Source organism: Urocitellus parryii, chromosome 1, assembly GCF_045843805.1.
Source record: "Urocitellus parryii isolate mUroPar1 chromosome 1, mUroPar1.hap1, whole genome shotgun sequence".
NCBI lineage: Eukaryota > Metazoa > Chordata > Mammalia > Rodentia > Sciuridae > Urocitellus > Urocitellus parryii.
The window spans coordinates 18,126,289-18,242,956 of NC_135531.1; the positions used below are offsets into that span (position 1 = coordinate 18,126,289).

Below are 116,668 nucleotides of genomic sequence, written 5' to 3' on the forward strand. Positions count from 1 at the left end.
CAGCAGGTGGCCAGCCGCCCGCCCGCGTCCCGGACTCCTCGGCTCCAGCTACGTCTGGACTGGCGGTTCCGAGGCGGCTGAAGGGGAAGCATCTTCCACGATGCACACCGGCATCAATGGGATTTCCTTCGTGGGACATGTCCCCTGCCCGTAGGCGTGTGTGCCGGGATGACCGGGCTGGTGCCGCGAGCCGCTTCTAGGTTCAGAGTGGGCGTCGCACTCCCTTCTCCACCCCAGTCCCGCGGGCACCGCCACCACCGCCCGCCGCCGCTGAGGGGCGGGGGAGATGCCGCGGGGGGCGGGCGCGGCGCGCAGGGAGGGGAAGGGGTTCTCGCGCGATTGGGCGAGGTTTCCGGTGTTGTGACTGAAACCCGTCAATATGGCGGCGATCGGCCGCGGCCGCTCTCTGAAGAACCTCCGAATACGAGGTAAGCCCGCTGCAGCCCTCACGCCCCACCAACCCCGCGCCCGCCACCCTTGGCACTTGCCTTCCCCTGGCCCTGGGTGGGGGAAGCGAGCCGGGGCGCTGGCCGGAGCCAGGGCAGCCGCCGCTGGCCTGCGAGCGAATCCTAATTGGGGCTGTGTGTCTGTTTCGCGCAGGGCGGAATGACAGCGGCGAGGAGAACGTCCCGCTGGATCTGACCCGAGGTAACGCTGGGCGCCGCGGGCGGCGGCGAGGGCGCGTTCCTGGGGAGGAGCCGGGGCCGGGGGCCGAGAGCTGGAGGCAGGGGCGGGCCCCGCACGGGACCCGCGAGGGAGCGGGGGGCAGAGCCCGAGCCCCGCCTGCCGGCCCGCGGGAGCCCAGCCCGGGCTGCCTCGCCAGACCCATCCCCCTTCCCGGTGCCCCCTTCGCTAGCTGGAGCCCTGGTCCGGGCCTCGGGTGTGGGGGAGCATGTAGCGGAACTCGGCGAGCCAGCGACCCCTTTGGGTTCCGCGGACCCCAGGGAGCGTTTACACCTATCTCGGAGCTCGTGCACCGAACCCTGGAGCGGCCGGAGGGAGGTAGAGGTTGTTGTTTGGGTTGCCGAAGGGTGTTTGAGGGAACAGCGACCACATCCTGCCTTCCCCGTCCCCCGGAGGAGATGCTTGCTGGACCTGCTTGGTTCTTACTGACTGCGTGACTTCTCTCTGCTCACCGTCCTGTGGGGACCCGCAGCATGGATAACTCAGTAGTGAAAACTGGAGCCGTTCTTTACTGCGAAGTGTACGTTTTAAGCTGTATTTCCCTCCTGCTTCCCTTTCCTGGGCCGCCGGGTTTGTAGTTGGCAAAAGACCGCCCACTCACCCCGATGCAGGTTCATTGTTTACCTTCTGCAGTGGAGATTGGGTTTGTTTACACCTTCGGAGCAGGGTAAAACCGGGTTATATTTTTAAGGCCCGAATCCAACTACTCCTTTTTCTGTCAGTCACCGTATTGGAGTTTATCCGACAGTGTCTTGCTGAAGAATTTGTGGTTGCATACAAAATTCTTTTCTCTTCCATGATAAGCAGGATTTGGTCTACTGATTCCAACGGTCATGTTTCACACCGGCTATAGCTTGGAGAGTAATCTGGTTCATTGTACAGAATCAGTTTCTTCTTGTGATCTGTGAAACACCTTAGGAAGTTTTCTTTAAGAAGTCGTTGTAAACATTCCATGAGATCAATTTATAACCCGTGTTGTACTCAATGCAGTGACTGTTATTACAGTGTTTTCATACATGGGTTCAATTGTTGAGGCTCACCTCTGTATTGAAAGCATAATGCATTCTCTAATTTGTTTTATTTTGTATGTCGTAATGTAAGCTTACTGGAATATAAACAGGCCAATTTTCATTTAGCTAAAAGTGTACATTTTTGTGACTTAATACTTTATTCTGAAAGTTTGGAGACTTAGCTTTAGCTGAACCAGATCCTTTTAAAGGCAGAAGAATTTTTAAAAATGCAGTATAGTAGTGCATTAAGTACTGGAAGTGGCAACTAAGTAGATCACCAGTGCATTAATTTGGAACTTCTATCCAGCAGATTTTGAGAATTAGTATAGAAAAATGTAAAGTTTTTGATTTTTGAGCAACAATTTGAAAACTATATAACATGTATAAAAATTATATAAAATAGATTTTATAGTGAACTTTCTTATAAAATAGCAATCATTTCTTACAGACTTGAAAATTTAGCATTTCAGTTCTCTAACAAATATAGTGTATTAGCGATCCAATTTTTATATGCAAGCATGTGTTTCAGATGGCGACCAAAAAAAAAAAAAAACCCCACTTATTAAGTAAACTTGAGACTAGTTTCTTCCTTAAAAACCTGTTTGGATATGGTGTTGCAAGTAAAGTATGGTTGTACATGGAGTTGAGTTTGTTGAGCTCCTATATGGAGCTGGTTAGTGTCAAAATTTTGAGTTGTGTCAAAACAAGATTGATTTGATGCTTATGGTTTATTTCTATTTTACTCAAGAATACAGATAACACCAAATGTTCATTGCTTAAAATGGCTACATTCTGTGACAGTAAACACCTGATTATGACCATAGGTGTTTCCAGGATTATATAAAGACTGCAGAAAATTCTATTTCTGCTTGTCCTAACAAAATGTACTTCAGTTTTGAACAAAATATACACAGCCAACTGAAACTGATTGCAAAAGCAGGACACAACCAAGAGTGAGAGGTTACATGAGAACTGTATTCTAAATTATAAGGAAGTTTAGAATAAGAAAGTAATCTGAGTTAGGTTCATTATAGTGACACTATTGTTTAGAGAAACTGTTATTCTGACAAACATTTCATTGTTCAAAGAAGGCTTGTGGATCTAATGTGAAAGTTCATGAGGAATTTAACTGTAGTAATCATTTAGAACTGTGAGGCAGTCTGGGTTGCAGCTGAAGGGCAGCTGTTTGTGTATTGGATTACAGTATGTAAAACTATAAAGTTTGGGTAATGGAAATTTTTGTTTGATACTAAGGTTAGTGTTTGCTCTCATTCTAATTATTTTTCTGTATTTTTTGAGAAATTAATCATGTAAATAATTCAACAGAGTTCATTATAGAGGTTAGGGTCATTATAATCCCCAAAGAAGCTATCAATGTATAGTGAAAAGAGAGCTAACTATAAAGTCAAATAACTCTGGGTTGTGATCTCAGCTGTGTCTCTTAACAATAACCAAGACAGTAAACATTTTTATTCTTATTAAAGGAAAAGTAAAAGGATTAGATTATCGAAACTATAAAGCTCAATAGTACTTCTAATAAATTTTATTCCAATAATTATATTTGAATATAGATTTGTTTGTGTTCTGGGAATTCACTTTGAACACTGTAAGAGGGGCTTACCCAGAAATAACACTGTGTCTATTCAAGTTAGAGTTCAGTTTGAGAGTGATTTGGGACAAGTTACTTGACCTTGCTTAACCTCCGGTTTCTTTATCTTGAAAAAACCCCATTACTTCAAAGAGTTAGTAAGAATGTTAGACGTAAATGAAGTAGTTCTTAATTGAAGTTTTCAGTGTAGGATTTTATGCTCTGTGATGTTTAATATTTGTTGCCTTCCTATATTGTAAAATCAGAATTCTTTAAATCACATTAAAATATATCACATGTTTGTTTTGATTATTATAAGTTTATTTAACAAGGAATCATAGAATTCAAGCTTATTTTTTGAGACATTCTATTGTATTGATATCTGAAGTAGAGTTTTGAATATAACAACAGAAATCAAAACTTTTACGTTAAAAGAGACTACCAAAAAATAGAGATTGCCAATGAATGAAGTCTAAATAAAGCACATTCCTTTATATGCACTTAAGATACAGTATGAAGTGTTATTTTACAGGACCTTAGAATTTCTCTTCCTGACTTCAGAAAATTTCTTAGTAATAATGACTAGCCTTTCAGACTTCTTGAGGCCTAGGAAAGTTCTAAGGGTTTTTGGGGGTGTGGTACTGGTGTTATTGCTGTACTTATTACAGAGTACCTCAGTGAAAAATTATTGATAGATTTAATTTTGACCCAGTTTAGGAACTCCTTGTAGTGGATTTTACAGTCAACTTTCTGGTAATTGTTGCTTTCAGTTTTGTTCAGACACCTACTCTGTTTAATTTGTAAAAAATCCCCAGTATTATTCTCTGTATATTTCATGCGAAAATATATTTTGAAACCCAAATGCTTCTGTTAGCCACTTCCACAGACAGCCCCCACCTTCTGCCCCCAATTCCTTCAGTAGTACATCTTTTCCTGACATTGAACTCTCACTTGAAAAGACACAGTGTTATTCCTGGGTAAGCCCGTTTTATTATAGTGTTCAAAGTGAATTCCCAGAACATAAACACATCTGTATTCAAATATAATTATTGTAATAAAATTTATTAAAAGTACTGTTGAGTTTTATAGTTTTAACTATCTAATCCCTTTACGTTTTTCTGCACTGTGAATAAAAAAAAAAAATGTTTACTGACTTGGTTGTTCAGTACCTAGAAGAACAGGAAAGTCCTTTGAAATTATGTATTTTTGGATACTTAACTTTGTTTTTTGATTTCTTGTAATTTCATTTTTTAATTGCTCACTAATAGATATTGACTAAATGCCTATTATATACCAGATTCGGAATTAAGTGTTGGAGAAATAAGAATGAGGAAAGTTTTACCCCCTTGTGAAGAGTTTATTGGAACAGACATAAAGAAGTGATTGGGTTATGGAACAATATTTAGTAATCAAACTGTATAAGGAATAGAAGTAGCCCAGTAGTAGCCAGAGAGAATGATTGACAATCTGGTGGGTAAAGGATCAGAGAAATCTTGAGGAGATGACTGCATAAGAAGAGATGGACAAATTGGCTCTCTAAGCAATATACTACACCTTTGGAAAGGGAAAGTCAGTAGAGAAGCTGGTTAGAGGGCTACTAATTTAGTATTAAGAGATACTGGAGAACTGGACCAGGCTGCTGGCTACAGAAATTAAGTAGAATATGTGTTAGAGTGGAGGAATCGACTAATTTGTTTTCTTTGGATTCCAAACTGATTTTTGTTTTCCCTCTATGCTGTGTAGTGGTTTTCTTTCTTTTCCTCCCCAGTACTGGAGATTGAATACAGGGATGCTCTGCCATTGATCTTTATCCCCAGACCTTTTTTAAATTTTGAACTAGTTTCATTAAGTTTCTCAGGTGGCTGTAAACTTGCAATCTTCCTGCTCCCTCCTCATTTCAGTCTCCTGAGTAGCTGGAAATACAGGTGTATACCACCACACCTGGCTATTCTTTATTAAGAAGATAGAGGCTGTTCAGTATGAATTCCATACTCTTTTCTTCTCCTATGTTTACCTTCTCTTCTCCTAAGTCAGATAATAAAGCATGTCTGTTTTTGTCCAAGAGTAATTTTATGCTCTTGATACTGTTTCCTCTAAGATTCTTTATAGAACTAAGATTTTCTTTTATTTCATTTCTTCCTTTCTGTTGGTTTGGTTTTTTTCATGTTCAGTAAGCATTTATTATATCCTTCATTGGGCATGGGTTGAGGGTGGGAAATAAGAAGCAATAAAGATTATGAAATAGTTTTTTTGTTTTGTAGACACTATATAGACAGAATAGTTTATTCTTATTCCACAACTTTATATCTTAACCAGTATAATTTCTTTTTACACAGAAGTTTTATTTTTTTAAGTTCCATACTGCTTTTCTTTCCACTTTCTACTTTTTTTATTGGTACATTATAGTTGTGCATAATGGGATTCATTGTTATATATTTAAACGTGTGTGTACACAGTATAATGGGAATTTGGCCATTATCACTCCCCAATACTTCTCCCCTCCTTCCCCTTTCCTCTACCGATCTCCCTTTGATTTTCATGAAATTCCTATGCCCTCACCACACCTTTCTTTCCCTTTTTTCACATTGTGTAGGTTCTCTCTTCACATTCCTAATGTTTCCTTTGCTGTGCAGAAGGTTTTAATTTGATGCTATCCCATTTATCAACTTCTGGCATTATTTCCTGAGCTTTAGGGATCTTACTGAGAAAGTGATTGCCTATGCCTATATGTTGGAGTGTTGACCCTGTATTTTCTTCTAGGAGTTGCATAGTTTCTGGTCTAATTTCTAGGCCTTTGCCAATTTTCAGAAGACAGTCTTTCCTACAGATTTTAGTACAAACCACTACAGTTTCATAAGCACAGGTCCCTCCCTATACTGAAAATACTTTCTAAACTGATGCTAATAATATCTTGCAAAATTCATTGGCATTAAAATTTCTGTTTCAACTATTGGTACTACTTTGCATGAATATTTTGTGCCAGGCATTAAAATGTTATTTCACCTAATCTTCAACAACTATTTGAGGAAACTCTGATCCTTATTTTTATAAGGCTCTCAAAAGCTTATATTTTATAAGTTTCTCAAAAGCTTATATTTTGAGAATATATGCTTTGAAATATTGAAGGATTGAAACATAGAAAGCTATAATTTAGCCAGGGTCACAAGGCTAGTTAGTGACCTCTGTGTGTCTGGTAATCATCTCAAAGTCATGATGTGTAAAACTTTGTACCCCAAAGAGTACCCATCTTTCACTTTTTAGGTACCACCAACATCTAGGTTCAAGGTAGAGACTGCTCAATCTCTTAGGTATGTTCCTCCAGTTCGCCTCTGAAATAGCATCTTACTATCTCATTTGATATCTCATTTGATCCAGCATCTTATTATCACATCTTATTATCTCATTTGAGCAACAGTAAAGTCTTATAGCTGATACAGTAGCTCTTTACTTCATCTGCTGGATTATTTCCCTGTAAATCAGATTTAATCTTTTCATTCTTTTATATTAAAAGCAAAACAATAATAAAAACTACCCATACATACATGGTACAGGTTCATTTGTGCTCCAAGAATAAAGTCCAAATTCCTTAGCTCAGCACTCAAGGCCTTTTAGGATTTATTCCTATATTATTTTCTTCTATACTACCTTAACCATATTAGTCAAATATATCTGTCTCTGGATTGTTCATGTGTATAACACTCTGCCTCCCTTCATTATTCACAGTGCTTCTCAAAGGGAATTGGGGAGAGTTTGCTAGCTTTTTTTTTTGTTTGTTTTTTTAGTTATTGATGGACCTTTATATGTGATTCTGAGAATCAATCCCAGTGCCTCACAGATGAAGCAAGCGCTGTGCCAGTGGGCCACAACCCCAGCCCAAGTTTGCTAGTTTTTTTTAAATTTATTTTTTTATTTATATATGACAGCGGAAGGTATTACAATTCTTATTACACATGTAGACCACAATTTTTCAAATTTCTGGCTGTATACAAAGTACATTCATACCAATTCGTATCTTCATACATGTACTTTGGATAAGTTTGCTAGGTTAAGCACCAACCCGACATTCCTGATCTTTCCCTTTGGAAACTGCCCCTAGAGAATAATTGCTTTAGTCAAAGAAGACTGCTATTCCTTAAATGTAACATGCAGTTTCATATTTACGTGAATTTGCATAGGTTTTGTTTTGCATTTCCAGGACTCTTAGTGTAATTCTTTAAGAGTAAGGTCACATGTCACTTGTGGGAATCTTTCTGTGGGAATTTACTGCTTCCTCTTCTACTTTTCCATATCATTATCCTTCCAGAATAGCACTTACCATTGTTTTAGTTTTTTGTCCAATTTTTTTGCCCTTCACTAGATCTTAAGCTTCTTGAGGACAGCAGTTCTGTTTTGCTAAGTTTTAACATTACCCACTGCCCCCACTAGCCTCTATTATATAACAATCACTCAAGTTTTGGGTTTGTTTTTTCCTCTCAGTGCTGGATATTGAACTCAGGACCTTCATGGATGTTCTTTGACTGAGCTACACCCCCAGCCTCTGAAGTATTTTTTGAATGGAAACAGAGATGAGAAAAGGAATAATAAATACAGTTTTAAGTAGGAGAATAGAGTAAGAGAGCACTTATTAAAGTTTGTAGTCCTGAGGAATAATGGAAATGGATAGTTCCATACTATAGAGAAGTCATTTTGGGAGGGATGATAATGAGTCCAGTTTTGTACTTTAGGTGATTAATGTTGACAGAGATGTGTAAGAGGTAGCAGCAAATACTGGACTAGGGGCTTAGTAGTAGTTTTTCTGATTTGTGATCTGAGTATCGTCTGTATAAAGTGTTGTGAAATGTAAATGGAAACTTTTTTTTTTTTTTGGTGCTGGAGTTTGACTCTAGGGTCTTATAAATGCTAAGTAGGTATTCTGCTTTTGAGCTGAACCCTCCTAATTGGAGAAAGAGTTTAAAATTTCAGTGTTTAAGGATAAGATAATGAAGGTTTATGTTAGAGGTAGGTATCAACAAGAAAGAGACCAACAGAAGAAAAGAAAATGATGATGATTATAATCTCTGAAGACAAGAAAAAAACTTTTTAAGTTGAAGGGGCTAAGACTGTAGTGTTGAAGTTGGTGTCTGGAGAATTCAGTTCTATTCTTCATTAATTCTGGGCTTCAGTTTTCTCACTTCAAAATGCATACTTTTTCAAAATGCATACTTAAAGTACTTTTCATTTTCAGTCTTTGTGATTCTCAGATGTTATAATGGGATATTGGAAGATGAAAAAGAAAGCATTTATTATTTATGGCTTTGTTAAATCACTCTCAGAAGTATTCCTTTTTTTGTGTGTGTGTAAACCCTGTATTATTGAAGAATTTGGATTTGTAGTGATTTTCTTAATGTCAACCAGTTTTTTCCCTCCCCTTCAGTACTGGGGATTGAACCCAGGGCCTCAAGTATACTAGGCAAGTGCTTTTCTACTGAGCTACACCTTTGCCCTTTTTAAAATCTTATTTCAAGATAGGGTTTTTCTAGGTTGTCCAAGTTTGATCTTGTAATCCTCCTGCCTCAGCCTCCCAAGTAGCCGGCATTATAGGTGTGTGTCACCATGCTTGGCCAACCAATATTTTTTACAGGGGAGAGTGTACCAAGAATTGAACTCGGGGGCACTCAGCCACTGAGCCACATCCTCAGCCCCATTTATGTATTTTATTTAGACACAGGATCTCACTGAGTTGCTTAGTGCCTTGCTTTTGCTGAAGCTGGTTTTGAACTCATGATCCTCCTGCCTCAGCCTCCAGAGCCTCTGGGATTACAGGTGTGTGCCATCATGCTGGCACTATATATCTTTAATGAGTATATTGAGTATATTATCACACTGGATAATGCTGTTGTGTTATGGAAGGTATGACTCTGCTATCAAAGAGCTTTTGTTGTAGTTGTGATACACCCCTATCAATGCACAGTGTAGGACAGTAGTATTTGAAGTATTTTGACAATTATCTCTCTAAAGGTGTCAAAGAGCTTGGAGAACTCAGGGAAGAAAAAAACGGGAGATAGGTCAACAATGGACCAAGAGGGAAAACCTCATAAAAATGATGAAATAAGGACACCTGTAACACCTTTGCATAGAAAGGTAACATTTAAATAGGTAGAGCTCTAGGCTGGGGTTTTAAAAATCACATGTTAACTTTGAAAACAAAATTTCCTGGCATATTATTGAGTATATCTTGATAATGTTGAGAAACGTTGGTAGTAAGTTTTTTCCTTTTATCTCTTAACTATTAAAGATTGATATTTTAAATTTAAGCTTTTCTGACCTTTGAAGATAGTTGCTGGACTGGATTGAGAAATTGAGAAATGCTTATATTTCAAACCATAGAATAAATTATTTTTTATTCTATAATTTTGTAGTACATATCTTTCCCCTTCATTAATATTGCTAATATAGGGCATTATTCATGTTCAAGAGGCTCTATAAATTTATCAAACTTCTTTCTAAATGTATGGTGTGTAAATAGAGACTATAATGGGATGGGTAGTGTTTTTGTTATTTTCTACACTAAAATGACTTATTTTCTGATCTCAAAATTTAAATGTGGCCACACAATGAGATAGAATATTTGAAATGAAGATCATAAAATATGGAGAATATTTCATTGCCAAATCCAGACACCCTTCCAAGCCCTCTAGAGATTTGAGTAAATGATAAGTAATGCTTGACGTAATTATTTCAATATTAGGAAAACAAAAAAATACTTGAATTGCCACTTGCAGGAGTTTTAATAATCTTGCTCTGAATCTAGTATAATTTCACAAGTTTCTTATAATGAAGAAGGTGAAGAGAAACAGAAACTGTAAACAAAGAAGATTGCCAAGTAATTTATGTACTAAGAAGAAACAGCTTGCCAGATAATAAGTGTATTTAACTGTTTTAGATGTGTGCACATACATATTTTTATCAGTAGTTTCATATTTCTGGAAATCACATCTTAAAATAGTAGTGCTAATTATTTCCATGCTCATCCCTCATATACTAAAACTTTTTGATTGCCCTGTTTTTTTCCCACTCATAATTCTATAATGCACTCCCTAATACCACACTACTGTTTACCACCTCCCTCCCCATGGGGGAGAGAAAGCAAAAGAGAGAGAGGAAAAGTAGGAAGGAAGAGAAAGAAGGGAGAGTGAGAAGAACTTAGAGAGTTAGAGGTGGATGGAGGGGCTGGAGGGGAAAGGAGGGAGAAAAGAAGAAAACAGAGAAGGTAAAACGCTTTAAGAATAGTGTTCCAGGGAGAAAGACTGTAAAAATGTGGTTGGAAACACATTTTCAGATGCTGTGAAATCTTATGGTATTTTTTGTGTTTGTCACCAAATGAGAAGTGGAATGTTGTGGAACTTTAAGTTATAGATAAGAAGTTTGTAATCATATCCATCTCGTATTATAGTTGTATAAAATAATGATGGTGGGATGTTTGAGTACTATTTCCTTCCTTATTTAGAATCACGTGATTTTATTACCTATACTACAGTTTCTAGTGTTATTTTTAATAACATAACTTGGTGTAATGCAAATCACATTAATTCTTATGTAATATAAGATTTCATATGTCCTATAATTATTACATAAAATTTTATAGCTATTTTTAATGAATTTCAGATTACAATACCATTAAAAGTTTACATCACTTCAGATGCTTTAAAAAGAACTCTAACATTGTCTTTTTCCTTTTTCATAGCAGAATTCAGTAAATATACAAATTCTCTTATTTTCCATAGCAAAATGGAAGAAGTTATTTTAAAAAATATTGGTAGTTTTTCAAAGAGAAATAAAAAGGAGATGAATAAGAGATTGGGGTAAACTGAGCTGTTGTCTGTGTTATTGTTTCTTCTAATAGTTATTTTTTTATTAGACTTGACTTTTTAGTCCTACAAAGCATTTTTCACAAATATCAGTAATTGTTTCTATATTGTAAGAGTTCTACAGAGAAATAGTGTGATTTAAAAAAAATCTGTTTTTATTTATTTACTAATTTTATATTTTTGAGGTACTAAGGATTGAACCCAGGGTCACTTTACCATTGCGCCCTTAGTCCTTTTTATATTTTAGTTGGAGACAGTGTCTCACAAAGTTGCTTAGAGCCTCTCAAAAATTACTGAGGCTAGCCTTGAAGTTGTGATACCTCTTACCTTAGCCACCTGAGTCGCTGGAATTACCAGCATGAGTCGCTGGAATTACCAGCATGTACCACCATGCCTGACTGTATCTTTAAACATTCTCCAGGCTAGTCACTAAATATTTATTGAATACTGGGTATGTATCTGGCATTGTTCAAGTTGCTAAATGTTGAAGACATGGTCTTTTATTATGAGAAAAAGCAGCAGTGGACCATATTGTGTGCTGGGAACTCTGTTAAAAAGCATTACTTAAATTATCTGATTTAATCTTTCTGCTTATCTAGAAGATATGTATTAACATATCCGTGTAATTGATGAAGAAAATGGGGCAATGCCTAACTTTTAATACCTATATTTCCTTACTCCAAAGGAAATATAGGTATTAAAGTAGAGAAAGGTGACATTCAGATGCCTTTTATTGTTTTTGATGCTAAAACCAATGTACTTAACCCTTTAAGGTCTTTCTCCAAACAGAAGATAAATCACACTACTGGAAGAATATAATTTCAAACTCTGAGGAAGCAAATTATTAAGTGAACTCAAAAGTGTACATTTTAACTATTTTGGATGAAATTATTTCTAGACTTATTGCATATTTCCCTCTTAAAAGAAATATACCAGCTCTATTTTAACTTTTCCTCTTCTGCTTAGGTCAATATTATAAATATCAATTTTTGTGTTGGGAGTGGGGGGAGGATAACATATTACTATACTCTGTAACATACAGTTAATTTTTTGATTTTTATGTGCTGCTGCATTGCTTTCGACAGTCACTGTATGTTATAATTATTGTTTCTATGTTTAGACAGATTAACGGAAGAAAAGGCATACAAATTTAATACATGTACAGGGGCATCAAAAGACAGTGATTACCCAATGAGATATAGAAGCTTATATACTTCTTGGAAGAGAGAAGTGGGGGATGTAAACAGTTTTAGAGGAAGAGTAAATAATTTTTAGGGGAGCTGAATGGGCCTAAAAGAATAGACATTAGTCTGGGACATAGTTTGGGCTTTTGGTGTGGTGTCAGTGGTATTCTTCCTTCCTATCTTATAATATATGTATCAGTCCTGTGCATCCCCATCTTCTTGATGAGATCTGAAGGAGGGATTTTCAGCATTTGCATATATTCTGGAAAATCAGTCCTTTAAGGTAAGAGAATTTCAGAGAAAGTTCTTCCTTGTATTTGCTACTCTCCAGATCCTTTCATCTCCATTGGAGATAAGATTTAGGAGTGAAAGATGTTTGTAAATTAGATATATTTTAGTTTTGACACATAGCTATGAATAAATAGATACTAATGTTCTTATTTGTATTGTCAGTAAAAGCAAGAGATGAGAGAAAAGAAAGATTAATGTGCCTGGGAAAAAATAATAGGAACTGGGGCATTGTATAAGTTTTGAATGGGTAGAAATAATCAAGAGGAACTAGGGCATGAATAAAGACATGAATCATTTATTGAGAGAAGAACAATAAGGATACAGAATTTTAGTATTTATTTGATTTATAGGATAGGGCTATTATTGAAACTGAAGAATAAATGTTATATTAAAATTTTTGTTGAAAAATAACTTGCCCAAAAGTGTTCGTCCTAGGAACAGTTCTGTGAACTTTGGCAAATTGAACACATGAATAATCCGAATTCATATCAAGAAACATAATACTGCAATACCGTAGAAATTTCTATTCTGTGTCTCCTCCTAGTCACTGTTTTCTCCCACCAAGGAAGACACTATCCTGACTTTAATGTGGAAGACTAGCCTATTTTTGAACTTCATGTTTATACTCATATAATGTACACTCCTGTGTGTCTGGTTTCATTCAACCAGTGTTATTTTGTATATATAATTAAAGTTAATCCTAGTCTTTTTATGTGTCAGGGATGGCATGATGTGGATGGATTTTTTTTTTTTCCTTTTGGCTAGGCCAGTGGATAAATTTTGGGGAAAAAAAAAAGTGTTCTCTGTTTATCTTTTGCCTCTTCTGCCTGGGCTTTTGATTAAATAGGTTTTAGCTAGTTAACACATCTTGATGGGTGAGGGTTTCCATCCCTTACCCCCTCCCCAAATGACTGCTTAAAGAAAAGTACAGGATCAGATTATCTAGAAAGCAGAAAAAATTAGAATTCTAATCCAGTAAGTTTTGTGATATCCCGATTAAATTATTGGTAGAATGATTACCAAAGTTGATTTAGTATTTAGAAAAAGGAAATATAATAAACATTATTTGGTCCTGAGTTCAATAGTATGCTCATGTGGATATATCAGTATGTGTTAATATGGTAGTTTAATAACATATAGTTGTAATTGTAAAATAAAGATGCTTCTCCTTGAAAGCACATACATACATATGGTTAAATGTCTTATCTGATTCTTTTTTTTTGAACATTTATTTTTTAGTTGTAGGTGGACACAATACTTTTATTTTCTAATTGTTATGTGGTGCTGAGTATCGAACCCAGTTCCTGATGTGTGCTAGGCAAGCGCTCTACCTCTGAGTCACAACCCCAGCCCTGATTCTCTTTTTTAAGAACTCAAAAAGAACCATTTTAACTGTCTAATCTCACATCATGAGGAAATCATAATGTCACTGATTTTTCCAGTAGACCTTTATGAGACTGAGTGTCTCAAATCTTGTTGATAGTTATAAACTCTCTGTGAGATTGTTTCTTTTTTTTGATCTTGTTTCTCTCAGTTTCTCTCACTGGTTTCTGTTTCTCTTTTGCTCTTTTCTAATTTTCTGGTGATTCTAACAGAAAATGCTATAGAGATGAATTGTTTTCTTTTGCTATGCTTGATATTCCTAATATAAAATAAATTTCAGTTGTTTATATAATAAATCCTTTATTGTTTTTTTCTTTTTTTCCTGGAAAGTTGGTGATGTGAGAGTTGGCAATAAAAGATTCCACTGCCTATCCCTTGGTAGGCCTGTCCCCAAGAATTAGAATTGAGTATTTAATAGGAAATTGAATGAATTGAAAACAATTCAGCAACACATTTAGCATAGACTTCTAGAATAAAGAAAAATTTACTTATTTCATTGTGCAAAAGTAATAGAGTAAATGTGAAAATGAAACAAATAGCTATATTGCAGGTAAAAGTTTCTGATGGCGTACATTTTCTAAATGCTGATAATTATGACACAAGTATTAATTTTAAGTATTAAAATGTTTGAAATTTTTATGCATACACTTTTTAGAAGTATGGAAAATGATGGAGTTCAGAATTTCTTGAAAAGGGGAACATTTTATAACCTTGAAAGATCCTTGCTGTTTCTGGTCTGGACTAGTTCATTGAGCAGATTTATTAAATAGACTATGGATTATTAGCTATCAAGACAATAATTGCTCTTGGTGATAAATGCTAAGTGACTGTTTGTTTCTATTAAGAATGACACAGTTCAGTAAATATTTTTAACCAGGATTATATTATTTTGAGATTATATTACTTACTACTTTTGTATATATTAGAACATCATTTTTCCCCCAACAGTTTTAAGTGACTTCGTAAAAGAGAGCCCACTGTTCACCACAGGCATAACTTGGTTTAAAATGATATTTTGAAAACAACACATTAACAAAATATGGAATATTTATCAATTGATGTGTTTTTTAGCAGATATTCCTTAAATTACATGCTTATACTTCTAAGCAAATATTGTTTACAACATTTTAAAAAGTCTTCTGAAGATTACTAATACTTATTTTTATTTAAATTACTGGTTGGATTGTTCTTTGAAGATGAAGTTTAGAGAATGGTTAAATATAAATTGGGCTCAAATCTGGGAAATCATTAATTTACTAATTTACTCATTAATTTAAAAAGAATACATGGATCACCTATTCTGTTCTTAGCAGTGTATAAAATATTGGAATGTTGTGTGTGCAAGACCAATAATTTTTATTTTAAGCAAACTACCACTCTATGTAATAACTTTCATTGTGGCCCAGTCACTGGCTTCCTCTACAACTGTTTTCATTTCTTGACTCTTTCTTTTCTTACTGTTTGGAGAAATAACTTCCATGCTGATTATTCCTAATCATATTTTCTTTGCAGAGTCTTTTTACCTCTGTTATAGTCTATCTGGAATATTCTTCCTGGAGTATTTGTATGATTCTTTTTCCCTCTTTTCATTTAACTTTGTTCAAATGTCATCTTATAAAGTGAACTTTCTCCAGTCATTTTGTTCAAAGGAGTCCCCATCTCCATCACTTTCCATTCTTTTATATTGCTGTCTTTGATTTTTTTGGATGGTATTGGAGATTGAACCCAGGGCCGTGCACATATAGGCAAATGCTCTCCCAACTGGGCTATACACACAACCCTTATATTGCTGTTTGTTTCACAGCCCTTGTTGTTACTGACATTATAGTATATAGTTATTGTCTCCCTAGAGGTTTTGTGAATGTAAATACTTTGTTTTGTTCATTATTCTGTCAGTGGCTAGAATAGCTCTGGCACACTGTATGTGCTGAATAAATGTTTTTTGACGGAATAGACTATCAAATTCGCATTTAGCTTGAGATCTTCCGACCAATTTTGCATGGCTATTCAACATTTTAAGGATGTAGGTAAGTATATCAAACTTAATGTTTCAAACTTTCTAATTATCTTTTTCTAAAAACCTTTCCCTATTTCCCATCTAGGTTAAGAACAATTCTTTAATTAGGTCAAATCAGACACCCATGAGACATCTTAACCTCTTTCCTTGTCCTTATTCCACACATCAAATTTGCAACCAGATGGTAATGATTTTATCTTTGAAATTCTTGTAAAAATCTGCTTTTCCATTTCCATTGGCATACCTTTGTCCAGGCCCTCATTACTTTGCTGAATGATTGCATGGCCTTCATAAATACTCTCCCTGTTCGAGTTCTGTCCTTTCCCATTCTACTCTTTCTTCTGTACCCAATAGGTTTCCAAAAGAGTCAATCAATCATACCTTTTCCAGCTGGGTTGAACATCTTCTTTTGGAACATTATATGTTACCTTTTTTATAATATGCTGTAATTTGTTGACATGTCCGCCTTTCTCAATCATAGTTGACAGATATTGACCTCTGATAGTTTTATGTACTGATGATTCTGTGGTGGAAAAGATTGTATCTTTGCCCTTGAGAAGCTTATATTCTAGTAAGAGAACAGAGACTGTAACATGTGAACACAGAATTTAGGTACTAATAATAGATATACTAAATATAAAATTGGGTACGGTGAAGGAGAATTTACTGATGGTTGTGTATGGGGGTTTCAGAGAAAACTTCTTTGAGGCTTAGTATTTAGTTGATACTGAACTAATGGGGAGGATTATGTGAAGATAATGGGGGACAAGTCTTCTAAGTCGAAGGAATAGCTAGTACAAATGCTTAGACATAGGACAGAATCAGTAAGGCTGGTACATGATAAATCAGAGGGAGAATGGTAAGAATATGAGATTATAAGAGAGGTAGACAAGTAATAGTTTGTAGAAAATGGTACAATTATAGAGGGAAGTCATATGATCTGATTGAGCAAGATTGGTCTGTGGAGAATACACTATAGCCCTTGGAGCAGGCTCTGCATGGCATGCGTTACTAAATGAATATTAATTGAATGGATAAATTAGTGAATTAATCCTTTCATTTTGGTCACAAGACAGGAAGAATTACTCATTTTGAATCATTTGAGACTTAAGTCTTGTCTTTCAAGACGAGAAAGCAGCAAAATCAACATTATAAAAATGATAGTTGTACTAATATTTCAATTTTAAGCTGTGTCTGTAACCTTATAACATTAGTATTTTTTGAGTTATCAAAGAATGCTTGAACTATCGTTAATTTTAATGAAAATTCTTTTTCACTATGGATGGAAATGCTCCATTTGTTCATTCAGTTAATTAATGAGTACCTACTGTAGAGTATTCTTCTAGGTCTTCTTAAATTTCAAGGTCTTGATTACAAGATAAGCTTATTCTTATAGAAGCTTCATTTAGTTGTATGTCATTGAAAAATGTATTTTGAATGGATAGTTAAGCTACACTGACATATCAAGAGGCTCAGGAAGTTGTTAGCATTATATAATCTAGGGAAAAAAAGTGATTCTGTTTATTTAATCTACTGCTGCTGCTGCTAGGTGCTTTCATTTAGATGTTGAAACCAGCTTTGGGAATATGGTAAACAAGGGAAAATAGAAGAATAGGTTAAGTTAGTGTTGCCATTATTCTTTTTAGTTTTATTTTGAAAGAAAGCCCAGAACAAATCTTTCTTTTCATTCAATTGTAGCTGCCACTGTCCTTCCTCTTATTCAGCACCAGGATATGTTAAGTATGAGTGCTTTGGAAAAAAAGTATTTTTCTTGGAATTTAAGCAGAATGGCTTGTAAGTAAAGTTTTGGGGCAAATCCTTTACTTTCATTCCACAACATTTATTTATATACCATTTTGTATTTCTTCATAAAAGCAGTGTATAAGAAATGCTGCTGACCCATACTTTTGTTACTTGGAATTATTAGATATTTATTAAAATATTTAATTCAAATTTGCAAGCATAGAATTAGAGAAAGTAGTATAATGAGTTCTCATGTATCCTTTACTTCAGCTAATATAAACATATGTGGCAGCTTTATTTCATCTATATATCCTCCCTCTCCCTTCATCAATAATTTTAAAGCAGATCTCAGACATTTATTTATTTGTTTTAAAATATTTTTCATAACTATTTTTTTTAAAGAGAGAGTGAGAGAGGAGAGAGAGAGAGAGAGAGAATTTTTAATATTTATTTCTTAGTTCTCGGCGGACACAACATCTTTGTTGGTATGTGGTGCTGAGGATCGAACCCGGGCCGCACGCATGCCAGGCGAGCGCGCTACCGCTGAGCCACATCTCCAGCCCCTTTTTTATAACTATTTATGTATTTATTTGGTGCCGAGGATCGAACCCAGTACCCCAGCCCCTCAGTCATTTAACATTTCACTGCAAATACATTGGTATCTATCTGTAAGGGATAAGGACTTTAAAAATATATAACAGTAATGCCATTAACACAACTAAGTAAATTAATAGTAAATTCTTTATGTTACCTAATATATAGTCACTTTTCAAATTTTCCTGATTTTCTTACTGATATTTTGAGTTATGATTTGTGCAAGATCATATGTATTTATATTTTATGAATATATTTTTACACACACATATATATATATATATATATATATATATATTAATTGGGCATCCTGATTCTATTTTAAGTCTTTGAATTATTCCAGAAAATTCTCAACACTTGTCTTTTTAAGTATTGTGTCTCTCCCAATTTCTCTTGTTATTCCTGTAGGAATTCTTATTAAATGTATGTTGGACAGTCTCATCTAATGATTCTTGCATTTTAAACTCTTTCATGTATTGTGTGTGTGTGTCTCTCTCTCTCTCTCTCTCTCTCTCTCTCTCTCTGTTTCTCTTTTCTGGAAGGCTACATTCTGTAGAATATCTTTATATGTATCTTTCAGTTCATCTCATCAATTCTTCCTTTAATTGTGTTTATTCTTTTTTATGCCCTTTTATTGAGTTATTTTAATTATATCATTTTTATTTTGTGAAGTTATCATTAGATCCTTTGAAAATCTTTATTTTTTTCATGTTCTCTCAAATCTTATCCTTTCAGTTATTTTTCTTTTAAACCAGGTTTGCAAATTACTACTTGGAGATCTGAGTCACTGCATTTTTAGATAATGTTTTATTGAGACATGGTTATGCTTATTTGTTTAAGTATTGTCTGTGGCTGCTTTAGTGTTACAGTTGTGGAGCTAAGTGTTGAATTAGAGATTGTGCAGCCTCCAGAGCTTAAAATGTTTACTCTGTGATCCTTTAATAGAACAAGTTTGCTAACTCCCCTGCTTGATTTAGATGTATACAAACATAATTATTATTTCATTGTTTATATGACAGTTCTAATACTTAAAGTCTTTTTATATTTTTTATTGTTTCTGCTTTTAATGACTTATTTTATGGTTTCCTTGTGTGTTTTCTATTTTGGTTGTGCACTTATGTTTGTAAGGTTACTTAGGGTTAAGGTGGTTACCTGGTTGGGTGGGTGGTTTGTAGTGGGTGGTTGTTGGTTGAAATTGCTTCTGTCAGCTGCTTGGGAGCAGTGTAGAACAGGAACTACTTTAAATTAAAATTCTTGCCTCCCCACCCCCCCCCCCTTTTTTTCTTTTGGTCAGGGCCTGGGGATCAAACCCAGGGCCTTTTGCTTGGTAGGCATGAACTCTAACACAGAGCTACCCCCAGGCAGGCTGGCTTTCTTTCTTTCTTTCTTTCTTTCTTTCTTTCTTTCTTTCTTTCTTTCTTTCTTTCTTCTTTCTTTCTTTCTTTCTTTCTTTCTTTCTTTCATCATCTATATTTACTATATAAGAGTGTATTCATGTTCCAAAACCACATGCATTGGCTTCAGAATCTTAGGGAAGGCTCTTCTTGTTTGTTTTGTTAACCCAAATTACCCCATATTACTTTACTGTCTGCTTCTGGTAGATGAGTATTCTTCTAATTCACCTTTTTTCTTAGGATATAGTCTTTCCTAAAGTCTTTACCTTATGTACAATGGATTTCTTTTTTCAGTGGATTTTTTCTTATAGTGTCCCAAGGGTTAGCTCAGTCCTGTATTGCATTTAAGCTCTGGAAATAGAATTCTGTGTGGGCCTTCAGAATAGAGCTTCTGAAACTTCATTGTTGTTTTGGAGGTCCTCAAGACCAATCCCACGTTTGAGGATTCTCTAAGAAATACAAAGCAAATCCAGTAAAGAGAAAATATGCATGTGACAAAGTCTTGGGGAAACCAGGCACATGTTCCTAGTGGAGTTATACATGTTTAATTCCTTCCAGCAGTGAGTTATTACAGCAGGTGAAATGTTTGTTGTCCACCAGAGAATCTAAGAGACTTGGTGGCAGAATTTTTATTGAAGACTTTCCAAGTAAGCAACCTCTGCTTGGTAGGCAGCAAAATTCCAAACTCAGACAAGGAAAGCAAGCATTCAACATAAATTGTATTATTTATATATTAACTATTTAGGCCCAGGATCCCCTCTTATCTATGGAACTTCTCCTACTTTGAATTCCCTTAAGACAGCAAGGGTCAATCTTATAGCCAGGCCTTCTTAAGGATAAACATTTATGCCTGCTGAGTTTACTTTTTTCTGTATAAATGAATCACCTAGATTTTGGTAATAGTCAGGTTGAGTAGGTATGGTAGGGCCCAAGATCCTGCATTTGTAATATGTTCTTAAGTGGTGTCCATGTTGGTTGTCCACAAATATTCTTTGGTAACCAGGTAGGTGTGCTGAGGGCCAGAAGACCTTTCCATTGTACTTTTCCCCTAAATAGTCAGAGTTTTAAATTTTGAATTGGGTAGAAAAATTCTTTATTAAGGTTAAGTTCTTTGTGCTAATAAATAGTGTCATATGGTTAATTTCTTATTGAACTTTTTCAACTTAAATAAGGAGATCTAAACTTAAACTTCAATATTGTACACATTTTTGTTTTTAAGAGAATGGAAAGAGTTAACAGATTGAGTGACTTTATAAAACAGAGCTTGATACATTTCAAAGTTTTTATGTATTTTGTGTGAATATAAAACATTAATTTATTCAGTAAATACTTTTTGCACGGTTAGTGTTTACTAATAATTGCTTCTTAAGTAATAGTTTTGTTTCTGTGATGCTGGGGATCAAACCCAGGGACTTAGGCATGCTTACACAAATGGTCTACCACTGAGCCACATTGCCAGCCTAGTTTGTTTTGTTTTTAAGATGAGATTGTTGCCTATGTTGCCTAGGCTGGTCTCAAACTGTTGGGTTCAAGATTTCCTGTGTCTTGGTCTCTTGAGTATCTAAGACAATAGGCAGGCATGAACCACACTCTGCTGTTTAGGTATTAGTAGGACAACGAAGTGGTAAACTAAAGTAGATTTTTAATGTAACAAGATAAATGTTGTAGTCAGGGTTTTCTAAAGAAACAAATAACAGGGTGGTGTGTGTGTGTGTGTGTGTGTGTGTGTGTGTGTGTTTATAAAAAGGGAATTTATTAGATTGACTTACACAACCAGAAGCTGGATAGTCCCACAGTGGCCATTGGAGGTTAGAGAGCTGGAGGAACCTGCTCAGTCTGAGAAACTAGAGCCTCAGAGCAAGAATGATCAATGATGTCACCCGAGTCCTGATGGAAGGCTTGGTAACCTCCTGGAGAGTCACTGGTCAGTTTGCTTTAGAAAAGTGAAGGAGCTAACATCTGATATCCTCTTGCAATCACAGTACCATCTGCTTGCTGCTGCTTCCTTATTCTTCCAACTTTGTTCTCTCATTCAAGCCCCCAGTCTGGTGCACTGTGCTTTTAGGATGGGTCTCCACTTCTGTTTGCTGTCTCACATGCCAGTCATTCCTAGAAACACCCTTATTGAGATACTCAAGTGGTTAATTCAGATTAACCATCACAAATGTCCAACAATCATATAAATAAGTGCATAATTACAAACTGGTATGATTTGGAGTCATACTGCTCAGATAAAAATCTCATTGTTACTCCTGTATGACTTTAGGCAGTGAACTAATGTGACTAAACTTCATTCTCAAGGTGGGAACAATATTAATCGTTCTTAATTTTACAGTGGATAATCAGGTTTTTTTTTTTTTTAAAGAGAGAGTGAGAGAGGAGAGAGAGAGAGAGAGAGAGAGAGAGAGAATTTTTTTTTTTTAATATTTATTTTTTAGTTCTCGGCGGACACAACATCTTTGTTGGTATGTGGTGCTGAGGATCGAACCCGGGTCGCACGCATGCCAGGCGAGCGTGCTACCGCTTGAGCCACATCCCCAGCCCGAATAATCAGGTTTAAAGAGGTTATTTATATAAAAATACTAGCGCAATATCGTAGGGTTTCTATTTGTATTAGTAATTACAATTTTTGTATCAGTGGGTTTTGTTTGTTTGCATTGTAACATTTGAAGATGATGTGGAATGATATTTCTTAGAATAGGTTCTCACTTCTTCTAGAGTTCAGCTCAAATGATCCAAAGGGATATCACAATATAGTTGCATGACATTTTGGTAGTCTTTTAAACGTGTTTCAAATTTGAGTATGCACAAGAATCACTGGGGTGCTTCCTTTAAATACACATTACTAGACCATTTTCTAGGATACTTAACTCAGAGATTGATATTTTTTGTCATAATCTATATATTTTTAAGAACATAAGTTTGAAAACTGATGGTATGTATGTTTTGATGCATAATCAAAATAACTATTTTGTCCCATCATTTTAACATACAACAAGGTTTTGTTATTTGTTTTTGTTGTGTATGCAAGGTTTTGTTATTTGTTTTGGATGTGTATGCTTACTACTAAAATCTTACTTACTAAAATCTATATGTCCCTGGTCTGTGATTTTCTGTCAGTACACAGAATCATTTTACCCAATCCAGAAATTTTGGATATATTCTTGATTCTACTGTTTTTTTTAATCCATTTTCCAATCCATTATTGATGAAGTTTCTTGCTTTAGAGATTTTTATAGCTTTTATTTAAACTTGCCTTTCTCTTTTCCCATGCTTCTTTCTTGAAAGTTGTTTATAAAAGACAGAATTGCTTTTGTTATTCATATGTATAAATTTCTTCCTTAATAATTACACATTGCCCAAAGATGGTGAAGTTTCTGAGCATATTTTAGAAGGTCCTTAGCATATGGCTTTGTTTTAGCGTTTTGAGGAAATATAGAATTTCTTGCTGTTCATTGAGTTGAGAAAAGTACCATGTTTTTTCTTATATCCATGTCAATGTGTGTACTACTCCTCACATTTTATATGCCACAAGACTTATTTGTCAAGAATAACATCCAGCACTAAGTATGTCCAAATAATGTTTTTTCTCAACTATTTTTTTCAATCTTTCTTTTAAACTATTGTTTATTGAGAACCCACCATGTGCCTGGCATTGTACCAGAGGTTCTGGATGTATCTGTGGACAGGTTTCCTGTGATCACTTGTCTTATAGTCTGGTGAGGCATCATCAATATGCTATTTTTATTTTGTTACTTTATATTAGTATTATTACTATAGTAATATTATATTGTTATTATATATTGTTTATGTCCCTCATATTTCCCCAATTAATGTTGATATCCAGGGCTGAGACCATCTCCTATATTTAATATTGTTCCTCACCTAACAGAATAGTATATTGCACATGATGAGTCCTAAAATGTATGACTCAATAAAACAGGAATCAAATATACATGTAGGTATGCAAATCTATTTCTAGGGTTAGTATGATAGATAATAACTGTCCTTTATAGAGTATATTTATTTAAAAAAAATTACATAAGTGGCTGTGTGTAACTCATAGTAGAGTACATTTCTAGCATCTGTGAAGACCCGGGTTTAATCCCCAGTACTACCACTCCCTCAAAAGAATTGGATGAGTAATAAAATTGGCAAGAAAAAAAAAAGACCCTTGTTTTTTCCTGTATTGATAATGTGACTGTAACAATTTTCTTTATAAACTTGGGGAAGGAATAGTCCATCATTTAAAGTTTAATTTTAAGTTATTTGTATTAGTTTAACTTATAATATGTTCAAAATAGTTGAATTAATTAAAATATATAGTCTCTTTTATTAAGATAATATATTCATACAGCTTTTAGTAGGTGTTCTGTTAAAATGAATCATTAATTTTAGCTCACTTCCTTAATTTTTAGTATTCTATATCTAGATTATTCTTTGACAGCTAACAATCTGTAATAACATGCTCATAATAAAACAATTAAAGATGTGTTTTTTGTTGATAGAATTTAAAACAGTTATAATAGTGAGCTTTGAGATATTGTTTAATTTATCCAAAGGTACAAATGATAAACTTTCAACAGGTTCTTTTTTTATTCCATTGATACATATGCTTTCCCCCTTAAAATCATTCAAAATGAGCAATCCTTTGGAGTAATTGAAAGGAAAATATATTCTCATGTAAACAGAAAGAGAAAAATGTAAAATACATACTCCAAAATTGATTGGGAGGAAAAGAGGTTTGAACCCGTGGATCACTTGGATGACAGTCTTATTGTTACAGATCCTGAGAAGTTGCCACTCCTCTTCCTACTACTGCAGTGGTATAATAGATGCAGATTCAGACCCTGATAAATCAGTTGTATGTACCATATCATAAGTGCTATATAGTAGTATGAAGTATGTGTCATGGGAACTTGTAGATCAGAACACATCTAGTTTGAGCACTTATAAAAATCTTCTAAGGATTTTTGCCCAAGTTGGGTAGATAAACAAAGGCTATGCTAGGTTAAAGGGATCAAGTTTATCTTGCTGCTCATTTTGCCCTGCCTATATCTAAATCATTTCCTTATTCTAAAACAGCCCTCTGAAAACATTGTTTTTATTTTACCTTCATCATTTCTTCTTTGATGCCCTTCTTTTCCTTATCAAAATCTGTTTCTGACCTATATTATTATCCTCTTTTAAAGATCTTCTTTTAACATTTCTTGCAAGGCCAGTCTACTGGCAACAACTTCAGTTTTTGCTGATGTATGTCTTTATTTCTGTTTTATTGTTGAAGGATAATTTTACAGGATAAAGAATTCTGGGTCAGCTGTCCCTCTCCTTGGCCTATACCCAAAGGACTTAAAAACAGCACATTACAGGGACACAGCCACATCAGTGTTTATAGCAGCACAGTTCACAATAGCTAAACTGTGGAACCAACCTAGATGCCCTTCAATGGATGAATGGAAAAAAAAATGTGGCATATATACACAATGGAATATTACTCAGCAATAAAAGAGAATACTAATCATGGCATTTGCAGGTAAATGGATGGAGTTAGAGAAGATAATGTTAAGTGAAGTTAGCCAATCCCAAAAAACCAAATGCTGAATGTTTTCTTTGATATAAAGAGGCTGATTCATAGTGGGATAGGGAGAGGGAGCATGGGAGGAATAGATAAACTCCAGATAGGGCAGAGGAGTAGGAGGAGAAGGGAGGGGGCATGGGGTAATTAATGATGGTGGAATGTGATGATCATTATTATCCAAAGTACTTGTATGAAGACACGAGTTGGTGTGAATATACCATGTATAAAACCAGAGATATGAAAAATTGTGCTCTATATATGTAAGAAGAATTGTAATGCATTCTGTTGTCATATATAAATTAAAAATTTACATAAATTTTTTAAAAAAAGAATTCTGGGTCAGCAGTTTTTCCTCTTAACACTTTTAAATATTCACTGCATTTTCTTCCTGTTTGCATGCTTTTTTTAGGATAAGAAAGATGTAATTCTTGCCCTTTTTTCCCTCCAGATAACGTGTTCTTTCCTCTGACTACTTTTTGGATTTTTTTCCCCTCACCTTGGATTTACTGTGTTTTGGAAATTATACAACTAGGTGTAGTTTTTTGGGCATTTGTTCACTTCGTGTTCCCTGAGCTGGATCCATGGTTTATGCTTGACATTAATTTTGAGGAAATTGTTAGCCATTGCTGTTTCAAGTGTTGCTTTTGTTCCTTTCTTTTCCTGGTGTAGTAATTTGATATATGTTACACTTTTTGTTTTGTTTTGTGAACCTGGGGATTGAGCCTAGGAGTACTTTCTACCACTGAGTTACATCCCCAGCCCTTTTTAGATTTTTTCTTTTGAGACAGAGTTTTGCTAAGTTAATAATTCTGGTCTTGAAATTTTTTCTGCCCCAGCCTACCAAGTAGCTGAGATTACAGGTATGCCCCACCATGCTCAGTTTATTATACTTTATGTGATTGTCACATAGACTTTGGATATTCTTTTCTGCTTTAGTCAGTCTTTGTTCTCTCTGCCTTTCAATTTGGGAGCAGCTGTGTCTAGTCTACTAATAAGTCTATCAAAGACATTATTATGTTACAGTATTTTTGGTTTATTTATTTTTATTTGTTTTGTGGGGGTACTAGGATTGAATTTAGGGGCACTTGACCACTGGGCCACATCAGTTCTATTTTGTATTTTATTTAGAGACAGGGTCTCACTGAGTTGCTTAGTGCCTTGCTTTTGCAGAGGCTGACTTTGAACTCGCCATCCTCCTGCCTCAGCTTCCTGAGCTGCTGGGATTACAGGCATGAGCCACCACACTTGTCTATGTTACACTACTTTTGATCTCTAATATATTTTTTTTTTTTGTGGATGTATTGGGGATTGAACTCGGGCCCATACGTTCTAGGCAGGCACTCTACATAGCCCTCTAGCATTTCTTTTTAGTGAATTCTTAGAATTTTCATCTCTTGGCTTACATTGTCCATCTGTACTTGCATGCTACATGCCTTTTCCATTAGTGCCCTTAGTATATTAATCATAGTTGTTTTACATTCCCAGTTTGATATTTCCAGCAGTTTTGCCTGTCTGGTTCTGCTGTTTGTTTTCTTACGTGCTCTTTTCAAACCATGTTTTTTTTTTTTTTCTTTTTAGTATGCCTTGAATTTATTTATTTCTTCCTTTCTTCCTCCCTTTCACTTCCTCTCCCCCATCTCTTTCTTGAACTTGGGGCCTTGTGCATCACAGGCAAGTGCTCTACCACTGAGCTGTATTTCCAGCCCTTTTTAAAAAATTTATTGTAATTTGAGACAGACTCCCTCTAAGTTGCCAATGCTGACTTCTTACTCGCTCTTCTCTTGATTAGCCTCTTAAGCAGCTGAGATTACAGGTGTGCCCTATTAGGCCTAAGGGTTTTTGTTTGTTTGCTTGTTTTTTGATACATAGGCATGATGTATCTGGTAAAAGGAATTGCTGTGAATAGGCCTTTAGTAATGCAATGGTAAGGGCCTGGAAAAGAGGCAGTATCCTATGGTCCTGTAATTAGGTGTCCGACTTTTAGTAAGTTTGTACCTTTGGATTATGAACTTCAAACATTTCTTAGGGTTTTTTGTTGTTGTTGTTTTCTTATTTTACCCTTTGGTGAGACAGGATGGTTATGGTAGGATTGAGTTAGATGTTTCCTTTTTCTCATGAAAGTCTAGAACTTGCTAGAGTTGGGGATTTCCCTTCTCCCATGTCACATATGTTGTAATAAAATCCTGGCAGATTAGGCTGTCATTAAGCAGTTTCTCCTGAGGTCTGGCCTTGCTAAGAAGAACACTTTGACCTATTTGAAAATGGTTCATTTTCTACTCTCTCTGCTGGAAGCAAAAGAGGATTGTCTTTAGTATTTACTCTGAGAATTGGTCAAGCTACTAGAGGTAAAACTCTTAAAAGTGTGACAACCCAACCCCCCCAAACCTGGGTCCCCCTGGCATTTTAAATTCTGTTGTCTACACTGTTGTTCCAGCAGCCCATCAGTTGATGTTTTCATTCAACTTCAATTATTCCCACAATGGTTTTCATTCATGCGTCTTTTGCTTTATTTAAGATGTAATTCTTTGTATGACTTTCTGACCTTGGTAGGTGATAGTTTGGGCATCTGATCTTGAGGGATGATATTTTGTCCTGTGCCTGTACTTCTGTTATGAATCCAAGAAAAGTTATTGATTTTTCAGTCTTTTGGGATTTTTACTTGTTCTTAGAACAGTGTGATGACTTGCAGGCTCTCTACATATGAAATCAGGAACCATTTCCATGTTCAGTTTCCTCATAATCTGAAATATAACCCAGTTAAACTGGTTTACTTGCAGTTATCATTGATTTATAGGTTTTCTTGCTAATTCCCATTATTATATTTACATTTAAAATGTGAATGATTAAAGGGTTATTGCTACTACAGTGGTTGAAAGGAAAAAAAAAATTTTGTATGTAAATTGCTCTACATGATGGTTACACATGAATAAGTACATACAAATTACAAAGGGGGTAAATTTTGACATCTGTAAAAGAAAAAGAGTTTTATTACTCTATCCAAAAATGTATTAGACTTTCCTGGAAAGTTTTTACTTTTATTAGAGATATTTTATCATAATCTAGAAGGCCTTCAAGATGCTATCATTGGGATAGATTCTTTCCCTACTAACTCTTTGAAATAATAATTATTAGAATTCCGGAAATGCTAGTTTAAAGCAATGTCTCCTCAGCCTTTGCTCCTGTGGATAAGGATAAGATATGTACTTTCATTGTCTGGTGGTGGAGGAGATGATTTTGCCCCTGGCTTTTATAAAGGTAATCCCAACTATATTAATATCCATATGTCTTTAGTCATTTATGTCTCTGTAGAGTAATCATAGATAATATTAAAAGACATAATTACATTTCAGACTTATGTGGTTGTTTAATTTTGCTATAATAAATTATTGTACATATTCAACTTTTCTAGCATGTTATGTAGCATTTGTTCATGTGTACTCACAAATCATTCTACTTCTATTCCAAATTTCTTAGACTATTTCATAGAAAATTTTAAGGAAGGCAGAGTGATAAAAGTTAATCTCGCAATGGCTTGGAGACTGGGTGAAATGAAGGAAAGACGCTGTAATCACTTGGGATTCATTTTGCCATTTTTGCCATAATTTATATGTGAGATAAAAGAGAAATTGAAATGTGGTAAAACGAAGGAAGAGAAGTCAGGGAATTTGGAAAGGGGTAAACAACTCTTTGGAAAACAGAAGATGGAATATTAGGAAGAAAAAAAACCTCAGATAACTTTTAAGGAGAAGTTTTCCCATAGGTAGAAAATATCTTAAAGGACATGTATCCACTAAGAGTTTACAATTACCGTTTTTTTTCCTGCCACATTAAGGCCACTATTGAGAAACTTGGTAAGTGATTTACTGTAAAACTGTTTTTGAACAGTTATTGATAGAGACAATAAGTGGAGATAGAATTAAAAACTTGCTTTATGATTCTGGTCAGTCTCTAGTCCTTCAAAAAAACATTAGATTTTAATGAGAAAGAGCTCATGAGTATATGAAACTTTGAGGAATGGAGATAATGGAAGAAACTAAAACTTACTTTTACTTAGGTCCCTGCTGCCTGGTATGCTGTATGTCACCCCTTCTCCATACATTCCTTTCATAAATTTTTTTCTTCTTCCTGTCCTCTTGCTACTTTGCTTCATAAGCTTACTGGAAGCAATAAGCCATCTTTTGTAGAATTAGTACGTAACCAGACATAATAGTTCCTGCTCAATAAAAAATAGTTAGGCTTCTTTCTTCTAGAATACTTTTAGCAGAACAACCTAGTCTTTCTTAAAAACAATTTATTCACTTACATATTTTATTATTTAACAGACAAATAATTCTTGAAAGCCTATTATGTGGTGGAGAGTACTAGGCTCTTGGGATATAGTTATAAACAAAATGTTGTTCTTGCCTTCATGGAACTTAAAACCCTTAATAAATCTTGGTTTATATTGTAAATGCTCACCTAATTTCTAACTGTCTCATTTGGTTTATGTTATAAAGGTTCACCTAATTTTCTACTTTCTCATTTTGGAGTGAAAACATTGGATATATAGGGATAAACAGACATACACAGATAATGCTCTACTGTATACCACATGTTACAAAATAATGAGAATTTAGGTAAGAAAAATCCAGATAAGGCACAACAATAAAAGAACTTAGAGATATCCCTGATGAATATGATGCAAAAATTCTCAATAAAATGCTTGCAAATCAAATTTATCAGCACATTTTAAAGAATTATACACCGTGACTTGTTTGTTTTTATTCCAGGGATGCAAGCAAGGATGTTTCAATAATCATAACACAGTACCCTAATAGAATCAAGGATGAAAATCACATGATTATCTTAGTAGATGCAGAAAAAGCCTTTGATGTGATTCTACATCTTTTCATGATAAAAGTCCTGAATAAATTTGATATAGAATAATCATATCTCAACATCATAAAGGCTGTATATGATAAAACCAAAGCCAACATCACATTTAATAGGGAGAAACTTAAAATATTTCCTATAAGATCAGGAAGAAGACAAGGATGTCCACTCTAACCACTCTCATTCAATATGGTACTAGGTATTTTAGCCAGCGAAAATAGGAAGAGAAAGAATAAAAGGTATACAAAAGGAAAGAAGTTATGTTATTCCTGTTTGCTGCTAATTCTATACATAGAAAATCCTAAAGATTCTACCAGAAGACTTTTAGAATTCATAAGCAAATTCAGTAAAGTAGCAGGATACAAAATTTACATAATTGTTTCTTTTCTATAGACCAATAATGAAATTTCTGAAAAAGAAATCTGGAAAGTTATATAAAATAGCACCCACATAAATAAATATAAATAAATAAATAGTGCAATATCCAGGGATAAACTGCTAAGAGTATGAGAGATCTCTACAATGAAAACTACAAAATGCTGAAGAAAGAAAATGAAGACACTAAAAGGTGGAAAGTTACTTCCCTTCATCATGGATTGGGCAGATCAATATTGCTAAAATGGCCATACTATGTATGGATATGCAACAAGTCCCATCATTATGTACAGTTATAAGGTACCAATAAAAAATACGGAAAAAATAAGTAAAATGGCTATACTCCCCAAAGCAATCTACAGATTCAATGCAATACCCATCATTATACCAAAAACATTCTTTACAGAACTCAAAAAAAAAAAAAAAAGAAATCCTAAGATTCACATTGAATGACAACAGACTCTGAATGTGAATAAACAGTGCAATCCTGAGAAAAAATGCTGATCGAATCACAACATCTTATTTTAAAACACACCACAGAACCATGGTAACAAAAACAAAAGCATTGGCCAAAACAATAGGCATGTAAACCAGTGGAGCAGAATAGATGATTCAAGTATAAAATCACACATCTGCAACCAATTGATTTTTGACAAAGTTGCCAAAAACATACATTGGAGAAAAGAAAGTTCTTCAACAGATCGTTCTGGGAAAACTGGATATCCACATGTAGACAACTGAAACTAAACCCTTTCTTACCCTATACAAAAATCAACTCAAAATGGATCAAAGACCTAATGTAAGACCTGAAACTTTGAAGCTTTAAAATATTGACCCAGTTATTGGACAGGACTCTACTAACTCACGAAACAAAACCAATAATTGATAAATGGGATTATATCATATTAAAAAGCTTCAAAGCCAAAGAAACAGGGAAGTGAAGAGACAACCTATAGAACAGGAGAAAATCTGTGCCAACTACTTATGAACTTAAGAACTCAAAACCTCAACACAAAAACAAGAAATACAATTTTTAAAAATGGACAGATAGATACTTAGAAAAAGAAGTAAACATGGCCAGAAAATATATGAAAAAAACCCAATATCTAGTCAAAACTACATTGAGATTCCACCTCATCCCAGATAGAATGGCTGTTACCAAAAAATAACATTCTGTCAAGGACACGCAGAAAAAGGAACCCTTATACACTATTGGTAGGAATGCAAATTAGTATAGTCACTATGGAAAACAGTATGGAAGTTCCTCAAAGAATAAAAATAGAACTGTATCACTTCTGGGTATATATCTGAAGGTAATGAAGTCATCATACAGAAGAGACACCTGCATAACTATGTTTATTGTGGCATGTTTTACAAAAACCAAAATATAAAATCAGCCCAGATGCCTGTTGACTGATGAGTGTAATAAATAAAATGTGATAGATACACACATTGGATTATTATTCACCCATAAAAAGGAATGATATCTTGTCATTTGTAGGAAAATGGATGGAGCTGGAGGTCATCATGCTAACAGAATATGTCAGTCAGATACAGAAAGACAAGTATCACATGTTTTTTCTAATGTGGAAACTTAAAAAATATATAACAATGATCTGAAAGTAGAGGAGGAACTATTAGGAACAGAAAAGGGGAAGAGAGGAGAGGACAAGAAAGTAGAAGGTAGGATGGACATGATCAATACATGCATAATATATGAATATATTGGGCATGCTAACAGTGAACTCCATTAATTCATACAATTAATACATATCAGTAAAAACAAATAAGTACAGGGTAGATAAATGGTGGAATAAAGGATTAAGAATTGAGAGGTCTTAGAAGTGACCATGAGGTATTGGGGAATATGTTCTAAGAATACTTAGGACAACATCATAGCTTGTTCACTAACTATGTTTGGCATCATTAAATGTATATAAATTATTTATATACTTCTTTTTCGAAGTATCATATCTGTAAGAGCATGACCTAAAAAATAAGTTTACTTAGGGGTATGTTTGAGACTTTATTATTTAATAACAATTTTAGAATTGTGTATATCATTGTTTTATTTAAGCAAAATAAAGTCTAACTACTTATTAAAAGATTTTATGTCATTCACATGATTTTATGTCATATGTAAGAGAGGGTCATAATTTCTTAATGATTGTGTAATACTTTATGGTTAGACTCATTCTATATGGGATATCTAGTTTGATCATTAATATATCTCTGAGATAATTATTGTTTCTCCTTCAAAAATGAGAAAATCTTGGATTAAGAAAGTAGTGCATAAAAATCATCCCATAATAAAAAAGTCATTAATTTAAACAAAAGTGAGTTAAGCATTTGCTTGGTCTGACCATATAACTTTCACATGATTGATCCATAAATATTTTTCTTGCTAAACAAATACTTTCAATTACAGTTACTATTTATTGAGTAGCTGTTATAGAGGTTAGGCACTGGTTAAATTACATTTTATATTTTGCTACAGTATTTTTAAGGGAGCTACATATTTTTAATGTATAGATATGAGAAAATGAATGCCTGTGAAGTTAAGTGATTTAGTTGAGACTATGTGGTTTGCAAATGAAGAAACTAGATTTAAATGCAGTTCTTTTTTATTCCAAAATTCTTCTTCTTTCTATTACTCCTACATAGCATCTGTATGCCAGCAGTTTTTTTATTACTAATTTACAGTATTTGAACTCAAGTTTATTTAAAAATAAATTTTCATTGTATATTGATGGATAGGTAAAGATATTAACAGTATAGTTAATTGCAAGTTATAATGTATGATATGGAAATCATATTAAAATTAAATATTTATATACATACGTGTGTGTATGTGTTTGTGTGTGTGTGTGAAAGAGAGAGAGAGAGAGAGAGAGAGAGAAAGAGAGAGAATATGTACACATACACAGAAATTGAACAGGAAATGAATGTACAAATGAATTAATATGGTTTATTTATGATAGTTTTAGCCTGATAGTTTTCTGTATGTATTTCTATATCTCTGTATGTATGCATATATATTATTAAAAATAAAAAAATTCATTTACTTTTGGTGTTGCTTGTACAGGTTGAGTATTTCTAATCCCAAAATCTGAAATATTCCAAAATCTGAAATTTTCAATTATCATCACACCACAAGTGGAAATTACACATCTGACCTCATGTTATAGGTCCTTGTCAAAATGCAATTGCATTAAAAATGTATAAAATTATCTTCAGGCTATGGGAATAAGGTCTATATGAAACATAAGTGAATTTCACATTTACACTTGTATCCCATCTCCAAGATATCTCTTTAAATGTATGCAAATATTCCACACACCCCCACCACCAAAATCTGAAAATCAAAGCTCTTATGTACCAAGCTTTTTAAAAAATTTATCTTTTTATTTTATGTTGTTATATATGACCGCAGAATACATTACAATTTGGTACCAAGCATTTTGAATAAGGAATTCTCAACCTGTAGTATTTATGGATATAGGAAGAGCTTTATGGTTATAATGCTAACTTTTTGTTGAACTGTAATTAAAATAAAAAGTACATGTTTTAAGTTTATATTTAAGTATGCATTTGATACTTAAATATACCATGTCAACACTACCTCTAAACAAAATAATATTTTCATCCCTTTCTCTAAAACCTTCTACCTATTTATAATTGATTACTGATCACCCAGCAATCAGTATCTGATTTCTATTATCATAGATTAGTTTTGCCTGTATTAAAATTACATGTAAATTAAATGAAAAAAATATGTACCCCTTTTGTCTGGCTTCTTTTTTTTTTGACATTTTTGGAGATTGATCCATATTGTATCAGTATGTTTTTTCTTATTGATTGGTACTTTGATGTGTATGTGTACTATACGTTGTATATGCACACTTCTGTTAATGGATATTTCAGTTTTTTCATGTTTGGGGCTATTATGAATTAAGCTATTATAAATATTCTTGTATGAGTGTATTTGTGGACATATATTTCTGATAATTAAATAGCTGGATCATAATTTAGATAGCCTGTGTGTTGCCAACAGCTCTGTACAGTGATTCTAATATTTTATACACCTCCAATAGTGTGGACAACTTCTAGTTGCCCCACATTCTCTTTAACATTTGGAGGTGTTTGTATTTTTGATATTAATCATTCTTACAGATATCTAATGGTACCTTGGTGGTTTTAATTTTACATTTCCCATTATATTTTCGATTAGTTTTTATTAATGATATTAGGCATATTTTCTCATAACATATCCTGGGCACATTTATCTAATTTTGTATTTGTATCTTTTCTGTTCAAATATTTTGACCATTTTTAACTAAGTTAAAATTGTAATGTTGATGTATAGACAACTTATATATATTCTTTATTAAAGTCTTATCAGATATATGTACTGCTAATGGTTTCCTCCCAATTTTGTGGATTGTATTCTCTTTCTTTTTTAGTTTTGTTTTGTACTAGGGTTTGAACCCAGAGATACTCTACCACTGAACTATATCCCTAATTCATTTATCTATCTGTCTATCTATCTATCTATCTATCTATTTGAGACAGGGTCTTGGGAAGTTCCTGAGGCTGACCTCGAACACTTGTGATCTTCCTGCCTCAACTTTCTGAGTTGCTAGAATTACAGGCATGTGCCACTACTCCTGGCTTAGATTCATTTTCTTAATAGTTTTAAATAGCAAAAAATTTCACTTTGATTATACCAAATACAGATGTTCCTTGATTTATGCTGAGATTATGTCCTGATAAACCTGTCATAAGATGAAAATGTCATATGTCAGTGTGCACTTAAGTCTGGAGATACAGCTTGCTCATTGGTAGCATTCTTGCCTACGATGCTCACATCCCAGTTTTGATCCCTAGTAAAAGAAGGAAAGAAGAGCCAGGCACGGTGGTATACTCCTATAATTCCAGCAGACCAGGAGGCTGAAGCAGGAGGCTGGCGAGTTCAAAGCCAGCCTCAGCAAAAGCAAGGCACTAAGCAACTCAGTGAGACCCTATCTCTAAGTAAAATACAGAATAGGGCTGGGGATGTGGCTCAGTGGTCAAGTCCCCTGAGGTCAATCCCTAGTACCCCCTCCCCCCCAAAAAAAACCAAACAAACAAGTAAACAAGAACAACAGCAAAAGAGAGAACAATTAAAAAAAAAAAAGAACGACAACAAAGAAGCATTTAATACACCTAACTTACCAAACATTATAGCTTAGCAAGTAATACTCTATGAGAATGAGCTATTTATTCTGTTTGGGTAGCTGACTAGAAGCTGTGGCTTCCTATCACTGCTGCCCAGTATTGTTATCATAGTGTATATCACTAGCCCAGAGAAAGATTAAAATTTGAAGTGTGGTTTCTAATGAGTATGTGTAGCTTTCACACCATGATAAAGTTGAAAAGTTGTAAGTTGAACATGTAATCTCAATAGAAATACACCTGGCATAAGTAGACAAAGAAACAACCATAAATGACTTTTGGTACATGTACCACTTGATAGTGGGAGCTTGAGCATGTGAGTTTTAGAGTAGATGTATAACGAGTGTTTGCACATATTAGTCAGAAGTTTATGGAGAGGATTAGATAACCTTCTAATATAATTAACTTTACATGTAGTTATTTTTGATACGTATTTAGTAAAAGAACTAAGAATTGTAATTGTACTAGTCAGGGTTCTTCAAAGAAACAAAACCAATAGGATATATGTAGAGAGATTTGAGCTGAGATTTATTAGGGTAATTGTCTCACATAATTATGGAAGAAGACCCATGGCAGGATGTATATAAGCTGGCGGTACAGGGATAGCATGGCTCCCGGGGTGAGTGGGGGTGGCGATGATATATGTTCTGGAGTCCAAAAGCTGAAGAGCCTGGTTTTTTTAATGTTCTGCAGCAGGAAAAGAGTGTATCCCAGCTCCAGGAAAGAGATCAATTCACCTTTCCTCTGTTTTTGTTCTGTTCCTGTCCAACTGGATATTGCTAGCCCACACTGAAGGGCAAATCTTCCCTACTTAGTACACTCTAACTCACCTGCCAGTCTCCTATGGAAACATCTTCACATCCACATTTCATTTACCAGTTCTCTAGGCATTTCTTAATCCAGTCAAATGGACACATAAAAGTAGCTGTCACAGGAGTGCTTAATATCTTAACTTTTTTTTTCCAAACTCTTTTTTACCAAAGAATTACTCTTATATTTAGAAGAATTCTAAAAAATAAACTTCAACATAAATATATAAGACTTTTGGTGATGCTAATATATAATATTCTGTTCTGTACTGTATACATGCCATGCAGAACATGATTTGTGTGTAGTACATACTATAAAGTATATAAATATATATTTGAATTATTTTAAATTGGTTCTTCCCCTTTTACTTACTAAAGCAATGTAGATGTGCAGTTAATTTCAATCTATTCATGGCCATGGAATCTGAATTAAGTTGTTTTTTTTTTTTTAAGAGAGAGTGAGAGAGAGAATTTTTTAATATTTATTTTTTAGTTTTCGGCGGACACAACATCTTTGTTTGTATGTGGTGCTGAGCGAACCCGGGCCGCACGCATGCCAGGCGAGCGCGCTACCGCTTGAGCCACATCCCCAGCCCTGAATTAAGTTTCTTTCAGTCATTTTTTCAGTGTATTTCTCATGTTCATTTAGAGAACCTAGAAAATATAACCATATAAGGAATGAAAATATATCCTAATTTTTAACCACCTAGAATTAACTTCTTTGTAAATATTCTTGTTTATATCTAAACCCTTCAGTTGCTCAGAGGAAGTTAACTGTGTCACTGTTCAGCACTGCTTATGGTTATAACTGTGCTCAGTTCAAAAAACAAGACAAAATACTGTCAAGAAAATATATTTCTTGACATTATGGTTTCTCTTCAAAATCTGCATTTTTTAACCATATACAGTAGTTAATATGTGAAAGTAATGATACAACATTATTTTTTTAACTGTTCTACTAAAAAACACCAAAATGTTCAGTGTCACAATCAGTAGACAACTCCTAGATAGAAAGATAAGAATCACATCAAAGATGATTTAAATTGATTGTATTTAACTCTACCATTCCAGATATGAAGTCTCTGGATATTTAGAGTTGACTGCAGTTATTTCATTATCTCCAGAGAAATTAATCAGCAACACACATAGGATTTATGAGCTACATGATGAGAGGAAAAGAACCACTATAATTTTAGAAGTTCATTTATATTTTGCTTCCTTGCATTTGAGTGGCTGGCCATCTTAGCCAACTCCCTACAAGTCTTTTCATTTTCCCTTTTCTCCCTCCTTCAACCATGGGTTTCTCAGTTTAAAAGCTTCAGAGACTGTCATTCAAATAGGTTACCTCCCATAGGCTTTATGCTTCTCATATAGCACTATTATCAGTAGGCAGTTTTGTAGAAGCTGAGTTGGAAACACGAAGTGCGTATATGAAGAAATAAAGACAGGTAAATCTCTCCTTACATTTCTTTTTGCTACTCCACCATCTGTTTTTCCTATTTTCCATATAGTCTGACTGATTTTTAGCTTAATCACTTTCTGATATAAGTTTTGACTATTTAGATAAGGATTGGCAAACTTCTGCTCTATGTCTGTTTTGTTGAAAGACTGCAATGGACCATTTGTATCCCTACAAAATTCATACTTGAAATCCTAACCCTCCAGTGTGTTGCTATTAGGAGGTTGTGCCTTTGGGAGATAATTATATCATGAAAGTGGAACCCTCACAAATAGAGTAATGCCTCTATAAAAATTTGGGACCTTAGAGAGCTCTCTCACTACTATGAGCACTTGACACATTGACGAGTCTCCAACCTAGATGGCATCACCAGAACTTCACCAACCTGATTCCCTGATCTAGACTTGAAGTTTCCAAAACTGAGAGAAATAAATTTCAGTTGTTTATAAGACATTCAGTCTGTGGTACTTTCTTTATAGCATCTGGAACTAATAGCTACATTCATTCATTTATGTGTTTTCTACACTTGCTTTTTGGTGCAACAGCAGTCAGATAGTTGCAGCAGAGACCTTATGACCTGCAGTATTTGAAATATTTTTGATCTGGCCCTTTACAGAAAAAGTTTGTCAACTCACGATTTAACAAGTAAAAGAGAAACTAGAAATTTCTCATTTCATTATAGTAGAACTTTAACATGCTGTTTCATGTTAAAATTCCTCATAGCAACATTGTAGTACATGAATGTTAGTATTTCATACAGAAATGTATTTAATGGTGTTTTACATTGGTTTGGGAAGTAACATAGCATTTAGGGGGAAACATGTTCTATCTTTCAGAAACTATGTTATGAAGAAGCTTTGACATCCATTATTTGGGTTTCTTGGTTATTAATTATTTAAAGAAGAAGGTGGTGAGGAAAGTAGAAGAGTTGTTTCATTTTGATTGGTGTTGACAATGATAACATCTTAATTTGACAAACATTTGACCTGATGTTGGTTTGTCAAGACCCGTCAGTTTTGAAATAGTGTGCATAGGTTTTATATTGTTGTCAGTTTTCTTTGTTTTATGTGAAATACATTAAAGAGAGATCTGTCTTATTCATTGATGTATTCTTAGTACCTAAGTAGTACCTTGTCATAATAGGCATTCAGTTAATACTTGTGGAATGAATGGACTCAGATATAATATTTCATTTTTGTAACAAGTTTATGGTTTTATAAAAGGGTCTGTGATCATTTTGTATCCAGAAAATAGGCAGTAATTGAAAGATAAAAAAAAAAAAAAACATTTGTGAGGAATATATCTCCTCTTAACTATTAGTTCTGTGAGATCATTAGAAATGAGTAACCATATTATCACTTTAGTAAAAGGTTTTGTTTGGTGCTTGACAGTGTTGTGTTAAATTGATGTGAAATGTTTAGGTTATATATGTCTACTAGATGAGTTGCACACTGCCTTTAATAACTCTTTTTGTTGGTACCAGGGATTAAACCACTGAGTCACATGCCCAGACATTTTTTATTTTTTATTTTGAAATGGGGTCTTGTAAGTTGCTTAGGGCCTTGCTAAGGCTAGATTTGAAGTTGTGATCCTCTTGCCTCAGCCTCCAAAGCCTCTGGGATTACAGGCATGTGCCACCGTGCCTGGCTCTTTAATGATTCTTAATCTTGCCTTTGCAAACTACCATAGGTCTTAAATTACCTTAAGCGTTGTTTTAAAATCTTATCAACTTCTCAAATATAATTGAATTATTTAACATCATTGGCTTACTTATAATTTTCTCCCTCAATTTTTCAAACAGATAAAACATATCAAAATGGTATTATAAAATACTAACATTTACCTGTTCATGATCTCTTATAATTGAATTTAATAGAATCTGTTCTCATTCAATGATAGGCTTTCATTCTACTTTTTGCTTCTTAACATACCTGGTAATTTTCAGGTGAAGGCAAAACATTATAAAGTTAGTCTTTAACATTATTTGTTCTTATTGTTCTTAAAAATCTTAAGCTTTGGTCCTAAACACAGTTTAGTTATTTGGAAGCAGTTGGATTCTTTACTGTTTTACTTTTTAAGATTTGGTAGATGGGATCAAAGAAATATTTAGTCTAATTGTTCTGCACTGAGTCAAGTCTTCTCTAAATACTCATTTAATGACCCATGAGGTTTTCAATCTGGCTGTAAGAGTTATTATTTCTTGACCTATGTGATTACTCAGTTTTTTTTCCCTTTTAATTCTTTTGAGTTATTCTTTCCCTAGCCTTGGGTAATTTCCTCACAAGTATCAGTGATCATTCTACTGAATACTCACAGGGCTCCTTGCTAGATCGCCAGAGTTTTCTTTATAGACAGTGCTTTTTTCCTCCAGTAATTCTTGTTCTGAAACTCTTAGCTCTGTTTCTTTAACTCAAGAGAGTTAACTTAGGTTTTTCCTCTTGGTACAAGGGCCTGGAAACTCTCTTAAGGCAGTGAGCTGATGTAGTTGTAGGGCACACATATGTTTCTGTCATTTTTTTTGGAAATCATTGTTCTGGGCTGCTTGATGGCTAATATCTTTTGATTGATCCAAACAGAACAGCATATTTGGTCCCTTTTGCCACATAGTAGCAAGAAAGACTACTGTGTTGAGATTTATGATTTTTTGGCTGCATAATTCGAGGTGATATACAGAATTGGACATTAGGTAAGAGCAGAATAGAAATGTGAAGGTAATTGATGTCATTTGGGGGATTCAACTCAGGGTCTTGCACATGCTATGGTATTTCAAGTCTACTAAGTGAATTTATTTTGAGCAAACTTTGTGAAGTTTTAATACTGCATGTCTTGATGTTTGAAGAGGAAAATATTTATAAAATTATGTTAAATTGTCCTTTTTTTCTAGAACCTTCTGATAACTTAAGGGAAATACTCCAAAATGTGGCCAAATTGCAAGGAGTATCAAATATGAGAAAGCTAGGCCATCTGAATAACTTTACTAAGGTAAGTAATTTGAATCTTTATTATTACCATATAAAATTGTTTGTTCCTTACCATCCTAGCACTAGATGTTTCCTAATCATCATTAAAAAGTTCTTGTATATTCACTTAATGTTAGTGTTTTTCTCCATTTCTTCTCATGGATTTTTTTCATGTGGTTTTTGTTTTGAGATGGGGTTTCACTATGTTGTTTAAATTGGTGTTGAGCTCCAGGGCTCAAGTGATCTCCTACCTCAGGCTCCTGAGTTGCTGGGACTCTTTAAGTACACCTCACCACACCTGGATGTCATGTATTTTTAAATTATAAAATGTATTTTAATAATAAAAATTTATGCTTGATATAAAAAATATTGTTCAGAAAAAAAAATGACTACTAAGTCAACAATCCAGTCCCCGCCCCAATCTTGCACCCAGTATTGGGGATTGCAGGGACACTTTACCACTGAGCTACACTCCCCAGTCCTTTTAATTTTTTTATTTTGAGACAGGCCCAGACTGGGCCTCAAATTTGTGATGCTGATTCTCCTGCCTCAGCCTCCTAAGTAGCTGGGATTACAGGTGTTCACCCCTATACCCAGCTCCCTTTTTCCTTTTTATTCTCTCAATTTCTTTTTAACTCATTTCATTTTCTCTCTGCCCTTCTTCACCATTCTCTATCCCATTTCTCTTTCTTCTCTAACTCATTTCATTTTCTCTCTCCCCTTCTTCACCATTCTCTATCCCATTTCTCTTTCTTCTCTGACTGCTCCCTCCTTTCTCAGTTTTTTTTTTTCTTTTTACCTTAGTGCATTGTGCCACTTTATGTTTTGTTTGGTTGTTAGCAGTGTTGGGGATTCAACCCAGGGTCTTGCACATGCTAGGCAAGTTCTCTATCACTGAGCCACTGTAGAGAATACAGTGATTTCTATAATGAAGGCACTACACATTTGTGTATTTCGTACTTCTTTTTTAACAAAATAATTTTCATATTTTCCTTTGGCTGTGATGCCATTTAGTAGCAGCTTTTTTATTTATGATCTTAAATCATCTATGGATTTAACAACCAGATAGCCAACCTTATTAGTAATTGTCTACACTAAAAGGGACTGTACCCTGAGATGAGGTCAGAGAGGCTGTCCCATGAATAACATTTGTGAACTTTAGACTAGATTAAAATTTCTTTGGGCTGCTTAATGATGTAATGGGAAAAGCATGAGCATTAGATCAAACAGATGGAGTCTTGCAGCCCATCTCTGACTAACTAGCAAGGCAAATCATGGGATGATTTCTTTACTTAGAGATGTTTTGTCCTTAGAGTTGAAGTCTTTGTGTAGTGCCTGACACGCAAGATATGCTTCATAGCAATGTATTTCAACCTGCAGTTTGTTTTTTTGTTTTGTTTTGTACTTTTTGCCACTTCTCTTGTTTTTTTTTTTTTAGTGAACTCAAAGAAAGTAAGGCTGTTTAATAGTTTGAGTTGCAGATTGATAAGATGTTAAAGTAAATCAGGGTTATCTTTAATATCAGTACTTTTGACATATTTGGCCAGATAATTATTTGTTTGGGGAAGTTGTTCTTGCATTGTAGGGTGTTTAGTAGTATCCCTGGCCTGATATCCTGCTATTATATATATATATTCTGTATACCAGTAGTTCCTTCCTCAACACATACATACCAGTTGTGGTAAACAAAAACACCTCTAGGTGTTGTCAAATGTTCCCTAGGGGACAGAATTTCCGCTAGTTAAGAACCATGCTGTAAATAAATGTCTATAGATTTTATTATAAAAATTATTCACTGATTTAGCACAAAACATTTATTGAATTTAATTATGTCTTTAAATTTTATTTTCTTAGAGACCTAGGTTTATAAATATTTATTGAGTTGTTATTCCTATAAAATCTGTAAGTTCATTCCATCATTGAGTAAAATTTAGAAATTCTCAGAAATCCAAAAATAGCTTTATAGAATAAGAAAAAAATAATAATGATTCCAGGAGGCTAATGGGGTTATTTGGTCACTGTCCCCTATGATATTTGTTATAGGTTACTATCGCTTTAAACTTAGTTTCTCAAACACAAGAAATATGTTATACTTTTCTAGTCACATTACTTTATACCCCAAAGCTTGTCATATAATAGCTGTTTAATTGTATCAGACTGAGAAGACTCTTAGATTGAGAAGACTTTACACTTTTTTTTTTTTGTATGGGGATTGACTCAGGGCCTTGCGTATGCGAGACAAGCACTCTACCAACTGAGCTATATCCCCGGCCTTTAAATATGAGCTTTTGTGTTCACTATCATTTATTTTGTTATTAAGTATAATCCTAGCTGTTAGTGTTAAGTTACTTAAGTAGACCAGTGATGCTAAAATGTTGTATAGGGTGAACTTTATTTCTAAAACTTCCTTTTAAGGTATGAGGAGAGGCAGCTAGTGATGTGATCCTTTAATCATGTGAATGTCACACACCATGCTTGCTTTCTGACATCATTTCACTAGATAAAGTAATGTGTATAGCAGACTGCTGATGAATATAATTTTAGAATTCTGTTTTTAAAACTGACAGCATGCTCATAATCTAAAATCCTAATTTTTAAAGATGAAAATGTTTTATCTTGTTTATATTATAAAAGTTGTTTTTTCCTGTTTTTGTGGTAAAAGCTCCAAAGGAATGTTTATTTTGCTGTTTTTTTTTTTAAGTGAAGTAGAAGCTAAACATAAAAAAGTGCTACAGCAGAATTTATACTAAAAGTGAAAGTTCTCCCTCACATCTTTTTCCACCCTCTTTCCCACTCCAAAAAATACCATTTTCCAGAGGTAACTATTAGTAGGTACTTATCCTTTTCTGATATAAATACACATAAATAGGAGTGAATGTAGATAGATAGATTGTGTGTGTTTGTGTGTATGTGTATGTGTAGATGGATACATATTGATAGAGGTGTAGATGTGTTTGTGTTTCACTGGTTTGTGAGAATTAAGTGAAATAAACAAAATGAAGTATTTTTGTAGTGCTCACTTTATTTACCATTTACTCATGTATTCATCATTTTTATAGACAAGAACATGCTATCTTATAAGTATTTATATATAAAGGTATATGTGTTATATATAAGTATGTATGCATATTGATTTGTAGCTTGCTTTTCTCAGTATACCATAGAATGCTTTCCTTTTCTGTACATATCAATCTACTTTTTAAAATTGGCTTTTATGTATTTAAATTGCTTTCTAAAAATATGCCATGGAATTTTAATATATGTGATAATACTTTTTTTGTTTGGCTTATTCTCTGTTGCTTATTTTAGGGAACTTTTTATTTCACTTTTGGAGCAATATCAGTAAAATTGAAAAACATTAAAAACTACTCAATACCTTTTAAAAGTTGGTTATTTTAATAAGTACTGCAGGAAAAATTCTGTTATCTAGAAATGATTTACAGTTCTAACTTTTTCAGAATATAATACTGTTGAGAACCTCTTACGAATATTTTAGTGTTTGTATAATTGCACCATGTAGATTAATTATAACAAAAACAAATTTATTCACTGATGATGGGCATGGATTTCTTTTTGGCAAACCAATGACATGTTATCAAAACCTTTACTCCATTTTATTTTATTTTTTGTGGTAGTAGGGATAAGCCCATAGCCTTGCATATAGTAGGCAAGTACTCTACCACAGAGCCATATTCTTAGCCTTTTGCCCCAATTAAAAATAATATTTGTGATATAGTACTTGTTTTGCTTATATTTAAATTTAAAATGCTACCTTCATAAAATAATTTTGAATTTCTGATGATATTGAATGCTTAATTTCACAAATAACAAATTCAGTAAACCTAATTCATCTTAATTGGAGTAAAATGAAGTTATTTTCCCATATAATTAGGAAAACCAAATGTTGTGTCCCAGTTTCAAGCAAAAGAACCCAGGCATCAATCATATTCTCATTTGTTTTTTGTGGTGCTGGGGATTTAATGTGGGACCTTGTGCATACTAGATAAGTGCTCTACGTTTAAGCTATATTACAATTGTCATCATCAATTATATTGTCTTTTCAATTCTCATTTCTGCTTTTTTGTTGACTTAATTCTCATATAAATACTTTCCATATGACTAAGATATATCATCTTTACCATTTTTAGTCTTAAAAAGGAGAGTGTATCTCTTATAGCATCTTGTATATGTACTCTGATCCTATAAAACCAATTTAAAAAGCGCATGACATGCTGGGTCCCTGCCTCAGTGAGAATGTGATAAATAGTAATTTAGCATTTCATGTGCCAACTCTAATGCTAATTCTTACATTTGCTAAGGTCTTTAATAATATCTAAAAGTAGTTAATCATTCATTTATTGTATATAATAACTTGTGTGATTGGGAGGCAGTTTTAGTTTAATGACATTAACACAGGAGACAGAATATTACTAGTAATGGCTAAGACAGTAATGAAGAAACTGCTGATGGTTGAAGATTAATTACTAATTTAGTCAGTTTTAGAGGCAGGATGAGATAGATGCTCATAGTTTAAATTCTCCAACTCAGTGTTCTTCTACTATTTCTTTACATTGAGGAAAACTCCTAAGGGGTTTGATTGGTATTTTAGGGCTTGGTTATATAAATTAGGAGATGACAAGTTTGTGAGTAAGTTGCCACAAAAATTTTGTAGTAAGATAATTATTCCTCATATTTTGAAACTTGTATGAGAACTCTTGATGACTCTAATACTGCAAGTATATTTCTTTAATAATCCAGAATTTAAAATGCTAACACTTCTCTAATTTCTTTTTCTTGATATATGTGAATTTATTTACACATAGAACATTTAGTTTATACCTAATAAGCTCATTTAATTTAAAAGCAATATTTTCATTTATTCCCACTGTAGCAGAAGAATGGATATATTGCTTCTTCAGAAATTGAGTTGATAGGTGTAAATCATAGATAATGAAACATCTTCCCCACCTTAAAAGCACAAAATTTCATGTTGATATAAAGAAATTCTAGGCATCATTAATTTTTCCATTAAAATTACGATATATCTACAGTTTAGCTAGGTTTGGTGTCATATGCCTGTAGTCCTAACTATTAGGCAGGAACATCACCAGTTCAAGGACAGTCTCAGCAACTTAGTAAAACCCTGTCTCAAAAAATAAAAAGTTCTGGGGAGGTAGCTCAGTGGTAAAGTGCCCCTTGGTTTGATTCCTTGTCCCACAAGGGAGAAGAATTAGGTTAAAGTAATCATTGCACCATGAAAAGAAACCTTTATTTTCTTTTTCTATTTCTATTTGCTACTACATAGTGACAATATTAGAATACCAATAATCTGTAATACCAGGGAACTATCAAATGGATAAATATTAAATTATTTTTCAGTAAAAGTGTAGTTTTTTTTTTGTTTTAATTCTTTGAAATAGGCTATCTTGTATGGCATTTTTAAACTAGTTATTCAGGAGAAAATATTGCTTAACTTCACTTATTTATGTATATATAGGTAGAGTGCAGTTCTCTAGACTCTTCCATTTTTTGTGATGAGATGATTATATTCAGTTTGTTTTATTTCTATTCTCCCTACCCTCTGTGCAAAGAATTTCAATACAAAATTATACTAATACTTTTTACAGTGAGCTCTGGGCCTCGATTGGTTTGGTCTGGTTCCTGATTCCACTACTGAATTAGCTTTATGGCCTTGGGAAGTTATATTAATATCTCTATGCCTCATTTGGCTTCGCTTATAAAAATGCTACCTGCTTTCCAAGGTTTGAGATTAACAGTGACTTATGTTACTATTTATGAATACCACATATATCTCACTTTACCTAGATTGTGTAGTAATATGTCTTCATTTTGAACATGTATAAAATCCAGAATAGTGCAAAGAGGAAAATAAATTACCTAGTTGGGCATGGTGGCACATGCCTGTAATTCCAGCAACTTGGGAGGCTGAGGCAGGAGAATAGCAAGTTCAGTATTAGCATCAGCAACTTATGAGATCCTGTCTCAAATTTTTAAAAAACGAAACATAAAGGGTTGGGATATTGCTCAGTGGTAAAGTGCCTCTGGATTCTATCCCTACTACAAAAAAAAAAAAAAAAAAAAAGGAAGAAAGAGAAAAATAATGTAAATAAATTACCTATTGTGTTAGCTTTTCTTTGCTATAAAAAAAGTACCAGACACAATAACTTATAAAGAGAAAATGTTTATTTTGGTGCAGAGTTTTGATTATTATTGGCCCCATTTTTGGCAAGGCTGCACATAATAGTGGGAGTACATGGTTGAGCATAAACCACTTAAATCATGAACCAGGGACCAAAAGGGAAGAGGATCCCAGAATCCCCTTTGAGGGCAAGTCCCTAAGGACTGCTCATTAGGCCCTGACTCCTAAAGATTCCATTATTTCCCAGTAGGTCGTACAGGGAACCAAGACTTTGACACGAGTTTTGGGGCAATATTTAACCTCCAAATGATAGCATTATTTTAATCAGATTTTTTTGTTGCTGTGACCAAAAGACCTGGTGAGCAATTTTCCTCCTGATGAAACAGGAGGAAAAGTTTGTTTGGCTTATAGTTTCAGAGGTCTCAATCCATAGATGGCCAAATCCATAGCTCTGGGTCAGAGGTAAGGTAGATCATCATGGTGGAAGGGTGTGAAGAGCAATCAGGAAGTAGAGAAAGTGGGTACTCTGCCCCCAGTGACCTACCTCCTCTAGGTATACCTTACCTGACTTTAGTTTCTTCCCAGTCAATCCATACAGTGAATTAATGCACTGATTAGGTTTAGGTTTTCATAACCCAATCATATCACTGCTAAACTCTATCATTGAGCTTTTGGATGATGCCTTATATCTAAACCATATAAGCATCTATAAGATTTCACTTTCCTTTTTGTTTTTAAGTAATTTTTATGTATAGAATTTTTTAGGTGTTTTTTAAAAAAATTACATAACATTAATAGATTGTGTATGTTTCCTCCTTTATGAATATTCATTTCCAGTTCTTTACTATTTGTAAATAATGGCATAAGCATCTTGTGTTTGAACTCACTATTTATGTATTTTATATTATTTTGCTAAAATAAATCTCCAAAAGTGTGTTCTGATCCTGGTGCATTTTTCTAATGTATTTTACAAAATATTTTTTGTTTATAATCACATTAGCAATGTATTTTATCTGGTACAATCATTTTAAAATGATTTTTTCCTATTTTGATGCTTTTTTTTCTCTATGGAATTTAGAATACTAGTTTTATTCTGAATGGAATTTTTTATTTATTCAATTCAGGATTTAGGAAACATGAATGTATTTTGTTTATTTGTCCATTTAATTTCCTCAGTAAATTTCTTGCATATTTTCTTTGCCTGATCTTCTTTTGGTTACTTAGAATTCTTCCCATGGTTTGTTTGAACCCTTTACATTATAAGTTATTTGTATTAATTTCCAGGAGAGGATGGAGTGCTGTGGACTGAATTGTGTCTCCCCCAAATGCTTGAAGTCCTAACTCCCTTTACCTCAGAATGTGATTATATTTGAAGATAGGGCCCTTAAGAAAGATAATTAAGGAAAAATGAGGGAATATAGGTAGGCCTAATCCAGTATATCAGGTGTTCTTCCAAGATAAGATTAGGACACAGACAAACACAAAGAAGAGACCATGGGAAGATACATTTTAAAAAATGGCCAGTTACAAGTCAGGGAGAGTCTTACCAAAGAAAAAAGCCCTGCCATCACTTTGATCTTGGACTTCTGGCCTCCAGAATCACAAGGAAGTAAATTTATGTTTTTTAAGCCACCCAGTCTATAGCCTTAGAAAACATATATATATGCCTTAACTTTTTGACTATCATGCTTCTTGCAAATATTTTTGATTATTACATTACTTACAATTTTAGGTGTGCAAATGGGTTTTTAGTGGTATAAATTTAAAACTTAGAAAATTTTGTATTATTGTTTTAAGTCAACATGTATGTATACAAAGTTCTTATTCTTTTCAGTTTTTAAGTACTTGCAACATGGTGCATCAAACAATAAAAATGAGACCAAAAAAAGTCATGCCTTTTGGAAAGTGAATATACTTTGTTTGTATTTTAAAATTTTAAAGATTTTATAGGAATATTGGTAAGCAATATCTGCAATATTGCCATACATGAGAGCAGGTATTCTATTCCTGCTCTCAGCTCTATTCTACTTGGAATATTTTTCGTTCCCTCCCTCCCTTCCTTCCTTCCTTCTTTCTTTTCTTTTGTTGTTGTTTTGTTGTTTTTGTTTTGCCCTCTAAAGAAGTTAGGAAATTTTCTAAGTGTTATGAACTTATATTATTACATTTGATGACCACTTTTTTATATGGTTATGATTTTTCTAACTTCATACTGAGGCAGAATTAATGCCACTTTGGAGATTTCTCTACATCTACAGTGTTAAACAAATGGTTTAACTACTCTTTAATCTGTTTCATTTAGCCCCAGTATATAACTTGAGAAAGTTTTATGAAACTTTTAAAATCAAAGTTTAAAACTCTTACCTATGTTAAAACCCTATATATACAAGTGAGAATCTAGGTAGCTAGCTTTAGACCAGCGCTCTCAATGAAAACTACTAAGAAAACCTATTTGAAAGCATCAGAGAACTGCACAGGCAGGGGACAAGAAGTACAGGAGTCAAAATTTCAGAAAAGAGAGAATCTTCAAAAGTGAGTTTCATTCTCCAACAGTTTGTACTCAGGGAATACTTCCTGGTATGGAGTAAGGGCAGGAAACTGAGGCTTAATAGCATTAGACATAGGATTATTATTGCTGAAAACAAACAAACAAAAAAAAAGCCCAGAGCTTTTGGTGAAGACATAGGATACATCAAGCATAAGAAAATTCTCCCTGCACTACATTTTTTACATGAATACTGGCTGCCTAGAAAGGGAAACTGAAAACTTAAGCAGAAAAATCTTTGAAAATCAAGGGTAGAGCTTTTAGTATTTTTGTAAGACAGAAATTAAATTTCTTGGTAAGACAAAGTCTCTTACCAACAAGCTTTCAGTTGAAACCTTAGAGGGCAAGGAAAAAGCAGTTCAACTAAGTCTAACCAGAATAACCACCTAACTTTGACTCAGCGCTGTACAGTGGCCTAACAGAGAGAAGGCTGACTGTATTTAGTGAAAGATAACATTGTCGGGAATCTGCAAGTTTGGTATATGAGCAGATGTCAAAGAAGCCACCAAAGGACAGGGCTGATTACCTGACTAGAGTAAAAGAGAAAATAGCTAATAAGAATAACATTTTCAAAAACTGTAATTAATTTGTCAAGTAAATCAAGGAAACTATGGAGAAAATAGACAAAAGTTTAATATTTTCCTAAGAATATTGGACAATCTAAGATTAAATGAAAATTCAAGAGAATAATATATTTTCTAGAATTAAAATCTCATTAAGAAAAAACTTATTAGATAAGGTTAATATAAGATTAAACACATCAAAATTCAGGTCAGTAGAAATATTCAGCCGAAGTATTGAGATAAGAGAAAGAAGAATAAAATAGAGAATTTAGAGATTTGTGGTATACATGAAAAGATCTGACATACATTATAATTGAATTACTGTAAAAGAATAAATAGATTTAGGCTGACATAAGTTTGAAGAGATAACGTACAGAATGTTCTAAAACTAATAAAATATATCAATTCAGATTAAGTAATTCTTGTTTACCCTAAGCAGCATTGGGTACAAAGGAAACCACACCTGGACCCATCATAGTAAGATTGCTAAAAACCAAAGACAAAGAAAAAAGCCTTAATACATGAATGCATTCAGAAAATGTCGCATAAATATACAATGGGGTTTTATTCAGCCTTAAAAAAGAATGAAATTATGTTATTTGTAGGAAAATGGAGAACTTGAGAGAATTATTTTTATTTAAATATTTTTTGCCGCAGTCTGGCTGGGCACAAAATAACTGAGCCGCCACAAAGCCTTGTAGGTTCAAACAGCAACTCTTTATTCCCGAACTCTCACCAGCACTCTACACACACTTCCCGGGAACACACTCCCTTCTCTGGGCTCAAGCCAATTCTCCAGGAACCCCTGGGAGAACTCAACAGGAACTCCCAAAGTAGCAGGCGCCTGAGGCAGCAGGATCCACCCTAATCCTGGAGCCACACTATTCCCAGCAGGATTCGCCCTAATCCCAGAGCCACCCTATTCCTCGCATGAGCGCTCCTCATATATGATATATGGACATACGCACATACAGACATACAACACAAAACAGAAGTGTGCACACATAACACAATACATATAACACGTAACATAATAGTAAAGGCCTTGTAGCTTTTCACAGGTGAGATCTCCATTGCAATGTTTAAAAACTCTACAGTCAAAAAATAGAACTGATCAGAAAAACATTAACCTAGGTCTGTATGAGCTCAAAAAATAGAATAAAACTTCATGATGTGGGAAAAGGCAATAATAAAATAGATATTGAAAAAAGGCATCCTGTTACCACCTGGGTTTGACTCTTCTTTGGATATCCCATCCTTCTTCCTGTAACTTGCATATGAGTCTGAAGATATTCCCACAAGTAAGCCCCAAGGTTTCTTACATTTGAAATAGGCCTTAATGGTGTTCATTATTCATTAGCCTCCAGGTGTGGGAGAATCACTGTTGCAGATGTAAGAATAGCCAAACTGGAGTTCTGAATATCAGCTGTTATAGATTTGAGCCAAATCATCTTCTTTTTGGTCTGTAGAAATCGCTTTAGTTAATCTCTCTGGAATCTAAATCGGCTGCTGTTCTCCCGTGGAAACACACAAACAGACCCCTGACTGCAGACAATCACTGGGTCAGAACCTTTCCATTGTCCTGTTAGAATATCCTTCCAAAGTACCTTAGGCTTATGTACATTTTTTGGACACATATGCCTTTCCACAGCACTAAGCCCTGATGAATCCAAATTTTAAAAATTTAGAGTAAAAAGGGTTATTTTAAGTTTATTTTGGGGGGATATATACCCCTTTCCAATTTTTATTAGTGCATTTTAGTTACACATACTACCAGGGGTTTATTTGGACATAATCAAACATGAATGGAATATAATTTGCTCCATTTTGGTCTCTAGTACTTCCTCTTTCTTTCTTCTCTTTTCTCCCCTGGTTCCTCTTCGTCTACTTATCTTCCTTCCATTTATTTATTTACTTATTTGAATTGGTGCTTTATAGATATACATAAATGGGGAATTCACTGTGGTATATTCGTATATGTACATTATATCATTTTGTTGATTTTGTTCTGCATTTCCTCCCTTTGCTCATCTCCCTTCTCTCCTCCTTCATCTTTCTTATATTTTCATGGGATTTCTCAACCCTGTTTTTATCCCCTTATTTTGCTCTAGCTTCCATGCAAGAGAGAAAACATAGGACCCTTAACTTTCTGAGTCTGGCTTGTTTCATTTAGCATAGTGTTCTCCAGATTCATCCATTTATCAGCAAATGCCTAAATTCCATTCCTCTTTATGGCTACTAAATAAAACTTCATGGTGTCATTCATATATTAACAGGCACCTGAGCTGTTTACATAATTTGACTGTAGTGAATTATGTAAATAATAATTATGTAAATAATAATTATGTAAATATGTGCTGCTATAAACATTTATTTGCCTGTATTACTACAATATGCTGATTTAGTTCTTTTAGAAAAATCTTAAGGAGTGGGATACCTGGGTCATATGATGGTTCCACTTTTATTCTTTTGAAGAATTTTGAGAGCACTTTGATAAGCAAAATAAACCAAACTCAGAAAGTCACAGAAAACATACAAATATTTTCTCTCATCTGAGGAATCTAGAAAGGAAAAAATGTGGGGGAGATCACAGGAAAATAGAAGGGGGATCAGGAGAACAAATGAAGAAGACCAGGGTGAGGGATAAGAGGAACAAGAGAGGTACTGGGAAAAAAAAATTACCAATATTGTTATATTGTCTGCATGTACAAATATGTAACAATGAATCCCACTGTTAAGGTATAATTATAATGTACTAATAAAAAAGAAAAGAACAAAAAACTAAAAAAATTAGGAAAAAAGTCTTTAATAGAAACTGAGAAAAAAGATTATAACTTTCAGAATAGCCAATAGTAACACTGACAGCGAATTTCTCAAGAGAAAGAATGGCTTGAAACTGTTGGGATAAAATAGCAGTTAACCTAATATTCTATATATCCAGCAAAATAGTCTTCAAAAATGAAAGCTAAAATGAAAAATTATTCTCAAACTAAAATTAAGGGAATTGTAACTAGGAAGCTGGGCTAACATTAAATCAAAACACCAACAAGATTTGTCAGTAGCAACAACAAACACAATTTTCAAGTTAGGAGGAACTACTAAAATGAAGAAAGGAATGAAGATGTTAAATATATGATAAATATAAATTGATAATTTATTAATGGGGCATAAATATAAATTGATATTGATTAAATACTGACTACAAAAACTAAAACAATAACAGTAATTCCTTATGGTGTTTAGAAATAGAAAAAGAAATAACAGTGAAATGGAATATGAGGACAATAAATGTAGTTAGAATTTTTTAAGACTTAACATTATTGAGAACATGGTATAGAAATAATTTCTGTTAGACTTATAAGCTAGGAACATATGCTATAAACTTTAAAGTAAACACTTAAAAAGTAGTTTTTAAACAATAAAATTACTGTGGGGAAATAGAATAATAGAAATGATTTATTGAAAATAGGATAGGTGGGTTAAAGAAATTTAAATTTGATAGGTCAAATAAAAAACAGATGATAGAAATAAATTTGCATAAACCACTCTGGAAAGTAGTATGGTGATTCCTCAGAAAACTTGAAATGGAACTACCATTTGACCCAGTTAGTCCCGCTCCTCAGCATATACACAAGGACCTAAAATCAACATACTATAGTGATGCAGCCACATCAATGTTTATAGCAACTCAATCCACAACAGCTAAGCTATGGAACCAACCTTGGAGCCTTCAACAGATGAATGGATAAAGAAAATGTGATATATTCCCACACACGCGTATAGACACACAAAGTAGAATATTACTCAGCGATAAAGAGGAATGAAATTACGGTATTTGCTGGTAAATGGATGGAACTAGAGACTATCATGCTAACTGAAATAAGCCAATCCCAAAAAACCTAAGGCAAAATTTTCCTCTCTGATATGTGGATGCTAATACACAGTAAGAGGGGGAGGATAGAAGTTTATTGGATTAGACAAAGGAGAATGAAGAGAAGGGAGAGGGGATGGAAATGGGAAAGACGGTAGAATGAATCAGACATAACTTTCCTGTATTCATATGTGAATACACAGCCAGTGAAGCTCCACAACATGGACAACCACAAGAATGGGAAGTTATACTCCATATATGCATAATGTGTCAAAATACAGTCTACTGTCATGTATAACTAAATAGAACAAATAAAAAAATTTTTAAAAGAAATAAAGCTGCATAGTTTTATGGTAAAATCATAAAAATCATAACATTTATTAAAATGTCTATTTTCTAACTTAAAAATATGTATAAAAATTCACAACTCATGTATACATACTTTGTTTTATTTCTCTAACAGCTTCTTTGTGATATTGGACATAGTGAAGAAAGACTGGGCTTTAACTATGAAGATATCATAATTTGGTAAGTATTGTTCACTTACCTCCCCATCTCTTCCGGATTTTAGTAATTTTAAACTAGAAATAAGATAATATAGCCCCTAATAGTTTATTTTGAAGTAAGCTACTTCAACATTAGAAACATTCAGGATCTTCAGTGGTTTTGTTATCTTGTAAATCTTTGTTGATACTTTGTAATTTTTAAACATGAAGAACCAAAGCTAATGGTCAAAAGCACCTTGATTTTTATAATTTAAATTTCCAAATTAAATCTAAAATTTCCAGGTTGAATTTTTCTCATATTCGGCCCAGGAATAAAGAAATCTATAACTCTAGATCTCTAAGAGAATGTATACTTAGGGCAAATCTGATTTACCCAAGCATATTGATAGAGGCATAATATTTAATATACTTTCATTTTCATCTTTATGGTTCTCTTAGGAATTAAAATTGAAAGAAATGGTCTGTGCTGTCATTATAAAGCATTTTTATTTGTGGTTTAAACAAATGATTCTTTTATACAGTTAGAATCAAATAAGACAAATGAAAGAGAATAGATTGTGAGGCATATATGATATAGCTTGAAAAAGATGTACTTAATTTCCTATTGTTTATATAATGTAGACATAGAAGATAGAATAAAACTCAGTAACATTTGTTTGATTATAAGAATGTACCAAGAAGGAAAGATTAAAAACACTACCATCACTAAGTGAAATTTGTGGTTTGGAGTGAATGGTTTTTATATAAGCAAAATTCAGGTAGAATTAATAATGCATAGTTAGAAGTTTTACATAGCTCCACTGAGGAAGAATTTGATACAGGTTGAGCGTACCTAATCCTAAAGTCTGAAATCCAATATACTCCAAAATTTGAAAGTTTCTTAGTGTCATATAAGTGTTCAAAAGCTTTGGATTTGCAGATTAGGAATTCTCACTTAGTATGGTCTATGCAAATAATTCTAAAATCCCCCAAATTGCAGAATCCAAAACTTTCCTCATCCCTAGTGTTTTGGATAAAGGATACTTCTTAGCCTGTAGTATAATTTTATGTGCATTTGAAACTCATGCAACAAAATTCTTTTGTTTATTTTCACACAGTTTGCGCTTAGCTTTATTAAATGAAGCAAAAGAAGTGCGAGCAGCAGGGCTACGGGCACTTCGGTATCTTATACAAGACTCCAGTATTCTGCAGAAGGTGCTAAAATTGAAAGTGGACTATTTAATAGCTAGGTAATTTTCTTAGAGTTTATATGGTTTTAAATTTTTATATCAGGTTTTAACATTCTTGTGTAAAGTGTACATTTATTTTTATGTAAAGCTTGACAATTTTTACATTCATATACAGGAAATAAGAAGACTTTGAATATTTTCAGCATGACATTAGAGCTCCATTATATATTCAACCAGTAGTAAATATTATTCTGAATTTTCTCATCATACACTAGTTTTTCCTGTTCCTCAATATCAGTTGAAAGTTTACAGTAATTACTTTTTTCTTTGACTGGTATCTGAGATTTATCCATGTTAATTCATTTTTGTTTTTTAGTACTGTGTAGTATTTCATTTTATGATTAGACCACAGAAAATAACCCAGAAAAATCAACAGAATAATTTTCAGCTCTTAACTATTTTGAATAACGCTGCTTTAATTATTCTTGCACAAATCTTTGTGTAGACATATATACTCTTATATCTCTTAGTTATATGTAGAACTGGAATTACGAGGACATATACTTGTTTAACTTTAGTATATACTGCTAAATACTTTTCCAAATGTTTGCTCTGACTTAATACTACTTCACCAATATATGAGAATTTCAGTTTCTCCACATCAACATTTGATGTTTTCCGTCTTCAAATCTGGCTTTTTGGAATGGATTTCATTATGGCTTCTTATTTTAGTATTAACTTGCAGGTCCTTGGTAAGTGAGAACTTTTGTTTGCTTGTAGCCAATTTGGTTATCCTAACTTTTTCCATTTGTAAATTGGATTGTCCTTTGGGTTATATAGGAATTCTTCAGTTTTTTTGGACATGAGTCTTTTTATAGAATATATGTTAGAATATATTCTATATTGAGTTTGTCTTGCCATTTCACTCTTTGATGAACAAAAGTTTATAATTAATGAAATTCAAAGTGCTTTTTGTCTCTTTTAAAGAGATCTGTGTTTTTTGGGTTTTTTTTCTTTATGCATGTAAGTCTATGAATCATCTGTTTTGACTTGATCAAATTTGATTTTTGGATAAAGTATGAGGTAGATATCAAGTTATGATTCATTTTTATCTTTATGAGTATCCATTTATTGCAAAAATTTTATTTTGTGTCTAGATTAAATTCACCTGTGTTATAAATCAGGTCACTAAGTATGTTTTTCTCTGTTCTCTATAGTTGGTCATTTTGTCTATTCTCACACTAGTTTCTCACTGTTTTCACTACTTTAGCTTTATAATTCATCTTGATATCTGTTCATGTGAGTCCTCCATCTTCGTAAATACTATTTTGGCTATTTTGGGTTTTGCATTTACATATAAATTTTAGAATCATCTGTTCATTTCTGCATAACTTGTGGGAATTTAGTAAGGATTGCATTGAAGTTGTAGTTTAATTGGGGATGAATTGACATTTTAATTGAATCATCCAAATATTAATTTCTTGGAAATTTTGATTTCTTTCAATAAATTTTGTTGTTTTCTCTGCAGAGGTCTTGAACTGTTGGTAAAGTTTATTCATATGCATTAGGTTTTTAAAGAATAATAGTACTAATGTAATTAAAATATTTTTCTTTACTGTTTATAGCTATTACTATATAGAAAAACATTGGCAAAGGGAATTGACCTCTTATCTAGCAACCACACCAAATTCATTATGCAATTCTACTTGTTTATAGGTTATATTGGATTTCCTATGCACATAAGCATTAGTTGCAAATGATGACTATTTTATTTTTTTCTTTCAAATTTTTTTAGCCTTTTAGCCTTATTTTGTTTGTTTGTTTGTTTTTGCTTTACTGCAGTTGTTTGAATATAACACTTATTAGAATGATACTAGTGTTTTACTCGTGAACTCAGGTAGAAAGTATTTAATATTTAGCCTTTGTTTGTACTTTCAATAGGCTTTTAGTAAATTTTCTTTATATTCCTGGTCTGTATTCTTGAAGTGAACACTACTTGTTTTTATGTCTTCTCCTTTTTTTTTTTTTTCATACCCAGGGATTGAACCCAAAGGCCCTCATTGAGCCACATCTGTAGGCCCTGCTTTTTTCTTTTCTTTTCATTTTTTTTTTTTTTAAGTTTTGAGACAGAGTATCCTTAAGTTGCTTAAGGCTTTACTAAGTTGCTGAGGCTGGCTTTGAACAGTGGAACCATTTGCCTCAAACTTACTGCCAAGCCAGTAGAATTACAGATTTGTGCCACTGTGCTCTGCTGTCTTCTACTTTTTTATAACTGAATTTGGTTTGCTCATATTTTGCATAATACTTTTGACAACTATTTTCATGAGAGGCATAGGCTTTTATTTTTTTAATTCCACTAATAATTTGTCTGGTTTTGGTATTAGGAATATGTTTCATGAAATAACTAGAGAAGTATTACCTTCTTTTTATTCTCTGGAAGAATTTGTGTAATATGTATGTTGATTTTTCTCCCTACATGATGAACAGAATTCACTGTTAAATCTCACTTGCTGAGTTTCTGTTTTTAGGTATTTAAAAAATTCTGATTTGTTTAATAGATGTAGTGCTATTGAGACTTTGTTTTTCTTGAAATTTCATGTTGCATTCATTAAGACTTCAAAAGGTTAATACCTTTATAATTATGAAATGTCCCTCTTTATTCCTAGTAGGAAGAAATGTTCATGTTTTATAATGATGCCTTTCTTTTATTTATTGTTTGTGTGGTATCTTTTTTCCACTTTGCTTTATCTCCTTACATCTAAGTTTTTGCCCTGTAAATATCATAGATTTTTCTACTTTAATATTTAATTCAACCATCTCTATCTTCTAATTAAAGTATTCAGAGTATGGGTGGCTTAGTATACAATTTATGAACTGTATCTAATGTAATTACTTATTTGTGAGTTTGTCATCTTGCTATTAGTTTTTGAATATTTGTGTTTGTTATCTTGCTATTTATAGTCTTTTGGTCAAAATTTTCTTGTATTTTATATTTCTTTTGTTGTCATTTTTGAATAATCAAGAATTTTCCCCCTCTTGTGTTAGTGTCTTGTTTTTAGTCTTTGCCTAATAATTGCCCTAGAGATTGCCATATCTTTCATACATTGAGGTCTGCCCCTTTTGTTACTACCAGAACAGTGCAAAAAAAAATCTATTGCTATTTATGTCTTCTCTTTTATGATTTTTATCTGTTGTTACATTTTAATTTTGAATCTTAACCCCACAAGATAGTCCACACATTGTTTTACATTTCAACTATATTTACATATTATTCACCTGTTCCAGTAGTCTTCCTTTCTGTGCTTTCGCTTGAATTGCTTTCTATTTGATGAACTTCTTTTACCACTTTTTGTAATGAAGGACTACCAGAGGTGAATTTTCATGTTTAATTTGTGTATAAATACCTCTATTTTGCCTTCTTATTTGAAGCTGTTTTGGCTACCAGTTAGTATTTTTTAGTGCTTATGAATTATTGTTGTTTGACTTTTTGGTACTCCATCTATGCACATGTTGGATCTTTTCACATTCCCCTATGTGTCTGATGCCCTTATATTTTTCAACCCTTTTTGGTGGTAGTTATTAATTTTTGTACTTTAGGGTGCTTGCTTACTACTTAATGTATTCCATTCTATCCTGCTAGTAGACAGTCAGTCTCTTGAATACTTAATTTTAGTTACTAAGTTTTATTATCTTTATCCTTTAAAATGTTTAGGTCTCTGCTTTATTTCTCCGCCTTTTACTTTCTTGAATATATCAGTCATGGGCTTTTTGTTGTTTTGTTCTGTTTTTGGCAGTACTGGAGATTGAACACGGGTTCTCCTCAGCTCTTCTTATTTTATTTTGGGACAGGGTCTTCCTTAGTTGACCGCCTGGCCTCAAATTAAGAGATCCTCCTGCCTCACAATCCCAGCCTATTTGTGCCATTACACCCTGCTAACCATAATTGGGTTTTCTTTTTGGTACCAGGGATTGAACTCAGGGATGGTTTATCACTAAGATACATTCCCAGCCTTTTTATTTTTTATTATGTATTTGATCTCCAGTATTATGTACCTACTAACATTTCTGCTCTGTACCTTTACTTTTGAGAGTAGCATCTTGTGTGGTTTCTTCAAGTCTTAATCCTGCTTTTGTACAACACAGAATCTGGCAACTGGCTTGAAGAAAACATTGCATACATATTTTAACTTACTTCCCTGTGCTTTCTTCTGTTTGAGATTTTGCCCCTCAACTCCTAGCCACTTTAGGTGCTACAAAATTAAGCCTCTTTCTAGTTCAGACAGACTTTTGCTTTCTCTTAGGACTCTATGTCCCTTAGACTGGAGATTTACTCCAAGAGAAAAGACTGGTTGAATGTAGAGCTCCTGCAAGTTGCTGTGGTGTACTCTGTAATCCCAGTAACTCGGTTGAGGCAAGAGCATTTATATCTACATATAAAAATCTACACATAAAAGGCCAGCAACTTAGGAGACCTTGTCTCAAAATTTAAAAAATTTAAAAAGGCTTGGTAATGCTTTCCTGTATTAAATCCCCAGTAAAACACACACACAACCATGCACACATTCACATATACAACATAGAGTTTTCTTTGCTTTCTTTTCAGGCATTATTCATTAAATGTTTTTTAAAATAACATTTTATTGCTAGAGCTACATAGGGTAACTAAAGTATTTGCTGGTACTCGAAAAATATGTTTTCAAGTTTTAATATATATTGACATTATGAAGATTATTTTGATTTATCAGAAAAAAAGTTGTGTAATAGGATTTTATCAATGATTAACATTTTGTGTATTATTTAGGTGCATTGACATACAGCAGAGCAACGAGGTAGAGAGGACACAAGCACTTCGATTAGTCAGAAAGGTATGCTCTATGTGTGAGAGTAAAGGCAAGTTTATGGTTTTTGTGTTAACTGTTTACGTTTTTAGATTAGATGGTTGTGAAATCTTTCTATTAATATCCATATCTTAAATTTTCTTTAAACATTTTAATTTTGTTAAAGTAATATAAATTAAATAGATGTGTTAATTTTTGAGGTAAGCATAAATATTTTATGTAATTATTCTGTGTGATTGGGGGGTAGTTAGAATATTTCTTACAAAATCTTCATTGTGAAGAGTATTTCTTTCCCACATTATAAGTGTAAATGTAATTATATATTTCATAAGTTATTAGAGAAAGAATTACTTGCTCTCCTTCCTGGTTTTCTCTTAATTGCATGCTTCTGGTTAATACTACAAAGTAGTTGTCACAAGTATTACAGGTTTGTTGTTTTTGAAGGTGAATTTGAATATAGTCCATGGGCAAGTGCAAAAACAACTCAAGCTATCGTGTAGGGTAAAAGGTTATAATTTGAACTTCTTAGGAATGTGCTAAATCCATAAAGATGCTCATGAGAATTCTTTTTGTTGTTATTGAATGTTATGCCCTAATGACCAAGGAATAGAGTGAAGGTAAATTTTGTTTGGACACAGCCCGAGAAAAGTATGGTATTTCCTCCTTCATAAAAATTGTGCAGTTTACGTTCATTATGTAAAAATGTCTAAAATTATTTAACAGTTGAAATTTATAGTTCTTTACCACTTTTCTACTTTGAATTAATTTAGTGAATGCTCCAAAATTATGGGTTGCTGAGTTAGTTTATTAACTGCGTTCCATCCTTTTCCTTTTTCTTCCAGTTGTGAACCTTATGCTTAGTAATAGTACCCACAGTTGACCATAGTAAGAAACAAATAAATGGAAAAGTTGAGTCTTAAAAGAAATTTGAAAAGTAAGAGTGATATTGGAGATAGATTCTGAAACTTTTTGTTATAGGTAAACTGTTATCTCAGGACTGTGGTTTGGCTTTTCATATTTTAAATTTAAAAATGAATTCTAAATTTTGCCTATTCATATAATCGCTCCTAATACTATGAATATTCAAGTCAAGAAAACAGAATTTCTTTCTAAAGAACACAGAACAACTCTTTGGGCTTGGAGGTTATATATCTCCATACTTATAATATTGGGAGCTAAAATATTAATGTTAAAATAACAATAAAATCATTACAAGTAGATATTAATTTTAGGAAATAATTGTTTTCCAGAAAAAGAAAATTAAGAGTTTCATTGTTTTAGATTTTTGCCAGTCTTTTAAAATGAAACTTGATAGAAGATACCTAGGTTATTATAATTGCTTCTATATTCAGTCTTTTGTACTAACATATGCACTGGAACCTCTAGAAAAAATTTCAGTATATACTTATAAGATAATAAGAGTTTAAACGACAATATTTTTGATTTGTGTTGCTATGGAAAGTGTTTTTTTTTTTTGGCGGGGGAGGGGTGGGTACTAGGGATTGAACTTGGGCACTCAGCTGCTGAGCCATATCCCCAGCCCTATTTTGTATTTTATTTAGAGACAGAGTCTCACTGCGTTGCTCAGCACCTTGGTTTTGCTGAGGCTTGAAACTCAGAGGATTCTCTTGCCTCAGCCTTCTGAGCCACTAGGATCATAGGTGTGTGCCACTGTGCCTTGCCTAAGTTTTTAATTTTGTAGAACTTCTGAAAATATCCTAGGGACCCTCAAAATTTTCTTGCGCACACTCAATAAAAGTAAACATTCTTAAAAACAATAGTACCATGATAAAAGTATCATTTGTCTTCTAATAGAGAAATTTGAGTTAGATATTATTTGTGAATCCAAGAGTAGGAAAATTGCATGCTGTCCCGGTAGATACCGGCTCAGAGGAAGAGTTGTGACCAAGGGTTTTTCTTTGGTTTAGCCAAAAAGGTTAAAGATAAAGCAAATTTGCTAATAAATAGTGACCATTATTGGCCAGAGATACTAAATTCATTTTTTTAAATATTTATTTTTTTAGTTATAGTTGAACACAATACCTTTATTTTATTTGTTTATTTTTATGTGGTGCTGAGGATTGAAACCAGGGCCTCACACATGCTAGGCAAGTGCTCTACCGCTGAGCCACAACCCCAGCCCAACTAAATTTATTTGTAATTTTAGCGTCTAATATTACATCTTTATTTTTTCCAATACCATCTTGGCAATTAAACTACTAGGAATCAATGTTTAGTGTTATAATTGCTAGGTCACTTTTTTTTTGTATGTATGTATGAAAAAATTGATTTTTTCTATAAAATAATTGATACATTTTAAAAGAAAAGCAGAAATTTTGCGGGGAGGGCTTTCAGTTAACTTACTCGGAGTAATTAAGGAATACTCATGTCACTTATCCTCAGCTTTCACTTATCTCATTCATTTGGAGATTATCTGATAGTTTCTTTCAGTGTCTCCAATTTTTTTCTTTCCCTTTTCCCCTTCTATCCAGGCAGTCCTTTCTATTTTAGTCTTACACATTTTCTGTGTACTTTTCCTACTAGTCAGTTATTTCTACACTTTTTTCTATCCAACTAATTTAAGCCATCATTTTCTTCATATGTAATTTCTTATTACAACTATAAGGATTTGGTAGAATTTCATGTCCTTGATTTACAGCCAGATAGTGACAACACCAGAACAAGAACCCAGTATCCAAATTTTCAAAGTGACATAGGCTAGTGAGTATTAAGTAGAACCTGCCTACACTGACATTTAGAGCTCATTTTTGGTTTAACCACCTATTTCTGTCTTATTATGTCTCCATGTGTGTAGGCAGATTGCCACTACTACCTCAGTTGTTGTTTCTTTCCTACTCCTGTCATTTCATTTTCACTTCTTTCATACTGTATTCATTTTCCTGACTATACTCAAATTTCAGATGTTACCCTGAGAGAACTTAAGTGCTTCTGTAATTTCATATCAGTTCTACAAATTTATTACCTAGTCCTTATTTAATTTATTATATATATGTTTGTCCTATCATGCCAAAAAGATGATTAAACTTAAATGATGAATACATTCTGTGGCTTTTCCCTTAATTAATATTCATTGATTTATGTGGAATGCATTCTCTGCTTTATAAAGAATGTAAGTTTCTTTGCATATATTTCCCTGGAAAATAAGAGGAATGATTCATTTGTAAAAAAATTTAAATTTTATATATTTGTACCATTGCAGAATTTATTGAATTAAGTAACTATATGTTTAATAGACATGTGAGATTCATAGGGTAAAATTTTATTCTGTACTTGAAATTCTGTAAACCATCTAGTTATACACATCTTTATTTTCCAAATGAACAAACTAAGGCACAAAAGGAAAGGATTAATTTAGTAGAGGTACTGTTGTTTATTAATAGCATATTTTCTCTTAAAGTCAAATTGTCTGACTTTTATCCAGTTCTTTTCAGATATATCCTATGCATTTCACTGGTTGGACAAATTTTATTATAAGTTCTTATGAACATAGTAATAGACTGCTCCATATTAAAGTACAAATTGATATAAGAGGTTAGAATTTTTTCCCCCAGGGAGATCAGTTTCTCATATCCCTTTCCACTTTCTCCTGGCTTTCCTTCTCACCTTTTTAAAATTTTTGATTAAGGTAAGATAATGATTTCAAAAAGGATATGAAAACTTTTTTAGGTCCTATAGTGATTAAAAATATTTTATGTTGTCTATAATTCCAATTGAACTGAATACTGCTTAAGGAAGATAACTGTCTACAGCAACTCTATTCATATACATCTTTCCTTTGATCCTCTGTAGTCTTTAATTGTATGATGTTCATTTAGTTATATTCTCTAATTGTTTCAAAGCACATTTTTATTTTTCCAGCAGGCTTCTGAGTCCACTAATCTGCGGGATAGGTGAATTTTCTTACCAGGCAAAGAAAGCATTCTCCTCTATTCTCAGTTTAGGGACCTGTTATTTTGAAATACTCTACCAAATAGTCTTTACTAAATAATAATTAACCTTGTGTTTCTCTTTTCCAAATCAAAATGTTACCTGTTTTCTATATCCCACGTGTTATTGCCAATTATATTCTTCATTTAATGAGATTCATCTAGAGTTTTATCACCAAATATGTACTATTTCCATCAGAATTTTTGAAATGTTAAAACATTTTTTATTATTAATTCTTCCTTCTGGCATAGTAACAATATATATGTGATATAACAGTGTGCCTAGAGATGAGGGAGATTAGAGATGTTTCTTGCAGCAAAATGAGGAGGATTGAGGGCTCCCCAGAATTAATTTGATGGAAAAGGAGAGTTAGGGTTAAAGATGTTCATGAGGTAAATTGGCAGGACTTAGTGATAATCATATATAAAGAAAGAAATCAGGGATGTAATGTGTTAACTACTGTTATCACCACTGATTTACTTTGGGAACTGAAAAGCTATATAAGATATAGTTTCTATTCTAGAGTAACCTGGGCACTTGGAAACATTAAATTTTTGTTTGGAAACTAATTTATAGTCTGGACCGTTAAAAAAAAATAAAAAAACGTTTTTCATAGAAAGGATGACTAACATTTGTTACATCAATTATTAGTTATAGGAATCCTTCGAAATATTCGTATACAACAGAAGGGTGAAATCACTAGCTGGATTTATAAAGATTCTATGGTCTTTACCTGAGTTTTAACAAAATAAGTTTAAAGTATGTATTATGCAGAAGTAATTTCTTTTTCCAATTCCTCTCTGTTACAGATGATTACTGTGAATGCTTCCTTGTTTCCTAGTTCTGTGGCCAACTCATTAATTGCAGTTGGAAATGATGGACTTCAGGAAAGAGACAGAATGGTCCGAGCATGCATTGCCATTATCTGTGAACTAGGTCAGAATTTTCTTCAAGTAATAAAAATACAGTTTTTTATAAGGAATATATAACATTTCCTAATGCCTTTAATATATAAGTCCTTTACTTATTGGCACAAAATATGAAAAAGTGCATTTCTGGTCGGAAAGTAGAGTTGTTATTTAACAGGCAATTTCTAAATGACATTGAAATTGTATGAATCTTAAAAGTTTTACTCATTATGAAGTTTAGTATAGGAGTTGTCTAAAATCTAGTAATTATAATAAAATTCCTTAAAGTCTGAAATTCTGACATAAATTACACTATTTGCTGATGTGGATTAAAATAATAAATAATCCACCAAGTACCAGAAATGAATTCTAAATGCAAAGGGAACCTGAGGGTAAGACATATGTAAATATTTATCTTATCATTGTGAAGAAAATGAATTTTGAAGATGAATTTTGAATCAAAAGAAATCGCAGGGAGGGGCTGTGGCTGTGGCTCAGTGGTAGAGCGCTTGCCTAGCATGTGTGAGGCCCTGGGTTCGATTCTCAGCACCACATACAAATGAATGAATGAATGAATGAACGAACGAACGAACGAGCAAATGTCCATCAATAACTAATATAAATATTTTTTAAAACCCCAGGGATTTTAGTATCTATAAATTTTTGATCTAAGGAGTCAAGAAAACAAGTGGTGCCAGAATAAGCAAGTAAAACAAACAGTAAATGTAACAAATTAACATTAAATGCAAATCAATAGGAAAGCCAAATAATCCTTAGAGAGATATCTGGCTAATTAGCATATAAGTTCGGTCTTACTTATTGCAAATAAATGTAATTTAAAATAATTTTTAATTTTTTAAAAATTATAGATGGACACAACACCTTTATTTATTTATTTTTATATGATGCTGAGGATTGAACCAGCATCTCACAAGTGCTAGGCAAGCACTCAACCACTGAGCTACAATCCCAGCCAAAATAAGTGTAATTTTTAATGGCAATAAGAGATGACATGTTTTCTGCTACTTAAAATAGGAATGGTGTAGGTCACATTCCTCTTGGGACAATAAACAAATTAATTTTAAAAAAAGTTTAAGCTAAAGAAAGAGCCAAATCCTACCATTCTATATTTTAAAGTACTTTCTACAGTGTCTCTTGGTTTAGCAGCAAATTTAGAAATTTGATTAAGAAAGTTTACAACATAATAAAAATCTGACTATATGGAATCCCTGGAAAGCTATACTCAGGATTAATGTGTCATCATATAAAATGCTTTTTTTTATAATTAAGTAAATAGTAAATCACTAAAAGCCAAGGAACAGGAAAAAGAAGAAAAAAAATACTTCCTTAGAAAACAGAAGGAAAGCAACAAAAAATAAATAACTCTGATTAGGTAATAATAGATTATTCATCCTAACCTATAATAGTTGAAAGAAGAAAATAGTGAAATACACATTTATATTTTGTTTGAAAAACTCAAAGATCAGAAAAACAGAAGATTAAAAAGAAACGAGAAAGATGGTATTTATGAGTTTTTTAATTACAAAATACTTTTAAATATATGTGTACTTGAAAACTTATTGAGATAAATGAGTTTTCAGGATAAATATTGATTTCCAGTTATTCAAAAGTAGAAAAAAAGGCTACCTCAAAAATTACAGAAGTAGTTGGAAACTGATAAAATGATTGCCTCCAAAGAGATTTATCAGTATAGCTTTGTTTTAAAAAAACAAGAAGTAATTCTTATATACACACAGATATACATATATCCATACATATATTTAAGTAAAATAATTAGATGCCTACGTTGTGAACATTCTAGAATATTTATCTCTAACCAACACTTGATGCTATTCTCAGTAGTAGATCTCTTCAGATACTACATCCTTATTACTCTTAATTAGCATTGTTTAAAAAGTTTTAGTTATTTGCAAGCAAAATAATAAATTAAAAGTATGTTAGAAAGAAGATAGTGTTACTGTATATATACCTAGAAAACACTGAATCCAGTGAAAAACAGAACTTTTTAAAGTAATTTTAATACAATGGAATCATGAAAAATATAGATTTGATAGATTTATTTTGGAAGTAAATGGGATAGGAAAATGGTACTATTTTCAAAGTAGAAAACAAATTAAGAAATATCAAATTTGTATGATTTTTGTGTATGTTTAGGTGGTTCTTTTGAGTTTGTCAAATTGATTCTCACGAAGTCACAGCTAATCTAAGTCTAGGAATGAGAGCAATGGTTGTCTGCAGTAGAGGGAGAAATGGTGCAAAGAAACTTTTATAGGATGATGAAAATTCTGATCCTAGAGCTGGGGCTCAGTGGTAGCACACTTGCCTGACATGTGTGGGGCACTGGGTTCAATTCTCAGCACTGCATATAAATTAATAAAATAAAGGTCTATCAACAACTAAATATATATATATATATATATATATATATATAAATTCTGATCCTAGAGTGGGGTATTGGTTTCAAAGGTATAGACATTGTGTATTGAACTGTATTATTAATATTTGTGTATTTTAATTGTATGCAATTATACCTCCTTTTGGAAAATATAGGAGAAAATATATTTCTAACATTCACCACAAACCATGAAAAACGTTTTTAAAGAAGAAGGGAAAGTTATTCCATCTCTTTAAAAAATCATTAACCTAAGTTTTTAAGAGAGAAAAACTGAAAAAGAGTAAGAGTTACAGACCCTGATATAGTGGGGGAAAAAACCCTTAATATATAGTTAAGTATAAAAAAGCGTTTGAGAAACATGTTAGGATAATTGATTAAACTTGTGGAGAAAAATTGAGTTTATCCTCTTAATGAAATTCAACTTTCGACAGATTGAAATCAAAATGTAAGTCCTGAATGTATTTAAAACACACATTTGGGGCTGGGGATGTGGCTCAAGCGGTAGCGTGCTCACCTGGCATGCGTGCGGCCCGGGTTCGATCCTCAGCACCACATACCAACAAAGATGTTGTGTCTGCCGAGAACTAAAAAATAAATATTAAAAAAAAAAAAACACACATTTGTGTATGCACATGAAAACAAAGTCCCTATTCTTTTTTTTTTTAAAGAGAGAGAGAGAGAGAGAATTTTAATATTTATTTTTTAGTTTTCAGCGGACACAACATCTTTGTTTGTATGTGGTGCTGAGAATCTAACCCGGGCCGCACACATGCCAGGCGAGCGCGCTACCGCTTGAGCCACATCCCCAGCCCAGTCCCTAGTCTTTTGAATAAGAATTCTGGGCATCCCTAGTTATTAAAGAGCGTGTGTATTAAACTGTATTGAATGCTTGAATTCACGTGTGTGTGTGTGTGTGTGTGTGTGTGTGTGTGTGTGTATTTTGTTAAATATGGTGAATTAGAAAATTTTTCAGATTCAAAATTAAATTTTAAAGTAAAAGCCTAGATTTGAAAGTAACTTTTTATTATTACCCCCAATATAATTTGATAAGTTTTTCTCTTTTATTTTAGCACTTCAGAATCCAGAGGTGGTGGCCCTTCGAGGTGGATTAAACACCATCTTAAAAAATGTGATCGATTGTCAATTAAGTCGAATTAATGAGGCACTCATTACTACAATTCTGCACCTCCTTAATCATCCAAAGACCAGACAATATGTGCGAGCTGATGTAGAATTAGAGGTAGGAACTTCAATATTCCTTTCTAGTTTTAAAAAATGATTTTAAATGCCTACTTCTACTTTGACAATCTGAAGTTAATAGTAAGAACAACATTACTCTTCCAACCAGCGTTAACCAAAACTGGTTGATTCCCGCCCTTATTTTATAACTTCTTTATTTGGAATGAATTGAATATATTATTCTAGGGAATATTTCATTGACATGCAAAACAAATTTTATTTTTGTTTTATCCATAAAAAGTTTGCTGAGCAAATTAAGAATAAGTAAGGACATTATTATCCAAACTACATGTATGAAGATACGAATTGGTGTGAATGTACTTTGTATACAACCAGAGATATGAAAAATAGTGCTCTATATGTGTAATAAGAATTGTAATGCATTCCACTGTTATATATAAATTTCAAAAATTAGTTAAAAAAAGAATAAATAAGGTTACATTAAGACATTTACCTATTCAGGAGTACCATTTGTTTTTAAGAATTTTAGTATGTTAACAGTGTTTGAGTATATACTATTTATTTATTAAACCATACTAAAATTCTCAGAATTTGGAAGCATGTTTTTAGCAACTTTCATACAACTTGAAAGAAAGTATGTTCATATTTTTTTTCATAGTACTCTATTTTTAAGTTTTTACTAATTCACATAGTATTTTTTACAATTAGTCTAATAAGACTACTGTGTACTCTTAAAAATATATAATGGAGATTGGAATAAGAATTATCACTATATTTTTAGTTTATTCATCTGAATGTACTACATTGCCCATTACAGGTAGTATTCACAGTAAATTTAAATCATGATTTATTTGTATTTGGGTATGAAAGTATGTAAGGTATAAAAGATTTGTTATACCCTACCTAGTCTTTAGAAATCATTTTAGGAAACTTATCTTAAATGTTATGGTTTTATTAGGACCTGCTTTCCTTCCTTGCTTTCTTCCTTTTTTTGTATGTCTTTTTTTTTTTTTTTTTTTTTTTTGAGATGGGGGTCTTACTATGTTACCCAGCCTGGCTCAAGTAATCTTCCTGCCTCTGCTTCTCAAGTAGCTGGGAATACAAGCATTTGCTGTGCCCAGCTTTAAAAACTAGTTTTAGAAACACTTCATAGTATAAAATTGATATTAGCCCATGTCATTAACTAACATGTAAGCAAAATAGTCTCCTCAATAAGTGATTTCAAACACATTATTTATAGTTCCATAAGAATACACTGGTATTGTTGATATTTTTAGTGTGTTTAATCTTTTCTCTTTTTCCTGTAGAAAAGCTGTATTATTAAAATTGAAGATGACTATAATAAAAGATGATAATATGTATAGGCTGTTTTTAGTCCTATGTATTACATAACAAATTAGCAAATTTATAAATGAAATAAACTTTAAATATTTTGTTGATTTTTAAATACATTACTGTCTTTGCTTATATCTTCTTGTATAAAACCACAAATATCATTTTTTTCTCCTTAATATGACCCAACTAAAACCAAGAGGACAGATTTTAGAATATACATATCAGGTTTTATTTTTTTGCTCTGTGCCCTACTAGCTTTATGACCTTAGGCAAATTACTTAGCTTGTCTTGGACCTGCTTTCTTCATAGGTAAAATGAAAGTTAAGGTTTTCAACCTTAAAAAATTGTTGTGATGATTAAATACTATAAGTAATAATAATTAAATGCTATAAATAATAATAATAGTAGTAACAGCAGGTAGAACTCATGTAAAGTTTATAATTAGTAAGAGTGTAATCTAGGTACTTTACCTATATTAATTCTAATTTGTCTAAAATGCCTAACATAGTACTGGAGCATCATAAATATTCAGTAAAGGGTGGTTACTTTGGATATTATTTATCATCATCTTCCACTTTTATTATCTTTGTCATTGCATTTGCTATTGAGATAATATGATCCTATTTTTAATATCATTTGAATTTTGTCAGTTTTATTTTCATTCTAAATTAATAAAATTTTACTAACGGCAGAATAACCATTTTGCAGTACTGTTGCCTCTCTTGGTAAACCCTGATGGTCTTCCTGTTAAAAATAGATGTTAATTAACTTAAATATTTTTTAATATCCCTTTTTAAGTTTATTCTGTTTCTAGTGAATTTACACTAATATACAAGAGCTTTTTTTCCCCTAGAGTTACTTGTTGTTTAGGGTGTAGTTGGACACTGAAAATCCAGGTAGGCTCTTGGTGGAATCAGAGAAAGCAAAGTATGGTGCTAAAATGACAAAACTGGATATTTCATGGCTAATTTTCTGTTCTTGATATTTACCAGATTCTTGATGCTGTCTGAATGATTAGATGAAGATCTCAGTTTATAATTTTTGAAATACGTTTTAAAAAATCCCAATCTCTTACTTCTGAGGAGAAAAGTACTCAATAAGCTCTATCGAAAGCACTGAAGGGACATAATTAGAAATACAGGAAGGCCAAAGTTAATACTTAATCTTAACAAAATTGCCATAGAGAGCATAGCTTAATTTTAACTCAGTTGGTCATTAGTATAAAGTGATCAGCTGTTTTAATCTACTATCTGGCAGAAAAGGATAAATCCTTTTTGGTGGAGTATAACATCACTAGGAGGATTCTATTATTAAATGCACAGTGTCAGATAGTCAAAAATGTGTAGTACTACGAAAAGACAGGACCATAGAGATTGAAAACCCCAAAGAAAAAACATTCCATAGACAATACATAATTCAAGTTAGAAGAAAAAGGTAATTCAGATTAGAAGGAAGACTTTAAGACAACTATGGCAATTTGTTTAGGAAGAAGAAAAAGATGAAATAATGAAGAACTTCATGATATAATTGTAGCTATAAAAATAAATGAAATTCTAGTCGGGAAAATTATAATACCTAGAATTCAAAATTCAGTGAAATTGAACACTCATTTTGAACAAGGATATTTGGATAGTAAACTGAAAGAAAGATGAGTAAATATCTAGAGTAAAACAGAAAAAAGGAAAGTAAATAAACATAGTGAAAGGAATAAAAATAGTCTTTGGTGAGGATGCAGGGGAAAAGGAACACTCATACATTGTTGGTAGGACTGCAAATTGGTGCAGCCAATTTGGAAAGCAATATGGAGGTTTCTTGGAAAGCTGGGAATAGAACCACCATTTGACCCAGCTATTCCTCTTCTCAGACTATACTCAAAAGACCTAAAAACAGCATACTATAGGGACACAGCCACATCAATGTTTATAGCAGCACAATTCACAATAGCTAGACTGTGGAACCAACCTAGATGCCCTTCAATAGATGAATGGATAAAAAACCGTGGCATTTATACACAATGAAATATTACTCAGCACTAAAAAATAACAAGATCATGGCATTTTCGGGGAAATGGATGGCATTAGAGCAGATTATGCTAAATGAAATTAGCCAATCCCTAAAAAACAAATGCCAAATGTCTTCTCTGATATAAGCGGGGTGACTCAAAATGGGGTAGGGAGGAAAAGCATGAGAAGAAGATTACCACTAAATAGGGAAGAGAGGTGGGAGGGAAAAGAAGGGAGAAGGGGAATTGCACGGAAAATGGAAGGAGATGAGACCCTCATCGTTATATAGAATACATGTATGACGATGTGAGGGAAAAAAATAAAAGTGTGTCTCATTAGATTGGGTAGAGAGAAGTGATGGGAGGGGAGGGGAGGGGATGGGGGGAAAGGAAGGACAACAGAATAAAATAGACATTATTATTGCTGTATGTAAAAAAAATAATAATCTTTGGAAAAGAGAGTAAATTGATAGAAGCAAATAACCAAAGCAACAATGGCCTAGACCCAGTTTGTAAAACTAGCATTGCTTCATGATTATAAAGCTCAAAAAAAAAAAAGAGATACAAAATGGAAAAAGATGTAGGTACATCATGTAAGGCTGTTGAAACTCAAGACAGTGAAAAATCACTGGAGGGGGGGAAAAAGTAATTTCCTTCAAAGGAGAAAGTCAACTAGCTGTGGTTGAGTGGCATCTTTATAGTGCTGAAACAAAGTAATTACCAAGTCAACCTAGAGAAAATACTGTTTTTATTCGACTTTTTGTGTACTGTTTTTGAACTACGTTATACCTCAATTTAAATGTTCAGAAATTCAGTTTTTACTTAGAAAAGTCACCTATCATATCTTGATGAATTTTAAGAAGGAAGTTTAAATGATAAACCCAATTAAAGAGAAAAATTAATTTAGGCTTTTTATAGGTTGAATGCTGTTTATAATAAAAGACTTCATGCTCTTTTGTTACCTTTTTCTCTTTCTTTCTTTCTTTCTTTTTTTTTTTTTTTAATTAGCGAATTTTAGCACCCTATACTGATTTTCACTACAGACATAGTCCAGATACTGCTGAAGGACAGCTCAAGTAAGTACCACTGGTTCCTAATAATTTATGAAATGTTATGTGTTAATATTAAAGCTTTTATATTTGTCTGATTTCATTTAGAACTAGAGAAGTGTGAATTTAAATGAATTTCCTATTTCATTGAATTATACGGATTTTTTCTCATGATTACTATAAAAAGTAAAAGAAATCTTTGGAAATTTAAAGATTAATTTCTTATTTAAAAAAATAAGATATAATTCAATGTAAAACCTAGATCTTTGTTTTTGTATTATATGTATTTTTAGCATAATTACTTTATCATCCCTTAGAGAATAATAGTAGGCCAATGTCTATCTGGATATTTGGAGGAGCATAAATTAAGAGTTATCAGATTGTTGTAAATCATTGAAACCGACCATAAGTCTACCATGAAAAATGTTTAACAAATATAAATAGATCTGTTGCTTAATTGTCTTAACTATTGTTAGACAGTTGGTTACATAATTGTAAGAAGTGGTTGGTAATAATATCATCTAGTTATTTAATAACATTTTAATGACTATATAGATTATTCATCTTGCTCATTGGAAATACTCAAATAAGTTTGGGGCAAGAACTTTGAATTTTGAATAAGAGAATGCAATAAAAGAGATTTCCTAGGTAGTTTTCTTTGTTAAGGGGCAGCCTTGCAAGACAGATGCTTATTAAGTAGATTTCTTTTCTAACACTAAAATAAAGCTCATCTAAAAATAATTTTCAGAAAGGCAGGGAATATAGAACTGAATAGGAACAGCAAAATTTTTAGTTTAAACTATGTACTGAATTTTAAATAGAAGTACAGTTTATAGTTGGGTAATTGGCTTTGGTGTAGATAACTTTTCTCTTAACATCTTTTTAAATTTCATATGTAAATATCTAAACATCAGTGATAGCTCTTATTCTGATAAAGAAGCATCAAAAACTCATTTTATCTTAACATTGTATGCCTTTGATACTCTTCCCCACTTTTAAACAGAGAAGACAGAGAAGCACGGTTTCTAGCCAGTAAAATGGGAATCATTGCAACATTCCGGTCGTGGGCAGGTATGTTACTCCACATTAACATCCAAGAAGAGAAACTTGACTAGTTTTTCAAAAGTTAAGTTACTTATTATTGCTGCATCTGATTTAAGTTTTAATGTTGTCTTACTTTACACATTATTATTAGAACCAAAGAATTCATATAAAATAATTAAAATATAGTGGGGAAAATTTGTAATAGTGAATAGGAAACAACTAGTTTTTATTCAGTATACATGTATATTAACTTTTTATTTTTTTATTTAAAAAATTTTTTATTTAAAAAAATTAAGTCACTGTGCTAGTTCAAGAAAAATTAAGAGGCAATTCAAGAAAAATTAAGCATGGTGTATTACCCACTCATCAAAACACACACCCCTCAAAAAAGCAAAACTTTCTTGTTAGCTTGATATGTAACTAAAATTTGTTACTTAAAAATAATGTAGTCATATGGGTATAGAACCAGGAGAGGGACAGCTGGGTCAAATGGTGGTCCCATTCCCAATTTTCCAAGAAATCTCAATACTGCTTTCCATACTGGCTGCACCAGTTTGCAGTCCCACCAGCAGTGTATGAGTACCATCCCCCCCCCACGCATCCTCCCCAACACTTATTGTTATTTGTATGCATAATAGCTGCCATTCTGACTGGAGTGAGATGAAATCTTAGAATGGTTTTGATTTGCATTTCTCTAATTGGTAGTGATGATGAACATTTTTCATGTATTTGTTGATTGATTGTACATCATCTTCTGAGACAATTTATAATAGCTAAACTGTGGAACCAACCTAGATGCCCTTCAATAGATGAATGGATTAAAAATGTGGCATATATACAAAATGGAATATTACTTAGCAATAAAAGAGAATACAATCATGGCATTTACAGGTAAACGGATGGAATTAGAGAAGATAATGCCAAGTGAAGTTAGCCAATCCCAAAAAACCAAATGCCGAATGTTTTCTTTGGTATAAGGAGGCTGATTCATAGTGGGATAGGGAGAGGGAGCATGGGAGAAATAGATGAACTCTATAGATAGGGCAGAGGTATTGGAGGGGGAGAGAGGGAGCATGGGGTAATTAATGACAGTGGAATGTAATGATCATTATTATCCAAAGTACTTGTATGAAGACACAAATTGGTGTGAATATACTATGTATACAATCAGAGACATGAAAAATTGTGTTCTGTATATGTAATAAGAATTGTAACGCATTCTGCTGCCATATATTTAAAAATAATAATAAATAATAATGTCATGTCATAAATATCCAAATAAGTTCTTTAAGAAGTTTGAGAATAGGCATTTTACCAATTTTATCAATTTCTGTGGAATAAAAGGCAAATGTTTTTTCATGAAATAATACCACCATTGCATTATTTTCTATTAACAATTACCTCTTCCTTCTTGGTTTCATAGAGTAATTGATGCAATAGCCTAGAAAGGAATTAAGCAATTTACCTAAACATTTCTTTGTACTTCAGTAACTGTACCTGACAAAAATATTTTTTCCATCCAAATGTTTATTCCAGCCATAGATTTAGCCCCTTACCAGTATATTTCCAGGGACTTCTGTCCTCTAAATACCTTGGTAAAAAGCTGTGCCTTGCTATTTTTCAAAGCTGTCTATTTTCATTGCCTTTATATTTATAGATGAGGGATTTTATAAGGATCTAATAGTTACATATTTTTTTATATTTATTTTAACCTGTTTTCTGTTGCTATAACAAAATACTGAGACTGAGTAATATGTAAAAAAGTTGAGGTTTATTTAGTTCACCAGTTCTGAAGACTGAGAAGTCCAAGAGCATGGTATTGCCATCACATTGTGAGATAGTGAGTGTGCTAACATGGGTCTCTCTTCCTCTTCTCATAAAATCATTGTGAGACTTCACCATTGTGACCTCATAGTAATCCTAATTACTTCACAAAGACCCTGCCTCCAGATACTCAATATAAAGTTGGGGATTAGGTTTCTGACACATGAACCTTTGGCAGACACATTCAACATAGAAACCAACTCAGTCATCCTGCCAAGCTTAACTTTGTCTTACTCCAAAACTCAGTATAACTTTGTTTTTTTGTAGTTAAATCATTATCCTTTATCATCTCTTAGAGTTTGAGAAATACCATGTTGATGATTTAAACAAATAATTTTATATATTACGTTTTGATTTGAATTTTGATTCTGAATCCAAAGAGAACATATAGATTATTCATAAACATGTACATGAAGATTGAACATCCTTAACACAAAGTCTGAAGTGCCCCACAATCCAAAGATTTTGAGTACCTACATGACACCACAAATGGAACATTTCATAACTGTCCTCATGTGATGAGTCATAGTCAAAACAGTAGTATACTAAGAATACCATATTAAATGACCTTTAAGATATGTGAATAAAACAAATGAATTTCATGATTAGACTTGAGTCTCATATCTAAGATACTTCATTAAATATATGCAAATATTCAGAAGTCCAGATATTTCTAAAATCTGAAACCCTTCTGATTCTAAGCATTTCAGATAAAAGATACTCAATGTGCATATGCTTAACTAGAAGTTATAGGGAACTTTATAATCCTATATGACTTTTTCTAAAACATGTTTTATTTTATTACAAAAAAATTGAAAAAAAAATTTTTTTTTAATTTTACAGTGATCACACATGTATGCATTCCATGTATTTGTTTTATTACATGTCTGTTTTCATTCCTTTGTGCCTTCATCAGTCCATCTTAAATACTTTTCACTTCTAAATATTTCAGCATGTACACTATTAGCTCTTCAGTATAAAATACTGTTTTATATTCCCATTAGTGATATTTATGAGTTGCAGTTGCTTGGCATCCTCATTATCATTTGGTATTATCTTTAATTTTAGCAAGTTTAGTAATTAGGTGTGTAGTACTGTTTCAGTCAGCATTTTCACTGGTATGACCAAAGGATCAGACTAGAACAAACATAGAGGAAGAAAAGTTTATTTGGAGGCTCATGATTTCAGAGGTCTCAATCCACAGACAGCAGGTTCCATTCCTCGGGGCTTGAGGTAAGGCAGAACATCGTGGCAGGAGAATGTGGCAGAGGAAAGCAGTTCACATGATGATCAGAAAGCAGAGAGGGAGAGGTCTCCACTTGCCAGATAAAATATATACCCCAAAGCCATGCCCCAATTCCAGCCTCCTCCAGCCACACCCTACCACTTCAATTACCACATAGTTAATCCCTGAGGGGATTAATTCACTGATTGGGACAAGACACTTACAAGCCATTTATTTCTCCTGTGACCCTTCCTGCATTGTCTTCAATGTAAGCTTTTGAGGAGACACCTCACATATAAACCATAATAAGTACTATCTTACTTGAATTTCTCTAATGACTAATGATCGGCATTTGTTGGCTGGTCACTTTTTAATTTTTTTTTGTGGTACCAGGAATTGAACACAGGGGTGCTCAAACCCTGAGCCACACCCAGCCCTTTTTATTTTTTTTATTTTGCGATAGAATTACCCTTAATTGCCTAGGGCCTTGCTGAGTTGCTGAGGCTGGCCTCAAATTTGCAATCCTCCTGCCTCAGCCTCCCAATTTGCTGGGATTTCAGGCCTGTGCCAGCATGCTGGCTCCTACATATCTTTTGTGATAAATAATTTTAATTTGTTCAAAATTGTTTTAGTTCTGTAACTTAAAACTTTTTATTCATATTATTTAAACTGTTGCTTATACTCTTCTGTTTATTCAATAGATTTTAGAATTAAACTTTAACAAATGTCATACAGTTTTTGACTTTAGACTGGGGCATATTAAATAGAGACAGACAATATTGTCTTATTCTCTCCTAAAGTCTTACTCCCAAAGAAGGAGTCCTCAGCCAACAGGGCTTTTATCAATTTCTGGATATGAAAAAGAAATTGAAGAAGGAATTTAAGTGTACAAAGTTATTGGTAGTCTCTAATTAGTAGGGAAATAACAGAATGATTATAGTGGATTTCACTTACATGATTTTAATTATAATAGTATAATTTAGCTTGGAAAAATGTTGCATATTTTGTTAAGACACATTACTATAGGATTATTTTTGAAATTTATGTCTGATTTTTTTCTTTTTATCATCCTTAGGTATTATTAATTTATGTAAACCTGGAAACTCTGGAATCCAGTCTCTAATTGGAGTACTTTGTATACCAAATATGGAAATAAGGGTTGGTAAAAGTTATTGTGATTGTTTTATTCCTGGACCTGTAATAGAGGAAATTGACTATTTTTTTTATTTGAAGTGATGTTTTTTCCTCATTGTTAATTTGTATCATAGAGCATTTTAAAAATACATGAGTATTTAATAATTAGTTAAACCCTAAGTACCACAGCAATCACTGAAAATACTACTGTTAGGAATGATGATTACATTAAAAATTGATATTTAATTATGCTTCATTCATTAATAATGAAAGCAAATAAGAAGGTATTCTTACTATAAAATGTTCAAACACTACAGAAATACATTTAGCCAAAAACAAATGTATATTTATCTGCCTTGAAATTTATATTAGGTATTTATACTATGAGTTTTTATTTTGAAGATGGTGATTTCGATTGAAATTGAGTTGTTTATATATTGATTTATTTGACATCTGTAAATTATTGACTTGTAGGGAATTTGTATTAAACAGCTAAAAGCACATTGAATTTAGAAGAGAAAATAATTAACTCAAATGATTCCTTTCATTTCCTCTTAAAATGTTTTTGTTTTGATTTTTTAATTTTATTCCTTCTTTTTGCCTCTTTCTTTTATTTTTTTCTCTGTATGAACCAGACCTGGCAATGGAAAATATTAGAAAATTTTGTTCAGTTGTGCCTTGTTTAAACTATGAAATAAAAAGCATTTAGATAATAAAAATGAAAAGATATGATTGTAAATGGAGAAATCTCTGAGCAAGGAACCAAAAAGTGGGGTTATTAGGTTAACTTTGTTTCTTTCTTTTTTTCTTCTTCTTCTTTGTTGTTGTCCTCATCATAACTCAAACCCAGGGCTAAGCAAGTGCTCACCACTGAACCACACACCAGCCCATCAGTTAACTTCTTGCCTTATAGGTGGGAAAGAACATGGAATCTGTTTTCATTGTACAATAGGGAAAGATGTTTTTTGAAAAGTTTAAATGATGTATGTAGTAAGAATTCAGTAGTTATCACGTCACTAATATAGGCTTGATACACTAATTTTCCAAAATAACAATAATTCTGTTTTTATTTATTTATTTTTAATCCTGTGAACAGGATTTTTTTAAGTCTTTGAATAAAGATTTATTTCATAAAAATAAGTAACCATATTTGTTTGCTCTTATAGCGAGGTCTACTTGAAGTGCTTTATGATATATTTCGTCTTCCTCTACCTGCTGTAACAGAGGAGTTCATAGAAGCACTTCTCAGTGTAGGTAAGTATTGAAGAGCATTTGTACCTAATTATTGCAATCTTTAAAGTGACTTATCTAATGGAGATGAAATACCTAAAAGGTGAAATACTAATATTGAACATGATTTTTTTTTGTTAGTGCATAATTGTGGCTTGAAAATAACATAAAAATGAAACTTCAGATTCCTAAAACCACGAAATTTTTAATTTCTTCTTATTTTTTTTAAAAAAGACAGAAACCTATGTAATTCTTAGATTATCTAATTTTTATATTATTTTAGCCAAATGACAACTAAGTTCCAAAATAAAGGAAGTTAGGTGTTCACACTTTACATAAATAGTATTTTTTTGGTATATCTTTTTGAGTGTATTATTTCTTAACCAGAGAACTCCTTGAAATACTTGATATGGTCTGGTTGACTGATGATTCTTATAGTTACCTGAAGTGCTTCAGTGTTATCTAATCTTCTTTAACTATGTCATTTTAAAAACTTTAGATCCAGGAAGATTCCAAGACAGTTGGAGGCTTTCAGATGGCTTTGTAGCAGCTGAGGCAAAAACCATTCTTCCTCATCGTGCCAGATCCAGGTAGAATTTAAATATAAACTTATTACTACTACTGTTTTTATATAAGACTGTATAGTATATGAAACATTCTTTAAATTAATTCTATGCTGTTTTTTGTCCAGGCCAGATCTCATGGATAATTATTTAGCATTGATACTCTCTGCATTTATTCGTAATGGACTTTTAGAAGTAAGACTTACACACTTATTTTATTCTATTTTGTTTATTTTATTTTTTGTACCAGAATTCTTTCCGAGTGAAAAGCACATCTGATGCATGAATATGGTCATGTATATTAATTTACAAAAGTATTTTAATTTTCATAGGGTTTGGTCGAAGTGATAACAAACAGTGATGATCATATCTCAGTTAGAGCTACCATCCTTCTAGGAGAGCTTTTACATATGGTAAGTTTAGCAACTTCTGATTATATAGTTCATTCTTTTTTTTAAAATATACTTTTGTTTTAGTTGTTAATGGGTCTTTTTTTATATGCGGTTCTGAAAATCGAACCCAGGGCCTCATACTTGCTAGGCAAGCACTCTACCACTGAGCTACAACCCTAGCTCGAAGTTTCATACTTTCAATATTATAATTTATAAAATCAATCATTTGCTTTATATTAACTCAAAAAATAAAGTATATCACCTGATTTTATAAATGGAACAAATATAGAAAATACCAAGTACTGAATGTTAATATTTTTATACTCATTTTTGATATGGATATTTTAGTCCTTTAAAAAACTAGGTTGCTTTCAGAAAGATTTCCTACCCAAAAAGCAAGAAATTGAAATTAAAAATCTATAAATATTATTTTAGTCTTGTAGAAATGTAATCAGTACATTATAGCCAATGCTTGAATTTTAGAATCCTTTTTGCAAAAATATTCTATAATTTCCTTGTTTGGACATCAGTGTTTCTGATATATTTATAATCTGAGATTCAGAGAGTCCTTTTAGTTAGGGCTGGGAGGCACTATGATTTTCTGATACTAGCTACCACTAGTACTACTACTACTACTGCTATGTATTATTAGAAGCTAGAAAAATAATGTGATTATTCTTTCAACAAATTAAGCAAGGAGGGAACTCTGCTCATTTGCATGCTATATATAATATTAATTTGTATTTCTAGGTCACCTACCACTTAGTAAAGTAGTAATTAAAAAGAATCACTTCAAATTCATCACAAAAGTGATCCAGTGACAAATCTTTTAAAAATTTTGTTATGACTTACTTTTATTGGCAGAGATTTGTTTTGTTTTGGCTTGTGTTCCCTTGTTTTCTCTCTGCTGCCACATTTTTTCCCCATAGCAACTAGCCTATGTATGTGAGTAAAACAAAAGAGAGTTAAACAGAGGTTAATGTTGTCTTTTTATTTTTTTCTTTTTTGATCAGTGAATTATTTAGCTACTTGTTTTCTTCTCCTTCAAACTATGAAAGAATTAAATACTGTTTCTTATGAAATCATTTCCTGTAAGGAATGAATATCCAGAATTATTTGCTTTTATAAATTTTATCTCTTTCCTTTTGGTCATATTCCAGAATTCTGTGATTCTCTTGAAACATAAAAGCTGGCTAATTTTAAATATAGCAGTACTAGTTCATTCTGTATCATTCTTATATCTTTTCTCTTCCATATTTAATTTAAGTTACCTATCCTCGTTGCTAGAAAGCAGGTTGGGTGTGAGATTTTGTTTGGAAAGCAGAAGTTAGTAAGTTTCTTATTTAACGATTGAGACAAACCTATTCTGAGAAGTGTTATTTAAAACTTAAGAAGTCAACTCATAAGTTTTGATAATGCATGTAGCATTTTAAATGTTATTTTTAACATAAATTAAGTACAGTTCTATAATTTTTTGATATATAGTCCTTTCAGATCACTTAAGAATGGAGTTTAATTGACTAACACTTAAAAGCCATAATTTAATAAAGAATCAATGAAAATCAGTGGTTTTATTAATATTTTTCTGTATTTTTTTGTATTTCATTGTTAATAAAAGTAGATAAGATAAAATGATAAGTATTGCGAAATAATTATGTTAATTTAATTAAAAACCTTATAGTTTTCAATGGTTTTGAATATAGTATCTGCAAGTAACTTATAATGTAAACTATTTCTTTTTCCAAAAATCTCATGTTTTATTTCAGGCAAACACAATTCTTCCTCATTCACATAGCCATCATTTGCACTGTCTGCCAACTCTGATGAATATGGCTGCATCCTTTGATATCCCCAAGGAAAAGAGACTGTAAGTATCAGAGCTCCTGCAAAGCTTATGTTTGGTGTATTTAATCTTCACTTAGGTTACCTTCTGTTCTTTTGTTAAAAAAAAAATATGGTATAGCTAGGTTATGTTTGGATTTCTTTAGAGAAGCCTTATAAATATAGGGTAAAATTAATAGTTCTCAAATATTTAATAATTTGTATTTTAAAATACAAAGTATTAATAGTGTAGTAAAATCACCTTTTTTCCCTTGTATTTCTAGATATGGAACTTATTACCACATGATGTTATTTGAGAATTTTTTCAGTTATTTTATGTTTCAAGCAGCAATTTAAGCTTTTTTTAAAATGTATATGAATTATTTCAAATTTTTAAATCACAAAGTCTACCAGTATACTCTTTTACTTGTGCGGTTAAAAATGTTGAAATTTAGTATCCCCTATTACAGTCATAGCAGTCAGTTGACCTCTTAATATAGAAAGAGATATTGCAAATAGAGAATTTTTAAACAAAAGAATCGTGATATAACTACAGCTGTATTGGAATTTTAGTGCTAGTAATAGTATAAAAGGTACAGGATCTAAATGGGAAGTGCTAATAGGATTTTTACTTTAAATTTTTGGTGAAGATATGTCTAATAGGTATGTCTTTATGTGTTTTGTTATTAAATGTAGATATGTTTTTCTTGATAATAGTGAAATGTTCATTAGCTAGTCAGACTATAGATTTGTATTAATAGTTATAATACATTCTTCAGAAGTTTAATTAGTTTAGCTGTATTAATATAAAAGTACACATATGGACCTTTCTATAAATAAATAATAAACTATTAATTTTGTCAATGAAAATACTATTACTTAATAAACTGAAGTTATGTTATAAACTGTATTGTAAACATTAAGGATGATCTCAGCTCTGACTTTAGGCTAATGTCAGTAATGGTACCTTTCATGGTGTTCTTTTGACTTTATATAGAAAACTCATTAGCATTTATATATTTTTCTGAAGATACTGTGCCAATTTAGATGTTATCAGGGGAACATATTATTAAGTAAAATAACCAATCAGAATAGAAAACTCCTTAGGGACTGAAGATTACATTCGTAAGAGATAGCAGCAATCTGAAAATATAGCTGTCTTTTTGTTGTTGTTGTTCAAATTAGTTATCCACGACAACAGAATGCATTTTGATTCATTGTACATAAATGGAGCACAACTTTTCATTTCTCTGGTTGTACACAATGTAGTTTCATTATGGAAAAATGTGCTTTCCTAAAATTTGGTAGACCTATACTATAGATCAAATTATGGTTACAAAGATACTATGTATAATTACAAATAAATACAGAAAATAGAGACTGTTCACTTGATACTGGATCATTTATTATATTAAATCAGTGAAATTATATTGCATCCTCACCTGATAAGCAAAAAAATCACTATCAAGTGGATTAAGGACTTATACATAAAAAACAAAGTTTTAAAACTTTTATAAGAAAATATAGAAAACTAAATTTTTGACTTTGCAAAAGGAAGTCTTAAAACCATTATGTAAGAGGGGCCTATCACCTTAGAAGAAGAGATTAATAAGTACATGTTTGAGTCTAAGTAATCAGTGTTTCTTTATATAAGTCAATCTTTTGTGTTTCAAATTTGACCTAGTATTTCACACTTTTACCAATAACCTATCCCTGAATTATGCAAGTTTTAATGAGTCAGTTTCTTGTTACTGTGAAAAATACCTGAGAAAGACAACTTGAAGAGGATTTTGTGCGCCCAGTTAATAGAGGTTTCTGTCCATTGTCTGCTGCCTCCATTGCTTTGGACTGAGATGAGACAGAACATCATGATGGAAGGGCATGGCAGAGGAAAGCTACTAAGCTCCTGGCAGCAAGGAAACACAAATAGAGACTCTGGGAGCCATGCGCAGAAAATACCCTTTCAGAACATGCTCTCAGTGACCTATTTCCTCCAAATAGGTCCCACCGCCTGTAGTTTCCATGGCCTCTCAATAGTTCATTCAAAGTATTAGTCCATCAAATGAATAAATCCAGTGATCAGTTTGGAGCTCTTATGATCCAGTCATTTCTTAAAAGCCTCACCTCCAACTATTAGTGCATTGGGGAGCAAGCCTTCATGAGGCTTTTAGGTAACCCTAAAATCACTTTCAAGTGGATATCCAAACTATAAAGTTATCAAAATGATTGCTTTAAAAAGATGCCTATCTTCCTGCAGCATTAATTGATTTTTCTTGTTAGGCGAGCCAGTGCAGCACTGAACTGTTTAAAACGCTTCCATGAAATGAAGAAACGAGGACCTAAGCCCTACAGCCTTCATTTAGATCACATAATTCAAAAAGCCATGGCAACACATCAGAAACGGGATCAGTATCTTCGAGTTCAGAAAGATATATTTGTTCTTAAGGTACTGGCTAATTCTTAACCCCTGAAGTTTAGTATACCTGTACTTACTTGTTTTAGTTTTGCTATTTCATTTGTAAAAATGGATTTCAGATTTCTAGTTTTACAATGACTAGACAGTTTAGAACCGGATATTCATAACTTTTTAAGATTAAAAACTTTGAGGATCTCTCCTTCAATGAAAAAAAAATTCTTTTTATTTTTAAAATTTGAACTTAGTTTTCTGATGTGAGGACAGTTGGCCTTAATTATCCCTATTACTTTGTGGTGATTTTTAGGACACAGAGGAAGCTCTTTTAATGAACCTTAGAGATAGCCAAGTCCTTCAACATAAAGAGAATCTTGAATGGAATTGGAATCTTATAGGGACCATTCTTAAGGTATGACAAGAAACTTCATGGTGAAGTATTGATTGTCTTTATTATTAATTATAATTTATTACAGTTATGTGTTTAGGAGTTGATAAATACATGTAACATGTTATTTTTTTCTAGTGGCCAAATGTAAATCTAAGGAACTATAAAGATGAACAGTTGCACAGGTATGTAAAAACTATTATATAAAGAACTTGGATAAAGTACTAATTAGTGTTTTAAAGATACATACATTTTAATAATTTGTTTTTAATAGATATATACATGCATTTTATGTGTGGTCTTATTTTAATTAATCAAAACACATCAGCTAATTCTCTTTCTAGTTATGTATATTCTCTTAGTTTTGGATCAAAGGAATTTGTTGAGATAATTTTCCTAACTTGGATTAATACCAACCATGTAGTGGTCTAAACTGGGTATCAAATGAGGGCAATATAATATACAATATCTACTTTTACTCATGTCAGACTTTGAAGAGTTATATATTCTTGGTCTTAACACTCTCTTTAACCGATACCATTTGTAAAACATGCTAATGGTCATAGCATATAGAACACTTCAGACTACTGTGCTGTTCTCTCCATGTGTTTTTACTTCAGAATTTCAGCTAACCAACTGATCCAATACTAATATCATTGGATAAGAGGGTCTTACTTTGTATTTGAGAAGTTGTCATAGCATTTTTTTCAGTGTGTTCACATTCTCATGATATGTAACTTAATATCTATATCAAGTTCTTAGGAATACACAGAACATAAAAATTACGCTGAAATTGAGAAGCTCAGTACTAACTTTTCATACTCCTTGAGAACAGATATGATGTCTTTTTGAAATTTGTTTTCCTAACTCCTGGACCTGGCTGCCACTATTGGATTAGATTGTAGTGCATGAAATTAAAATGAGCTAAACTTGAAGGGAGAGTACAACCAACCAACCCACCCAGTATTGGAAGTTATTGAAACATTACAAATTATGTCCATAAGTTCAGTTGCCTGTGAAATTTTTATTCCTAAAGACATTCTTTACTTTGAAGATTTTTTTGATGAAATGTACCAAATGTGTTTATTAAGTTTTTTAACCATTTGCCCAAGTAGTTGAGACAAAATATATTCTGCATGACCTTTGATGAAAATTTTAAAATTTGTTTTGGTTTCTCACTTTCTTGCTAATTTTATTTTGAACTTTAGGTTTGTAAGAAGACTTCTTTATTTTTATAAGCCCAGCAGTAAATTGTATGCTAACCTGGATTTGGATTTTGCCAAGTCCAAGCAGCTCACAGTTGTTGGTTGCCAGTTTACAGAATTTCTTCTTGAGTCTGAAGAGGTAAGCACTCTGAATATTCTCAGAGCAATTTTTTTTTAATTGAATTTGTCCCTCTTCTTTCACTATTACCACCCTCTGTTTTGGCTTTATTTCTTGGTAGACATAAGGCTATATTTAGAAACATAAGAAATTAGTCCAGATCAGACCTAGATTTGAATTCCAACTTAATAACTAGCTGGAAATGAGACTTTGAACAAGTTATCTGCCCTCTATGAGATTTGTTTTATTTACTCTTTTGTAAAATGGAGAATATATCCATTTATAGGTAATGTTGTGTCAAATGGGATTGAAAACAACAAGTGCCCAGTGATTATTATCTGTTATTAGAAGCTCATGGTTGTTATTAAATTTTTGTACTTGATTATTTTTTATTTTTTTGGTTGTAGGATGGACAAGGATATTTAGAAGATCTTGTAAAGGATATCGTTCAGTGGCTCAATGCCTCATCTGGAATGAAACCTGAAAGAAGTCTTCAAAATAATGGTTTATTGACTACTCTTAGTCAACACTACTTTTTATTTATTGGAACACTTTCTTGTCACCCTCATGGAGTCAAAATGCTAGAAAAATGCAGTGTATTTCAGTGGTGAGCATCCCTAGATTTTGTTATAGCGTGTACCTAAACTTTTATTTATTTTTGAGTACCAGGGATTGAACTCAGGGGCACTTAACCACTGAGCCATATCCCCAGCGTGTTTTTGTATTCTTATTCAAAGATGGGTCTCACTGAGTTGTTTAATGCCTTGCTTTTGCTGAGATTGGCTTTGAACTCCTGATCCTCCTTCTGCAGCCTTCCGAGCTGCTGGAATTGTGTCCTTACGCCACCAAGCCTGACCTAAACTTTATTTTTAATTTGGATATATGTTATTCTTTTTAGTCTGTATACATGTGTTTGGTTTTATTTTTAAAAATCAAAATGTTTTAAAAAATTGTAAATTAGCTTTATATGATATTTGACATTAAATGTTTTCTTTTACAAATGCTTATTGATATTAGGAATTTAAAAATATTTGTTGACTTGCATTTATACCTCTTTACCCACACATAAAAAAGGGGAATTATAATGATGCATGTATTAATTAATTTCATTGTAGTAATCATTTCACAAGGAATATATAATATCACGTCATCACATTGTATACCTGAATATATGAATTATATATACTTTATTTTTCAACTACATTTCAATAAAGCTGTGAAAATTTGTTAAATTAGTGAGTCAGTATAGTAATTTCTAGTAACCTTCATTATTTTCTTCCGTTTTTTAGCCTCTTAAATCTTTGTTCCTTGAAAAACCAAGATCACTTGCTAAAACTGACTGTTTCTAGCTTGGACTATAGCAGAGATGGATTGGCTAGAGTCATTCTATCGAAAATCCTAACAGCAGCTACTGATGTGAGTACATAGGCAATAAAACTGTATTTTTTATAACAGATACTTTGTAAATTTTAGACTAACTAAAATTATAGATTCTAAGAATACGGGATGTGAATTCAGTGTACTTTAAAATTTTAGTTCCTCTGAAGAACTCCACATTGTGTGTGTGTGTGTACACACATTATATATTTTTTAAATCAAATAGTATGAAGCTCTTAGATGGAAAGAAAAGTATGTTATTTTACTAGTAATAAATAAATATTGATGATAAGGATTAGACTATCAATTTCATTCTTTCTAACCTTTTATCTTTATAGGCCTGCAGGTTATATGCAACAAAACACTTGAGGGTATTATTGAGAGCTAATGTGGAATTCTTCAATAATTGGGGGATTGAGTTACTAGTAACTCAGCTACATGATAAAAACAAAACAATTTCTTCTGAAGCCCTGGATATCCTTGACGAAGCTTGTGAAGACAAGGTGAAGGTTCATTTTTAAATAATGAAATACTTGGACATGAATTTCTATTAAAATATTTGATTTTAATTGACAGTTTTATGAAAATATATAATACATACATTTTGGAAAAAAGAATGGAGTATCTTTATATAAATGTTAATTTGTCACATAATATTCTCTTTTAGGCTAATCTTCATGCTCTTATTCAGATGAAGCCAGCTTTATCTCACCTTGGGGACAAGGGTTTGCTTCTCCTCCTAAGGTAAATTTTAAGTAAATCTTTTGTGGTTATATTTTCTGTTGTCTTCTCTTTGGTAGTGTATGTTAAAGTTGGATTCATATCTGAATAGGAACAGTACTCTGAAAGAGTTTACCTTGTATCTTCTGAAATACGCCTATTTTAATTGTACCCATTCTTTAATATTGAAACTCTGTTCGTTTTTATTCTTGATGTTTTGTTTTCTGTTTTTCTCATGCTTTTCATGGCATCGTCTTTGTGATTAGGTTTATATGTATTTCAAAGATTGAAAAAACATTTGTAATTGATATTTTGGTAAATTATAGTTGACCTTTTCACTTTAAAGGGTAGCTTTTCCTAAAATCCTTTATCTCTTTTATCACATTTTTTGTTTGAGTTATTTTAGCTCTTTAAAAATATTTTACTGGACCCTTTGTTAAATTATGTCTTGTTTTAATTTACAGATTTCTCTCCATTCCAAAAGGGTTTTCCTACTTGAATGAAAGAGGTTATGTAGCAAAACAGTTGGAAAAGTGGCATAAGGTAACTTCTTATTGAATAAAGTTTTCATCCTGAGAAATGCATTTGTAAATTTAGAGGGTTTTTTAAATATCATCAGTGTTTTAAAATTAATGAGATTAAATATTTAAATATTCATATGAAGTCAAGTTCTAGTCCTATGTATTTAGCCATTTTTAAGTGTAGTTATTTCTTTTATAGTGAAATGTTGACTTTATGTATCTTATTGAAATTTTGCTTTAAATTCATTTGATTTTATGTATTACTTGTAATTTGTCAACACTATTTTACCATTATTTCTTTTATTCCTTGATCCTTTATATAGACTACAACTTTGCATGTGTGCTTTTATGCTAAAACTAAAACAATTTTCCAAATGAAGGAAGATTGAAAACTATTCTAGTTAAGCAGATGTAATCATCTAATTAAGCTTTATTTTAGGATGTTACTTTACATGAATCAGAACAAAGTTCTTGTTGTCATAGGTAGTAAGGAAACCAGGTAAGAACGGGGTACCTTGAAGGTATAAGCCAACTTCCTAGCTTTTCTTTAGCTGGTTATCCCTGTGGCTTCATTATTTTGTTTGTAGCATTATAAATTGTTAAAGCATCTTAGAAAACCCATGAACAAAATAATCTAAACCATTGTAAACATTTTTAGATTTTCATCATTTAAAACCATTTATCATTTCTTTCCTGTCCTTTGTTTAAATAGTTTTAGTTTATTACATTGTCTGTATTGATCCTTATTTCATAGATTTTTATTTATTAAGAGTACTAAAGTAGACAGGCATGATGGTGCATGCTTGTTATCCCAGAGACTCCAAAGGCTGGAGGCAGGAGGATCTCAAGTTTAAAGCCAACTTGGGCAACTAAGTGAGACCCTTTTTCAAAAGAAAAAAATTAAAAGAGCTTGGAATGTAGCTCAATGGGAGAGTTCCTTTGGGTTCAATCCCTAGTATGAATAAAAAAGAAAAAAAAAAGGAAATGAAAAGTCCTAAAACTTTAAAGCATTTCAGTCTCAATAATTGATGAATTAAGGAGCCGAAATAACACGTAATAATTTTATGTTTTAAATAGAAGACATTTAAACCTATTAACATGATGAAATTGATTGCCATATTAGACAAATTAGGAAATTATTTAGCAAATTTGGTGTGATGCTTTCAGGTAGCAGGGGCATAATAAAGGCACATGCAAGTGTACAAGGGAACACAAAGAAGAGATTAATGATTCTGCAGTAGGGACTAGCAAAACAAAACTTGGACAGGCTCAATGAAGAATGTGATATTTTAAATAGTCTTGAGGAGTAAGTAGGCAAACAAATTGTAAAAAGAGTGCTCAAGGAGACAGAATAAATCTGTATAGGTTATTGAAACTTCATAAGCTTGTGAAGAAAACCATATTCCAGTGTAGTTGGGGCTAGAACCAGTGGGTAATGGTAAGATGAGGCTAGAATGGTAAATTAGAACTAGTTTGTAGAATTTTTCAAGCTACATTAAATCATACTAAGGGATTCAGTTTTCTACTAGTGGGGAATCATGTAAGTCTTTAAATAGTTACCATGGTCAGAACTGTGCTTTGTAAACATGATGGATTGCAGCATAGAAATGGAAGTCTGATTATCAAAGGAAAGGTCTAGGAATACTGACACTAGTGTGTAAGCAAGAATCGATGAGGGTCTAAACTTCATAGTGAGGTTGATAGGCAAGGATACATTTTCTAGGCATTTTAAAAATAAGGTAGACTGGATTTGTGGATTGATTGTATATAAGTGAGTGAGGATTCCAGTTTGACTTACAAGGTTTCTAATTTAATGACAGAATTATAATGGATCATCATTAAGAGATCATGATTACAAAAAGTGGTTTGTAGCATAAGGATAGTGAATTTTGAATATGTTGAATTGTTTTCTGTGGGATGACCTAGTGATGGTATCCAGGATGCATTTGAAAATATGGGTCTGGAATTTAGATATGAATAGAAGATGACAGTATATAGTAGTAGTTAAAACATGAAATGAATGAGGTCACTAGAGAAAGCATCAGCACAAAGGAGAGAAGACAACATTTTCTCCTAGAGAACACCCTGGCTTAATAGGGAAAGAAAGGGACAAAGGGAAGAAATTATTAGGAAGAAGGGTTATAGCGTGGTGCATACTTGTAATCCCAGTGGCTCCCGAGACTGAGGCAGGAGCATCACGAGTTCAAAGCCAGTCCCAGCAAAAACAAGGAGCTAAGTAACTCAGTGAGACCCTGTATTTAAATAAAATACAAATTAGTTCTGAGGATATGGCTCAGTGGCTGAGTGCCCCTGGGTTCAATCCTTGGTACCCCATCTCCTCAAAAAAAGAATGGTATCAGTAAAGGATGATTCAGGAAGGAGAGGCCAGTGAAGTCACATTAGATCAAAACTGTAAAGCAGGATGTTAAATTAGATTATTAGATCATTGATGAATTTTATTATAGCAGTTTTAGTAAAAATTGTAAATGTGCTGCATTGTAGAAACATTTAGTTTAAGCAGTAATGGAAAGTATAAAACCATAGTTTAATGTAATTTACTCTCTAATTAGAGAAAGGAAAGAAAACATTGTTTACCATTGGACTGAGCACTTTTTAAGTATTTTATACAGTCCTCACAACAGTCCTATGAAATACATTCTGTCATTTCTGATTTGTGAATGAATATGTTGAGGCTGACAAGAATATGCTAATTATAGATCCCCAAGCTTGAACATTATACTCTTTCTACTTTTGATTTCCTTCAGTAGTTTAGAGCAGGTCATAAAGTAGGCAGACTGTTTAAATCTTATTTTTGTTTTAAGGAGTGAGGAAGTTAGAATTTTTTTGACCTAGTGAGAGGATAGACTAACGGTAGGAAAGGGGACATAGTTGATGAAATGGATTCTTGGCAAAGAATAGAATGTAACAAAAGCACAGATGTGAAGAGAGTTGTCTGTAAAAAGTAGAGAAAACTCTTCCTGTGAGAAAGTTTGAAGATTGTGTAGAGGACTGTGAAAGTAAATTTGAAGATAGGAGGGAGGAAGTCACTTTTGCGTTCCGTTTGTCAGCCAACTCAGAGAGCTGACTTTTAGGGTAGCTGTCAACTTTTTAGGTTGGTTACTTAATGGACTATGGTGATTTTAGTGCATTCAGCCACATGTAAGTGTCCTATAGATGCTTGTGTAATCACAGTAACAAAGTATCTAAGATGAAAATTTTTCTAGAGTTAAGAGAAACACTATCATTCATAGTACCAATTAGAGATTGATTGGTTTCAGAAATTTGGTTAAACATGACTCTCTTCCCTTAGTTTACTCCTATTTTATTGAGACAGTTTTTATCTGAGATCATTATTTAGTCAGAGGTTGGCAAATTTTGACCCACCTCCCAGCCAAATAGAGTCCACTGCCTGTTTTAATGTGACCTTCTGAGCATAGTTTTTCTATCTTTAAATGATTGAAAAAAATCAAAAGAATAATAGTATTTTGTGACAAGTGAAAATTTATGAAATTTATATTTCAGTGTTCATAAAGTTTATTTAAAATGCATATATTCTTATTTCTGTATTGCCTATAGCTTCTTTCTCTCTAAAATGACAGTTGGTAGGGTTAACAGATATATGGCCTACAAAAAATATTCACTATCTGGCCTTCTATAGAAAAAAATTTGTCCACTACTGAAAAAAATAGACTTACAATAAATATATAGACAAATAGTTCATGACTAAAAACCTTATAAATAAATCATTGTTGACACCATCACATAATTATGATGGTGATTGGGTATTACCATTCTTTGGATCTTCTGTGTTTTTGACTCTTGCTAATTATGTCTATAGTGGTATTGTTTTTGAAAGCATTTTATCTTATAGTTACTTTTTATGTCTTTGATGTTTTTACTGTCTGTTTTTTGAATAAGCTGGCCTCATATATGAAAGAAGTACTCTTCTTTTTCACCACTGTACTTGAAACTTGTTCTGTGTGGTCATTTCTCCTCTTTCCAAAATTTTTAAATTTCTAAACAGATTTTTTATTTTTCTCATAAACATGCTTTTAAAATTTGTTAAGTACCTGACAGAAGTTTTGTGAATGTTATTATGAAACGGTATACAATTTAAGAAGTATTGTCTTCTAGGAATATAATTCAAAATATGTTGACTTGATTGAAGAGCAACTTAATGAAGCACTTACTACTTATCGGAAGCCTATTGATGGTGATAACTATGTTCGGCGGAGTAACCAAAGGTATGTAGTCCAGTCTGTGGAATAATTTATTATTAGTCCTTATTGTCAAAGTTAAAACCAAATTGTAAAACCAAATGTAAAGAATCTTTTTTTTTTTTTTTTAGTTTTCTACATACTCATGTTTCATAGGAGTCACTTTTTTCTAGTCCCAGCTCTCACCAGTATTGTGAGACCTAGTAAATTCTTATTTTTCCAGAGAAATCTTCATGCCATCACACTTCCATATTTTTATATATGTTGGGGAATTGTATTTTATCCAGTACATTATTAATGTTTTAATTAGCATATTTAAATAAAGCAGTGGCTATCTTAAAGATCTTTATTATATTAGATTACAGCGTCCTCATGTCTACCTGCCTGTACACCTTTATGGACAACTGGTACACCACAAAACAGGCTGTCATTTATTGGAAGTACAGGTAATTTTAAATGATTATCATATTTAAAAAATCTTAATGTTGCTAAATATTATCTTTGAAAAATTTTTCAGAAGCTGTAAAGGCAGTGGCCTAATTGCTTTTATAGTTATCTGTCTTATAATTGACTTAAGTATTCTGTGTTTGTAATCCCTAAGGATATTACTGGCTTGCATGCATTTCTCTGTTTTGTGTGTGACCTTTGGAAAAGCTAACTTGCTATGGAGAATAAGCAACCCAGTAAAGAGCTGAAATGCTTTCCTTTGTCATTTATTGGAAAAATTAAAATCTCCTTAAAAACATATTAAAAAAATAAGTTTCTTTCCAGCTCTCATTGGGAATTTAAACTGAACAGATTCAGTTATTGCCAGTTAGCAACAAATTGAAAATCGCTGTTTGTGAACATCCCTATTCTCATATACTTCATGGAATATAATGGGTTTGGACAAGCATTTGTTCTTTCTGTAGTTTGTATATTCACTGTGTTTATAGTATGTCTTGTAACTAGGTATTTTCAATAAATATAACTTTTCATTTTTTCAAGAAATAGTTGTAGAAATATTTATGTGTATGTGTGAGAATGATAGTGATCTAGCAGTTTAGTTCTTTTTTGTATCAGTGTTAAATCTCAGGAGGCCAAACTTTTGCATAAATATACTCTATATAGTTTCATGTGTTTTTATATATGTCTATGAAGACTGTTAGGAAGATAACCTTATATTAATATTTGAAAATAAATTTATTAAAAATTTAAATGAATTGTTCAATGGTATTATTTATAAAATATGATAAAACCTAAGCATTAGTTTCTATTTAAAAGAAATAATAATTATGACTTTTTACAATACTAGGCAATATGTACTTTGTGGAGCACTTTATATGTGATTATTAAATCATGAAACCTTATGAGATACATACTTTTATAATCCCTAATTTGGAAATTAGGACATCAAGGCATGGAGGGCAGAGGTTAATTGACTTTCAAAGTCACACAATCTAATAAGAACATGAACTCAGAACCTATGCACTAATGTTTTCTAATAAGATATTTTACATAAAATTACTTCAGAATTTTAAATGTGCAGAAATGACTAAAAGCAAATCTTAGATTTAACAATGCAATAAGGAAGTATACTTAGGAGTACATTTATGTGATTTTTTTTTCCAGAATATTATTACAGAACTGTGTCACAATGTTCGCACACCAGATTTGGATAAGTGGGAAGAAATTAAAAAACTGAAAGCATCTCTTTGGGCCTTGGTTTGTAATAAAAACTTCTGTAAGATCTTCGCAATTTTTAGATTTTCTTTTTCATTTTTCCCATTAATAGTAAAATATTAAAATTATTTTTTTAGAACTTTTAAATATTCCAAAACTAACATTTTCTGCCAGTTTAAATATTATTTTTACACTGACAGAATAAATGATTAAACTTTTAGTTTTTATGGCTTTGATTCTCTTGCTAAGATAAATAGAATATTAATTTATTTCTAACATTTCTTATATGAGAGTTTTTTCAGATTTTTCTCTCTCATGGCTTTAAATTTGTTTCTTGGTAGCTTGTCACATCTCTTAAAATAATCAACCTTGTATTTTCTTTAAGTTTAATTTTTCTTTTTTTCCAGGGAAATATTGGCTCATCAAATTGGGGTCTCAATTTGCTACAGGAAGAAAATGTGATTCCTGATATACTAAAACTTGCAAAACAGTGTGAAGTTCTTTCCATCAGAGGGTATGTCATTTAACCCAGAAATCTTTTTAATCATATATTATTATTCATAAATAAGATATAAAGCAAAGTATTTTGTAGTTCATAACTGTTAGTTTACTATAAATTCTAACAAAGAGTTTAATGAACTCTGTAATATCTTTATTCCACTTTTATTTTAATATTAAAGTTTACCTTGTAAGTAAACAAGAAAAATGCAGTATGTAATACTCTTCAGGAAGTCCAGTAATTCAATGCCTAGATATTCCATATTTGTACTAAGAACATGTTGTTTTTAAAATTTTGTTGTAATCATTACTTTCATTAGAAAGATTTGCATGATTTTGTTGCTAATTTATTCCTAACAAGTTTTAATATAAATTCTGCAGAAATTAAACAATTTTTAATAGTTTTTAAGGAAAATTCAGATGTATATATAGCAAATTTGTTGTTCTGTGGTTGCTCCAAGAACACTCAACCAGAAATTGAAAACTCTCATTATTACATTTTTTACATACAGGACCTGTGTATATGTACTTGGGCTAATAGCTAAAACCAAACAAGGCTGTGATATTCTAAAATGTCACAACTGGGATGCTGTGAGGCATAGTCGCAAACATCTGTGGCCAGTTGTTCCAGATGATGTGGAACAACTCTGTAATGAACTCTCATCTATCCCAAGTACCTTGAGCTTGAACTCAGAGTCAACCAGCTCTAGACATAATAGTGAAAGTGAATCTGCACCATCAAGTGAGTATTGTGATAGGTTCACATAAAGTTAGCCAATACTAATATTTGTGTGTAATTTCAAAACTTAACTGTATTTGTTTCATGCCTAATTTATTTTTTTTCTTAGCTACTTACTTACTGTTTAAACATCTTCATTTTTTAATTTTTAAAAAAATTTTAATGAAACTTTATTTGTATGCAATGCTGAGAATCAAACCCAGTGCCTCACATATGCTAGGCAAGCGCTCTACCCCTGAGCTGCAATCTCGGCCCTACGTCTTCATTTTTTAGCAAAACAGTACATTTTAAATTATGGAGTGTCTTACATAAGACACCTCCATGATAGAGTGCTTGCCTAGCATATGGAGTCTATACCAGCTGACCAAACATCCATGCTCAAGTATCCTTTTTCCCTTTAATTACATCTTGAGTATTTGGAAAGTCAAAGGAAACTTTATGTAAGCTGTGCCATACTGAGTCTTATAGCTTTTCTTGGGAATAATAGGAGTTCCTCATAATGACATAATTTTACATTTTATTCAAATCTAAATGAGTTTTAAGGAAGCACTTTTCATGTGGCATAATGGTTTAACACAATTTTAATTTTTCCCCCAAATAACTAGTACAATTTAAAACAGATTTTAAAATTTTTTTGAAATGTGGTATCACTAATAGTGAAATGAAATTTTTATTTTTATGTGCTTTAATTAATTCACCCTTCAATCCTAGGTATGTTCATAATGGAGGATGACCGGTTTGGCAGCAGCTCTACTAGTACCTTTTTCCTTGACATCAATGAAGATTCAGAGCCGGCATTTTATGATAGACCTGGACCCATCAAGGATAAAAATTCATTTCCTTTCTTTGCTTCTAGTAAACTTGTGAAGAATCGTATTTTAAATTCGCTTACTTTGCCTAATAAAAAACATCGTAGTAGCAGTGATCCAAAAGGAGGAAAAATGTCATCTGAAAATAAGACAAGCAACAGACGAATCAGAACACTTACGGAACCCAGCGTTGACTTTAATCATAGTGATGATTTCACACCTATGTCTACAGTTCAGAAAACATTACAATTAGAAACTTCATTTGTTGGGAATAAGCACATTGATGACACTGGTAGTACTCCAAGTATTGGAGAGAATGACTTAAAATTCACCAAGAGTTTTGGTACAGAGAATCACAAAGAAAACACTAGCCGAGAAAGGTTAGTTGTAGAAAGTTCAACAAGTTCACATATGAAGATTCGTAGCCAAAGTTTTAATACAGATACCACAACAAGTGGCATAAGTTCAATGAGCTCAAGTCCTTCACGAGAGACAGTAGGTGTAGATGCTACAACTATGGACACAGACTGTGGAAGTATGAGTACTGTGGTAAGTACGAAAACTGTTAAAACAAGCCACTATTTGACACCACAGTCTAACCATCTGTCTCTTTCCAAGTCAAATTCGGTGTCCCTGGTGCCTCCTGGTTCTTCTCATACACTTCCTAGAAGAGCACAGTCCCTCAAAGCACCTTCTATTGCTACAATTAAAAGTTTAGCAGATTGTAACTTCAGTTACACAAGTTCTAGAGATGCTTTTGGCTATGCTACATTGAAAAGATTACAGCAGCAAAGAATGCATCCATCCTTATCTCACTCTGAAGCTTTGGCATCTCCAGCAAAAGATGTGCTGTTTACTGATACCATCACCATGAAGGCCAACAGTTTTGAGTCCAGACTAACGCCAAGCAGGTAAGCAAATGTATATTTAAAAATGAAGAAATAGTGGTTGTATTTTAACAGATTTAAATGTAAAACATTATTCAGGTTAATACTACCACATAAGCCTCAGAACTTGTTTACTATGGTAGGCTATAAGCTCCTTGTTACCCGATATGATTTGAAATGGATTCTTGCAGCTGCGAGGGGGGAATACAAAATTCCATTAGGCCCTGAAAATAAACATACATGCTTTGTAAGAACACACAAGTCACGAGCTTTTTTTTATTTATTTCTCGCTTCTGCAAGGATCGATTTTAAAAAGAAGCATGTCGGGGGAATCAGGAGCTTAAGACCTACAATAACAAACAACCTTTTCAGGTAGGTCAATTTAAGGCTCCAAAAGTTGACCTCTGTTTTTTTTGGGGGGGGGTTTTGGTTTTTGTTTTTGTTTTTTTTTTGTTATTGTTTCTTTGTTTTTAAGTAACTGAATATTTCAGTTAAATTATTTTCAATATTTATAATTATTAAGTGGACACCTAATAAACACTAAATGAATTACTTGCTCCTTAGGACTCAGCAAGGATTTTTCTACCATATATAAACTGTTCACAATGAACAGTTTAGCTTTTATCTTTAAAAGAATGCAATATTAATTTTAATATTTAATGTTTCCATAACTGATTTTTGTTGTTGAGCCAGCTGCTTCTAAACAACTTTTTCTTCAGCTTTAAATCATTGATTTATACTGATTTAAATGGATTTTTATATGTCCATACTTAAAATAGTGTCTGACACATAGTAAGCCTTTAATAAAAGTTAGCTAGTATTATTATCATCTTTGGCAGTGACTTTATGAAATCCATCTGTCTCTTACATTAAATTATTAATAACATTAAGTATATTCTCAGTCTTCTTTCAGTAATTACACATTTAATAGAGGAGGGGATTCCTGGTAGTAGATATTGAATTTTGTTCCCAGTGTAGAATATAAAGATTACACAGTAATGTCTGATATAACTGAAACTCACTGGCTTTGGTCCTCTCACAATTTATAAAAATGGCAAGCATGCTTGTCAACAGCTCATGATTACAAATATATGCTGTATAGCTCATGAGTTTGGAATGTCTAGGCCTCAGTTACCTCATCTGGTAGAGATTGGACTAGATCAGTGGTTTTAAGCTTTTTTAGTGTTGCTTTTTAAGCAGATAAGCTTTTTTTTTTTTTTCTCCCCACGAAAAAAGTTTCCTATGGAGACCTAATACATAGAAAAGATTAAAAAATGGAGCTATGCTAGTTGAAATAGGTATTGGGAAGAAGAATAATTCAGTAATTGTTTCCCCCTGCTCCAGTATTCTTTGAAGAGTTTTTGGGAAAGGTGTAACAGTACAATTTGGAAACCACTGATCTCTTCTATGAAAATCATAGATTTAAGAGTCGTTTTAGGTGGTTTCTGTTTTGATAATCTTAATAGCCCTGTTTTATGAAGCATTTTTTGTGTTTTGTGAAATAATTCTTTGATTTACTATGAGATGGCATGAGCATTTTTTAAAGACTTGGTTTCCAAATTAAAAAAAACATATATATACACACACACCCACCCACACACACACATATACATATATACACACACATACCCACACACACATACACACACACATTTTTATTTGTGGATAAAAACTTGTGTATATAAAGCAGATACCAAGTAAATATTTTTACATGTCTGTTGCATGAGTAAGAATCTGGGGGCTAGGTTGTAGCTCAGTAGTAGAGCACTTGCCTAGCATGTGTGAGACACTGGGTTCAATCCTTAGCACCACTTAAAATAAATAAAATAAAGGTATTATGTCTTTCTACAGCTAAAAAATAATTTTTTTTAAAAAAGAATCTGAATCTGTATTACAAAGTCACATCTTATAGCCAGTATGCCATATTTGTTATGGAATTACTAGCATTGTAGAAATATCAGTGCTTCGTTATATGATAGAGGCTTATAGGCTCTCCCTTGTAATATTTATGAATGGTTCCACTTCACTGTATTGGATGTACCTTCTGTGTTACATAAATCTTAGATTGATAATGAAATCACTAAAGTAATAACCTCACAAAGAATGATAATTGATCTTAGTTTTTCTAAATATAATATTAAATGTTAATAAATATATGATTAACCATATAATAACAAATTCAGCAGTCCCGAGTGATTGCAAAAATCATACATGAACTATACCTCTATCTCTAGGTAAGTTTCTTTTTAACTTCTAGATGTTTAATTTATTCCAGTAACCTACCTTTTGGTAATAGAAAATATTGCTGGTGACCATTTGTACATCAGCCTACAACAGATGATATTTTTAAGTGTTTATACATTTTTAGTAAACAAGATGGTACTGCTTAGTATTTGACCAGCTACTTTTTTAATATTTTAAAAAAAGAAACTAATGTAAGGTTTTTTTTGTTTGTATTATAGGTTCATGAAAGCTTTAAGTTATGCATCATTAGATAAAGAAGATTTATTAAGTCCCATTAATCAAAATACCCTGCAGCGATCCTCCTCAGTTAGGTCCATGGTGTCCAGTGCTACATATGGCGGCTCAGATGACTACATTGGTCTTGCTCTTCCAGTAGATATTAATGATATATTCCAGGTATCATTATGATTTTTTATTATTTCCCTATGAGTTCGCTTCCAGTCTATGAGTTAGCTTCCTATATTTTCATATTTTATGTAAAAGTTGTTTCCTAGAAATTATAATTTAGAGTAGACACTAATTATGGGAAAGATGATTTTTATTTTTTTTGGAGGTAGTTTCTTCTAAAGAAATTTTAAGATGAAAATTCACTTTGATCACTTTGATCAACTATCTCATACTCTTTTATTCACACCATACTCTTTTATTCACACCTCCAGGTTTCTAGATTATTCTCTTTCTTCTCAAATTAAATTGGCATCTTATTTCATTTGTTTATCTGTATGTTACTGGTAGAAATTTAATAAATTACTAACCTTGTTTTGTAGTTTCATTTTAATTATTCTTTTTTTTCATCTTTGATCCTATTTTTGCCATTTAAAGAAGACACATGTGCTGTCCAGCCATAGAAAGTTACCCCAATCCCATGAGATACCTACAAATCTCTAGATGTTATATAGTAGTATTAAAGAATACACATTTGCTCAAAAGTCTAAAGACATTTTAAATAAATGCTAAAATAATTATTTGAATATCTATTTAGTTTATCAAGAATATAATAAAAAGCCTTTAAGGATTGTTCTGTCAAGTTTTGACAATTTAACATTTTTAATAAACTTTTCATTGCAGGTTTACATACTATAATAATTATAATTGTATTTCACTTAATTTTCTTAATGTTCATAAGGTGGGCTTCTTTTTATAACAGGATTTAACATGATTTGTATCTGTTGTAGGTAAAGGATATTCCTTATTTTCAGACAAAAAATATACCTCCACATGATGATCGAGGTGCGAGAGTATTTGCCCATGATGCAGGAGGTAATGCTTAATCTTAGTTCTCATAAGGCTCCCTTTTTATATGAAAAATAAAATTCTTAATTTTTTTTGTAGGGTGACATTAAAACTTCTGGTTTATCCACCTTTGGGTCACTTTAAAATTACACCGAAATTAACTGTTCTGAGTCACCCTAAAATTAAACCATTGGTTTGGTTTGGTTTTTTGAAAGACTTAAAGTGTTTTTCCAACTAAATACCAAGCCTGTCAAAAAGAAAAAACTAAGTTTGTTTTTTCTGTTTTTAAAAAGTGGTACATGGGAGGCTGGGGTTGTGGCTCAGTGGTAGTGCACTTGCCTAACAGAAAAGAGGTCCTGGGTTCGATCCTCAGCACCACATAAAAATACTAAAATAATAAAGGTATTGTGTCCACCTACAACAACAAAAAAGTGGTACATATAAAACTTATATAACAGTAATTCTCATAGGTTAAAGAAATTTTTTGGCATGCAGAGATATATAAAAATGTTCTCATTAATTACATAATCTTTCTTTGTTATGAACAATTATGTGTTATAAACACATTGCATATAAAACACAGGTGTTGTTTTTATTGGGGGGGGGGGTGCCAGGAATTGAACCCAGAGGTGCTTAACCACTGAGCCATGTGTTCAGCCTTTTTTTATATTTTATTTGGTGGTAGGATCTCACTGAGTTGCTTAGGGCCTTGCTATGTTGCTGAGGCTGGCTTTGAACTCGTGATCCTCCTGCCTCAGCCTTCTAAGCCACTGGGATTACAGGTATATGCCACCCTGCCTGGCAAGCCACAGGTTTTGTTTGTTTTTTCATTTTTTTGTTGTTGTTTTTGTATTTGTTCTAATTAGTTATATATAACAGTAGAAAGCACTTTGATACATTGTATATAAATGGAGTGTAATTTCTCATTCTCATTGTACATGATATAGAATCCCACTAGCTTCATAATCTTGACTTTTTTTAACAACTTAGAATTATTACTTTTATTTGGGCAAATTTTGATGATATTTGATATGATACATTAATTAGTATCTCAGTTTTCCATTTTGTATTTAAAACCCCATGTTAAAAATAACATATGTTGTGCAATCATTATTTTCATAATTTTTAGCAAAGTGTTCTTGTTTCTCCCCAGTTAAAATTAAATGTTGAGTCATAAAAGAGTTCTGGTTGTCATCCCTAGATTCCTTTCTTTGAAAATTTCACATGGTTTGAGGAACCTTGAAAAAAGGTACCTTGTTAATACTATCTTTATAAGATTGTTTTATATTTACTTATATACAGGTCTTCCATCTGGAACTGGAGGTCTTGTAAAAAACTCTTTTCACTTGCTACGACAGCAGATGAGTCTTACGGAAATAATGAATTCAATCCATTCAGATGCTTCTTTGTTTTTAGAAAGTACAGAAGATACTGGACTACAGGAGCATACAGATGATAATTGCCTTTATTGTGTCTGTATTGAAATTCTGGGTTTCCAGCCCAGTAACCAACTAAGTGCAATATGTAGTCATTCAGGTGAGTGAGTAATTATGTCTTTTGAGGTGAATCCACCTGAATTTGAATCTGTTCCAGTCAGAAGTCATTTACCAACCTTGTCAATCACCTCCTCTTACTCCATTCTTACTGCTACAGACTTAGGCCATTCACTCAGCCTGTTCCTTAGGACATGCTAATTTTGATCCCCTTCCATTCATCACTCATGCTATTGCCTATGATTAATTTGTTTATAATACTTTACTGGCTACTCATACCCTACACACAGGACTCTGATCTGTCTAGTGGTTTTCATCATTCTCTCTTAAAGTTGACATGCCATTACTGACTGACTTGAACTTCTGAACAACTCCTGGGCCTTTAAAACATGTTTTCCCTGTTGTCTTCTCTTTGTCTCTTCGTCTTCCCCTTCCCACACAGATGCAAGCTCACACACAGTCACACTTGGTCTATCTGGCAGGTCCTCATCCTACTTGTGAGCAGTACCATGTCTACAAATTGTTCTCTGACTCTCTGAAGTCAGGTGTTGCACTCCACTTTTGCTCTTATTGCCCTTTGCACACAGATCTCTTCTGGTAATTGTTACTTGGTATTTATTTCTCTTCTACTCAGTAAGTTGCATTCAGACACACAATCTGTTATCTCTTTTCATTTTTATATGTCTTTTCATTTTTATATGTTTTTTCATTTTTATATTTCTTTTTTTATATATATTTTTTAGTTTCAGATGGACACAATATCTTCATTTATTTATTTATTTTTAATGTGGTGCTGAGCATTGAGCCCAGTGTGAGGCAGATGCTCTACCACTGAGCTTTAGCCCTGGCCCCTCATTTATATATTTCTAATACCTAGCTTTGTGTAACTGGACACCCTTGATGTGTATTTAGGGAGTAAATAAAATAGACCCAGATTGAACATTTTTAATATGAATCAACAGGTGATATATATTAGCAATTTCAAATTAGTATATATGCGTTTAAATTATGACCTATATATGTCTTTTTAAAGTGAATATTACTTCAACCAACCTTAGAGAAACCAAGTGATGACTATAGTTCTCTGTCGTTGTCTTCCAAATTTCTCCTCTAATTTAGAGCTTCCCAACTGATTAAGGGTGACACACCAATGTGGCACACAAGGATAAGGTTGTGCTGGGTTATTGATATCCTCAATTGGTTTCATGTCCCAGTGGGGCCCGAATTTTACAGATTCCTGGACTTTGCCCTTCACAATATGAACAGCCCTGTCCAGCTTCCTGATATGCTATAATTATTCTGTTATTACTTATTTGTAATTATTTTCCATGAGTTTGGGAAACTTTGTCAGTTGTAATGCACAATAGAAAAGGCTATAATCATTTAGCTGTATTGTTTATGATTTTATTCATGCAAATTCTCTTTTCACTTACTTGTTCAACAAATACATATAAAACTCTTACTATATGGAGCTTTGCTGTACTGTTTTACTCACTGAATAGAAGGACTAGCCCCCTGATTACCCAGGCCACAGGGCAATCACAGCTAATTCTAATCTGTTGTGATTGTGATCAACAGGTAGAGGAAATAAGCAGAATGTTCCAAAGTTTAGATCTGGCAAAAGCCTTGCTACAATCAAAAGACATGCTATTCTTCTCAGTTTTTTGAGTTTTAGAAAAATTTAGGTTTTTTTAATGAAGTATATTGATAATAACAGATAAAGGGTTTCTAAATGAGTTAATATTTTTGAACCTCTGATGTGGTAGTTATTGATGGCTATACTCCACAAAAAATAATAAATAAATAGATAAGCTTGTGTAGGTCCTCAATAATTTTTAAGAAGGTGAGGAAGTCCTAAGACCAGAAAGTTTAAGAAAAAAAGGCTTATATTAAACAAGTGCTATATTCTTGATTTAATTTTTTTATTAAATATTTCATCCATCAAGTAATATGCTTTCTTCTCAGCAGCACACGGATCCTATCTTATGCTACAAAGCTACTCTTACTAAATACAAAGAAAATGGAGATAATACCTTGCATTATATCAGATCATAATGGAATGAAACTAGAAATCACAAACCAACAATAAAATAAAAAATAGAAGCTACTCTAACACCTGGAGATTAAATAATACACTATTGAGTGATGAATGGACAGCAGACTAAATCAAGGATGAAGTAAAAAAAATACTTAGAAGTAAATGAGAATACTGATACAACATATCAAAATCTCTGGGACATTATGAAGGCAGCACTAAGGAAAGTCCATTGAATTGAATTCATTCATTAAAAGAATAAATGTCAACAAACAAATGACATAACATTACATCTCAAAGCCCTAGAAAAAGAAGAACAAAACAGCAGTAATAGCAGTAGAAGACAGGAAATAATTAAAATCAGAGCTGAAATCAGTGAAATTGAAACTAAAGAAACAATTCAAAAAATTGACAACAAAAAGTTGTTTCTTTGAAAAACTAAATAAACTTGATAAAACCCTAGCCACACTAATGAAAAGAGAGAAAACTCAAATTACTAAAATACATGATGAAAAATCACTAAAACACATGCTGATGAAAATAAACAATAGTATAGTATCACAACAGACACTGCTGAAATACAGGAGATAATTAGAAACTATTTTGAAAATTTATACTCCAATAAAATAGGCAGTCTTGAAGACATCAACAAATTTCTAGAGACAACTACTCAAACTGAGTCAGGAGGACGTATATGATTTAAACAGATGGATTTCAAACAATGAAATAGAAAACATCATCAAAAGCCTATCAACTGAGAAAAGCCCAGGACCAGATGGATTCTCAGCCTATAAGACCTTTAAAAAAGAATTTACACCAGTACTTTTCAGATTATTTCATAAATAGAAAACCCCCTTCCAAATTCATTCTATGCGGCTGATAGGAAAACCAAAGACACATCAAAGAAAGAAAACTTCAGACCAGTATACCTGATGAATATAGATGCAAAAATTCTCAATAAAATTTTGCAAATTACATTCAGAAACAAAAAGAGACCATGATCAAGTGGGGTTCATCCCAGGGATGCAAAGTTGATTCAACATACAGAAATCAATGAACATAATTCATCACATCAGTAGACTTAAATACAAGAATCATATGATCATCTCAATAGATGCACAAAAAGCATTTGACAAAATACAGCACCCCTTCATGTTCAAAACACTAGAAAAACTAGGGATAGTGGAACATTACCTCAACATTGTGAAAGCTACATATGCTAAACTCAAGCCCAACATTCTAAACTGAGAAAAATTGAAAGCATTTCTAAAAAAGATAAGGATGTTGTTTTACCACTTCTATTCAACATTGTCCTTGAAACTCTAGCCAGAGCGATTATACAGGAGAAAGAAATTAAAGGGATACAAATAGGAACAGAACTCAAACTATCACTATTTGCTGACGCAGGATTCTATATTTAGAGGATCCAAGAAATTTCACCAGACAGCTTCTAGATTTAATAAATGAATTCAGCAAAGTAGCAGGATATAAAATCAACACTTATAAATCAAGTGCATTTCTATACATCAGTGATGAATCTACTGAAAGAGAAATTAAGAAAACTACCCCATTCATAATAGCCTCAACATTTCTTATAGCGCTAAGGTTGTGTAATTGTTTATTGCCCAGTATTACTTTGTAAAAGAATAACTAAAGATGTCCTGATTTCTGTTTGCTCTAATCATTTAGTGTAATTCCCCCAAGAAAATTTTAAAATAAAAGCATTTGAACTAGGGTGTGTGATTGACTTTAAAAATCCCTTGTTAGAGTACCTTCACTATGGATGGGTAGTATAGTAAATGTAAACCTCAAGTATAAACTGAATTTTAGATAAGCGAGAAAAGTGTGATAATTATATTATTAAGATGTGGCAGGATCAAGCCATCGAATAATAAATGTTGGGGGAGAAAGCCATAGAATACTAATATATTAGTATTAGCCTACTAATATAACCTAAGAATAAAAAGATAATATAGCAAAAGATCTGGAATTATATACATCAAAACTTTTAATGGCATTTACTGTAGAGAAGGGCATTTAGATAAGGGTAGGAAGGGTGGAAGAGTGTGGAAGGTCCAGAAGGTACTTTGAGTTTTAAGTCTATATACATCTTTACTTGAATTTTTTAAATAATCACATATTGCTACATTATTTATTTTGGGAAAATAAATCCTTATTTATAAATCTCTTTAGACTTCAACAGAGTTCCCTGCGTAATCACTATTCTGAGCAATATAGATTCACTGAAAATACTATGAGGAATAATTATTGAAAACAAAAGAAATTACAAAGATTCCTCTCTTTTAGAATGTACGGTATAAACACAGGAATTAAGCCACCATGATGCTTTCATTGAAACCATTTTTTTCTTCAGACCTTCAAGATATTCCATATTCTGATTGGTGTGAGCAAACTATCCACAATCCTTTAGAAGTGGTTCCCTCTAAGTTTTCAGGGATTTCTGGATGCAGTGATGGGGTGTCTCAAGAAGGCTCAGCTAGCAGCACCAAAAGCACAGAATTATTACTAGGTAAGTTTTTAGATTCACTTCCAAGCATTATTAATAAAACTTTTGATTTTGTCTTTTGTAAATACTTTGTTTCAAAACTGTAGGGAGTCAGTTGTAGTTATGTAGTTTAACAGACTTAAATATTGTTCCTGTATCTACCACTTACATGTCTGCAGATCAAGTGCAATTAATTTCAGTTTTAGATTTCTAGTATTAAGTTCAGAAACAGTATTGTAATCATTTTATATTATGATAAAATAACTTCACACTGAAATTTTCTTTTCAGGTGTCAAAACAATTCCAGATGATACACCAATGTGCCGCATACTCCTTCGCAAAGAGGTTCTAAGACTAGTCGTTAATTTGAGTAGTTCAGTTTCAACTAAATGTCATGAAACTGGACTTTTAACGTGAGTAAATTATGTTCATGAATGTTATTCTGCTTTTTAAGGTCAGAAAAGATGCTTGAAGTACTTCAAAAGTTAGACAAATTAACATTAATAAGTTATAAACTACATTGCATATCCAACGGTGGATTTTCTTATACTTATTTCTTTATGTGCTCCTCACAACAATGTATTGTAGCAGAGAATGCAAAAGGCAGCATGAGAATTACACTGTTTTGTTAAGCCATACTTTATAAAAGATCTGCAAAAATGTAAAACCATAAAAACAATGCTGGAATTGTGGCTCAGTGATAAAACACTTGCCTGGTCTGTGTGAGGCACTGTGTTTGATTCTCAGCACCATAAATAAATAAATATCCAGACAAATATTAACTATTTAAAAAAAATATTTATAGAAAACAATGCTATTCTTTTTTTTTTAGTTGTAGAAAAACTTAGATTTTCTATTGAAATATATTTATGATATCATGTAAAGGTTTTTCTAAATGAGTTAATATTTTTGAACCTCTGATGTGGTAGTTATTGATAGCTATACCCCACAAAAAAATAGGTAAGCTTTTGTGGGTCCTCAGTAATTTTTAAGAAGATGAGGAAGTCCTATGACCAGAAAGTTTAAAAAAAAAAAAAAACCTTCTATATTCTTGATTTAATTTTTTTTCTACTTTTTCTCTTAATAAAAAGTTATAGGGTTTTGTTGTTTTTCTAAATTACAATTACAACAGCATGGTAAAAGAAAATTCAAATTGAAACTCTTCAGCATCTTTATTTGAACTATTTTAAATAGTGGTTCTCAAAAGAAATGTATCTCAGGGTTTCCTCCAGGGCTTTTAAAAAGTCAGTACAAGAGCCAGTGTCCCCCTGGATCCCTGAACTGAGCACTCTAGGAGTATGTATCTCCTGCCCCATCCCTCAGCTGATTCTGAGTGTTCCAGCTAAAAGCCACTGTTTGAAGTGTTAGAAGATATAAACAACCCAGTCAAAGATGTTAATAAACTTGAATCTAATAACATGTCTTTTTTTATAAAGATATATATTTTTAAAATTTGTTTGTAGTTTTAGATGGACAGAAATGCCTTTATTTAATTGTTTTTTTTATTTTTATGTGGTGCTGAGGATCAAACCAAGGGCCTCACACATGCTAGGCGAGCGCTCTTCTACTGAGCCCCAGCTCCAAATCTCTATTTTAAAATTTGATTTTTAAATATTTAAGTCATCGTAGGTTGATAAATGAATACTGCAATTTCTCATGTTAGTGAAAAAGACTATTTCTAATTTTACAGGATCCTTTCAGGTTTTGATAATCTTAAAAACTAAAACAAAAATCAGCTACTCAGAGGCTGAAGCAGGAGAATGGCAAGTTCCAGGCCAGCAGGCCAGCCTAGGCATCATAGACCTGACTGAAAACACAAATAAGCAAACCTAGCTTCAAAACAAATCTAAAATTCAGAGTATCTAATGTAAGTGTTAGAAAGGAATATTGACTATAGTCTTCAAACTGTCACCCCAAATATGACATCTAATCAATATCGGGAGAAAAAACTATTTTAAAAGTCAGTGATACTTTGGAGGTAAAGATTTAAATATTGATTATAGTTTTTATCACACCACAGTCTTTTCTTTTATTTCAGAATCAAGGAGAAATATCCTCAAACATTTGATGACATATGCCTTTACTCTGAGGTTTCTCATTTGCTGTCACACTGCACATTTAGACTTCCTTGTCGGAGATTTATACAAGAATTATTTCAAGATGTACAGTTTTTACAAGTAAGTAATATGTGTACTGTTGAAATTTGTCTTCCAAGAATAATTCTGTTGAATTAATATAGCTACATTATGGACAATTTGTGTGAAACTCATTAACAATTTATCATGTTTCTCTAGATGCATGAAGAAGCAGAGGCTGTGTTGGCAATACCACCAAAGCAACCTATAATTGATACATCTGCTGAATCCTGACCTCATATTTATGATGTATATAGATTTATATACTAAATATATTCATATTTGTGGATTTCCTGAAAGCCTCAGAAAATACTGACTGACTGGGCAGCAAAGACAGGAGTATCTTCTGCACACTGTTCCAGCAATTACTGGTACATGAACAGTTGGAACTGCTGACTTCCCTAACCAAAACAACTTCCTTCTCTCCCCTGTTGAGCCCTTTGAAGGGTTCTTGATTCATTACACAATTTTGAAAATTTCAGTTACCATCATATGCAAGAGCCAAGCACTGAATACCTACATAGGTTTTCTATTTTTTCATTTTAAAAGCATAATGACAGTGGAATAATAATAGGATATGCAGAAGCACCCTTCACATGTTATTTCTGAATTTTTTTGTTTTTAAAGTAAATATAAAGATGCCTTGTTTGTTAACTAATTCGTGGAAACCAGGAATCAGTGTCTCTAAGTCTGCATCCTGTTACCACAATGGGGTGTGCTGTAACTGCTGGTATTAGAGGGGAACTTTAGCCCTTCCACATTTTCTTAATATTTGTAACACTACTTCAGAGGTTTATAACCTCAAAGCAAATGAAGAGCCTCAACAACCCAGGACTTGTAAGTTATTTTTATGTTATTAGACTACATAAAGATTCTTATTTGTTTTCCACCTCTTTTGTTGCAATGTGTTATTATAGGCTATTTGAACCCATTAAGGTTTTTCACTACAGTTCCTGATTAAAATTTAAAAATCATTTGATAGGTCAATTGAAAATATTTCCCATGTATAGAATGCATATATTTCCAGTGGACTTCCATTTTCATCAACTTCTGTATCATCATTTTAAACAGGAACATGAGCAAGCACTATTACTTTAGACCCAGAGCAAAGGAAAGCATTAAATAATACTTTGGATCTCCTATAGAAGTTAAGTTTGCCTGCAATTTACACATTCCATGGGAAAAGAAGAGCCATATTTCCTTTTTAAAAAAATCGTTAACAAAACTCATTATTAAGATTAAAACTTGTAGTGAAAAGCCTTAAGACCTAAATTTTAAAGCAGCAGTAACTTAATTTTTATATCAGTGTTCTTGTTTTGCACAAACTAAATAAATGCAGTGATTTTGCCTTTATCACATTTGTGAAGTTGTTAAGTTGATGAGGGCAAGGTTGTATTTGTTTGTCTAATTTCTATATGTATAAAGATATTTGGAAATCTTTACAGGAATTAAACATATATGCAAATTTGTATATAAAAATAGCATGGCCATCATCATTAGAATGCTTGTAAATGAAAGGATTATCTTTTTGAAATCTGTATATAAATGGAAATAGAAAAAAAAATCCAGCTGGACTGATTAGGACCCTTTTTTGTGTAGACCATTTTTACAGTTACACATCAGCTTTGACACAGTCATAGAACATTGGTTAATATTTTCCCAAGTTGCAGATCCTTTTTGTAATGTGTCTATTCTTTGAGATCTCTGTTAAAGATTCCTGTGAACTAGAAGACATAATTCACAGATTGTTTGTTTGTTTGTTTGGATTTGTTTTGGGGTTTTTTTTTTTTTTAATTTACTGGCACTGAAAGTTCCCATTGGGATGAAGCATTTCATCTCACTTCCTTCCTAAACCTCTTCAACTGCACTTCAGTGAATTGTTCTTATGTGCACTGTGTAGCAACTTTACATTATAACAAAGCAGATAAGGGCTGTAAGCTGCTGCTTGTATTAAAAAGTGGTTCTTCAAATTTTTTCTCATAAAATTCTATGAAGGTAAAACAAACAAAAAATTTAACTTCACTGAACCCAAATGTTTATTTAAATGTCAATAGTACTTCTAAGAGAGTTGCCTGTCACCTTGGTCTTTGGTCCTGGATTATTAAACTGCCTTTCCAGAGAACCAGATGTCAGAGATACTTAACTAAATAGTGGTTAAAAACTCCAAAGGAAATAGTGTAGTAATCTTGTTAAAAATGGGAATAAGATTTTAGACATCCATTTTAAATACTACCTCAGTTAATTTAGACTATAAACTCTGTGGTTTAATCCCTCAAAAAATTAACAGTAATTTTTTTTTGTCACATACACAAGACCATCCCTTTGCCCACCTAAGTCATCCATCCTGAAATTAAGGCTGTTTCTATTAGCCTGAGCAGATTTTTTGACTGTTACTTTGAAAGACATGTTTGTGTATATTATCATGTCAGCCTGTAGCACTTACTTTGGGAAGACACTCAGAGCTTTGTGATTATCAGTATACTAAGAAAAAAGTCTATACTTAAATTTATATTGCTATTTGGTTTATCCATGGTTTTACTGACAGGCAGGTCTAATACATTTTTTTGAGTATTTGTTTGTATAAAAATAGACTTTTATGATGAAAAATACATGCAGTGCCAAGTGATTAACATAGGTGTTAATATTAAATTATAGCAGAAAAGATTAGGAGTGGTGTCAGTGGTAATAGAAATGAGAAATTCATCTATAAATAATAGATATTACCAGACTATAGAATACCAAAATAATATCAACACTGTAGTTTTTCAAGATTTTAGAATTAATCTTAGTCCACATAAATTTGTATTCTTGGTAATTATTGAATAACTTGGAAGAATTTGAACAGTTAGACTGGTTGTAAACTGTGAATTTCTTATGTAAAGTGAATTGTCATTTCTAATTGACTTTTTTTCAAGAACAAATTTCTGCTTCACTAAGTAAATATGGATAAATAAAGAAATTAGAAATTTAGTGTTCATAATTAAATATGCTCTAAAATTTCTTACACTCTTGTTTCCTATTTGTGCTTAGGTTTATTTGAAGGGAGGATAAGTGTGTTCTCCCTAATTAATTTTTTTTCTAAGATTATAAACATAAGGACATTCTGTAAGACAGTGACATTAAAAGAGGCTTTTCAGAAGTACATACATTATTATTATAATGTATACAAATCCTGTAGAAATGGTGGCTTTAGTAGTTTTCAGCTCTTTTGTCTAGAGCTTGAGATCATTAAAGCTGAATGTTTCAAGGCATGTCACAGTGGCAAGAGTGTACAACAGTGAGATGTCAGTGCTTATTTAGATTTGTCTATTGCTATTTATATAAAATTTTATTTCATTCCATTCAGAGAATGCCTTTTATCCCCATATTAAAGCACAGATCATTAAGCAATAAAAACCAAATTGTCTGTCATTTAAATTATAACTACAGTTATTTTTTGCATGGTAAGAGTGAGGTGCTATTGTGTGAGAAGAACTTGTAAACTACTTTGGGAAACGTTCTTTGAAAGTTAGATTTTTTCCCCCCTATAGTGTTTTGCTTCCTCTTTCATCTCAAACTCACAATTCATTAAAACTTGGGAAGAAAGAAAAGGTAAAATTAATTGAGAGACTTTATTAAGAACTGCTTAGAATAAATGAACATTTCAGAGTTTCTAAAACATAAGTTGGGAAAGGTATCCATTTTCTCTACATTTATGAAATACTTTGTTACCATCTAGAGTTTCTCTATAGAGAGAGTTTCACTTAAAAGCATACTCAGTGAAATCAATAGCAGTGCTTGTCATAGAACATTGAAACAGGTAAATCTGTAAGAATCTTTCTAGAAACATTTTCTTTCTTTCTTTTTTGTTTCAAGTTCCAGGTTCCCATGGTAGTTTTCATTCATTATAGATTTATATGACTCCCAGAATGTTGAATATTACCCCCTTTGGAGTATTTTTGTAATATAGGTGAATAACTATGCCACAGCATGCATAAATTGCACATTTTGTTTGACTTTCTTTATAAAATACTTAATTTGAAAAATATAATTTATGCCAAAAAAAGTATATCTTACAATTTTGCCACTTAACTAGGTTGATTTAGCACAAAATGCAAAGTCTTGGGGAGGAGAAGGGAAGTGAAAATTATAGATGATTGTTGAAAAATGTTTCATTACTGTTCTCTCAGAAACCCTAAAGATGCATTATAAAACAAATGATGTTTTGAAAAGTGGTAAGGGATTGTGAAAAAAAATTTCAGACTTAATGCTTTCTAACCACATGATTTTCTTTTTCTTTTTTTTTTTTTTATTTAGTAATACGCTGCTACATATTTGGAGGTTCTGGTGTTTGTAGGTCACTGAACAGACATTGAAATCTGATTTATATTGTATAACTGTAACATAGAAAGAAAAGTATTTATATATTTTCCGTAAGAATATTTCATTGAGTTGTGTATAATTTAAATAAGATTTGTCACCAAATGGTTTTGCTCACCTTGATTTTTTTTTGTTGTTGTGGTTTTCTTGTTTTTGTATAATGTGTACAGTTTATGTCAAGGGCATTACAAGCCACCTGAAGCATAATCTTATCAAAGGGATACATTGTTAATAAAATGTACTTAAAATTCTTAAACTTGAGGTTGTATTGTTTTATTTGAAAATTTAAAACAATCTGTGGTCATACAACTTTGATTTAAACATGGAATTCCCAGTAAAAGTGACTTTTCTGTACCACAGGCAGGAGGCTGGTAGAGTGTAACAGGTAACAGGTAGAGTGTCTCTTCCAAACAATTAAAAATAACTGTTTACATTTTTTAAAACTTCCTTCATAATTTAAACAAGCACCTTTGCAATTTTTTATGTTTTAAGTAAATATAAAGGGTTGGGAAACAAATATTTTTAGAAACTGCTCTGAATTTTTTGAGGAAGTTATATATATTGACTTATGTATGAAAACCTCTCATACATTAACTGGAATCATCAAATAGCCTAACTTCTTATTCTGGAGAACAAAAATTCAGTGTCAAAGTTAAGGTCTATTATAGTTGTTAAAATATGGAAAAATACAGTGGAATGAATCTGGCATAACTTTCCTATGTACATATATTAATACACCACAGTGAAGCTCACCATCATGGACATCCACAAGACTGGGGTCCTAATTAGAATAAGTATATGCCATGCTGTTATATTAAAATGGATTCTACTGTCATGTATAACTAGAAAGAACCAATAAAATATAAATATAAATGTGTATATATACATATTTTTAAGTTTTATTGTATATATATTTATTTTGTGTGTGTGTGTGTGTGTGTGTATATATATATATATTAAAACATATCTTTAAGAAACAGATTCCAGGTAGTTTGGCTTTTAAGCAGGTTTCTGCATATTATTTTCCCTTTGCCCTCCACTGAGTATCATAAATGTAATTGGTCCCAAAACACACTTTTAAAAGAATAATCTATGTTGTCATCATTCTGCTGATCTTTAGGAATAGTCACAGTACAGTTGAACATTTTAAATGTTGGTTCATGAGACTAGGAATGTAGTACAGTAGTAGAGCACATGCTTAGCATGTACAAAGTTCTGGCTTCAATTCCGAATGCTAAAAAGGAAAAAAGTTTTATTTAAAAAATAGTTGTATATAAAAGTAAAATACTACTTCAGTATTGGTAAAAAAAAAAAAAAAAATTCTTTCAAAAGTTTGTTTCTTAAAATGCTTATCTTAAAAGAATTGAGCCAACAACCTGTGCTTAGACTTTCAAATTGAATATAAGGTTTTTTTTTTGTAAGTTCAACTTTTTTTGTAACAGTTCAACTGCTAATTCTGAAGATTTTGTCTTCTACTTCTTACATATTTTAAAAGTTCTACTTCATATGTGATGTTATTAACATGTTTTCTAAATTACTTGAGATGAAGCCAATGTATCTTTCAACAGAGCCCTTAGAAGCAATGTTGCCTAATCTAATTCAACTTGATTTCTTAAATACATTCTACAGTATAATCAGATTGACTGTGATTAATATAAGCATTTTCACCACGTGTGTGACTATTGTGTGAACAGGTCCTTGCTCCCAGACAGGTACATTGTGTTTCCCTGCACACAACTGATTTTTGCTGTCCAGGCTGATGCAGCATTTATAGGTCATGAATGCCAGTCTAGCCTACAACCAAAATATCCTTATACTTTCAGTGAATTACTACTCATTTGGTTATAGTTGCAAATTTATAAAAAGGTTTTATGGCTATGCTAGGAAAAGGAGAGCTGTATTTAGAGAAACTCAAACATTTATGGATGAAACAGTAAGAAGGATTTGCAGTTTTCCCAGCACCATTTGTTAAAAAGGCTATCTTTTCTCCAGTATGTGTTTTGGGTGCCTTTGACTAGTATGAGATAACTGTATTTATGTCGGTTTGTCTCTTTGTCTTTTATTCTGTACCATTGTTCTGCATGTGTGAACAGACCTTAAACTATACTACAGAGCCATAGTAAAAGGTCTGGTATTGTGATGCCTCCTGCTTCACTCTTTTTGCTTAGGATTGCTTTGGCTATTCTGGGTCTCTTATTTTTCCAAATGAATTTCATGATTGCTTTTTCTACTTCTATAAATATGACTTTGGGATTTTAATAGGAATTGCATTGAATCTGTTTAGCACTTTTGGTAGTATGTCCATTTTAACAATATTAATTCTGCCTATCCAAGAGCATGGGAGATCTTTCCATCTTCTTCAGTTTCTTT

General features: G+C 32.6%; 1 protein-coding gene across 4 annotated transcripts; it reads left to right on the forward strand.

Moving 5' to 3' along the window:
• Positions 1-328: 328 nt before the first annotated feature.
• Positions 329-114,530, forward strand: Rictor (RPTOR independent companion of MTOR complex 2). 4 transcript variants are annotated; one of them, XR_003301949.2, is made up of 40 exons: positions 329-428; positions 601-648; positions 40,927-41,024; positions 54,602-54,666; positions 55,742-55,873; positions 60,615-60,678; positions 65,409-65,535; positions 68,994-69,163; positions 73,469-73,536; positions 74,513-74,580; positions 78,678-78,760; positions 79,903-79,990; positions 80,466-80,556; positions 80,658-80,724; positions 80,862-80,942; positions 82,688-82,788; positions 85,023-85,188; positions 85,463-85,564; positions 85,679-85,725; positions 86,749-86,884; positions 87,271-87,470; positions 88,153-88,279; positions 88,579-88,743; positions 88,908-88,984; positions 89,425-89,503; positions 93,616-93,725; positions 94,057-94,144; positions 95,310-95,402; positions 95,768-95,874; positions 96,371-96,600; positions 97,309-98,317; positions 98,594-98,665; positions 100,756-100,933; positions 101,713-101,797; positions 103,073-103,306; positions 107,673-107,828; positions 108,094-108,217; positions 109,843-109,981; positions 110,099-110,776; positions 114,236-114,530. XR_003301949.2 is itself a non-coding variant. In XM_026401781.2 (39 exons), the coding sequence occupies exons 1-39, from the start codon at positions 380-382 to the stop codon at positions 110,171-110,173; spliced, it is 5,199 nt and encodes a 1,732-aa protein (XP_026257566.2). In that variant the 5' UTR covers positions 329-379; the 3' UTR covers positions 110,174-114,530. The 4 variants fall into 4 exon arrangements, 3 of the variants coding, with proteins under 3 accessions (XP_026257566.2, XP_026257567.2, XP_026257568.2); XM_026401781.2 differs by having other exon boundaries at positions 110,099-114,530; XM_026401782.2 differs by lacking the exon at positions 98,594-98,665 and having other exon boundaries at positions 110,099-114,530.
• Positions 114,531-116,668: the final 2,138 nt, after the last annotated feature.

Coding starts and splice junctions, on each gene's coding strand:
- Rictor (XM_026401781.2), top strand. CDS start 380: ATGGCGGCGATCGGCCGCGGCCGCTCTCTGAAGAACCTCCGAATACGA. Junction 88,280..88,578: donor TCCTAACAGCAGCTACTGAT/GTGAGTACATAG, acceptor TTATCTTTATAG/GCCTGCAGGTTATATGCAAC. Junction 100,934..101,712: donor ATATTAATGATATATTCCAG/GTATCATTATGA, acceptor TATCTGTTGTAG/GTAAAGGATATTCCTTATTT.